Consider the following 144,179-nt stretch of genomic DNA (forward strand, 5'->3'; position numbering starts at 1 on the left):
AAAGAAAGTTTGGTGAAGACAGATTACCGCGTTTGGGATCCATCTACATGAAGCACTATGTGTCGAGGCCGTGTATAACGGGCTTTCTATGGGGGAACAGGAGCCGAAAGGAAGAAGCCACTTCGGCGATAACTTGGGCAAATGGTGTACCACAAAACAAAGAAATAAACAAAGTAAGAAAAGTAAAAATAAATGAAAAGAGGAAGGATATCGTTGCAATCAGAAATGCATTTGGGCCAGACCTTTGTCCCGTCGCTTGCCTTTTGGTCTGAGTATCGGGAGTAGTTCCCGCATTATGCCGATGCCGCCATTTCGCTTAGTTGATGCTGATGTGCTCCGTCCTTCTCGTTTTTTGTTTTTTATCCGTCACGTCTCTCTGCGTCAACACTCCACCCTGCGACGCTGTCGGCACTAGTACGAATCTATCAATCGCTTGGGTACCGCGTAGCCACCGTGCAGCTGTTTTAGTGCAGGTAGAGTTGCGGCTGATTTCTTCATCGTTACGGCGTGTTACACTCGTCGCTTGAAAGCAATCTGGCGAAGACATTGGATATTTATGGGAGATATGTTGGATAGAGTTATGGAGTGTTAATGATGAGCAATGTGGGCGAGAAGGCAGGGTGAAGGGGAATAGATGGCATGCTGCCGTGCCGGATCAAATCCGTACTCGCTCTTGTTCTTAAGGTCGCATACCTGTTTTGACGTGCATTAGGCTCTACCTCGCTTGATAAGAGGCGCTCCGAGGGAGCTATAATCGAGAGCTTTTTGCAAGGCTGTAGGTTTGCTTGCAGCAAGCAACAGTCCTCATTTGCTTCGGTCAGTGCTACACCGGTTGTGGAAGACAGTTCTATAAGTATGTTCGAAAAAATAAATATCTAATTGTAATAATAATTAGGCCCCTAGGTGCACGCCTATGCCCGCATAAAGTCTTAGTCTTTGTCTCTTGTTTTCGTTTAAGGTGAGCTGCTTTAATGTAATGTGTTAAGAAGAGCTTATGCAAATCGATGTGACTCTGCATGGGGCAGGAAGCCAAGTAAGCCTCTGAAAAAGAGTCATCTCGAATGCACGTGCTAGTTATAATGCAGCAGAATGCAGTTGAATCCAGCAGGCTAGTCACAGTGGAAGCCAGACCGTCTGAGCAAGTGCTCTCGGATACACGGTGTGCCTGGGGAACTCCACAGTAGTTGGTGCGCTTCGGTGTGTGTCTTGCGCCAGGGTTGCACATACGGACCTTCTGCCTTCCACGGCTTTTGAAGCGCTGCCGCAGTTCCCGAAGACCACTAGTAAAATATGCTATTACATCTAGGGAATGATTTTTTAAAAACTTTGTCATTTGTGAAGGGGCGATTCTCCAGTTTTTGGAGCGAGGTCGCGAGCACTTTTCTTGACACATTGTAACGGGGACAGTCACAGAGGAGGTACCAGTAAATTATGCATTTTATTCCTGCTTTCCTTCTCCACTCTTAAAGCTCCCGAGTTGCACACGAGACATTGAAGCAATGCCTAGAAGGCCTGAGCATCCTTTAGAAAGATTCGGTGAAGACCATTGCAAGGTGAAAAGATTTAAATTGTCCGGCAATATTTTCTAAATTGTCGAACTGAATGCGAACTACCGGGAATGTCTCCGTTCATTTACCTACGAAAGATGTTCTCATTGAAGTATAGTTCAGGTGTGTAAAGAAAAAGATGCAGATCACACGCACGTGGCAATTGGTTTGAGAGGGAGAGAGAGACAAAAGGGGAGGAAAGACAGGGAGGTTAGCCAGTGTATGTACCGGCTGGCTACCTTGTGCTGGCGAAGGGGGCATAGGGAATGAAATGACAAAGGATCGAAAGGTATGTAGAAAAATTCACACAATAATGTGCTGCTAAGCGCCGGAACATTCAAGGACGGTCGCACAATTTACAACCCCTTAAAAGCTTTTTCATTTGTGAAGGGGCGATTGTCCAGTTTTTCGAGCCAGGTCGCCAGCACATTTCTTGACACATTGTAACGGGGACCGTCACAGAGGAAGTGCTAGATCGTCTCCACGCAGCCGCAGGCGTCGCATGTAGGGCTGTCGGCCATTCGAATGCGGAAGCAATAAGCATTCCTGAATGCCACGCCGAGCCGTAGGCGGCACAGAGATATTGTCATGAGTGAGCGACGCGAAATGACGCATTACGGCAAAAAAGTGGGCCGCAGATTTCAGTGACGAATGCGTCACTCAGTCAACACGGTGGACCTTGCAGAGCAATTTGAACTTTTATTCTGCACTAAAACGATGTTGAATCAGAAGACGCACACTATATGTTGTGGAAATTCGCCACAGCGCCACAATACGATGAGATAATCAAGCACTGCAAATTCTGGCGACGGCACGTTAGCCAACTTCTGGATTCGTCGACACCTGGAAAGTGCGCGTGCTCACCTTTCTTAAGTAAATTGTTGCTACGTGCTGCTGCTAAATCTCCAAGCCTGTCAATGCGCTGGCTTGCACGATGGAAATTCGTAAGGGTGTTTCATTCCTTCTTTTAATCCTTGATTCCCTCTCCCTGTGCAAGGTAGAAGCCGGATGCCCGTCGGGTTAACCTCCCTGTCTTTCTTTGTTTCTCTCTCTCTCTCTCTCTCTCTCTGTATCTCTCCCGTTCTCCGTTCTATTGCGCCTTTTAAGGCGTGCGTCCGTGGCCTCTAATGGTCAGAGAATCGTACTACTGCGCTGGAGCAACCGGGTGCGGAACTAACCATCGTACATTTAATGATTTTCTTTGGCTCTTTGCCCCGTTTTCGTAGTTGGTGGTCGGAATTCCACCGGAAGGGACTCCTGTTCTCGCGTACCGACTTGGGCAGCACGGTCGTCCCCAACAATAAATATATAAGGTGAACTTACCTTCGATGCGAACGTATAGTGTTCACGACCTTACGAATTCTGTGTACGCCATTTCCACACACAAAATAAATCTTTGGTCAAGTTTTATTACAAACGAAGGGCTCTTCCGGAGGTCTTGAAGATACTCAATGGACGGCGATGCGAAGGTTCAGCTTCCTTCCGTTCAAAACATGCTTTCGGGATATGATGCAGTGGTGGAGCGCTGGAGAAGGATCGCCTTCCTATAGCGCACTCTAACGCTGGGCTTTTAGGGTGCGAGCTGCCACAAGGAAATAGTACGGCGAAGTGGACCGAGGGGCACGAGCCGAGCGTTTCAAAGAGCTGGCTGGCCTTGGAACGGTGGAAACATGCGCGCCTAGGGGCTTATTTCTCGAACGCATTACAGCGCACAATGACGGACGAATTCCTTTCAAGCTCCCAGGATATCACGTATCAGGTAGATGCCCAGCTCATATGTATTTCTGAGAGCACATTAGTAGCTTTATAGACGTAATTGAAGCGCACTGTTGTCCTCCGATATAGCTGACAAGCGTGGAACTACTGGTAACATTTAAAACTTATTAAATCACTATGTCAGTCGCGATGTCATGCGGGCTTTAGGTATAACCTCTCTGAGATGTCTATTATTTTGTCTTCACTTTAAACACTCTTGCATGCGTTATTTAGTTTCTGATTTGTGGAAATCTGCCAATAAAGAAAAAGAAAGTCGCAGTTTCGCCCGAAAGTTGAAGCGTCGATTGCGATAGCAAATTAGTACACAGCTATACGAAGTAAGGATAGCAGTTTTATCGGTCGTGTGCAAACTCGGAATCATTCGCTCACTAATTCAATTACCAAGCATGGTGTCACGCACGCACGAGCGAACGTGAGCACATCACACTCGACGAGCGCGTACAGTCTCTGTCGAAACGCTGGCGTGAGCAAGCGCTGCAGCAACAGCGAACGAAGTCACCTTCGTGCGGTCTTCAAGGCAAGAGCGGCGAGAACCTAGCGAGCACAAAGGTATGAGCCGTCTGCAGATCCCTTTCAATATACGGCGCGCGCGAGTGTGCAACTTACGCACTTGTTGGCGGAGTTGAAGCTGCCCCCCCCCCCCCCCCGCTCCCTCTCGCGCTGCCTACCCGCTTTGTTCCACATAAGGCGCGCGAGATCGAGCCGCGATCGTCTGTTCCCCTTGCGCCCGGCGGGCTCTGTACACGTCGTGGATGGCTTTCAAGACACAGCAAACCGGCCGGACGGACGACCCGCCCGGAGGAAAACGTGCCCCCCCCTCCTTCCCTACACTCCCCCCGGAGCGCTACACGTGACGGAGACGGTGCGCTTCCTCTCTTTTGTACGCGAGATTGAGCTGCGATTGTCGGCTCACCCTCGCAACTTTCACTCACACATCGAGAGAAGGGCGCGCGGCGACGATTTTATTGCCCTTGGACTTTGTGCGGAACCTCACGGCGACGGCGACGACAGGAATGCGTTTGGAGTCTCCGTATAATTGTTACCGCCATGAACGCGATCGAGCACCCGGCTGCTATGCTCGACGGAGGAGGTACGCTTCCCACATCGCTCAGACATTTTATTTTTCTTAAAACGAGGCGATACAGCAATCTATCTACCTGCCGCAAAGTAGCGAGAATTAGGAGACGAGTGCTGCGCATTAAAAAAGTTCACGCAAAATCCTTCGGGAGTTGTCGAGTATGCGAAAGCATTGTGCCACTTGCTCATCTACACACAGCCCGGTGTCATTATCAAGGTAATGACACTTGATCTGACCCGTCGAAACCCTTATGAACGCTCATTAGTCGTTATCAACGTTATGAAACATGATCCGACCCTCGTCCACTCTCATCGGTCCTTATCAACCTGGATGTCCATCGAAGCTGTTGCGAAACCACCACCACTACATCTATTGAAGATGGTACGCAAGGCTTTAATGGTGGTTCGGATGATTTTTTTTAGCTTGTTCTTTATTGAACCGTATGCTGTTCTGTGTGCTGTATGGGTGACTTCAGTGAATGTATGTACTGTTCGCTTCATTTTTCTGAGCGCTTGCAGACTCCGCCGTACGTGGATTTGCGCAATTGCATTTTTCGCTTCCTTACGGCAATATGAGTCGTCGCTTACGTGGGTATGAGCCATTCATTGACTTACGTGACGGATGACTTTCTCGTTGGAGAGGCATAGAAATGCTTACGCATTTAAAAGTGTTCATGCAAGACCTAGTCCGTAAGGGAAAATTCCAACCAATCGAGATGGTGGGTGTATCACTCCGGAGAGCGACCAGCCCATGGTGAAGAGCACTTAGGAAGGAAAGAATTCGTGAATTCGGCTCTAGGCACGCAGAGCCACGCGATAAAGCTTGCCATTGAGTCCGGATGCTTTTGATCGCGCGCACTACTTACGAGTTTATTTTGGCGTTACAAGGTTGTGAGTTACCGCTTGAGCTATTCACTACGTAACGCTTAGCCAAACATTACAACGCGCGGTATTGGTGCGTGGGAAGCGCGCCATCGTCTCTCCACATCGTCGCGATATGTCTTTCAAGAACGCCGTATTTGACGCTTGCTATCCTCCGCCCCTGCTTCATTAAGCAACATGTTTGTGACGATCATGAATATTTAGAGCGCCCGAACGATGTTGTAAGAAAGTTTGTTTTTATAAGCTTGCAATGTTTTGGGCTTTCAACATATGTGTATTCAAGTTTGAACGCTCGTAGCTTATTGCAGTCATAACAAAGGCAATTGCAATTTACAACTACGCGATCGGAACCCTTATTTTGAAGGTATAAGGAAAATCTCACGTCTCTAACCATAACTTCCGTTAGAAGATGCCAATTTTGCGAAGTTGGCAGAATGTTGTTTTGTAATCGATGTTAATCGAAATAATAAGTATTGAGTAGCCAACAATACTTTTCTTTTGCTAAGTAGATACTAATATTTCAAAACATTAGAAACATCACCAAGATATTACCTAACGCCTGCACTATCAAATTTGACTGCAACGACAGCGTATGCAAGCTCTCCTCTCCACGTTCTCTCACTTTATGACTACTTCCAATTTGACGAAATCTTTCAGGGCGAAAAGAACTTCGACTTGGTCAACATCGGTCATTCGCCGACGACGTAAAAAACTATTGAACAAACAGAAGAGGTCGACCAGCCGTATTGTTTGACCTTATCTGAAACCACCTTATAGATAACTGTGCCTCTACGCTAGAGTGACACCGCTACCTCCCGCGAACATTTAATTTAATGACGTCAAGTGCAGCTCGGTCAGTATTACGTCGAACTTACTATAGACGTCATCTCACTTGCTCAAAAAGCGCCTACAAGGCCTCCAGATTAATCTGTTGCCGTGGCAACCTTTTTTGATCCGGAGAATCAAAGGAACAACTCCCAGCGAGATATAGGTTTGTTTGTCGCCAGCTCGACAATGGTGTCGTAAACTTGCCTTGTTTCGAAAGAGGCAATGCCTTCGCAAGCACTCGCTTCTTTTTATTCAACCGAAGGTTTGGGAGAGAGGGAAAAACAGATGTATAACACGTCAGTGCCTTACTCGTATGCAAAGTTGGTTTCTTTGTATTTTGCCGCTGATCCTAAATTCCTAGCCTCGAGTCGTATTTCTTTAGGATATTGAAAAAAATATATAACATATTACCTTCTTTTTGCCTTTACCCGCACAGTGAATTGCACGATGCTCCACCGGCTTTATCGCCAGTATCGGTCGGTCGACGCGACGGTCCGGAAAAATAATGAGCAGGAGGAGAGAAAAAAATATACAAGTTGCAAAATGTGGGCTTTATATACGAATGTCTATATCTGAAGGTATTTACATTTGAAAGTATATAGCAATGGTGTACTAGATTTCGGGAAGTGTTTTGTATTTCATTATCATTGTTGTATGTTGTTTCTTTATGCCTTCGATTTTGGGATAGGAGGCCCTATCTCTTGCCCAATTTCCCATATTTTCCACTTATGATAACTCAAGGGGCATTTAGTTATCCCTGCGTGGATGGTTACGGCAGCACTATGACCACCGCGCTATGCTTACACCTTATGCCACAACGCGAGGTCGTGGGTCCGACGCCCGCCAAAGGTCGAAGATTCGAAGTCCAAAAAAAAGGTGGTTGGTTCGAGTGACTCAATTAGCGCTACCCTAATTCACTGTGCCTTAATTAACTTCGCCTTAATTTACTCCAAAGGTCGCTGGTTCGTCTCCAAGCAAAGTTCGAGGGCTTGACTCCCACCAAAAGTTGTGGGTTCGACTCCTCCCAAAGGTCATCGGTTCGAGTGCCTTATTTAACTATGTCTTGATTAGCTCCTCCTTAATTAATATCGGTTTAATTACCACAAAATTCCGCGAGTTCGACTCCCACCAATGTTCGGGGCTTCGTAGCCTTAATTAACACGAAAGGTCCGGCGTTCGACTCCCACCGAAGGTCAAGGGTTCATAGCCTTTTTGGACCATCGTTTGTTCACGCCGACGCCGGATTTTTCCGCCTCGTGAGAAAGGAAATATGTTTGAAGGTTTTAAGGCATTATTGAAAAATATTTGAATACAGGAAAGCATATGGCAAATATTAGTACAGAAGGAAGTCCCGCAGTTTAAACTGCCGAGGGGACCTCCTGGGCTAAGTACAAAAATAATTAAATACAGACAGGCAGTGGTGTTGCAGATCAGTGAAACAGGATTAGCAAAGATAAATAACGAGAATACATAACTTCATTAGAACATTATTATACAGATTGGCGCGAAATTGCCATTTTTGTCTCTGAACGATGCGCACTCTTGATGAGCAAGTGATCCTGGTGTCCTCTTTTCGTACTGCGTATTTATCTCGCTGTTATTTACGTAGGCACTATCTCGGAAAAGATTCTAGAAAAAAAAATAACGAAAAATTTTCAGGACGCTTAAGCTTCCCCATTAAGAGTGGAACACGATAAATTTCAAGGATCCCTGACTGCTTGTCACGCTTCCCGGCGACTGCAGTTTTCTTGCAGTGCGCGGAGGCAAACGCAATGATGATGCTGCAAGGAAGCGAACAGGCCTCGGCACTCGCAAAGGGGGTTTGTGTTTTAGTTTCTGCGTATAACAGAATTCCGTTTTGTCGCATATTCTCATTAAACTCAAACGCTCTCGTGTCTGTAGGTTGTGTTTAGGTTGTACTTAACGCTTTTTCTGACGTACTTTGAGGAGTTCAATTAGCATAGTAACGAATCTGCGCGCCACGCGGAGGGCGTATGTGGTTGCGGGGAGGAGTGATTTTTCGCCAAGCGATGTCCGACGCCGACAACCAATTTTTGCGACGTGGGGCCCTTAACGCTGTCGCGTTATTAACGCGAAAGGGATGTATAGCAGAACTAAACTTCTGCGGGAAGTTGTCGCGTCTTGTTCGGCTCGACTATGGTGTGGCTAACGCGTAGCATTATTTGAGCAATCGTGTCTATTGCTCCTCTCGTTTGCGTTTCACCGTTGTTGCTTTCTTTTTTCCGGCAGAGCGTAAGACAGAAAATGGCGCCGTTTTGTGCCTGCAATAAAATGAGATTGGATGATTTTTTTCTTGCACGCTTACATACGCACAAGCGATGTCTTCGCCGAAACTACGGGTCCAAAAATTGCCATAATGCAGTGATTTTGACGGAAGGACGAACCAGGTAATTGAGCCTTCACATGAATGCTTTATAAATCACACAAAACAGTGCCGGCCGAGGAGCAACATCGACCCAGGTCCGCATTCACAAAGGTTTTCTTCCATAACTGTTATTTACCCTTCGGCAGCAGCCTTCGCTAATAATCTTTCCAGCATCAAGATTGGCTGAAATTTTCACTTACGAATAATTCTAGTTTAAGACGTTTTTGAGAGCACGGACTAGGGAGTAGAGCTAACAAAGTACCTTTTTTTAGGGCTCTTTGCCCAATGCTATACCGGCTTCGCTAATCATATTGTCGAGGAATTATTTTCAAAATATTTCTGTTCAATAAGTCCAGCATCCGGATAGGCTGACATTTTCTGTTACGAACAATTCTAACATAAGGCTTTCTTTTTGTGAACCCGCACCGAGGAGCGGAATTCCCAAAGCTTTTGCTTCGCAAGTACTCTTTTTCATTGTTTTGCCGCCTTCGCATAGTGATAATGTGTTCCCTATCACGTTCGGCTAATATCGGCTCTTACGAAGTGTTCTAGGGTAACAAAATTTTCTTTTCAACATAGATACAAATGAGTAAAACGGATATTGCTTCGGTATACTTCTGTGGGCACATCCACGGATCATTACTTAATGTGAACACTGTGGAATGCTTCGTAATTAAATTATCACTGACTGCAGAACACAACGTAAGAAGAGACTTTTATTAATGCCTGTGAGAGAAATTATAAGTGCCCGATTTCACTAAGCTATTGCACCGTAAGTTTTCCTTAATATTAGCCGGCTGCCTTCGGTAATATTCGACATGGCGCTTGACACTTGTATCTGTTCTTATGAACAATTTCTAGCGTAAGAACATTTTGTTAATATGGTCCAGGGATGCGACAAACGTGCGTGTGTGTTCAAAATTACAGTAGCCATCTTACTTGACATGCATGGACAAGTACGTCATTCGCGTACTTTGAAATGGCTCTGCAATCCTCCTCCCCAAATTAATGAATTCACTAAACCACCATGTATTAACGCGTCGGTGCAGTCCTTGATTACAACGCGTGCATGACTTCTTTTTATTTTTCGGTGGCGCCCAGATTCATAAATCCGACGTGCACCACCACGTGTTACATGTCAACAAGTGTCGTAAGGACAGGTCATTGCACTTGGCTATTGCTCAAACTCCGAGACAAATCATTTAGCCGCTGTTTACCTTGTTCCCGCGTGTCATAAAAAAGAAACGCATAAATTACAGTGCTGCAAACAACTCTGGTCAGCCAACTTGAATTTCGTCAGCGCGAAATGACTGAATCAAGGCGTTCTTTTTTATAGTTAGCAGATTTAAAGAAGAACACCAGTGACATGTAGCAGAAATTCTATCTTCTTGAGCTTGATTACTCTAAGAGACTGACAGTTTAGTTTTGCACGCAAAATTGAAATGTATATTCGACAACTTAATAAGTTTTCATTATTTACACTTTAAATGAATTACCTTATAGCACGTACTGCAGTTTTGTGACTTGTAGTAGGTGAAATTGCAAGTCACATTCCCTTGTAAAAAATTTTCAAGATGTCGCTAGAATCGCGATAGTGCGTGTCCTTTTGTTTTTAGTCCCGATAGATAAGCAACTCAATTATTATCCACCGACAGAATAGAGCATGACTTTTCAGCGTTTTCTGTGGGTACGCGCCTTGCACTGTAAACTTGAGCGTACGCAAATTGCAGTTGTAACAATCTTAGGAATCTTATTGAGAGAGAGATAGAGAGAGCGGCAAAAGAAAAACAGGGAGGTTAACCAGAAATTATCTCCGGTTGGCTACCCTGTACCGGGTCAAGGGCAAAGGGACGCGATAGGTACGAGAAAGAAAAAATAATTTTAAAAAATCATACATACACGCACGCACACACATACACACGATACAGAACTGTTTCTGTGGGCACTGCCACGCTGTCTGCAAAGGCGTTCCTAGTGCTACGCAGTGTCACCGTCCAATCCTACGCCACACGGTGTACTGTCACAATTTGTCACAAAGTACCGTGTCTTTTAAGTACCGCAGCAACGCATTCATAGCGGATCACGCTGATGCTCACGTAGGACAGTTTCCAAGCAAGGCTGTTTTGCGTTGTTGGACGCTTATCCAGTTTGTCTAGGGTGGCTGAAAGGACTGCACTTTGCGGGTTCGAATGAGGGCACCCACAAAGAAGGTGCGGGACTGTTTCATTGCACCCGCAGAAGTCACATATTGGGCCGCTGGCCATTCCGATGAGAAAGGCGTACGCATTTGAAAATGATACTCCAAGCCATAGACAGACTTGAAGGGTGTAGTTACGTCGCGGAAGGTCGGGCGGAATACGGAGCTGTAAATTATCGTCCAGGTTAGGAAGGCGTGCACTTGTGAATTCGGATGAATTCCACTGAGCTAATGTTAGGTCACGCGCAAGTGCAGAAAGTTTTTTCGCTGCGTCGGCTCGCGAAAGAGGAATGACAATGCAGCTGACGCCTTCATGGGCAGATGGGCAGATAAGACAGCTGCGTCCGCTGGATTGTTGCCACGTAAGCCACAGTTCCTATTCTTATTCATAAATGTTATTGAACATTGTATCAACCGCCGTATCGCAGCACGCTATCGCCCACTGCGTACGTTGTAACATTGCGCGAAGCTCTCTGACTGGTGCCTCACTGGAATGCTTGCTACACCCTAAAACATATAGCAGCGCCTGCGGTTTTTCGCCTGTGAGTACATCTTCATGCGTATCGAACGTATAGTTTCTGAGAACTCTACATTCGCAGTCGTGTGACGGTGGCTTGCGCAAAATTTGAAGGAGCTATTCTGGAATACCTCAAAGATATGCATTTACGGCGAATGAATATTTCCTCGTGCCGCATGAGCAAGGTGGTTGCGTGCTCTACAGCAGCCTGTGCCGGCGCTGCTGCGTTATTGTACTTATCGCTTCTGTCGATGCTTCCATCGATTGGCGTGCATGGTGGGCAAAAATTAAAAAAAAATGGGTGATCCCCGTGGCGTATCTTCGGTTTCGCCAGATGAAGGAACTGTGTTCGTCCCCTTGCTCTGCAATGTGGCGCGTGTGCACGGGAACTCACGTGTCCTACTTCTGTATCGAGCGTCAGGACTGGTGCTCTTTGGGCTGTTACAAGCAGGTGCAGTATGGAAAGTTTCGAATTATCTGACAGTTTCTTGCGAGTTCCAGCCATAGTGTTTAAAGGATCGTTGCGGAGCTCCGGCGCGTTTGCTTGGTAATGTCTACACCATCTTCCAAATGTACTGAGATACAGAACAAGGTTTTCGTAATGATGACCACGGTATTGCACTCATCCTGCTCACATGGATATGTCACGGATATGCAGCGCCTCTGCGCTTTCGAGCTTGGTGGTCCATACGGGTGATCGATGCCACAATATACGTAAGAAGATACATAAACGTACTGCATTTAAGGTTCGGAATAGAGAAGTGTAGTTTGTGTAGTTGAGCAGGATCTTAAGTACACATTCAGGGAAACTCACTGAGGGGCTTGAACAAGCCCTCTTAATAGTAAATTGTATTTTTCTTTATTTTCTTCTGAATTCTTACATGCTTTTAAATTCTTCTGTTTGCTGTAAATCGATTAAATTCTACGCGATTACGAATATTTGTGTGCTTCACTGCAGGCACAGTCCACCTCGATTGGAATTCGCCTTTCTGGCCTTTCGTCCATATTGTATAGCATCACTTTTTTGAAGGCGAGCCGTATATTATGTGGTCCATCCGTCACCATAATGATAACTGGCACACTGTAAGAACGTTTAGACCCTTAAGGGTGCTTGCTTATGATACGGGTAACAACCCTACCGTTAGGGCCTTACAAAATTTTATAGAGGTCGACAACAGAGCTCTAACTAAACGCACGATGACAAAAGACTTAGTTGAAAACTGTAATCATTCTGACCGCCTTGGGCGCAGATAAATATCCGACAAGAGAATTTCACAGGGATAGATATGAAACTTCATTTAATGTACTTTTATGTCGCCTGTAACAGTTGTCAATTTTACTTGCAAGAAAAAGTCGTAAAACAAGATTCCATCATTCGTTCCCAGCAACAATTTCACCTTACCACTTAAACGTGAGGGTGTTAGCGATGGGACAACCAAGCACCTTTTATACACCCATAAAGGTGTAAAAGTACATAGAGTGATAGAAAGAAATTATTTTACAGGTAAGAGAAACATTTTTATTCAGTCTCTTCTCTGGCCTACTAGTGTACAGCATACAGGGTGTCCCAGCTGCGGTACCCTATGCTTGGGAAGAAAAGTTATTCAAATCCAACGCACGTTCTGAACTACATGTAAAGCGAGGCTCTGGTGACGTGGTTAAGAAAGTGCTCCAAAAATAGGTGCAATGCATCCAGTTGTGTGTTTTTTTTTTCGCTGTATGCAACGCGTATGTTCACGCGATGTTCATGTTTGATCCGCTACACGGTTCAGGGGCTATGCCGAAAATGCGAACATCATATCACGCGGATGGCCAGTGTAGACATCAATGGAGCGAAGACACTACGATGACGGCGACGTGGGATGCCTGTCGAGGGAATAGTAGGAATGAAAGGTGTGTGCGAGAGGTACGACACCGGTCTAAACAGAACGCTGGGCGAAGGCGACTCCAAGTATCGGCTTGGTGTTACCTTCGTCGCTCTCCAACTAGGCAGAACCTCATTAGCTTGAATGAGGTAAAGCATATACTAGGGTTGAGGATTGGGCGAGTTGGTATTGCATTCTAGAACTGGTAGAGTGCAACATACAAAGTTGACAGTTGGAAGTCAGTGCTGTGTTCCTTCATCTGGCCAGCTCGGCTTGTTTCTTCCTTTGTATGTTGCGCTGTACCAATTTTAGAATAAGCATATAGTTCTTCGTACCAGAGTGCTTTGTGAACGGAGTTCCTGTGCGTTCGACGCCAACCCTAAAGCACTGCCACGTTGGTGTGGCAGAAAATTACTGCGTGGGAGAACACGGAAACTTCGAGGTTTAATCTGAAAAGCTAACGCACACATGTCGCATTCGATTCCGCTATTGCGCTGAACAGGAGGTGAGCTTACTGGCACTACTTTGTCGGTCAGCATACTCGGGTTATGTAAGGTCGTTTGCTGGCGCTAGCCTTCGGCAAGCCTTTTTTGACGATGGTAGGTCTTCTTATCGAAAAGTTAGGCAGGCTTTCTGAGGCACCTTATCCCAGATTATAACATTCACACCACAGAATACATGCCGCAATTAGCTAAAACATAAAAATGGAGAAATCCTATGAATTTATAGATTAGTGATTTTTGATTTCTCGTGCGCATCGTGAGAAAATATAGCTCAGGGACTGTATTTGTGGTATCTGCTCAGAGGTTTGTTTTTTAATTTTGTTGCAGTCTCAAAATGAAACACCCTGTACAGCGTCATTTCAACACTGATGTGTACGACGTGCGCAATGGAGGAGAGTGTGCTGATGAAAGTGGCAGCAAATAAGACAACGGACCCTTCCTGAAAATAGAAAGACCCAGAGCTGTCCAACATCTTATAAAGGTCTCCGGGTCAGGTCCATTGCTTAAACTTAAAAATTCTCGAAATAGACTGCTTTACAAATAAATCGTGCAGCATGAGTCAAGTCTACAAAATCTGAAGGGCCGAGTGAACTGATGAGTTTCTGCAGAAAGACGATTGTAAAAAAAAAAAAAATCGCCGCTGCCTTCACGCGATGAAGTAGATCGTAGGAAAAGCCGAAAACCATGATTTAGGAGTTGACAGGTTTTAAACCCCGGGTCAGGACTGACACCTTTTGAAAGTGATTCTGACAGAGTCGCTACTTATAGCGAGCTCACGGAGCAAGACGACACTATTTTTTGCGGACACGTGGATCTCACAAGGTTGCAGATTTCTTGTTTCCTTCCTTCCTTCTTTATTTTTTTTAACTTTTTATATCTTCTTGTAGGATGAGTTTCATGAATAAAAATAGGAGTTTATGTGAGTCTGCACACCGATTTCATCCCCAGAAGCATTATAAAAGTTGTCGTTCGTTTGTGATACATTATTTTTCTCGGTAAGCCTGTTTAACTTGCACACAACTGTTTCTGTAGTAATTTACTTAGGAATAAAATTGAACTGACTGGCTGATTCATTCATTCGTTCCCACTATTTCTGCCAGTGTTGGTCCCTTAGTGAGAAAGTGGCTGAATTTAGTGAGTTTTGCCTCTTTTGTACCTCAGCGACTTTCTTTAGCGACGAAATATCTACGGTAAAATTATTCAAGAGACCACGTCTATGTTCAATGCTTCCCCGTCATTGTATATGCTAAGCGTTACACGTAAGCCTCCGGGTCCCTATCCGCGATAAGCGCTCAAGACAAAATTTTATTCGTAAGAAGAAAAGCCAACCAATCGCAATGCTGGATATATTGTAGCCCACTTGCGAAGGAATAGCTTTATAAATTTCGGATCCCCATTTTAAGCTTAAAACAGCGCGAAAACGGGCGGGAAACAATGTGGAAAATGTGGAGCAAATGTGAACGGAAATTTCCACGCTGTTTCAAGCATAAAGATTGAAGATTAGCCAGGCAGAGCACACCAAATTGCTGTGGGCCCTCCGTCGGAAGCTAATGAGGACATAGCGAAGAGCTTATTAGTGAGCCGCGTATAGGCGCATTAAAGGAAGGACGCATTTCATGGCACAGCACAGTCTTATGGTTTGATGCCATTATGGAAAATCACGGTTGTTTTCCTATTTCCGTTAATAAGAAGGAAAGCTAAGAGCAAATAAAGTATAAAACAGAAAATCTCAGCGAGTCATCGTCATCAAGATCGTAATCATTATTTAGCGAGTTTTCGCGAAAGTGTTGATTATTCCGGGCCCTGATCTGGCGCCTTTCTGCGGTAGAAGTTACCAGTACTGGTTAATGCTCCCATTCGGAAATGTACTCAGCAAGACTCTCGTATTCTTGCCTTTGCGTGCATCTCTAAGCATGTTCAGTGCATCTCAGTTTGCGTGCATCTCTATGCATGTTCTTATTGTACACTGCTCATGTGATGAGGAAAACTCAAAATATGCCCCGACATGCCGGTTATCTTCAGGCCCGCTGGCGGAGAATCCTCATACATGCGCGCAGTCTTTTGAGATGCGTTCCATCTATTGCTGCGAATATTATGCGCATCTATTCATCTAGCTGTGGAGAATGCTTCGCGTACATTCGACACCCTTCCTATGGCTTCGACTCTGAAGGAATCTGTTTGCGAACGTGAGCAGCTTAATGTCATCCAGCTGACTCCATGAAACTGCGCAGCACAAACCGAAGGCGCACTAATATAGTGGTGCTGATCCGCGGAAAGAAGTAATTCCACATGGGATATATTCATACCGAACCAGACTTCTCCGAACAGCACGCCGACATACTGTAAGAAGTATAAGTTTGAATAACGCACCGAATTCGCTGTCTAGACTAGCTATGTATTCTGGTTTGTGGGGTGCCGAAAATGATTACCTAAAATAGGTTGAGTTAGCGTCTTTCATTTCATTTGCGAACGCAGTGATTCTTTTCTCCGTGTGATGCTTTGAAAATAGCTAGGAACTCAGACAGGGTCGAGGCAACAAGACGTCGGCATCATCTTCTCCCGAACAGCAAGTGCACTGAAGTGATCAACTTTGGCTGCAAGCTCTATTTGAATGTCACTGGAGCCGATCCACGCCCGACGATCTATTACTGTGTGAATTATGTGAAAAGACTCGGTGACATCCGCAAGTTTACCGGGCTGAACTCTCCTAGCAATTGTAGCGACTGAGAATGTGGTTGCATTCGCAGCTTGATCAAGAGAGGATGTCTAAAGAACCTTGACGGCGTTTTTAGCTGTCAGAAAAAACAGGAAGTCACCACGCCAAGAAAATTTTTTGCGGAGGGGGGGATGAAGGTTTTGCTTTCTGATTAACCTGAAGAATGAGCTTTGTTGGAACGTATTGTTGTTTCTTGGCGGACAGCCTCTCGTTAGCGGCATGTTTAATTATTGAAGGTGCAATTAGCTAGTTCGTTCTTTGGTTCCTACACTATTGTCAAAAAATGACCCAAGGCGAACTGCTCACAAGAACTGGTTCCTTCTATTGCAACATATTAAACGTACCAGGACGTTCTGGCAGAAAAGCAGAATCTCGGCGCCCACGAAAATTACTGACCGAGTGAATGAACTTATTTTCCTTTTTTCGTGCAGAATGGAAGCAAAAACTGACAGTCTTTTGCTCCTATATACAACAATTCTGCATGCTTGCACTATGCAGCACAGCAATCATACACAGACGTGCCAGTGCCTGAATTCAGGAAATTTATTTAAATATAAAACATGGTTACAAAAATCTGACGCATCACACTAATGCAGTGTCTTGAATTGAGCTAGTTTGTCACATATATGCAAACTCATGCGCGGCTGCGTGTGGAAATATTGTGTTGCATCGCCTCCGCCTTAGTTGCAATATGAAAGAAGTCAATTGTCTGCTGTGCATGGTGTCACCAGCGCCCTTCATAAGTTTTCGATATCACTAGCAGGTGCCATTTACTTCTGTTTACTGAATGTGCAGCTTTCCCAAATTTTTCTGCTCCTTCTGAAACCTATTGAAAAAGAACGACATGCAGCAGCCAGAATGGGTTTTTAATCTACGATTTCGGTGAATACTGTGATGCCTCCGAATACGCACTCCGCACTTCGATTCTAACAAATACTTCACGTGCGGCAATTAAAACCACTAAATTCACTTTCACTGTGCTTGAAAAATAGGGAGCCACCACAGAAATCTTCCTAGCTAGAAATGAATACTGTCAAAAAAGAGTATCTGAAAAGAACACACCATACATAACGACGCGGCCGATGGGAAAAGCACGCAGACATCTGTTTTGTGAATTCTCTTACAAGCGCACTAAACGGAGGCTGATGTGTTTAGGATTACATGTGAGCGCCTAAGCATATCTAATCACTTCTTTCGAATCAGCATCACCATCACCTGAAGTGTAACGATTTCGAAGGTTTCACCTGCCAAAAGCACGCTGGGATTATGAGGCACGACATAGTCAGGGGCTCCAGATTTGTTTTGAACACTACGGGATCTTTGACACGCCCCCACTGCATGAGATGTGGGCGTTTTTTACATTGCGCCCCCATCGAAATGCGATTTCCGCGGCCGGAGTTTCATCCCGCGACCTCGTACTTAGCTGCGCAACATCATAACTGCTCAGCCACTATGGCGGGTGTCACCACCTGTCATAAGTATTCATACAAACAATCTATCATCCTATGTCACACGGTAATGAGATAACATATAATTACCGGAGCCATATATCCCATACTTCTTTAGTGCCCTTCACAGGACTTTCTTATAACTATTAGCATATTCATATTTTTGACGGGAAACTATCCCAAAACCATGCAAAAGCATTCAACATATGCTGAGGCGCTTTTTGGACAGCGATTGCCCGTGCTCCGTTGAGAGACGTCAATCATCATCAAACACATTTGGCGCACGTTAATATACCTTAGAGGACCGGTGTAATCTCAACGCTCTTACGACGCATTAAGGCGTGTTCAATGTATTAATGTTTTAATTATTTTCGTGAGTGCGCGCGACTTGAAAACTTTTTTAGATGCCCAATGCCATGCACACAGCACCCGAAATACATAGTGGCAAGCGTAATATGCAAGGCTGACCTATAGAGGGTGTCTTCGACGCAGTTTAACGCAGCGCTCTCTTAGCGATTCATTAACCGCAAGCGACCGAGATGATGGATGGTGCGCCACGTATAATTAGATGAAGCGGGAACCAGCTTGACAGCGACCCGAATACAGCTCCCTCTGGCTGCAAGCCAAACTGGGGCGTCGTTCCTACACTATAAGTTACGCGTCTCTTGAGAAAGCTCGGGCGTGCTCGACCTCAATAAATTGAGCGTCTCTACACTGGCTCAAAGATGGATGTTGCTCCTTCGCCACTGACACCACCACAAAGTTTATTACCTTTGCACCGTTGCCTAGGACGTCATACTTGATATTCGAGATGGAGGAACTATTATTGAGACAGCAGTCGTACAGTAAAACTTGCAGTCGGTAAATTCAAGCCAACCTCCGTAGCTAGGGAGACAGCGCGTTGTATACCCAAAACTTATTGAAGAACGGCTCGTTGTGCCAAAAGATGACTCAAGGGGGTGCTCCGTGAAAAAAAAAATTCATTGAAGCGCGACTACATTGTCCTGAAGCTCAGAAACCGACAACGTGCATTGCTTCACTTCCTGAAATCCATCGACCTCAGTGACCTGCCGTACAGTCACTGTGAGCAACTCCGTGCGAACGCACCCTCAGTGCTCTCCAGCCGGTCTGTCGGTCTCTTACTCCTCTTCTCCCTGCGTGCGTTAGCAAACAAAACGTGCGCTTTGTTCACCTGGATGAGTTTCCTCCTCCTCCCTTCTCTCTGATTAGGTTTTCCTGATTCTGCCATGAACCAAATAGTTTCGTCGTGTGCAACACTTGGGCAAAGCGTCCTTACTTTAGTTAGTGCTGATAGGCGTTATTAAAAGAAACATCGACTGAGTGACGCTACCGATATGCTGCTCACTCAACGCTTCCACGCTGTCTAAATGTTAGCGTGCCTGCTAGCATGGCACGCGTAATGCGGAGACTATATGTATATATATATTGTGACGGAGGAACATCGGCACGCTGAACAGCCCCATTGCCATCGCATGGCTCGTACCGAGTTCGCTCTCTGGCGGCGCCCTAGCTGCTGCTCTGCGACCCGAATAAACCCCTTCACTAATTGGGCTGGTTGGTAAAACATAGTTACACTGGAAGCATAGCGCTCAAAGGACGATGCTGTCTACTCTTTGTGGATCGTCATTTGCACGCTATGCTTTGAGTGTAAGTATATATAGGGTGTTTGAGTGAACACTTTCAAAATTTGTTAGTTTGCCTGTGGCAGATAGCTCTATTCTAGTTTATGAGCCGCGCTACTCGAAGCGGCGCACATGACTTGCACAATAAATTGAAATGAAAAATTCACTGATGAACTTTTTAGCTAATTATCTTATGACCCATATTGAAATTCACTAATTGTAGCAGGAGACTTCGCATGGGGGTTCCACTTGGAACAAATTTTGAAGATGACACCAGTTTCGCGATATAAATTCCCGAACTTTGCGGAGAAAAGCTTGCGCGTTCCAGTTACTTGTGTGCTTTAGTGCATGAAACAAAGTTTCGTTAAGAAATTAGCAGGAACTCCTATGCATTTCTCCGTAAAGTTCGGGCATCTATATCTCGAAAATGGTGTCATCTTGAAAATTCGTTCTCAGTGGAACCGCCTTGCGAGCTCCACGGCTATAATTTGTAAATTACAATATGGGCCACAGTGCAATTAGGTAAAACCTGAAATAGGGAATCTTTACTGATTATTTGATTTTTCATCTCAATTTCATGCGCAAGCATTGTCCGTCCCTTCGTGTAGACCAGCTCATGAACTAGAATTGTGATATCTGCCACAAGAAACTTTTATTAAAGTTTTTGAAGGAGTTCGCTGGAACACCATATATATATATATATATATATATATATATATATATATATATATATATATATATATATATGTGTATATATATGATCATGGTGACTCTACGTAACAGGCAGACAAAGATCCATATTTGCCTAATTACCATAGCTAGGCTCCGCTTTCTCTGCAGTCTGGTTGCGGTGCCTAATCAACGAAATCGCGGAGGAACCCAGTAGGTTCAGTCGACATTTGAGAAAATGCTCGCCGACGCTCACTCACTGGTCGACTGCGAGCTGGCGACTTGCATTTAACTGAATGGGGGCCGTTATAGAGATCAGCATTGAGACCTGCGACAGCATTACTGTAAACGAGCAGAGGCGTTGGCGCAATGCGCTCTAATTCATCCGAGCATGCAGCTGGGATGCAGTTACAGTCGCGATACGAGCACCCGTGTTTGCATTCAGAGAGTAGAGCGAGCGGAGGCTTGAATATTGAATGTTCCATTGTCGTTGGTTAGGTTGCGGGCCTCTATGGTCCTTGAACAACAGCGAGGCATTGAAAGTACAGACAATATCTGCATTTTTTTTAAGGTTTGTCGGCTGTTCTTTGTAATCTCTCGCGTAGAGACTTGTTCGAGCGCTGCGGAATTACGTAAGTGACCAAATCTAAAGGCCACCATTGACCCGTGGTAATGACTGCGAGAGAACGTCACACTTACAGCCCAACAGTGATTAGTCTGACCACCGCTATTTCGTAGAAAGCCAGGCAGGAGGGGGGAAGGGAAGCTGGCAGGAAAAGTGTCTAGAAAAAAAAATAGGGCGTATGGACCTCCAATTTCTTTTGTTATCTTGGTAATTGGAATACTCTGCCCCGTTGTATCTTTCCGGAATGTTGCTGTACTTTTTTTTTTCAGTTCTAATCTCAGGGTACACCGCTGTACATTAGGCAAGCCGCAGCATGCTTAACGCGCATTTCAGTGCTTATAATGACACAAGGTGCGATTTAATATGTGACTGCTAATGCAAACTGAAAAAAGAGAGACGATAATATAGGATTTTCTTGGCCAATTCAAGCCGCATCACTTTAAACTGTTGACACGCGTGTAAAGGTAGATTCTTGTCTGGAGTGCCCGTACGCCTTTACGCCAATCTGCAATACGCCAATAAGCCTGTAGCTACAATAAAAAGTACGGACATGTGCTCGAAATGCTATAATGACGCCTTCATGCAGTGACTTGTCCTCGTTCTTAATGTTTAGTCTATTTGTTTTAGTGTGACAGCAGTTAAGTGGCCGCAACTGTGTTTGCCTTGCGCGTCCGTCTGTCCCATCCGTTCGTACATTTGGTTACGCTGACGACGACTGCTTTCCTCAATGGCGATACATAACGAAAATGTTTTTGTCGACAAGTCACCTCGTCCACCATAGCTTCGCTATTTCTGCAGCGGGAAGAGAAAAAAATTATTCTCTAGAACAGACATTTTTAGCTGTTTCAGGGAAACTAAGTTCTTGATCCGTTATTTTTCCTTCATTTCTTGCTTTCAATTTTTTACTAATTTTAGTAGCAATTCTTCGGAATTGACTTGTTCATCGCAAGAAACAACACGGACCACAGAGAAACACACACGGACAATTTTGGTTGCGCATGCGTGTTCTCGTTCGCGTTTACATCGTGTTCAATAAATATTCACTTGAGAGTCAGCGCTGTCCGTGGGCGCTTCTCGGTTGTCCGTCTTTTCTATTGCGCGGGGCAAGTCGATTCAAAGTTGAATCAACTTGTCTCGATTAGTTTCCATTCATCTTTGAATCGACTTGTTAGTTGTGATTGCATTTTCCGACTACCATCCGAATTTTGGCCAATCCTCCACAGGGGGTGTGCGTCCCCATAGAAGGGAAACGAAGTGAAACGTAAGCGCGTCCACTGAGATTTGAGCCCACGCCTGCGAACCAATGTGCATTTGGGAGTTGGGAGTTGAGCGCGCGAAGCATTGAGCTATCGCCCAACTTCTTTTTGTTTATTACGTGCGAGTGAAATATCCTATAGAAAAAAAAAACAAGGGACAACTGAAATTGAAGGTGGCTCCAAAGAACACGCAATGAAAAATTCACGCAACCAAATGCAAGCGCACTGTAAATAAATCGAGCGCAGCACCGATTCTTGAGTGGCGCACACACTTCGGACGTAAGCAGCCGATTGCAGGAAGAACAACGGAGTGGTTCGCGGTGTTTCAGCGTGAAGGAAGGAAGGAAAGAGAAAAGCAGAAGGCAGGGAGGCTAACCAGATTGACTTCCGGTTGGCTACCCTACACCGGGGGAATGGGGCAGGGGAAAACAAAAGTGACGGGGAGAGAGGGGAGGGAAGGAAATTAGCGGTGTCTTCGCTGTCGTGTGTGTGCTAATAGTAATTGCACTAATAGTCACAGACGTTCACACAAGTCCGTCGTCCTCTAATTTTGTTTCAGCGTGCCTGTGGCACATTTGACTGCTCCAGCGGCTGTAGAGGCTAAGTAATATGAACGTTCATGTTGTTTATTGTGAAAGTGAAAATTACCAACTGTGCGAAGTAGAGAATTGATTTAGGCCATAAATTGCCTTTCAAAAAAGTCCTCAAATCGATATATCAAGAAGACCATGTAGTGAGTTTGCAACTACGTCCCTCAGGAATTGAAAACGATATCGCGATGCTATTAGTCCTCTTAAAGGGAACACAAATTAAGTAGGTCACGGAACTCTGTAATACAGCACTAACTTTTAGTGGAGCCTGTCCACTGACCGCTGACCACTGTCCAATGAATCTGTAAACTTCTACCTCAAAGTGATCCGCTTTAGACGCTTTAGCAGATACAGTTTTCAGATATACGCTATGCTTCGCTAGTGTAGAGCCATGAATTTGCAACCATAGGGTTCCATTTCTGTTTGCTTACGTACGACAATTTTTAGAGCGCAGCTTTTAGGCGGCCGTGCCTGCGGCGAGCGTTGGCGTAGGCCTTGGCGTAACCGAGCGAACGAGCTCGGGGAAGAATGAAAGAGCGAACGCGGAACGCAGCGGTGGACGAAAGACGCGAGGAGGAAAGCGGAGGAGGATGGTAGGGCGAAAGCGTGGGAAGAAAAGCGCATAGAGGCGACGATGGCTACGAGGTGGCGCCAGAGTAGTAGCGCGTCGTCCAGGACGTCTGTATGCGGCGGCTGCTGTGAATCGCGCCCACGCGTCACCCACGCGCTGCCTCTCGCAACCTCCGAGGCAGTAGCGCCGCACTTCGCTTTGTTTGCAACGTGCCGCGCGAGACAGATTGTCCGTGACAGGCATCATCATCATCATCATCATCAGCTTCGTTATGCCCACTGCAGGGCAAAGGCCTCTCCCATACTTCTCCAACTACCCCGGTCATGTGCTAATTGTGGCCATGTTGTCCCTGCAAACTTCTTAATCTCATCCGCCCACCTAACTTTCTGCCGCCCTCTGCTACGCTTTCCTTCCCTTGGAATCCATTCCGTAACTCTTAATGACCCTCGGTTATCTTCCCTCCTCATTACGAGTCCTGCCCATGTCCATGCCCATGTCCATGCCCATGTCCATGCCCATGCCGTGACAGGCAATATATCGCGAAATGAAAACACCTATGGACCTGCGTTCAAATTTCGCCGTATGTACTATCGTTATCGTCGGTGAATTTTCGCAAGGGATCCACTGATATTAAATCAAGATTTCGTTGATGTATTCGGTAGAAGTAGGATTTTTTTGCTTATACGCAACAAATTTCATTCCGATCGGTTCAGGGATTATGTAGTGATAATATTTCTGGGCTTCAAACTCATTCGAAACGCGGAAGTCCCAGTTAGCCCTGTAAGCACGCAATGAAATGACGATTTAAGCTGTCCTCTCGAAATTTCGGCTTCTCCAAACCAATTTTAGCGCTTTTAGCGATGTTCTCGCTTGAAGGTTAAACGTCATCAACCGCTAGGTGAACGCGAGTTGAACACTGAGCCGCCTGTACCCTGTAGGATGATTATTGTCATAATGGTTTTTTACAAGTATAGATGGAACATTAGGTAGTGCAAGGAAAAGAAGAGTACGAAGGTTGTCAGCGATAAGCTTAGCTCATGGTATTCGCCAAAGCTTAAGTTATTATTTGCTTACTGTGGAATTAGTATACAAAATGTACGTACTCCGAGCTTATATACCATCTCAGGCGTTAAATCGGGCGATATTATCTCCATGCGGAGTCGGTACATGGGAAGAAATGATGACATTCCACCAATTGCCACTCATAAGGTATTAACGTGCCTGTTGTCCTGTCAATCACAGTCGGGTCGCTCGTGTACCGTCGGGGGCGAGAAAACTACGAGTGAAACCACCATGCTTGTGGGCTGAAACCGTACGTATGTTAATAAAGAAAGTGGTTCTTCGTAGTGTTATGGTAGATTAGTACAGTTAGCGTATTTATTTTTTCATATCTACCTGTTTAAACCACGGCTACACGTTCCACGATTGAGAAAGAAAAATAGTAGAGAAAAGTACTTACAGGGAGAGAGTCAGTGTCCATCCTCAAACCCAATTTTAGACTTGTGAATCTTGAAAACCAAGACAACCTTCTCCTAACACCAGCAGCCCTAACAAGATTCATTCATATTTCAGGATCTTTATGGCTACGCTAGCAAGGGAAAGGAATGTGTGCCCCATTGCTTCTGTACAACGTTGTTCTTTGCCACCCCTGGGACGTTTACAGCCTGCCATAAGCTTAACGAATACGCCCTGCTGATGTGCCAAATCCAATCTTGCGTACGCTCGTTTTTTTTCTCTCCTTCAATTATTGCAGCAAAGTCTAACTTGGCAGCAGGGAACGGGAGAACTTACATGCGACAGCAGCTCGTTATTTTTTCCACATTCCAAATGAGCCACTGTGACGCAGGAATTCTCTCTGACGCATATTGTTAAACTGCGAACCGTGGCGTGAAGCTTACTTTATTACACTGGCTCGGGCATTGCGTGCCCTCTGCGACCGAGGCGTATTCTCGCGATGTCACTAAAAGCGTGGCTTGTGCCGCCATGATTATCATTCCAATCGCGCGATCCATCGCTGTCATCACGTACGTAGCTTCATTCACTGCGCAACTTGGCCGCGACTGTGGGATTTGCACGGAACCGGACCAAAGCCGCAGAATGCAAAAGGATGACGCGCATGCGCGCCTAGTAACTTATAATGTAATCTGACTTCTTTCCTAGAGTTCGTCTTTCAGCCAATTCCGCGCGTCGTATGTATAAACGTGACGCTCACTGTCGGAGGTCCCTTAAATCGAAACAAACGCATGTCTGGCCGAGGCCATTTGCGCTTTAAATTGCGAGCTTGCGTTCTGCGTTAGCAAACGCGTTTAATAATATGTTGTTTCTCCAGTCTTCTTTTTGTTGTTTTTTGATAACGCCACTTAGAATTTGCAAGCGCCGGCAAAGAGGGCATGCGGCTTTTAGAGCCAGTTCCAAGTTATATCCCAATTTTCATTACTTTTCGCAACAAAACATACGCAATATATGAAGTCAATCTGACTCGAAAGAAAGTCGAATTCGATTAAACGAACTCTTTGCGTAGTCACTGCCCACGTCCCGCTAAGTTGGGCGCCATTTGCGGGATAATGAGGCGCCGCCAGAAATCTCTTCCGGTCATCACGTACTTCGTGGCCGTCGTATTAGCAACGCCATTTCTCCGTTTAGTTACCGTTGTTGACGCTTCACAGACGCGTTCGAAAATTGGATGCCTGTGGTTTTATCTCTAAAGCGGACTGGACACTGCGGCTACTGCCGCCATTTCAAATCTGGAAACTTGGACAAAGCCCGAGCATGGGATCTGGTTGGTACGGACGTGTCCAGATTAGCGAGTCTTACTTCGGCGATGCGTTGTGACGAAGCGCAGGTCTCACGCAATGCGAGCCCCGAAAAATGCGTTATTCGGGTCGCACAGCGGTTCTCGGGGACCTTGTTAAAAGTCAGAGCTAGTGTAAACATTCTATGTCCGACTGAGCGCGATGTCCGAGAAGGCGTCATCAAAGATACGGACCAAAACCGACCTCTGCCATTTCGTAGCGATGCCTTTTCTGACGCACTTTCCTTCTCGCACTTTCCGCCATCGTCAGTGCATGGTTCGACGCTCCGCCCACATTATCAACGGGATCAGCTTACCGTGAACAGTGCATGAGTCGCATAGAACCGAGAGGAAGGTCATCGCTGCATTAAGACGTGCCTGCTAAGCATTTACCCAGGTTCATCGGACAAAGGGATATATTCAGCAGATATTTCCTATGCAGGCATTTTCATTTTCGATTTACACACATTGCGCCGTACAACCGTTAAAACCAACGACGCCTAAGTGTGAGAGAAGACAGGAACTGTTTTCATTAAAGTGTCTGCTGACATTATTACAGTTATGGTCAAAACGGTCGATTGCCCATTATAATGCCCGAATCGAAGCACTGGCTCTCATGTCCCTAGCGAGAACCCGGGCTACATGAGAGACGTTGTAGTGGATGAATGCTCCGGATTAATTTTCATTACTGGCACTTCCTTAACGTGCACGTAAATCCGTGTACACTATAGCGTTCTCGCATTACTCGTCATCCGAACGTGGTTGCCGTGGCCGGTATTCGAACCGGCGACCTCGTGCTTAGCAGCAGATCTCCTTAGTCGCTGAACTATACGACGGCGACTCATAGTATCTGCCCGCCGCACACACTGGACTCGGTAATGCGCTATTGTTCTAGTGCGCTTTAATTGGGCCAAAATATTTGACAAATGTCGTGCCATGAGCGCCCAATTCATCTGTGTTACGAATACGCTGCTGGACTTACGAATACCCGATAATATACAATTAGACAAACGCCACAGCTCCGAGAATTCTGATGATGAAAATTACTAAATGAGCCGCGAATTTATCGGTCCTATCTTTGCCGGTGCATTCAGAGAAGCACAGCAGCACCTCTTGTGTTTCGGGAGAATTTTCATGTTCTTTCTTGCTAAATTTAGCTGACAGTAAAAACAAAGAAATAACAAGGCGGAAAACGCTTCTTGGTACAGCTTAAGCTACAGTGGCATTTGTTGAAGCCCTGTTTGACACTGACCTTAAGCTTCGGGTTTCAACATAACTCTTACTGACAAAACTACAGTAGTGAACAAAAAGATGACATTTCGAATTTTGGCTCCTTCGAGCTAAACTAAGCAGAAAGTTGGTACTGCATTATGCCGCACCTCTAGCCTGTGGAATAGTCTCTTGAATACGCACTGCCACGTTACGTTATTCACACAACACAGCCCACCCACCACGCAAGAAATAAAAAAAAAGAAAACTTGCGTATTCCAAGAACGTGTCCTGAGGAAATTGTATACGTCAACGAGTTTGTGAAAGTATGTGTGCGCTGGTGACAAAAATTTTAACAACTGTATATGTCAGCCAAGTAAAACGGTGGGCGTGCTACTATAGGTATCTTATATCCCCAGAGATCAAAGAAAGACATTGAAATAAACGCACACACATATAATGATGGAGAAACTTGGAAATGTAGGCATCAGTCAGCACCGTGAAATGAGTGAAGTAGATGGCACTTCATGCCACAGTCAATAAACAAAATCGAGTCTATCTCAATCGCTTTGGCTACAACAGCGCACACCCTGTTTGACGTTATCAAAAAAATTAAATAAACAGCAACTAAGAGCTTAGAAGCATGGCTGATGAATTTTTCACCGGAAACCCTAATATCAGACCCTTGTGTTCACTATTATATATTCATGGTATGCAGTACAAAAAACGGAGACTATCAGAGATGGGACGAAATGTCCCTTCTGCGTTGAATATGTTACGTATATTTCGCATGTGTGCGTAAAAAGATGCGTAATCTATATACAGAGTTCACAGGAGGAATAGTTATGCTTTATAGCACCTATAGCACGTGGCATACATTGTACATCTTATTATACACTCTTAAAAAAGGTCAAAAAGGCAAAAAAGAAATACAAGTGATATCCTTAACGATGGAACTCCCATTCGCCTCACCGCAATGGCATAAGCAATGTAGTCGAAGCGACTCGATCAGGCGCCCCCGCTAGCGCTTGACAAACGGCCTTGGAGGGCTGCCTACGTTATTGCGCTTGCAACAAAAAGTTGTAAACCTTTACGCTTACGCATAGCAGCAAAGAGAGTTGTTCAACAAATACGGCCGCTCCAGAAACGTCCTTTCCGTAGTGGAAAATTTCTACTCACATCCTGACTTACACGCCCTGCATACGCTAGTTTTTTTGTTTTTTTTTTGTTTTGGCAACAGCACGCCCCTACATTGTTTGCGTTCTGCACCATGCACGTAGCTTTGTTTGTAAATTACATTTAAGAATCGATTACTCGTCTTCTACACGTGTATGGCATTGCAGTATGTGTGAAGAAACCCTTGCATACTGTATTTTACCTTATGCTTATACCTTACCTTATACCTTTCATTGGACAGTTTTTTTTTATTTTCGTGTCTCTCTATGCGTGTGTTGTGCGGGCGTTTGTGTGTGCTCATATGTGTGTCTTTATTTGCATGGGCGTGGGAGGAGGGGGGGGGTGTGCCTGTGTACGATGAAAAGAGGAAAGAGCTCGCCGCTATGTCGCTGTGCCAGTTTCTGGTGTTTGGTTAGTCCTGTTCGTCCGTTTCCATTTATTTCTTTTCTTTTGTTTGCTCCTGTCCGTTCTTGTCACGCTAACGATTTCAGCCTGGTGTCGCTCGATTCTGCACTGTAAAATTTTCTGTATTCAATTAGTCTAGAACTAAGACACCTAACTGTTCTTCCACGTATTGCCCACGCTTCAAGTTTTACAAAGATCCGTGCAGAGCAGAGTTGTTTGTTGTTTGATGCGAATATATAGAGGAATCTTGTCACCGCCCCTAGACTGATGACTCAAAATGCGCAGAGCACAGCTGTGTCACGCAGTTTACCCATTGAAACAATCCAATAATTTTTCCTTCTTATTTTCGATAGCAGCAGCACAAGTGTTAAATACAGAAAATTACTTGTTCATCAACAGTTGGCTGGCGGCCTTCCCTAAACTATGTAGACATTGTGACTGGCCGGTATAGGTTCGTATACACGCTGATGAATCGTGAAAGCTTGTTTATGAATACAGGTGAGCGTGCTCCCGATAGTTTCTTTCTTCTTTCTGCGCATCTATGCCATGTTAAACAACGAATATTTATGGTACCCATTGTTTTGTTCTTCCTTTTCTTCAGCGCAATGAAAAGCTTACCGGTCAGTATCGAATCATACAGTGGTAACGCGGAAAACGCAGTAGAAATGTCGAAAATTTCTTTCAGAATTTTTTTTCCATATGCCGTGAGAATCTATAGTCGTACGCTGAAACGCGCTGGCAGCAGTGATACCTGAGTGCGATAACGATTATATACGCCAGCATTTATGGAAAACGCGCGAAAAGTGCGGGCCTAGCTATAAGAAAGAAGTATTTGGTTTATCAAGCCCGATGTTTGGTGGTTTTATGTTTTTTTTTGAAAGGCTGAATTATTTCTATAATATTAGCTACGTGATTACCTGATTTCGTGTCCAATTGCTTTGGTCACATATACAAGCCAAAGCTTTTCGTTTTCTTTCTTTATTTTTCTTTAGCCACGCTGTATAGTAGTGCGCCGTCAGCTCTGCACCTAGGCTCTCGATTGCCCGAGGTATACAGTAGCGCACCCTACACTCTTATCCTCAGTTGCGAGTGCTTCAAGGCAAGGTGTCGCCCTGGTGCAGTGCACCCTTGAACCGTGCACCAAGCGGGTGCAGCCTGGCGCACCACACACAGCACCTGCTGCACTTTTTTTTCTCATTTGTGTTATGTACGTTTTATTTATCCAATAAACATATTGTAGTGCTGTCCCCCCCCCCCCCCCCATCTATGGCACGGTTATATCAATGGCATTTAGTTTCTCGCAGAGGGACCACAGATCTCGGAGTACTCGCTCCTAAATTGGCACGCGTATACAAAAGCGCTCATCTGTGCCGCCATGCAGTGAGAGATGACACGGCTCTGCCGCTCCACTCGATACCCACGAACTTGGCGCCGCTCGTTGGCTTGGACATTTTCTTACTTAACACTAGGCATAGAATAAGGCGCAACTGCATATGTAATGCGAGAACTAGGATTTTAAATGGTAACTATGCGGCACTTGATAACAGCCGACCTTATGTGTACAGCGTTCTCATTTTCCCAGTTACCACGCACCAAGATTTCATTGACATTTCCGAGTCTCTTTTTTTTTTGCCTTTTGCGACTTTCAGTGGCAATTTAAACGTGTAATTTTCATTTACACTGCCAACAGCACTCCCGTTCCTACGGCTTTAAATCGCAGTCTTTCCCTTTTGCACTAATAAGTCATGACACGCCATCTGGGCGGCTGTCCCTCCTTTTGATATATTCAGTGGTATCGTAAAGGCATTTCCTTTATAAACCGTTAAACTTCAGGAACAAAATGTCAACCTTTCTTTTGTTGAGTTGATTTCTGTGGATTGCCTGTCGGCTCGCAGAAGGAACGAAAGTTTGTGTCGACGCGACGGGACTGCTCTTGCCGTAGCACCAATATGTTATATTTACGAGGGAAAGAACTCTGCTGCGACATGTGGAATTGGCTTTGTTGAGACGACCGGTAGGCAAGGGGCCACTACAGAAATTTTGTCACTTTATACAACAGAAGTTTCTGCTATAGCGACGGCTTCGAGTTTGATATTACGACAATACATGGTTTTCAGTTTCAGTTTATTACTCTTTAAATACAATGAATTGGTAAAAGACAATGTAAAGACGAGACCTAGGAGGTGTTTCCTTTAATACTTTTAACTGTGTACGGTCAGCACAAGCTCAAGCAAGAATAGGAAAGTCCAGATCGGGGCACCTGCTACGCTTTCTTGCAATGAACTGCAGTAGGTAATCCCTCTGTGGTTCTAGGCACAGCGTAGCCTCAAACGTATTCAAATTGTAGCCTGCACTTGATCGCTGTTGCAAACACGGGCGAGCATGCAAACGTCATTTTCGACTGGCTTGCACTTCAGTTTAAGCTCATATAATAGACAACGTGATTTTATGGTATACCAGCAAGCGCCACCAGCAAATGTTATTGGTACTGATCTAATCAACGGTGCGAGTCCTGCGTAGCCAGATACACGATAGCAAAGACTCTTAGCTTGCCCGTAAGTTTATTACTGGGAATGCCGGTTTACGGAGCCGTGGACAGCAGTGGCAACACCGGTAGGGACATCTCATTACACTCTGTGTAACTACAATGCGTTTGAAGTGTTTTCGGGTTGCGCGAATGTTCTCAGCGAAGGAAAATAATTAAACGATTGCACGGTAACAATAATATCCCTACCAAAGCCTTACACTATCACTTAAGTACAATATGGCAAGCTATTGGGAGGAATAGGTTTGTGGCTCTCTGGTTAAACTCATCGTCACGAGGTATAGCTACCCGCATTTCTTGCTGCCATTTAGGTGACCGGTAACCCGGCGTTCCGCAAAAGTGTCGTACTTTTACGTACAAGCTAGAACTCGCTAGTAATTGCCTCAGTGCTACACTAATACCATTGCCTCCTGGAAAAGTAGGCACAGGAGTGCTGCCTTTGTAACCTGATCATTTCTCTCTTTTTCGTTTCTTTAGATTCTGTATGTCTTATCAAGCCACGTAAAATTAATTAGCCTTTCAGTCATGGTGTCCACATTTGTGGATGCTAATAATTTTTAGCCAATTATTTAGAGTAGCGGCTAGGAAATAAGAATGAAAACTGAGCGGCGGAGCTTTTGAATTCACTGCTTACCAATGTGACTCTAGTTCACTACAGACGTCCGATGGCTGCTTCGTAGGACCACTTTACGATATGAAGACACTATGCTATGCCTTGCGGGTTGTTTGACGTGCCGCTTACCACAAGTAATGGTGGAGGGGTACTAATTCTTTTTTTCCTCGTTATGCCTACAGCAAACAGTTGACTTTTTACGTGTGGTTTGTGCTGCCGGTGATTCGCACATTGCTATTTTTTTTAAAATGTGATATTACTGACTGTACTCTATGTCCAAATTTATATTACTCTGTAATTGAGAGGTCTCGCTATGAAGTGCAAAAAAAAAATGACCTTCCCTCCATCTTTGCTTCTTTCGCGGTAGCCTGAATCATCTTGGAATAATTTTTTTTTGACTTTGACACATTTATTGGTAGGCCACTGTACCCGCCGCTTAGAGGCTATTTCGTTGTTCTGCTGACCTCAAGGTCGTGGGTTCAACCCAGGCCTCGTCTGCCACACAAAATTTATTAGCATTTGAAAGAAACCAAGGTGATCGAAATTAAACCTGAGTGCACTACTACATGGCATACCTCGCAACTGGATCGGGTTTTCCAAAAGTAAAACGCCCCAATGTAAGTGTTCTTTACTGCATTATTATTTGTGAGGCTGAAGAAAATAATGCCGCAGGCTTTGCCACTATCCATTCTGATTCGAAATGAGAGCAAATAATTTTCTTTCGGCCACTAATAATTGTGGATGCTAATGATTTCTAGCCAATTATTTAGACTAGCGGCTGGGAAATAAGAATAGAAACTGAGCGGTGGGACTTTGTAAACTAACTTTGGACTTTAAAATGCAAACGCATTTTTGCCATTAAGGCTTCGTAAGGCAAGAACATTTCCTCTATAGCTCACACCCTGACGTTCGTAATGAGTTTAAGGGTGTGAGTTATAGACAGAGCACTCTTTGGAGTGCAAATTGCTTTACAGAGTACTGGTTGAAGGATTCTTATCATTATGCTTCACACCTTGTGTGTCCAGAGCGCCGCAGTTGTGGGGCCAATGGAACCGGTCAGCGGTTAGCATCGCTATGAGATGCTTGCGTGCCGCCCTGCTCCAATGTATGCTCTGCCTCAGCATGGAACTAACCAGGTGCGTTTCGCTCTCGTTTGTTTTTTCTACGCCTCTTTGTTAAGAACTAAATGCATAATTCACGTTGTGAAAGAATAAAGACTTTATGACATGGGGCTTCGCTGCATACTGCTTTTAGCGTTTGCCGAAAGTCAGTGAATAAATTATGTTTTTGCCACCGTTATTGTTTGCTTTTTGTCATTGTCGTTAAAGCCAGCCATTTACTCAGGACCTGCTAACTTTCATGATCCCGTGTTTTGCGCACTACAGTCAAACTAGCTGTTGCGTCATAAAAACCCCACTTATAATTGAATTATTAGCGACAAGTAATACTTATAGAGTCTTCGCTGAACCAAGGCATACGAGAATCTGCGTTGGTTGTTAAACCTATGCTTCCCAGCATCTCCGAGCAGCCAGTGCCCAGCAATCGGCGGGCAGCTATCGTCTATTCCTTTCGGAACGGGGTAGTCTCCGGCAATTCAAATAAAAAGAATTCAGTTTTTTTTTTCGGCATACTAATGCGTTTTAACACCTACACGGCACTTTGACTCGGTGAGCTTTCGCTGTTTTGTGACGTCGCGAGACAGACAGACAGGCGAAGAAAGCGCAGCCCGAAAACGTTTGACCAACAGCAGAGGGCTAATGGCGAAAAAGGCGTCTAAACAAATAAATGTTTTTGTTTTGTTCTGTATAATCATGTATAATCAGTGTGCACATATCATATCGGATAGGGCGTTTTCGCGGCTTTTGTGATGTCGCGTGACAGACAGGCAAAGCGGGGGTGACCCGAAACTGTTTGACCACTGGTGGATGGCTGATTGTAGAATTGGGCGAATTTGGAGTAGCTTCACCTTACAGCCCAATGTGCACTTATTAGTTGGGCGAGAAACTAGACCATAGTTAACCATATCCGCCTCCCCATTATGATTGTTCAGTGCCGTTAGAAATAATATACTTTTACGTTTCATCCAACCATAACAACTCAAACTAGAAACAATGACGATAGGGCTAAGGTGACATAGGGTTATCTGTTTACCTCGCTTCAGTAGGCGTAGGAAAGTTTGCCAAAAAATATAATGCAAGACGCAATGAAGAAAGGTGTAGTAGAGATAGACACTTACACCAGGAATCCTTGATTTTCTTCATCTACTTAGATGCTCTGCAGAAAGGTCACTTGTAGCCATCCCAGGCGTAGTGTGAAGGTTAAATACAATTCTATCGTCTTATTGAGCGCAGAATAATTCGTCTACTCATGTCTCGGCCTTCTTAGTTTTACCACCACAATTTTTCCACCTCTAGCCTTATCAAACGAACACTACCGTTGCAGTCTTTTTGCCGGGGAAGCGATAATTGAGAGAAGGGTCAGTCTCGATGATACCATTGCAGAAAGGGAAATACCTTGGTCAGGGCCCTTTGTCCAAACGTTGGCCTCACGTTTAGCCTTCCTATGTTCACCCATTGTTGATTACTAGACGTATCTGAAGCCGGGAGGTGGCGAGTTCAAACACCTTGTTGTGCATGTTGTGAACCGACTACCGGTGAAACCGTGATCACGTGCAGCTGTACTTCGCGTCTCTGTGTGAAACGCAATCTTGGCCGCACGGCAAATTGCCCTGGACGTTATTGATAATAGTGGAGGCTGTTCTACATGGTGTAACTTTCATTCCTACTGCACAGTTGAATCTCGGGAGAACAAATCACGTGGCATGTGGGTAGGAGAGATTTGGGGTGGGAACAGGTGACTTGATGTATCGATTCTGCTGTGAACCTTTTGTCTGGTTTTGTTTACGCGGTAAATTCTTTACCCATAGAGCAATGCGTCTCAAAGCGCCTTCGAAGTAGAAAAAAGTATTAAAAGGAGCAAAAACTTCCTTATCACGAATGGTAGTATACAAATTTTTTATGTATCGAAAGCGGGGCAATGTTTTAATGTGATGCTTACAATGGAGCGACATTTTCGAATCATGATTAGGTAGCCAGTTGACATGTTGTTCTTATATTTAAAAGAGGGCCCAAAGGAAAAGAGGAGCACTTAGTCTGCTAGCTGCAGTATCTTTCTTTTTTTCACTGACGAAATTATCCACCTGCCATAACCGCTACTTGTTTCGTTGCAGGCAAGAACCTTTAGACTTCGAATCAATTCTTCCCGAGAATCCAACCGAGTACGACAGCCTTGATCCTCCAAAGGAAAACGGTGAGGATTATTGCTGTTATATTTACCCCCTTTATTAATATTCACACGGTGGTCGAACTTCCAAAAGAAAAGCACAATTCCTTCTGACAACTGCATATCTAGTAAAAAGATAAGAAGCTCAAATCTAAGGCCTTCATTATTGGCGGCGCCTAAGCGTATGTGGGAGGATCGTGGTGTTATCGTTATGTAACGCAAATTCAATTGACTCTGGAATTGGCCCACGTGGCGCTAATGTTGTGCATAGGAGGGCCCTGTGGTGATAGAAACGCTCTTGCAGCTTCAGATATGCACAGAAGGAAATTGCAAACAGGCAAACCTTATTCTAAAGCATCACAAAACAATTTATACAAATCGACCGGCACCACAAAACAGTTGTTCACTTCGTAATTCGGTAACAAAAGTTTCAGTGTGTCGGTCTAGTGTCACACTTGTTCCGAAGGATCGGCGCATGCATCCTTGAACTGTGTTCTTAACAGCTGCTTCAGTGGTCGGCAGCTTCGCGTCATTGCGTTCATGCAACACTACCTAGATAGTACAAGGGCTGTTCACTCCGATCAATGACGTCATGCTGTGGCCCTACACTCTTAGGAAAAATTACACCCTTTTGCCACACAACAATAATCGTCATATGCCTTGTCCGCATTTCCTTTCTTTAACGCGGCGAGCCCGGTACTTTCCAGTAACGAACTGCATTCGCGTTATGAGCATGACATAGCATTCCCGACAGGAAAGTAGCGGGCGTGGGGTTTTCAAGAAAGGAAGCGCAAGCAAGGCAGATGACGATTATCGTTGTCTGGCAGAGATACACCACAAAGGGTGTAACTTTGCCTAAGAGTGTACTGTCATAGAATCTAACGGGGATGCTTCCGAGTAAGCAACAGTGATTTTGATGTCACCGCTTTCGCCACTCCAGCCTTGGCAACGGAAATTTCGGGCCACTAGCATGACGTCATGGAGCCGAGTGAACAATCCTTGTGCTATCTGAGTGGTCTTGGTTCATGGGGCCTTTGGTGCCTCTGCCGCGATTTCTTATCGCGCTTATAGTGGGCGTGGCAGAGGTAGCTCAAGCAGCCGGACGAAAATGAAAGTCGGGCGCCTGCTTCGCCACATTAGCCACTCTAATCTTGCCCCTGTGGGACTGAAATGTTTTCACCATGTGTCGGTTGCGTTCGTTGTCTCCGGACATATGGATGCCCCTCCCGCCTGGGTTACCACGACGTGAACAGCCCATGCTCTACCGTCTGTGGCTAGGTGTTGGCTTTACGAACTCATATGCTTTCCTCATTGGTATGGCCAACAGCCCCACGTGCGACACATGCAACATCGACGAGACGCTCGCACATATTATCTGTGTTTGCCCGCGATATATTGTTCAGAGACAAGTGATTTGCAGATTACTGGACCACTTGGACAATCGTCCGGTGTCAGACCTAAAAGCTTTAGGCCAATGCTCCGAAAGAACATCGCATTGAAGGCCTTACTCGCGTCATCAAGGTTCCTGCGGTCTACGGGGCTTCGCGACAGACTCTAAGAATGCCTCCCCCTACCCCTTTGTAGTGTACACGCTTTGTTCGTGCTTGTCTCTCTTTCTTTCTATCTCCCCCTTCCACTCTGCTTCTCTTTTTCTCCCCTTAACCCTTCCCCCTGCGCAGGGTAGCCAACCGGAATAACCTCTGGTTAACCTCCCTGCCTTTCTCTGCATTATTTTCTGTCTCTCTCACTAATTGTGAATTGCTCTGAATTGCTGTGAATCGATGTTGCCGTTTGCATGACATTCCATTCATAGCATTTCATACGCTCGCATGGCGCTGCATTTAGTTGCTCGTCGTATATAGGTACGGTTTACCGACACCGCGAACAGAAGTAATTGCAGAGTATTAGGGTACAATAATTCTTTCTTCATAAAAGTATTTGCAGTGTTTCTCACTATCTTGCCAATAGGGAAATAGCCCGCACAATAGCTCGAAACTACGACTGCTGTTGCTTTAATAAAAACGAGTTTCATTGAGAGGTATTCTCAACCATGAGATCGCTTCGCGAATGCTTATGTTCCATTTTATTCTCCTTTTCTTTGGTGAACAATCGAATGTTAGTCTTTAAATAAGAATAATAGCTATATCCAAGAAATTTACAGAAAAATTCTAGCAAGCTTGGAATTTATTCCCCTCCCTTGTAAATCTCCTTTGCTTTGTTCGCTTTCTATCCACTTTGATCGATTTTCATCTTTGGCGCTTGCTTGAACTTTATTGTGGGAATGCGAAATTACATTTCTCTCTGTAAGACGAAAATTTGGTTGCCACAGTACATTTTGCAGTCACAACAGCGTTGTGTCCCATAATGCGAGCACAATTTTTCCTTTGGCGCAAAGGTGATTGGTGCTCATTGTCTTCACGGTGATGGTGGCGAACCACGTGCTTCTTCAACAGATTACAACCAACAAAAAAGTGGGATGTACTACGCAGTTAAAAAGAACAATTTTTCCACGACCAAGACTGACGAAACGGTGGACAACTCGCTTTATTCTCTCCTCAAATGCTCTCGTGGTTGTCCTCAATTTCAGTGTTTGGGGAGTGCTAAATCGAATTTTTGTCACGGTCACAAGTCCACCCGTGGGAGATTTAGCAAGGGATGACAAAAATTATTCAGTTTATCGCATGTTTTCTACGAAAAAAAAATACTTCACAATCCCACATTTGCATGACAGCACTGCTTGTCTATTCTTTGCTTTGCTTTGCCAAGACTGCTCGACAAGTACACGATTTCCCGAACGGTTTTGATCAATCATGTCAACGGCAATTTTTACGAGCCTTTTGCGTTTTCCACATTGCCACTCTCGAAACGACTCTGCCTCTTCCATGCGCAGGAAAGCCTACTGTAGTCAGCTTCCACGTGACGGTGCTCAGCTTGGATTCCATCGACGAAGGATCAATGGTGAGTCAGTTGTTGCTAAGGGGTCACAGGACGATGGAGTCGGTGTGGCGGACAGTGAAAGAACAAGGGAGACATCAAACTGGAGCCAACATATTGTCAAAAGGACGTTCGTTAGGTCGGCAGCTACTGTGCCTGGAAGTGCTTATGCCGCTCACCCTGGACCCAAGTGCGACTGCTAAACGCTAAAATCCTAAGTGTAAACGCTGGCTTCAGGCTGGTGCCTTTCTTGTATGCACGCTTGGTGCTTGCGCCTGGTGGTAGGGCGAGCTATGTTAACACTGCTGCGGAAAGCAGTTGCAGCCCTTGCGAGCACTAATCGACTTGCGGAAACGTTGCCTCAAGGTGAAGGCTTTGCTAAAAGACAAGAGGCATCCTTTTTTTCGACCTTTTAGAGGACTACGTACCCAATATTTTCAACGAGAACATTGACATGCTGACATGCTGCTCTGCATAAGGAATCAAAGAAATCGAGAATAGGGGTGCTAAGATGAACCTAAGGTACTAGGTAATGTTAGCGGACTGCCGCAAATCATGTACATTTGGTACTAAATATGATATATCTCGTTACAGTGTGTGGGGCACTCAAGTATATATATTTGCTCCATTGTCTGTAAGCTGCCACAGTTACCACAATACTATAGGTTTCAGTGGTGCGCCCAATGCGAGATAGATAATTGTTCCTGAATGCTACGTTCAGTCTAAGCCGATGGTGTGATGTCTCTGACGGGCCCCCGCAGGGGCGTCTGCGCAAGCAGGCGTTTGGTGTGTTGCGACACCACGTACCCGAGCACACGAGGGTTGGACCCTCCCGCGTGTAGCCGTGCGCGGCTTAGCCGTGTCCGGGGAAAAGGGGATCCTGGGGGTTGAGCCAATGCCGGGTGTTTGGACCTTTACGGCCCCTCGGCGGCGGCAACACACCCCTTTGGCCTCGGCTTCACGTAGACGGCACCCCCGGACTGACCCACCCGGGGGAAATCGGTAGTTGCCTTTTCCTGTCTCTCTCTCCCTCTAATCTTCGCCTTTCTCTTACTTTTCATCTTTCCTGTCTTCTCCTAGCTTCCGCTTACTTCCAATTTTTCCAGGCAGCAAGGGTTAACCTTGTGTGAATAACCAACCTAGGTTATCTCATATTTGGTTATAGTGACAACGTAAAGCTGGCGTTTGCAGGACCTGTTTTTACAGTCCCTGTAACGTCCCCTTGTAGGGCTCCATGGTGGGTGGCTGGCGTTGTTGCCGAAAATTCAATTCCTTTATGGCTAGCTCCTTCCCTCCGCTTCCTGATCGCCCTCACAAAAGAGGGCGCACCGATGAAGTTTTCCAGTTCCTTGGACGACAAAGACAAAACTTCCCACTTTACCATGTGATCCACTCAGAAAAATCAGAAAAACAAGTACGAAACATTTCCCCTTTTCTAGTTTCAAAGTCCTTAACTGATGTCCTTGGTCCAGGCTACAAGGTATCAAGGCTGGCAAGTGGTGATCTCCTGTTAGAGCTCCATGATCAGAAACAGTACGATAAGTTGCCCAGTCTAGTATCATTTGGAGATGTTCCATTAACAGTGACTCCACACCGCACTCTCAACACCACCCGCGGCGTTGTCTCGGATGACGATTTGCTCCAGCTGACAGAGGCTGAGCTCCTGGAGGGCTTCAGTGATCAGAATGTTGTCAATGTGAGAAGAATTAAGATAAGAAGGGATGGAAAAGAAATTCAAACAAAGCACCTGATACTCACATTCGGTTCAAGTAGTCTGCCCGAGTCTGTAGAGGCCGGGTACATCAAGCTCCGTGTCCGACCATATGTGCCAAATCCTCTAAGATGCTTCAAATGCCAGCGTTTTGGCCACAGCTCGCAGAGCTGCCGAGGCCGCCAAACATGCGCCAAATGCAGTGCCCTTGAACACGCCACTGAAGCTTGTGCGAACACTCTCCACTGTGTAAACTGTGATGGGGAGCACGCCGCGTACTCGCGGTCGTGCCCATCGTGGAAAAAAGAAAAGGAAATTGTAACAATAAAAGTAAAGGAAAATATAAGTTTCAAGGAGGCACGTAGGCGGGTATCGTACCTGCCCAGGAAAACCTTTGCCGATGTGGCGCGTCAGGGGGCAGCGTCACAACGGCCTCCGGCGGCTGTCCGACCCACAGTCAGTGAGTCGGCAGTCACGCCATCTGCCCCCACGGTGGTTGCAGCTAGCGCTGCTCCGCCAACCGAGCAGACGGAGCCATCGACCCCGAAGGTGGGCACAGCCGAGGCTGCCCCAACCGTCGAGGCCCCCTCCAGCGCTGGCAACGGCCAGCGCAGCCAAATCCCTCAGGGTGCCCCATCGACCTCCGGGCTGGTGGGCGCAGGGGTCTTGCCCTCCAAGGCGGGACTCCCTCTGAAAACCTCTCGCTCACAAGAGCGCTTGTCCGGCGTCTCACAGGAGGCAATGGACACTACACCTGTCCCCAAGGCGCACCAAACGCCTAAGGAGCGTCGAGACTCGCTCGAACGCTTCAGAAAGAACAAAACCCCTATTACAGGGCCTCGAAAGGGCTCTGTAATATAAGGCATCCACTCCATTTCCGTAAACACAGCACCAATTTACCTTAAACATGGATACACAAATCATTCAATGGAACATCAGAGGTCTCCTTAGAAACCTTGATGATTTGCAAGAACTCATACACAAACACAATCCAAAAGTGCTGTGTTTACAGGAAACACACCTAAAATCAAAACACACAAACTTTCTCCGACAGTATATAACTTTTCGCAAAGATCGCGATGATGCTATCGCATCATCGGGAGGTGTAGCTGTAGTTATCCACAAAAGCATTGCGTGTCAACATTTACAGCTCCAAACGCCTCTTGAAGCAGTGGCAGTTCGAGCTGTCCTCCTAAACAAACTCATCACCATTAGCTCGCTTTACGTACCCCCACACTACAAATTAAACAAACATGAATTCCAGTCATTTATAGACGAATTGCCAGAACCTTATGTTGTTCTTGGCGATCTCAACGCGCACAGCTCCCTGTGGGGTGACTGTCGTATAGATGCGCGAGGTCGTCTTGTTGAACAGTTCCTTTTTTCTTCTGGTGCGTGCCTTTTGAATAAGAAGAAACCCACTTATTACTGTCTTGCAAATAATACCTTTTCTTCAATTGATCTCAGCATAGTTTCCCCGTCTATACTGCCTGAACTGGAGTGGGAAGTTGCGAACAATCCTTACGGAAGCGACCACTTCCCCATACTATTAAGAACACTTAAAGAAAACGAATATCTACCACAGGCTCCTAGGTGGCAGGTCGACACAGCCGACTGGGAGAAATTCCGAACCATAACTAGCATATCATGGGATGACATGTCCTCGTTACAAATTGATGCTGCTGTGGATTACCTTACAGCTTTTATTATAGATGCCGCATCTAAATGCATACGTGAAGTAAGTGGCTCGGCATGCAAACGGCATGTCCCGTGGTGGAACGATGGATGTAGAGTCGCACGTAGGAATCAAAACAAAGCGTGGGGGTTGCTACGCGCTTCGCCCACTGCAGAGAATCTCGTTAACTTTAAGAAAGTTAAGTCTCAAGGCAGGAGAACCCGCCGACAGGCCAGAAGAGAGAGCTGGCAAAAGTTTTTATCGAACATCAACTCGTTTACAGATGAGGCGAAAGTCTGGAACCGCGTAAATAGAATTAGAGGGAGACAAACATATTCACTCCCTCTGGTAAACACACAGGGTGATACGCTGCAACATCAGGCAGACTCACTTGGGGAGCACTTTGAGAGTGTGTCAAGTTCAAAACATTATTCGAAATCCTTCCTGAAATATAAGCAAATAGAAGAATGTAAGCCACTCAAAAGAAAATGTCCACAGAGTGAATCCTACAACTGCCATTTCAGTATTGCTGAGTTGAAAGCTGCCTTGAGCTCATGCAAGAGCTCTGCACCCGGATCTGACAGAATCATGTATGAAATGCTCAAAAACTTACACGATGACACGCAAGTTACACTACTCACACTTTTCAACACCATCTGGGATGCAGGGTACCTTCCAACCGCATGGAAGGAAGCTATTGTGGTCCCTGTTTTGAAACAAGGTAAAGACCCTTCCTCAGTGGCAAGTTACCGCCCGATAGCCCTCACAAGTTGCCTTTGTAAGGTATTTGAAAAAATGATTAATCGGCGACTGATCCATTTCCTTGAAATGAGCAAAATGCTTGATCCTTATCAATGCGGCTTTCGAGAAGGGCGGTCCACAACCGATCATCTCGTACGTGTTGAAGCAAATATTCGGGAGGCATTCATACATAAACAGTTCTTCCTATCGATATTTCTCGATATGGAAAAGGCCTATGACACAACGTGGCGTTACGGAATCTTAAGAGACCTGTCAGAAATGGGCATCCACGGTAATATGCTTAACATAATGGAAAGCTATCTGTCAAATCGTACGTTCCGGGTAAAAGTAGGCAATGCACTCTCACGTCCTTTTACGCAAGAAACGGGTGTACCCCAAGGAGGCGTGCTCAGCTGCACGCTCTTCATCGTGAAGATGAACACGCTTCGCGCTTCATTACCTCAGGCCATCTTTTACTCTGTCTACGTGGACGACATTCAGATAGCTTTCAAATCCTGTAACCTCGCAGTGTGCGAGAGACAGGTACAGCATGGCCTGAACAAAGTCTCAATGTGGGCAGACAGGAATGGCTTTAAGATCAATCCTAACAAAAGCACTTGCGTTCTTTTTACAAGAAAGAGAGGAATGATCCCAGACCCTTGCATAGAACTGGGTGGACAACAAATACCTGTAAACAAAGAACACAAATTTCTAGGTGTCATACTTGACTGCAGACTCACTTTCGTCCCCCACATTAAACATCTTAAAGAAAAATGCCTAAAAACGATGAACATAATGAAACTCCTATCCCAGAGTACATGGGGTAGTGACAGGATGTCTTTATTGAAACTCTATAAAAGCCTCATTCGTTCACGCCTAGACTATGGTGCCGTGATTTATCACTCTGCCGCCCCGAGCGCGCTAAAGATGCTGGACCCTGTTCACCATCTGGGTATCCGTTTAGCCACAGGAGCTTTCAGAACGAGTCCCGTACAAAGCTTATATGCAGAATCGAATGAGTGGTCACTTCATATCCAGAGAACATACATCAGCCAAACATATTTTTTGAAAGTCCACTCTAATCCTGAACATCCCTGTTTTAACACCATTAACGACATGACATATGCTACACTGTTTCGTAATCGTCCTTCCGTAAGACAGCCTTTCTCGCTGCGTGTGAGGGAGCTCAGTCATGAAATGCATGTTCCACTTCTCGAACTTCGCCTAATGCATCCAGCCAAGCTGCTACCTCCTTGGAAGTGGCAGTTGATACAATGCGATACATCTTTCATGGAAGTTACAAAAAACGCCCCAGAGATTGCAATCCAAATGCATTTCCGGGAACTCCAGCACAAATACTCCTGTACGGAGTTCTACACAGACGCATCGAAGTCACACGACGGGGTGTCCTATGCAGCCGTCGGTACATCCTTCTCGGAATCCGACGTACTGCATCCGGAAACTAGTATCTTTACGGCTGAGGCCTACGCAATATTGTCGACCGTGAAGCATATAAGGAAAACAAAACTCAGAAAATCAGTTATTTTTACGGACTCCCTAAGTGTTGTGAAGGCTTTGATATCGTTCTGTAAGCGCAAAAATCCTGTTTTAATTGAACTCTATTCCGTGTTATGTAAAGCATATGTATCTAACCAGCATGTGATTATATGCTGGGTGCCTGGACATAGGGGCATCGAGGGAAACGTTCTAGCCGATCAGATGGCCACATCAACTTCATTTCATGCAGTTAATCCTACTGCTTCGGTCCCTGTCACAGACCTGAAGCCTTTCTTAAGAAGGAAACTACGAAACTACTGGCAACACATGTGGGACGAAGAAATAAACAACAAACTGCATGTAATAAAGCCACAATTAGGTTTCTGGCCTCCTGTAACAAAATCCCGCCGGACAGATGTCCTATTCTGCCGTCTAAGAATAGGACACACTTTTGGCACACATAACTTTTTACTCACAGGAAACGAGCCTCCAACCTGTGGTAGATGCGGGGAGAGGCTGACCGTCCTCCACGTCCTCCTGGAGTGTCGGGAAGCTGAATATGAAAGAAAGAAACATTTTCCTTTAGCATACCGGCATCATATCCCCCTTCATCCCGCAATGCTACTCGGCCCAGAACCTTTATTTGACACCAACGCCGTCCTAAGTTTTCTGAAAGATGTTGTCTTGCATGTTTTTAGCCCCACATGTTCGTAGCGGGTCCTCTCTTCAGAGGATGCCGCTGCGATATCTCTTTAGTATAGCACATGCCTCTAGGCCCTTGTCTTTCAAGGGCTCTGTCGAGGCAGCAGTGCTGCAAGTAATTTTACGATCTTATATATTTTATAATTTGCATCATTCTTCTACGATGGATTTTAATCTATAGTATTCGTCATAAGTCATCGCCATAATTTTATAGCACGAACATTTTACGGACTTTACAGCGAATATTTTTAGGCCACTTTACAGCCAAGTCACATCTTCCATAATACATCTTCAACATTACCACGTGTCATGGCGCTCTTTGGCCAAACCTGGCCCTTGCGCCACAAAACACAACACATCATCATCATCATCTGACGGGCGAGGAAGTGGTCACGAAAGCTTAGGCGAAAAAAATGGTTTCTCGTATCTTGTAGCGCTTGCAAACGATAATTAAAAAGTTTAGGTGCTTTCAGCCAGTCACTTAGTTCACCTTAACAAAAGAAAACTTGACATGAGGAAATGTGCACGAAATAAATACTTATTTACGCTTTGCTTTATGAGTGTTGAATAGAGAATGCGCAAGGCGTCATGTTACTGTCTTGCCTTCACTTTGAGGAAGTCGTCAGCGCTTTGGAATAAGCTAACGTTGAGACATTTGTTAGCAGGTATGCACGATTCATGACTGAAGGAGATAAGACAGAACTTTTAAAAGGCGTGCTGAGGCGGCGATGCAGGTCTCTTTGCTAGATCTATCAGCGCAATATATCTGCGTCGTTACGAAAAGAAAGCAACTAGGTGGTAAAGTTGGACAATCGAACAAGCATCCACTTTATTGCCAAACTACATTCCCGAGTTTGACCGATGTAGCTCTCCTGAGGAATCCCTGCACTATCCAAAACTTAATCAGAACAGGCACAAGGAATGAATTAATAAATGAGCTTGTCATCCTCCATCAGGCACCTCAAACCTGCAGCGCTGCATTAATCCATGCTTGTCGCCTAGCTTTATTGTGATAGCAATGACAGGGACACTCCAGACAAATGCCCGCCGTCTTCATTGTCGTCGGCGTCACCACGGGTTTCGTATAATTCTTTTTTCCCCTGAAACATTTGCGATGAGACCCTACGTGACCAGTGCACCGGATCCTGTAGGCGTTAGAGAACGCGTGCGGGGGCGAGCCGATAGGGATGAAGCGTTGATGTGCTCCGTCTTTGCGGTCGCTCAATGTTGTGCGCGAGAGGAACGGGTGCCGAAGGAGGGGGGTGGGGGTCAACGCACGGTAACGTCATAAATCGCACACTATGGGGGAGAAAGAGGGGAGAAGGGGGCAGCCCCTTGCAGTGCATGGCACGGTTTAGCGTGCCCCCGCGAGAACATTAGTACGCGTTGAAGCAAGCGGCAGCCCGAAGCGTTCGCTCCCTGCTGCCGGCGCTCTTCATGGTGCCAGCGCTGGGACAAGGAGTGTTCATGGTCATCGCGTAAGCTGTGTTCATGTCTACCTGTGTGTGCGTAGCACCATGGCTGTTAATTTATTTCTTAAGTAAATATTTACAGCAATTTATACGGGCTATAAGGCTACGTGTGGTTGTATAATATTGCTATCAATGTTTCACCCTTCGGGGTAAATTGCGACTTCTTTATTTTCTTCTAGGTACCGAAGACGATTCTTTAATCAAAAAAAGGAACAGAGTAACAATGCAAATCCTTTCTTTTATCCTCATCAGGAAAAAAAAAAGAAAATGACACAAATACACCGATTAACAAGTCGCTGAACGAAAATTCTGCGTTATCTATTCATAATGCTTTACTGTGTGTATCGCTGTGGCAGGGCGACAAAAGGAAGTCGAATCTTTTTTCGAGTGCGAGTCGCGTACGTCACGCTGACGTACCGAATATGGAACTTGGACAGCGTGTTGGCGTCAATGGTTCGATTTTGTGTTGGTACACGCAAAAAAATTCTTCCTCCTTTCCCGTTTACCCCGCAGACGTACGTGGCGGACATCTTCATGTCACAGACGTGGCGCGACCACCGGTTGCGGCTACCACGGAACATGACGGCCAAGTACCGCCTGCTTCCCGTCAGCTGGTTGCAGCGAATGTGGAGGCCCGACACGTTCTTCAAGAACGCCAAGGGCGTCACTTTTCAAGAGATGACCATCCCCAACCACTACATATGGCTCTACGCGGACAGGCGCATCCTGTACATGGTCAAGTGAGTGTGCAAAGACGTTTGTCGTTATCGCGACGATGGGAAACACTCCACCACGATAACACAGAAACGATGGTGCTGGATGGAGCCCTATTATGCTATCGAGTAGATGGTCATCAATGTATTTGTGCGAGTCATCGAATATAAAGCTTTTCTCAGGCTTGCGTAGCCGCGTGAACCTTTTACACAGGGAGGAAAAAATTTTGAACGTCGTTCTCAGGCGGATGAAGAAGAAAACACACAAAAGTAAACCACACAAAGCCATTCCTTCTGCGAATGTATTTATTCTGTACTTTCAGCGACTGTTTGGTTCAGTCACTTGCAGAAATAAACCATCGAAAGGACGGCCCCACAGGGGCGTCTGCGTGAACAGGCGTTTGGTGTGTTGCGACACCACGTACCCGAGCACAGGAGGTTTGGACTCTCCCGCGTCTAACTGTGCGCGGCTTAGCCGTGTCTGGGGAAAATAGGATCCTGGGGGTTGTGCAGATGCCGAGTGTTCGGGTTCATGAGGCCCCCCGACGGAGGCAACAAACCTCTTTGGCCTCCGCTTCACGTAGACGGCGCCTCTGGGCTGACACACCCAGGGGAAATCGTCTGGTCGCCTTTTCCTTCCTCCCTCTCCGAACTTTTTGTTTCCTGTATGCTTTCTCAGCTGTCCTGTCTTCTTTTTTCTCGTCTGTTACTTCTACATTTGCGTAGCCGGCTTGGGTTAACCTTGTGTATGCGCCCTCTCTTGAGTATGTTGTATTAGGTTATAGCAGCAATGCACGGTTGACGTCTGCAGCCTTACACGTTAAGTGCTAGAGCGTCCCATAGTTGGGTTCCATGGTTGGTGGCCGCCATTGCCGCCGAAATAGACCGAACTCTTATGGGAACACCTGCACTTCCACGTTTACTTGATCGTAACCTTGAAAAGATGGGACGCACCGATGAAATTCTAAGCCTTTTCAAGGCGAAAGAAATTTCCGCCCTATTTCAAGTTGCACGCAGCGAAAAGACTGAAAAGCCAGCTAGAACTGTATCCCCATTTCTTGTTGCAAAAGGCTTGACTGAGGCCCTTGTCCCAGGTTATAAGGTCACCAAAATGGTGAGCGAGGACCTCCTGCTTGAGATCCGTGATAAAGAACAGCGCAATAAACTACACAAACTTGTGGCATTTGGATACATTCTTGTTATCGTTTCACCTCATCGGTCTATGGGTATAGCACGCGGAATAGTGTCTGATGCAGGTCTGGCCGACTTCTCCGAGAAAGAACTATTGGAGGGCCGGAAAGAGCAAAATGTAACCAACGCACAGCGCATCATTATCAGACGAGAAAATAAAGAAATTCCTACGAAGCACCTGATCCTGACCTTTGCCACTTGCGATCTGCCACAAACCATAAAAACTGGTAGTTACAAGGATAGCTGTCAGACCAATCATCCCTAATCTCAGAAGATGCCCCCAATGTCAAAGATATGGCCACGGTCCGCAGAGCTGCCGTGGTAGACTCACGTGTGTGAAATCTGAAATCCAAGGTCACGCCTCAGACAAGTGTGAAGTGACACCTCGCTGTGTAAACTGTGATGGCGAACATCCACGATACTCCCAATCTTGTCCCAAATGAAAAAAAAAAGAAAACGAAATTATCACTCTATAAGTACATGAGAACATTTCTTTCAAGGAAGTACGTAAAAGGCGCTCATCATTCCATACCACGGCGTATGCCGATGCGACGTGTCAGGGGGCAGCGCTGCGCCGGCTTGCGCCCCCTGCCAGGCCCGCGCACAGCGAGCCGTTGGCTGTGGCGCCTCTCGCTCCCGTGGTGGCAGCTGTGAAATCTGTTCCACCTACCAAGACACAGAGAGCGGCTACTTCAGGTACGTCGGGCCTCAAGACCACGCCTCACAAGGCGATGTCTGACAAACGAACTAGCAGCCTACAAGCTCCGGCATCCAGTGCCTCCCAGAAGGCAATGGACACCACACCGGCACCTTTGGTGCCGAAAAACCGGCGTGGCTCACTCAATCGCTCTCAAACAAGCAAAAAAGCCATAACGGAGTCTGAAAATCCGAACAAAAGCACTTCGCATTCCAACAAAATAGCGGGACAAATTATTCATAGGAATGCGCGTGGCATTCTAAACAACTTAGATGACATCGAGGAAATCATACAAGAATTTAACCCCAGGTTGCTCTGCATTCAGGAAAAACACTTGAAAACATGAAATGCAAATTTCCTAACACACTACACATTATTCCGCGAAGATCGCGATGATGGATACGCTGCGTGTGGCGGCGTGGCCATTATAGCTCAGAGGTCAGTTCTTTGCCAATACCATCCCCTTCAAACTAATTTAGAGGCAGTAACAGTTCGGGTAATTCTATTCGATAGGCTGGTTACGGTCTGTTCACTCTACGTACTACCTGAACATCGTTTGCAACTTAGGGAAATTGATACACTTGTCAATCAGCTCCCTGAGGCATTTATTTTAACCGGTGTTGCAAACGCCCATAATACGCAGTGGGGCGACTCGCACTGCACTGCAAGAGGGCTCACTGCAGGAGACTTCCGGTTATGTTCCGGTGTGGCTTTGCTGAATAAGAAGGAACCCACCTTCCGTAGCGCCACACATAAGTCATATTCTTCAATAGACTTAAACATAACATCTCCATTTGTAATGCTGTACCATGATTGGAAGGTCTTTAAAAAATCTTTACGTAAGTAACCACTTCCCTATACTCTTAAATTTAACAAAACGATTTGATTTCCCTCCACAGTTTCCCCAATGAAAAGCCGACTGGTCGGACTGGGCACTGTTTCAAAACATTAGGTACCTACAGTGGGATGATTTGGTTTCCTTAAGCATAGATGATGCTGTGGTATATTTAACAGATTTGATTCATAAATCCATAAAGCAATCTAACGGACTTGCTAATAAGCGTCGTGAACCTTGGTGGAACGACGAATGTAAAGAGGCACGGAAAAAACAAAATAAAGCTTGGGGCCTGCTCCGGGAATCTCCAACTGCGGAGACCCTCATTAATTTCAAGCGGGCAAAATCACACGGCAGGAAAACAAGTCGACGTGCTAAGCGAGCAATTCAGGAAAGGTACATGTGTAGTTTCAATTCTTATAAGGATGAGGATAAGGTGTGAAACAGGGAGAACAAATTAGAAGGCAGGAAAACACAACCGCTTCCTTTAGTAATCGCTCAAGGCGACACAATGAAAGATCAGGCAGATTTCCTGGGCAAGCATTTTCAAAGTAGTTCTAGTGCATCACACTATACGCCAACTTTCCTAAAGTTCAAGGAACGCACATAGGGAGAGTGCCCTGAACGAAAGTGCGCAACAGATGAATGTTACAACCGTTCGTTTAGTCTCAGCTGAACTCAAGGCTTCTCTTGCAGCAACTCACGACCAGGTGGTGACCGCATAATGATCAAAAATACGCTCCCAAAAACATTGAACACACTTCTGTCTCTTTACAATACTTTGTGGCTATCTCGGCATATTCCGTCCTCGTGGAAAGAAGTGATTGTCATCCCAAATCATAAGAAAGGCAAAGACCCCGCATTGGCCAGCAGTTATAGGTCAATAGCATTAACAAGCTCTATGCGCTAGTTATATGAAAGAATGGTAAATCGGCGCCTAATCTATTTTTGGAAGGCAACCATCTGCTTGACCCCCTTGAGTGTGGTTTCAAGGAAAGGAGGTCAACAATAGACCACCTTGTTTGCGTCGATGCAAGCATTAGAGATGCTTACATGCACAAACAATTCTTTCTCTCTGTAGTTCAGGACTTGGACAAAGCCTATAACACAACATGGTGATTCGGAATCCTCCAAGACCTATATGCGATCGGTGTACGTGGCAACATCTTAAACTTGATAGAAAACTACTTGTCTAACCGCACGTTCCACGTTAGAGTGGGCAATGCCCTGTCCAGGCGCTTCACTCAAATGGTTGGCGTGTCACAAGGGGGCGTGCTAAGTTGCACCCTCTTCATTGTGAAAATGAACTCCCTTCACTGAGCCATTCCATTTTCAATGTTTTATTCAATATATGTGGAAGACGTGCAGCTGGGATTTAAGTCTTGTAACCTTGGAGTCTGCGAGCGCCAAGTCCAACTCGGACTGAACAATGTCTACGAATGGGCAAATGAAAAACTTTAAGCTAAACCCACTCAAAAGCTCCTGTGTACTTTTTTCTGGAAAGAGGTACCTTGTAGAAGATCCTGATATGCTGCACGGACAACACATACCGCTCAACACTGAACATAAATTTTGAGGCATTATACTCGATTCAAAACTAACCTCCATTCCTCATATCAAGAACCTGAAAGCTAAATACATGAAAACAATGAAGATCCTGAAAATACTGTCACACACAATATGGGGACGTGATAGGACTTGCTTCATGAACCTCAGCAGGAGCCTTGTACGATCGCGGTTAGACTACGGTGCCATAGTGTATCACTGCTGCACCCAGTACTCTCAAGATGCTGGGCCCTGTGCATCATCTTGGTATACGCCTCGCCACCGGTGTCTGTAGGACGAGTCTGATTGAAAGCCTCTATGTTGAACAAAATGATTGGTCCCTTGATCTACAGAGGTCATATTCTACTTTTTATTATTTTCTGAAACTACGTGCTAACAAAATCCATTCTTGGTATACCACCATTAACGATACGACCTCTGCAACGCTCTCTCGTAACAAACCTACAGCGAGAGAACCATTATCGCTCCGTGTGAGAAAGCTGAGCGAGGATATGGATGTCCTTACTCATGAAAATCGTCTAATAGCTTGTGCTAAGCCATTTCCGCCGTGGTTATGGGACATCATTAACTGCGACATGTCATTTGTGGAGGTAACGACACACGCTCCAGAGGATCACATTCATGTGCATTTTCTATAATTGCATTTTAAATACTCGTGTCCAGAATATTACACAGATGCGTCTAAATCGCATGCTGGCGTGTCGGAGGCAGCCGTCGGCCCATCCTTTTCAAAGTCTAATGTTCTTCACCCTCACACAAGCATCTTTACAGCAGAGGCATATGTACTGTGATCGCCTGCTAAACACATCAAGCTGTGAAAACTACGTAAGGCGGTCATATACGCAGACTCGTTAAGCGTTCTGGAAACATTGATTTCATGCTGCAACCACAAAAATCCAGTAATTGTAGATCTTTTCTGTCTCCTCTGTACTATTTATTGCTCTGGCCAACATGTAACGGTATGCTGGGTGCTTGGACACCGAGGTATTGAGAGTAACGTCCTGCCAGACCAAATTGCTACCTCCTTATACACGAAAGCTTCCAACATGTCCGTAGCTGTTCCGGTCTAAGACCTAAAGCCATACTTACGGAGAAAACTGAGAACCTAGTGGCAGTATAAGTGGGACGCTGAAATCCTTAATAAACTCCACGTAGTTAAGCCATTTTTAGGATGCTGGCCATCAATGATCAAGTCGAGACGAACTGATGTCCAATTCTGTCGTCTGAGAATAGAGGACAATTATGGTACGCGTACTTTTTTGTTGACTGGCGGCGAACATCTACTGCGTAGTAAATGTGAGCAGACACTCGGTGTTCCGCGTGTATTCCTAGAATGTCGCAAAACACAAGTCGAGAGGAAAATACACTTCCCTTTAGCATATATGCAGCGTATACCACTTCACTTGGCACAGTTTCAAGGCAGAAAACCGCTATTCCACATGGAATATATGTTAGCCTTTCTAAAGGACGTTGATACGCTTCACGTTTTCTGTCCAGCAAATTCGTAACACAGCCTCTTGTGAGAGGCAACGGGTGCGATGTCAGCCTTTCTTATAGCCCATGCCTCCGGGGCCTAGTACTCAAGGGACCCGCTGAGGCTGTTGTGCTGCTCGTCATCAACAATCACTTCTCCATTTTTATACATGTAACGCTATCACAACCTGGTTGCACATACTGTAATCATAGTATATGCCACTTCAGTAATTTTCGTATTTTTATTTCTTACATATTTTAAGCAATTTACATCTCTGTTTTAGACCTCTATATAGCCACGTCACATGAGCCATTAGTCCATTGAGTACTCTACTGCCTTGGCACTCTTTGGCCACACTTGGCCTCTGCGCCATTAAACACTACCTATCATCTTCAAAGGATGGAGTTTTTTTTTCCTTCTGTGGTCACTTCACAGGTCGACTGAAGCAAGCGCTCTGTCCTTTGCGGTTTTTCGTTGCGCCGTCATCATCTCAGCCAGACCCACCAACCCGACTGGTTTTGTTTAGCCGACATTACAAGTATTTTTTTTTTACTTTAGCTTCTGCATCGGCTCCGTAGAGTCGCGCCAATGATTTCTGCCGCAGAGACAGATTGTACAAAAGACGAAAAGATGGAGGCCCCAGTCTGGCAACGCTCTTGCGGCGCTGAGAGGTGGGGGGCATTGTCAGAAAGTCTCGTCCTCGGTGAGCACTACATTAGCCGCGAGACATTAGCTGGCTTAGCCGACCGCAATAGCTGCTTCCATGGGGGCCACGTATGGTAGACGGCATTCTGCGGCTAGCTTCTGGCGCACCATAGTGAGGACATTGTTGCGAGACTGGCATTCCAGAAAGCGAGTGCGTTGGTTTTATACGTTCTCGCAATGGTGAGGAATTCACCTGGCTGACAAGCGTGCGGGTATGCTCCGACAAGTAGACTACTGTCGCGACAGAAGAAGCGAAAGGCAGGTTGATGTTATGCGAGCACGAATTTACGTATTTATACACACGATATTGCTCAGCGCCATTGCAACGGGGATTTAGTTGCCGAGGAATGCCCATAGAGGCCTGTCGCGGGAGAAGTAATTGCCCTGTTTTCGCATCGAGAATTCGCAGTGCCGCCGGTTCGCAACGAAAACGCTTGCACGCCCGAGCACAATGGCTGAAAGTATACAAGAGGTCTCCATTTTTTTTTGTAATTTTCTTTTCTTCTTTTGTTTTGCACACTATCCAAACCAGCATTCAGTGAGTGTTATGTGAACGGTGCTTTGAGCCTTCGCCTCACGGAGGGCACGAGAAGCCGGGCATTTTATCACAGCAAAGACGAAATGAAAGATAAATGCATACGTACAAATGGACTCAGCCGCAACTCTTCCATATTCTCTTCGCGATCCGCAGGTACTAACATCTTTGCCATGTTGACATGTGAGCGGACAGTGATGAAACGGGCCGGTTCAACCGCGCATGGACATTGTTTTTTTTTCACCCGTGAACGTGTGTTATATGAATATTCAGGTGACCGCGGTAACGTTCAAAGTTTCACTCGCAACAACACATTACAGATCTACTTTTCAGGAAGGCAAGAAAATAAATAAATTTTGGGGTTTTACGTGCCAGAACCACGTTCTGTTTATGAGGCACGCGGTAGTGGGAGACTCCGGGTAATTTCTAACCAGCTGGGGTTCTTTAATGTGCACCCAGTGCATGATAGGCGAGCGTATTTCGCATTCCTCCGTCATCGAATCTCGAATCTTGACATCAGGGTTGCGGTGGTCATTGAAGGCATCGCGAAGGTTGTGCTCGTAGCGTCGCCGTGCCAGCGAGAGTGAAATTTGCGCCTAGTGGAGCCGGTGGGAGAGCCACTGTATCGGTGATGAGTGAGGTGGCCCCGAACGGAAAGCGGACAGCTTGCGAAAGCGTCCAAGGAAGGAAAGTGGTGGGCCGTAGAATAGCCAGAAGTTCTTACGTTTGGCCCAGTGAATTGCTCGGGAAGCGACGTTGCGCAACTGCCTTTAAGCTGTGGAGGAGGCTAACGAACCGAGTAGAGGTCGGTTGCCGGGGCCGGCGGGTGCTGAATCGGGACGGATGGACGCAGGCGATGGGAGACAAGACGCGGAATGACGCGGCGGTTCACATGGCGCGAGCGGTTGTGACTGTGCGCCAGCTGGAGGAGACTTGAGTGCTCGAAGTAACGTATACTCGCGGACAACTTTTTGTGGCAGTGAAGGGAAAGCTATGGAGGCAAAGTGCGCACAAGTGGGAGCGCTTCTGAAAAGAGTCCTATGTTTTCCTCCACGTTAGTTTAAGATGGGGAAGAAAACACGTAAACACCTTATTAGAAACGGTTAGATGAGACAGAACACACCTTCGAGTGAAAAAGTTAGATTATTTTGCGGCTTTTCCCTTCCGCGTTTGCGCAATCGCGATGTCGTGACACGTGAAAGCTGCATCGATTCAGCGTCTGTTCGAGCAACTAAAAGCACTGTCAACGTTCCCGGACTACTTGGCGCCGTAACACATGTGCAGCAGCCGCGCTTTCCCTTCATTGCCACAGAAAGTTGTCCGCGATTCTAGTGAGCAAGGACGGCTTCCCACAAGCCCTCGTAGAAGTCGGGGCCGGGGGTTGACAGGCGGAGCCTGGAACGCTGCCGGAGCCTGGAACCTTGTTGAGAAGGAACTGACTGTCCAGCTGGATGAAACAGATGTCCGGCATGTCGATGTGGTTTTGCCGGGCAGCCTACAATCACAGGACGTCTGCCGGACCACGCGAAGCCAGGTCACTACTCGCCTTGGGAGAGTCGATGCGCTGATGCTGGCATGGCTGGGCTCGGTCATTCTGTGCCACCGATTTGTGGGAGGCAGCGCGAAGACGAAGTCGCCGTAGCCACGGTTTATTCAGGCAACCAGCTATGGTGCAGTTGAAACTCGAGAACGACCGACACCGCGGCCACTCAGGTGGAGAGTGCGAGCGTGCTCTGGGGGGGGGGTTCTCGTGCTACGTGCACGTGAGCCTGAGCTTCGCCTGCTTTGGAGGCGACACTCGCGCTGCTGCACATCGAATGAACGCCGAAAGCAAGAGCATTCCCAGTGGCGCGCAGAAGAGCTCCTTGTATATGATATGCTTGTTTCTATCTACAAAAGTGTAGTAAAATTTCGTCTTCATATACGTTTCGTTGCGTTGCCTGCGATTATTTTGTGCCTGCTAATACAACGAACACACTGCGTCGGCAAACCACATAACGGTTGCTAAGGACTTGAATCGTTTACGCAAGGCCTTTCACCACTGATCCACACCGTACCGCAATTTCCACTGCCAGTCAAGCTCCACAACCCCGATACACGCACGTTTGAAACGTTTCCGAAAACTGATTGCGAATGCGGTCACCTGTCACTGTGACTGAGTAAATATTAATCTAGGCCAGAAGCGCGGAGCTCAACATTACCCAAACATGTAGGAAGGTCTGCTGCTTTGCGCCCGTTTTCTTCAAGCTGCATGTTTGTGCAAACTCTCCTAAACCGGACAATCGGAGTCAAGTCACGAAGGCGTGTTGGGTACAGGCAGTACATTTAAAAATAAAAAGGAAGCACGCAGCTATCAGTCTCATCTTTGTCCACCCGTTCAACAAAATCAGCCTAGTAGTCTTTCCATGCACCAATACATATCCGTAGTCTAAGACCACGTTTCCTCCCTATGTAATTCCGCTTTATTCCCACTACTCTTTTCACTCACGTTGGCATGCACTTGGTTGGCAGTCACTCAATGTTGGCATGCATCGTTGTGGTAAAATACACTTCAGTTGAGACTTTAAAAAACTCCATTAAAAAACTTTAATTAGCTCCTACTTGATTAACTATTGATTTATCTCGCTTCGTAGGGGAACAAAACCTCAGTAATGTGCTTACCTAATGATACATTTGCGTCAGAGGAGTGAACACTTCTTTTAAGATCTTCGCAATATATGCGCTGCAGGTGCTCTTCCCTGAAACATTTGGTTTTTCTGTATGTGTTACATTGGATGGTTCTGGCTTAGTTGAAGATGTACCAACTCTCCAGCGCTTAGCCTTGTTGCGTCAGGCTTCTTCTACTCTGGACTCTCAGTTATATGTGAAAGAGTTCTAGCCCTAACTTCCCTTTTGGTTATTTTCCCGTTATTACATCTTAAAGCGTAGTAATACATATGTAACACACCACCACAAGCTCCGCCATTTTTACTTGACATGTCAGTCCAGAACTGCTTACCGAGTTAAACTGCTTGCGTAACTCATCGTAACTGTATCCTTCGCTTCCCATACATTTTTTTCTCCACATTTGTGTTTTTCTCGCTATACCCTAAGCCCCGTGATATGAGAATAAGTTGCATTAGTATCTTCTTGTGACTTGCTCGGGCTCGTTTATAGGTTTTTTCTTTTCATCATCATGAAATTTGCTGCATGGGCATTATGCGTCGCTTTTGTAGTACGAAACATCCTTCCCTCAACCCCCCCATCCTCGGCTCTCTTTTTCCTGTTGCTCATAAAGGCGTTTAGCGAATCGTAATACAGATTGATATCCCTCAGCTAAAGAAAATGTGCCTGCGCCCCTATTCCCTGAAACACTCTTACGATAGAATCCTTACGCTAGAAGAGCAAATTCGAACCAATCCTGATGTTAACGGCTCAACCAATGGAAAATGTCACTTGGGAACAAAAAAGTTTTGTGCTTACCGAGCCCTGAGTTTTCGCTGCGTTTATTCCTAATGTTCATCACCCTCTCGTGAAGCTAAGATGTCGTCCTCCATTTGTTCCTCCATGAAGGCACGATCGCTTCATGAAATATCGCACTAAAATCTCAGCATTTCACAAGTGAACTCAATTTCACTTCGGCCGATCCTATTTATTTTTTTTCTTTTGAATCCCGAAACACCCTGTGTGCCTCTTTCATTATGAGCAAAGACCTCTTTGCCTTGTGCAGGTTGACCCTGTTGCTGTCATGCGCAATGAAGTTCGAGACCTACCCTCACGACACCCAGATATGTACGATGAAGATTGAGAGCAGTAAGTATACGTTTGTCAGCATAGCGCGATAAGGTTTGCTGAACCGACTAAGTGACAACAAGTGCCGAGCTGTTCAGCTATCCAATGGTCAGGGGCTGTGCCACACGACATGTGAGCATTGTTAAAGATTTCCACATTGGCACATTTCGGAGCACGCTAGCGCCGCATACCCGATGTCTTTCATAGGTTTCCTTAGGCTAGCTGGTCGTGGCATACTAGGCGCGTGTGCTCGCGCTTTGCGTATTTGCGGTACTGTTGCTTTGACAAAGGAAGGCCTTGAGCTTATGGTGGCCGACCAATAAGCGGCCATCTCAGACCTTTCCCATCCGAGATATTTCCAAGGCTCCAGCAAAAAAGAAAGCAAACCAAATAGATGAAAGAAAACAAGTGCCACGAAGGAAAACAAACGTGTGCCACGGGCACATGTGCCCGTGGCATGGTCTTACCGTGGTGCTGTTGTCTGTGCTCTTTTGTCTAGTAAGTTGATGTTCAACAAACCAGCTGAAATTTGCACTCTTGTGCAGAAAAAAATTCTAGGACAGGACTTTTGTGTATTCATCAAAGGTGTTTATTTCTCCTCTGAAGCGCTGGAAATATCTCTGGTGTCAGAGCTCCGTTTAGCTGGGCTTTCTAAATTAGTCCTAGATGGACAAGGAGGACGGTTGCTGAGATTTGGCCTCCATGTAAGCCCACGCAAAATGAATGTGGATTTAGCAATGGAGCATTGGTGGATTACAGTTAAATGCCGACAGATCATACCCAGTTTACTGGAATGTCGTTGTTGTTCGATAATTGTACAAGTAATAGAAGTAGATCAATTTTTTTTTTTGGTTCGGCAGGAAGATCTTCGTACAAGTGGATGTCAATTGCGTGTGCTGCATTCACTCGCGAACGCAACCTTGAAACGCGGAATGCTAAATTGCGCCTACTCGTGAAGCGAGTCTAAACCCTGGTGATCACACACAACGATTGGCTCGAAAATACACTCTGATTTCATTTACAGTAGAGTTACTGCATGGGAAGCATACACACTAACCATAGCACGAAGTAAAATGGAGCGGCGCCTCTCGATTCAAAAAGACAGCGTGCCTCGAAAATGGTGATTCCTACACTAGAAGACGTTGGTTGAGTAACAGTATTTCTTCCTGTGAAGCGCCCGATGAACATATATAACATCTCTTAAACTGTAGGCGAACGTTCAGGCTGCCGTGAAATGCTATCAAGAAAATTGCGGATCCCTGATGGAAGACTGCTGTTGTACCAAAACAAAAGAACTTTTTGGCTGCGGTGTCAACAGAAACATCACGACGGGCAGCGCATGCGTTTGCAGAGTTTCGCTAAGAAACGACAGTCAGAAAATTAGAGGTCGAAAACAATTTTGTAGGCGTTGAACTTCTGATGACATTTATGGACACTTATTCAGACATGTGGATTTATGTTTGCTATACACCTGAGGCTTCGCTGAGTCCGTAACTATATACATCGATGTGTTCTTGTATGTTCGACGTTTATAGTGAGTTCTTATATTTGTGTGTATGGCGTGCTGCGGCGGTCTCTGTATTTGTCTTTTTCTTCACCTTCTTTTTTTTGCGTTCTTTCACAGGGACTGCTTTGGGCTTGCGTTGCGGCTTGCGAACTGGGATTGGGAAATTGTGGCTCTACTTTTACGACGGGTGAACTATTGGCGCGGCTATTCGCGTTCTTGAGTGCTTTCTGTATCGCTATGGCTTTCGTCTTCTCGGGGCGTTTCTATTTCTTTTGCACATCAAACGAGAGGAGTAATCGGCGCCATTACGAGGTGCCAGCATCTCATTGCATCCATTTAATATAATAAGCAAATACGCCTTCACTCCAGTGCATACGTATCGATGCTGATAGCACTTGGTCACAGCATTTTCTAACGGGGAGGGAGAGCGGCAGGGAAGCATTGCTAGTAAATATAAGGAGGCTCACCAGAAGTATAATTCTCGTTAGCTGCACTGCACTATTGGAGCGCCTAAGGAGTGTTTAGAGTTGCCCAGTAATCGCAATGGGATGTCAATGAAGTGCTGGGATCACTTCAATTGCGAGGTGATGATGCCACCTACATTTCTGAGTCGAGGTCAACTATCGAGTAAAGAAACGTTTTAAAATACGGGGGTAACATTATGATATCTTTTATCAGCGGCCTGTGTTAAGTTCCCGTGTTAAGCCATTAGTCCCTGCACTGTAGATAATTGTTGTGGGGGCGCAGAACCCGTGATTGTCCATGCCGTGGCCGTCGTATATATACTGATCCGACTTTATTGATGCACTTGACGTGCTGGAGATTCAGCCGTACATTATTGATCTACGAACACATTTACAGGTTTAACGAACACAGCACCCGTGATTGTGTTACTGCATCGTACCTGTACCTGATCTTTTGAAACTCGAAATAAAACTCATCTGCCATCATACTAGTACGGCTATACGCGTATTTACTTCCCATATCTTTACCTACTTTTCTCCTATGTTTATTTGCAGTTTTTTAATAGATTATTTTTACCACAATTATGCGCTCTAATAAGCTCTGGTTATGTACATCTATTTGCTATATTTTTGTACCATCTTCGATGTAATAAGGTCCCACGGTGCTCTTCGTATCGGAAGGTATGTTCTTAAGAACACTGTGTCGAAGGTGCTTTATTTCCCTGCTCGGTTATGTCTCCCACTCCAGTTCACAGCTTTTTTCAAAAGGCTAGTAGTAGCGTACAAGTAAATAAAGCAAATAGGTTTGACATAGGAGCGCTTACTTCAGCGGGCTTCATCCTGTCGAAAAGACTCAATCTCTGCAAGTTGTTTTATCTGTCAAGAGCATTTGATCCATCGGTCATACTAAGAGCCACAATACCCCATGAGTGTATAAAACGTGCTCGCGAAAAATTAATCCCGCATTTAGAGCCGATCAAAGGACAACGAACAAAAATACATAAGTGCCGGTAGGACAAAACGATGTTTAAATCCTGTTTTTTTTTTATTGACCAATCACTATAGTATACTGACGTACGGCCTTCCGTTACACATCCGTTGACATACACTTCCGTTGAGCTTCGCATCGAAACCCTCGCGTACACGTCGTCGGCGACAGCCGGTATCGTGAGCGGTAAATGCATATTGAGCGGTAACGATTTATGACGCCGCCGCTGTCCTATGAGTAGCGCACTTTGTGTGCGGAATAGAAAACAGAAGAAGCTGCTAAGGGCAGTGGAGTCGTTCACGTCACGGCCAGATTCAAACTATGCGGCTCATGCTTTTTGCTCGCTGACCAAAACTTCGCAGTCTCGTACACGACCGATGACCTGGTGTTCGCATGGGAGGACGAAGTGCCCCTCGTTGTGGACGAATCCATCGAGCTGCCCCAGCATAACTTGGTCTCGACAACAATGGGCGACTGCACGCAGCTGTACTCGACCGGTAAGCTCTTATTCTCTTTTTAAACGTCGCTAATCCGCTGAGGTTTTGGCGGGTTGTCCAGAGGCGAATGCCCCACCGTAGATTACGCGTTAATTCGAAGCGGCCGATCATGCTGCATTTTTTTTTTTATTTTGCGCGAATGCATCGATTTATGCTTGGATGGTAAAACGAAACCGATTATTTATTCAGTTGTTTTGGTTATCAATGCTTACAGTTAGAGGTTCTGTTTTTGCTTTATGCCTTCCAAACATCTCGGGCTTTAAAAGTAAAGAGATGCAGCAATTTTGCACACATGTTGAGAAGAAAACGGTTTCTACTGGTTCTTACAAAAAAAAAAACATATTTTGGTACAAGTTGATTAAACCTGTATATATCAAAGCGTTTATTGCAGCGCTGCATGGTATCTTAGCGTATGTTCTCTACGATATCTCAGCAAGAGCAATGAAAGTTGAAGCAGTGAATATAACCTTCTGAAGGGTCACTATTAGAATGGGGCAACTGACGCCAAAAAATAAAGATAAAAATAAATTGTATCATTCGCGAATGACTGATGTTAACCCTTTAACTGGAAGGATTGGAAGCACCTGACATAGAACGAGTTATTGCTTTATTTCTTCTTGATATTGTAAAATTACATATCAAATGAAATATTAAAGGGTTTCTCTGAAAGCTAAGTCAGATACAGCGGATCGAAAATATTGTTGACAAGCTAGTTAGAGGCAAATGTATGGTCCAAAACTTACGTTTGGTACTTGCTTTGGCAAGGTAAATGTGTTTTCTTGAGGTGCACTTCAATAGAGAAAAACTAACAGCTTTCTTAAACAAAATAATAGCGACGTGGTCTTAGAGTTTTGTCACCGAAATCTCTGCTGCTGCTCCCCGTCAACATTTTTGTTATTATGACTGTTGAGAAGGTACATAAAATAAGGTAAATTTATTATTTTGTATTTTATAGTGTTTTCAGACATTTTTTGTAAGATCAACAATATTGTTGAACTGCCAGTTAAAGGGCAACTCCCGCGATACTTCGATGTCCACTGATCTTAATAAAATTTGAACATACGTTCTCTTTTGCACCATGGTTATCTGTGCCAAACAATAAGGCTGCAAGTCATTTAGTTTTCGTGAAAATGAATTTTAAACATTGGTTCCCTTTTCGACTCATAGTTTTTACTGGCCACCCAGTGTTTGTGACGTCAGAAACTACACCGCCACTGTCGCTTAAATGGTCGCTGAAATCGCCGCTGTCTAGTTTGGAAAATGTGTGAAAGCTCCCTGTGTTGTCAGCAGACATCATCAGCTTCGCTTCTTTGGCGTTAGCGCCATGTGTACTGTGTGTTTATCACGCGTTCTGCATGTTTATATTATGGTAGTGTAGGATCTGACGTCATCGACTCATCGTGACGTCACACGAAGCGGCTACCCGTTTTGGTTTCGGTATCTCCTTTATTGGTCATTTAAAATTATTGATCAGTTTCTAAGCAAGCTGAACCACCCTACCGGTGACAGGACTGTCAATGCCATTCGAAAATGACCATAGCCTAATATGGTTAAAAAAAACGCTGGAGCTGCCCTTTAAAGCGTGAAGAAATTATCACTAGTGTTGATTAGTTGATGTGAAATACTAGAATATAATAAAGAAAACATACTTTGCATTGTCCATTTACTGATCCTTTCATTACTCGTCCGGCGGTACGTGTTACGGGATTGCCACGTTCACATCAATTTACAATGCTTGCATTGCATCGACCTCCTCTTACTGCCCCCCCTCCCCCTTTCGCAGGCAACTTCACCTGCATCCAGTTAGTGTTCACGCTCAAGCGACGGCTGGGTTACTACATGTTCCACACGTACATTCCGACCTGCCTCATCGTCATCATGTCCTGGATCTCCTTCTGGATTAAGCCCGAGGCTGTGCCGGCCAGGGTCACCCTGTGCGTCACCAGCCTGCTCACGCTGTCCACGCAGCACGCCCAGTCGCAGAAGTCCCTTCCGCCGGTGTCCTACATAAAGGCCATCGACATCTTCATGTCATCCTGTACAGTGTTCGTGTTCGCCTCGCTCATGGAGTACGCGCTCGTCAACATCCTGATGGGGGAGACGGAGGGCGACGAAGGGGCTCGTCGCAGGAGCATCCGGAACGTCGTCATCTCCCCTCGAATGTCGGTGCGTGTTATGAGCAATGGTTGAAAGAGGGCAAAATGTCTGAAGACGCAACCGTTTTCGCGAGGGTATCTTCGTTGGGCAAGCAAATGATTTTGCTAAACTGCGTTTCACTTGTCGCCGTGACGACGGCAAATTTATTTGCCATCGCGTGGCTCCAGCAACAGATTCCTCGATCGGCCACTGTCGATGACTGTTTCCATCTTTTTATCTCTTTAAATCTCAGTCTCGTATAGTTAGCTTGGATGTATGAAGAAACTATATATATATATATATATATATATATATATATATATATATATATATATATATATATATATGTTGTGAGATACTACTGTGCAACATCTTATACAAGGGACAAGGCAGTAGAACTTGGAGGGAAAGTGTACGCTTGCTTTTATTTTGTTGTATCTTTAAATGCTCTGGTTCTTTCATGGCTTTATTTCTTGTGCAGGTGTCCCACAAACACTTTTAATTACAATCGATCTCGATTAGACTCGATCATGTTTGAGTTTCACCATGTGACACCCATACTACGATGATTTTGTTATTGCCTTGCTTAATTCCCCTACGCGATGTTATTATAATGACACGCTTACATTGTTGTCTCTTTCTCGCATTATTTTACGCATTAGACTTCTTGCCGCGTATCACGTTCACTTTTACTTTGTCGTTACTGATTTTCACAATTTTATTCTTGGTACATCACTGTGTAAGTTTCCTGAAACTACGGAGCGGGATGTTTTCTTGGCGTGTTTTGCAATTTTTTCTTCGATTTTCAGTGGCTTTCGGCGCACGTTTGCAATAACGCGAGTAGTATTACCGGAAACTCACATCACCATGCAACGAAATTCTAATAGTATTTCAGCAACTTTTGAAGGGCCCCTGAAACGGTTTGGACAAATTTTGTAGACGCGTAGGATACAGGTGAGGTTAATCATTCGCACCACAATTTGTGTGAAACGTGTCACATTAAGAGAGCTATAGACGATTACAAATTACGCTCCTCCATAGTCATGCATTTTCTCCTCAACTCGTTCGCCGAGTGATCGGGGCTAAGCTCCGCCTTCACTGGTTCTGCGTCACGATGGCACGTCGTGTGGTCTACTTCCGGTTCTCTAAGAGCGAGCGCGCGAAGCCTCTCCAACCTCTCCGGCCGCTGCTTGGCAGTCGACCCCAAGCGAGAGCTATCGAAGCAGCGTGCGTCGCGAGCATTCTGTCGCAGCGCCGAACGTGTCTGGTATTCCGGTAACCACAGGCGAGCTCGGCATTTCGACAGAACGGTGGAGACGTAAACTCAAGCTGATAAAGGAACTTTAGCGGAGACGTCGGTCTACACGGTCCAGCCACCCGTTGGCGCAGTGCTTAACCAGTCAAACAAAGAGCTATTTGCTCTAAGTTGAAAACATCTTAAACATTTACAAAAACAACGTGTTAACGATTACACTCCTGCGAAAAATTAACACCAGCAGCAGAGAAGAATACATTTCGTTGCTGGTACTGTGTGTGGTTGAACTCTGTGCCACCAGGTGGCCGCACTGTGCAGATCATTCACATTTGCGCTTCTGTTCATCCCGTGAACGACACGGTCAAACGGCCAGGCCCGGTTCCCTTGCGCTTGCGTTTGCCCTAATACCAGACTCGCGAAACGCTATGGCGTTAGTAATCTTCTGGTGTAAAGTGACGGCCGTCAACGCGCAAATTCTGGCAGCGATCGGATAGCGACAGTCAGATGCGCTGCAGCCACTCCGCTCGTCTGCTGCCTTGCAGAGAGACACGATATCGCAGCTTGACATATTGTCAGTCGCTACGTTTGCAGTCCACAACGCAACAATGTAGAATCATAGGGCTCGCGAAAAGTCTGAGACCGACTCTGACCGCGAAGCTCTCGTCAAAATGGAGCACCTTGTAACACATGCAGGCGACGCCTGCTGTGTGCCGGAAGTGCTTGAGTGCAGTGAGAAATTGTTCTTGTGCATTCTCTCTCTGTTATTTTCTCTTTATATAAACAAATTAACTAATATTCCAACTGTTACGAACATCATTTGTTCACCATAAAGGTGGAAAAGTAATCGATGACGCATCCTGGACAGCCAATCGGATAGTTCGCCTTACTGACATCAATTGGGTGATTTACGTCATATGGGTAGGGGCGACTGAAAATTCCGCCGAGCAGTGTGCTGCGATCGGCAGCAATGTACATTTTTAAAACCTCATAGTAAATTAAACGCTTTACGCGGAGCACTTAGATGCCTCAATGAATGATCACTCTAATGATTAATCTAAATTAATGATTACTCTAACGACTCAGTACGTTTGTACAATATTGTCACAACCGTTTCAGGGACCCTTTAAGGAATTCGAGGTGATGTGAATAAATCTCAAGGCCGTCCTGGTTCTTTTCTCGTACTTTTTCTCCTTGCTGGATCATTGAAACGTGAAATCCTGTCTAGCAATAAATAATACCGTCAGTCAGCCAGCCATTGGTAATTTGATACAACGAACGCGTGGGAAGTGCTACATTTGGTGCTACATTTGGTGCTACAAAGTGCTACATTTGGTGTGGCCACGGAACTAATTCAAAGAGTGTGTTAACGAAGCCAGACTTACGAAGTAAAGAATACCACTACGCACCACGATGGTCTACAAAGTATACAACTGAATGCATTCTCATTTGCAGGAGAACAACGCTCTGCCCAACGGAACCAAAGTTCCGAAGCCGCCCGAAACAATTGCCGGAGAGTGCCGGCAGAGGGCAATGCTTGTCGACAAGATCAGTCGCATCGTGTTCCCGACATCGTTCGTCCTGCTGAACTGCGTCTATTGGTCCCTGTACATCGACTCCTGAGGAGCGCACTCAAGCGACACAGTTGTCGTGGTCGCGCCGCTTCACAATGGCCTCCATCACTTGACACCAACCCACCATACGCGAGCAGATCCCGGTGCCGCTGGCCCGCGCTGAAATAACCGATGAAACCGAAGAACCACTCGTAGGAAATTGCCACGAGATATCTGTATGCCTGTTCGTAGCTGTTTTCAGCCGCAGCGACAGAGCGTATTTCGCCATATTGTTCTTGATATTTTCCAGCAAGCTGTACATAGCAAAATGAACGCGGTAATCGCCTTATGCTGATGTGAAAGTGTTAAATACGCGTGCCTGCATGACTGAGAAACTTTGTTCACGGTGCTCGTGGACGGCTCGGTGATGGGATTTTTCGGTGAACGAGAAGACATGTCTTTCTTTGGATTCGTCATTGAGGGAAGATGCTCTTCGACAGCCAGCTTTGCTTGCATCTCTTCTGAGACCGCTGTGAAAACGTGCCGGTATGTTCTGTTACTCACGCCTTGCTATTTGGGGCTTACAGCAATGTCAGCGGTACAATTTTTAGCACTGTATAAGTGGAACTTACTTTGTAGAGCAAACTGTTTTGTTGTGAGACGTCGAATAAGTGCACAACTTGAGCCTCAACTATCGAAGCAGCATAGCCTTCGCTCCCAACAGTAATAGCATTAAGAAACATCTCCCCTTTTTAAACAACATGTGCACGTATTCTTCTCGGCTCATCATTAGATGACTCCCCAGGGCCAAACCTCATCGAAGGAGAAGATTATTTTTGATTTATTTCAGCTTTTTGTGTCGTTCGTGTTCGTCTCGAGCTGTGTGTCTTACGCAATGTAGTGTTTTTGTGAAAGTGCAACAATGTGAACACGTCCTTCGTCCTCTAACGCATAGTTAACTGCGCGCTCTGGCTGACCTGTTAACGGTGTGTGAATATTATTCGTATTGCTAAGAATCAAATGCAGTGTTATTTAACTCAAAACAAGCGCAGCAGACTCATGTGAACTAAAACGCTGGTTGGGTACGTATGAGGACCCACGCGCGATTGATGTCCGCCGTGCAAGCTGAAATGGCGCCAGCTACTGTTGTTATTGACAGGGGTACGAACTTTCCCTTTACTTGAGCTTTTGTGGGTCCACTGGGTCCACGTTTCGGCACACATTTCCCGCCAAATTTTCGTTTACGTGAGAAGCGCACCAATCTCTGACGCTCTTCTTTCTACCTCAACGTTTGCGTGTTGCTGTAAGAATAATTACTCAGGTTGTGCACACTCGTTCTGCTTGCTTTGAAAGTTCCTGCATTACGGCGACAACGGAGCATCGCTGCTTTGCTTGACCATCGGATATTTTTATTGTTGTACGCATCACTGCAGCAAATATCGACGCGATTCGCAGTTAAGGCTCGTCAGAAGTAAATTCCCCCTTGAGAAAATTTCAATTTTACTGTAAAATCACTTTTTTTCGTCATGACCAGAAGGCTATTTCTTTCTCCAAGTGCGCCACAGTAAGGGATAGAGCGCTTTCAAAGTGCATTTCATTTAGCTTTTGAGCTGCCAATATGGCGCTTTTCGATTTATTTGGAAACGCTAACGACCAACAGCGTGCATCCTTATTCCATATGCTCAGCTGACCTCCAGAACATTTGCGTCGCACATCACACATCTCCTGCTGGCCCGATACAGAAGTCAGCTTGCCTACACTTTGGGTTTTGTTGCTCTCTATATAGAGATGACGCCGAGAAACTGACAACTGGGGAGAGAATCCATACGCTGGATGTGCTGAAGTGGTTAGGAAAGCAGCTGTATGTTGACATACATATTTAAAGACAATTTGCGATAGCTTTTGGGTGGCCTTTAGGGGGCCTTCCTTCGTCAGAAACAGCACTGAAGCACGGGCAGAAACACGCTCTCTCGTTTCTCTAGTTTTTTTTATGAAGTCGGTGATACAGAAATCAGGAACACGTACACTATGACATTTCTCGAGTAGTTAGTGTATAGAAATTCTGCGCTGTTCTTTCGAGCAGGAAACTGTACTTCGTCACACGCCCTCGTGACTTTTGCGTGTCCACCCCTCTGAGCACGTGTTGACCTATTTTGTTTTAATATCCTGAATGACGACTAAATTAACGATGTTGCTGAGTCTTTCTCATGTGGGAATAACTACGAGTGTAAAATACGACGATATATAGAAGTTCTATTATGGCTAAACTTGAATCCGATCTACTGTGATAAGCAGTAATGAGCCATCAAACCATGTCGGCCTTTCAGGGAATCGAGGAGTACTCCGTTACTCTCGTAGGTGCTCATTCGCCTTGACGGTGATGTCACACCCGACGCCACAGTGAGCAAGTCTGCCTGGCATGGAGAGCTAGTGCGCAGGTTTTTGCACGCGGTGGCACTGACTACAACACCGAACGAGGCGTTCAACTTGCGCGCTCTAGTCAGCTTGTCTTTGGTAGAGCAATGGTGACTCTAGCTAAGAGACAAAAGTTGATTGGATCTGATAAAGCTGAGGCATGGTCTATCACGTCAGCTTAGCGACGGTGAACATAGCTGAGACGTGCCATGCTGCTAGGAAGGAAGGAGCGGGTTCGTCTCGAAAATGGCTCGCAATGCTTGCGCATCGTTGAGGCTGGCTCGGAAGGTGTGTCGTGTGAGTATTCGGAATTACCAGGGTGTGAGTAAGATGGGAACTCGTAGTCCAAGGGATAGGATTGCTGTAGGGCTACTCAGGATGTCGAGGAGAGATATATGCGATAAAGGAATCGTGTAAAGTACGTGCTGAGATGTGGCGCTGAAAGATTAATTGCATGACGTGGTGAATGGCTCGATATTTTTCTGAGTATGTCGTGGTTTCTTCAGCAAGCACATACCATGCGTGAATAGTATACCCTACACGGTAAGAAACAAAGTTTGGTGCTTGCTTCTCTCAAGAAAAGGCAGTGGTGAAATATCCTCAGACTGATTTTTATCTCTACGAGTCAGCGAAGTGGGCGAGTAAGTGTGTGAATATTGTTAAGTTTCACAAACCTCACTGTTGTGTTCTTTTGACACCAATGGTTGAAAGTTCAAGCAACAGTATTCCCGATGCCGCTCGTAAGGGCACATTTCGTTACTGGTTTGCTTAGGAGGATACATATGCAGTATTCGTTTGTTTACGACTCGAGCCCTAGATACATTAAAATAATTTCCATAATGTAGGTTCTTAGTGCTGCCAGACAATAAGATATGCTCCTGAATAGAAGAAACCAGTGATTGAGAACTGAAAACGTTTGTCATTAAAGGGTGAGCAATGAGGAAATTCTCATATCAAAATGGGAAATAATGCAATATACAAAGCGCTTAGACCATAGCTGTTCTATAGGGCTGTCACATTATAGGTTGAATGTTCATTTGCAGACTATACTACAAATTTACTTATTGCGCAAACGTAAAATTTCCATTCAGAGGTTATGTATGGCGAACGGTGTTGCAGGAAACATTGGAAGTACGAATACTTCGGGGTGCCTTGTGTGTTATCAGTCATTCAATATTTTTCGCTTGTGCACAGTACATCCAATACTTATCACGGAATTTCTTAGTAGTTTATGCCCCTGTTTACTTGTAAGTGTAGTCAGTTTACAGGGTGATTTAGTAACTTATTTTTCACCATAGTGCCGTATGAAATCTTTGAAATTTTGTTATTATTTCTAAGAAAGCAGTGGGGATGACACTTTTCTTTCTTCCTAGCCTCAGCTACTCTGTAGCCTTGTTTAGAACTGGACTTATGTGGTTTCGATGCTCATTACCACACAGTCACACGATATAGTGAATTCGCCTACAAATACATATCTAGTTACATTCTCAAAATGAACACAAATACGCCTAAATGCAATAGCATCAATTCCTTCGTAAAACAATTCTATATCTCGTAGTGGGCACCGCTGTTCTTTCATCCGTGTTTAACTTTTAATATTAAATTCCTGCATCAAAATTTCACCAAGTAGATTTTCTTGACGTACTCAATAATAGCAAGAACCATAATTGCCTTTCTTGTTTTTCCCTGCACATTGTATCCTTTCTTACCTCCCTTGAATCTCATCAACCTAATCATGCCTTAAGTCTCAGAAATAGTTCTTTCAGGTTCTTCACTTTATAATATTCTATTTAGTGACACACTACGTAGAAATGGCTGTGCGCATCAATATATATTTAATTGTACCAGCAATACCTTAGACAGTGAAGACAGCGTACGTTTGCATGCTGCTGAGGTATTTATTCAAGGTATGAACCAAGCGCACACTAAAAATATTTCTATTTTTATGACAAGCACAATCTTGGCGTAGGTGAGAAGTAAACAATCCCTCAATGGACATACACTTTCCTCTTCTATATGTCTGCTGCGTTTTTTTTTTCAGTACAAAACATTTTCTTGTAAAAAGCGCTAATAAATGCCTCTTCTTCAACTAATTTTGCCTCCCGTTCACTTGAAGTTCTGTTTTTTTTCAAAAATAATTTATGGGCAATTCATTGAATCGTCAGCATTAATATAACTTCACATCACAAAGACAACATTCTACACACGAAATGCACATAGTGTAAGAAAATCGAGCATAAAGCAGTGAAGCTTGGCTTGACAGGCTCCCTCTTCACCAGAAGACGTATACAGAAAGCCGAGTGCCCAAACTTCTGAAAACTTAGAAGTAACAGCTTGATGTTCCGCATTATAGAACACACACACAAAAAAAAGACAAGAAAAGAAGAATCGGATCGTGGCACTGTATCGCCGTACTGTATCGCCGCTGCGCTGCTGTATCAAACAGCAGCGCAGCGCTGCTAGTTTGATGTCCCATGGCCGGTCGTCACGTGGATATGGCCGCCATAACCTGCACATCCCCGCCAGGAGTTTGGCCCGGTGGCACCACGGACAAGGTAGGTGACCCACTGGACTAGGTAGCAGCCCGAACACGTGAGTTTGTCTAGTCTGACGCCCCTGGGAAAGGCGCCTGGGCAGACGAGGTAGTCGCCCACGCTCGCCCGCAGCACCAGTCTGGGACTGAAACCCACAGGCTGCGGACAAGCGGACCACGTAGCCGCTCGCTCAAACCAACCCAGCTCCGACCTGAAGCAGCAGGGACGGGCGCCCGATCGGACCGGTAGGCGCCCGTGGCCAGCCGCAGGACTGAGTTGGCGCGAGGCTTGTTCTGTCCGAAACCATTGCGCCTCATTTTCCGCCGATCCAACCTCGTCGCGCGCTCTTCTCGCACGCCGTGTCGCCGGGCACCACCACAAGAACTTCTTCCTCGTTGCACTTCATCGTGTCGCGTTCCCTCGTGGTCGCTTATCCGGCGCAATCGTCCCTGCTGGTCACAGCTAGCAATTACGTTAAAGAAGACAAGTGAAGCAGAAAATGATTACGCAGATCCGAAGACTTGCGGGAATGCTTGTAAACAAAGCTTTCTCTACTGTTTGCGTTATTTGGCGGTAATTGGTGGTGGGGGCCGGTGATGTTGACGGTGAATGTTTAAGTCATTGAGCGCTTGGTACAATACGAGAGTGGTGAGGTGAAGTGCCCCTTGCGTGCACCGCTTGCGTTTCTTTTTCCACGTGGCACACAGAACACACAGCGAGACGCGTTTGCTTGAGGCCGTGTTGTGGGCCGTTGTTCCTATAGCCTGCGAGTGGGCTAGCACCGTCGTTGCCTCACAAGGGGCATCGCATCCTGGCAGAAGTGTTAAACTTTGATTTACACATGGTGCTTTACGTGCCCTAGTGGGGGATCCCGGATTAATTCTGACCCGAGTTCCGTAACGCGCACCTGTATCTAAATACACGATCGTTTTTATATACACTTTGCCTCCGTCTAAATGCGGCCGCCGCTGTCGGGCTCGAACTCGCGACCTGGAGCAACATCATAATCACTACGATACCGCGTCGAGTATAGAAGTGTCGTTTTACTTGGCGGCCGCTTTGGTTGTGCCGTCTTGACGCTCCGGTACTTTCTGCGGCTATGCCTCTGCACGCACCTGCGTCAGTTGTACGTTGGACAAGTTTGCCCGATGTTCATTTTTCAGATGCCGCACCTTGAACTGGATTTTATAGACTCAGTCCTCATGTGTTCCTCATCTGTTGCCACGTGCAGTATAGTAACCTTTCCTTTATTGAAGAGGCCTAAAGCGACGCAGGCCTCTCCCCGACGCTATGTAGGCAAGCTGCCACGAGAGAAAAAAAAAGAAGGAACGGGAAAGTTGTTCACTCGATTCGCTTCTACGTCGGTGACTGAATGGGCAGGACATCCGGTTCTATGCGTTGTCTGCCTCCTCTCTCTACTCCATCTCGAGACTGTTGAGCGTGGGCCCAATTGCAAGCGCTGCTACTTCCACGATGCTTGCGCGGGGAGAGGAGATTCTGGCGACTCCCAGAGAGCTCCGCAGGGTATTGCGGTTACGCTCACCCCACGCAAAGCATGCCTCTTACACTGGGCTCCTCTCCCGCACTGTTACCGTGTGCGCTCAGCCGCATCCCGACACGGTGTGCAAGGCAGTCAGAGCAGCGTCAGCAGCACTGGAAACTCAAAGAAATAGACAAAGAACATGTCACTTCGAGAATCTTGAAGTTCATGTACAGGCACACTGTGCTCCTAATGTTATTATTAAGCTCCGTTAGACGATTAGTGAAGGTGAAATGGATGGAAGAAATTAAGTAGTTGAGATTACGTTCGAGAAGATTTGCTCCTGCATGCACTAAAGCACTGGACGTCTTCTTTCGCCCGTATGCGCATTCGTTTACAAAAAAAATACTTTAACAAATCTTCTGTCATAGCATCCTAAGCAAACGTTACACCATTTTTGCATGTATAATAGTCCTTACTGAGAGTAATTTTCGAAGTTATATCCCGCAGATCTATCTCACGATAGCGCAATAACCATCGGATACTGGCCACTGGAAAGTGAAAGCACGGGATGGTGTCTCTCCCATCTATCTGACTGACATTCTCACAAACGTGCTTTGGGATGAAGAAGAGTAAAATCAAGATCTTTCTCCACTTACCCTGTCTGTAGCTAGCTTTTTTCCCCTTTCGTTCTTTTTTTTCTGAGTAGATCCTAAAACAACGATTCGTGAAACCCGAAGTATCTTTGACAAAGATTAATTGGGTTGAAACATGAGAAGTGATTAGACGGGAGTGCAGCCACCAATACTTTTGATGAGATTCCTTGCAATTTCCAGCTCTGCAAGTTTCTTGAAGCTTCCTTTCGCGTATAAACTTTCTCAGAATCGCGAGTGAATTCGTGTAATATAATCAGCCTGCCTGGCTCAGTTTCAAGCGTTCTGGCAGAGCGTAGATGCTTAACCCTGCCTCTTTAGTGCTTTTCATAGAAATGAGGCAATTAGAAACGCTGCTTTATAGCTAGGCAGAGCTAGCAGTAGATTCTCAGAAATATTGCGTTATTGCGAAAAACGACGTAAGTGTTCTGGTTCCATGAGCTAGCCAAATCACATGGAACCCACGATTCGAATGAAAGGATGTTGTTGCGTAACTTTTTGCACGAGGCACCTCGGGGCATGTGAGTCTCTGGGACCAGGCGCTATTTATAGCGTCTCTCTTTCATGCCACGCAATGCGCCGGCATAGACGGCAATAAAGTCGCTGCCCACTTCGCCGTAGTGCATTTTATTTAACTCGGAATTCCTGTGCTATGGAGGGCCATACTTTGCTGCGCAATACGGAGGGTGAATGCCCAGGACACAAGGCCTGTGCCAGCGTCTTTAGGGGATCTGCTCAATATTGTCAGATAACAATGACAAGTTTGGCTTTGATAATAGTAAGTCAAACTTTCCTTGTGAAAACGTACCAACGCGTATGGCAAGCTTTGCGAAAGAGCAACATTCTCGCTTTGCATTAAATGGCTTGTTGGAACACTGGTGATACTGGGAAGAGCATACCATGTTTGGTATGCTCTTCCCAAGTTTTTATTTGGCACACCGCTGGTTCTCCATCAACGTTTTTTTTTTTGTGATAACAATTGAGATCCCTACGAACTTATGACAATTTACTGGAGAGCACACGTGCTCATTTCTCTTGTTTAGTGAACATGGAAACTTGTCATATCATAGTAGGGCTAGAAACAGAGCGTCTTACTCTAAAAGACATAAATATCGAAAGAGCCAGGAGGTCAGATGGTGCACTACTAAATTCGAAAATCATCATTGCTTTGCGTATGATTTCTTATATCGAGGGAAACCACCTCGCTAGCTGAGTAGATATGACGTTTTGGTTCTTGATATCAAGGTCGCTGGTGCGATTCTCGATCGCGGTGGCTGCAGTTAGCGGGGGATGGGGGAAAATTGGAATAACACTCGTGTACGTAGGACTAGGTGCGCTTTAAAGAACCCCAAGGGCTCAAAATTAATCGAACGCCTCCACTCCGGCTTTTCTCATATGCCCAGAGTTTCTTTGGGACCTTAAACCCCGCGAATCAATAAGTCAACCAGTTGACCTAACCGTCAATCAATCAATCAGTTCACCAATTATTTTGCGCTCACGACAAACGAAGATTCTAGTAGTTCACATGGGTAAAGGGTAAATGATGTGTGCGGAGGAAATCAAGACAGCGACAATAAATTGAAATATTCTTAAAGATTGCATTGCCATTCACTGTTCTTGCTTGAGGAAGTGAATGACGCACGAGAACCCCTATAGCGAAGGGAACAGGCGAACAGCAAACATAGCTCCTTCACGATTCCCTCAGCGTGAGTATTGATAATGTTGCGAAGAAGTCCCAGACGTTTTCGCTGTGCCAGTTTTTTCTAACATGGCCTCCACGTGTCAGGAGTGAATAACACCGGTTGTCCGCTGTCCCGGGCAGCCGCTCGATCTTGTATGGGAACACACTCCGGTGTGCTATGGACCCCGCGGGCCCCCAACCCACGGGGAGATTAAAGCTATAACCAGGGCGGTCGGCCCTTTAGTTCTAGCTTTGATCTAACGCTGCCCTTTCGGGGCCCTAGAGATCCTGCGCCACCCACACTATCACAATCTCAGGTGGTCTCCTGAGGCCTCCGCATGCCGTTTTTTTTTCTCCAGCTAGGTTAGCAAACGAGCTCCTAGCAATATTAGCGTTGCATGTAGAGGGCATATCCATACCGCGGCTGATTCCCAAGGTACAAACCTGCCTGCAAGGTATTCTGCGACGGCGCCCCAGTAGTCAGCTTGACCGGGTAGCTTAGATAAGCATGCAAATTGAGAGCAAAGGCTAAGAAGGCTTCGTTTGAAGAAAAGCGGCTTCTTGTACAGCGAAACCGCCATTGCTGATGGACAGCGTATTCTTGCGAGTGTGACTGCTTGGTATTGTTACTGTGGTATTTTAGTAGAACGACTCAGAGGGGTCCCCACTAGAGGGCCGAAACAAGCAGACGTGCTTTATATTGGCTCCCGCTTTTTGACACATTTTAGGGCGTCCAATTCATCGCACGTCTCGGCTAACTACCTCTCACGACTCGGCAAGTTTCATTGGATCGATTGAGACCAGTACAGACCCTCCAAGGACATTCTTGGCCAACGTACGGACCATCCAATATCCCAACCAACACGGTGGGCCCAGCCCTAAAGGCGCATCGCCGGCGCCATAGGTTCTCGGCCTACACACTAAGCGTAGGCGCTGTGACAACCACTCGGACGTCTGCGGTTCGTCGGGCTCACTGATCGACTCGAGGCTTCACATCAGTGACACCATGCGTTAATCTCCAAGCAAAGAAATTCCAGACCCCCGTCCCGTTCACGGCGAAGCTGTTCATGCGGACCATGTGCCGTCGTTGTCGGACTTCGCTAAAACTATCATCAGCAGCAGCAGCAATGACTCTAGCGTCGTCGTGGTCTTCCACGGCTGCCTCGCTGGCGCGCCTCAGCGCTAGCGCACGAACGGGCTCGTGCCACTGCTCCCACGTTCGTCGCCGTCGTCGTCGACTTCTTCCACAGCTTGTTCAGTTCCCGCTCTTCTTGAATCCGGGGCAGAATTTCACTTCTGTGGTCGAAATGGGGAGGTCGCGTTTACGGGGGTACGAGTATACTGTATGAGTATATTATAGTCACGGGTGACTTCAATGCAAGTGGGGAAAAAGCAGGCTGGTGGACAAGCAATTGGTAACTACGGCGTCAATTCTAGGAAAACTTGAGGAGAGATGCTGGTAGAATACGCGCAAAGGAATAAGCTGCGAATAATGAACGCCTTCTTCAAGAAGCGTAGCAACAGAAAGTTGACCTTGTGGGGATGCGTGACTCTCACGCCTCCCCTGAGATCTAGTTTTCCCGCATGGCTCGTCTCCTGCAGGGCGGCTTCGCCCGCCGCGTGGCCTGGCGCCCGCGGCGGTCGGGTGGTACAAGCGCGGTGCGAGAGATGGCGCGAGCGTCGCGCCGCTGCGGGGTTACTCGGGCGTCGGGAGACAAGGCGCTCGGGCTGTTGGGTTCGAGACAGGAAGCGGGACGGCCGTGCCGCACGTGCAGCGACCCTCTTGCCCGGCGGGTCGGCGCGCGGCGGGGACGTATCCCGCGTGCGCGCCGACCCATGCTTCTGCGAGACCGCCTCGCGTGGCCGCCTTCGAACGCGCCACGATTCGCGTGACCATACACGCGAAGGACCAGGCGTTGGGATCCAGCATGGGGCGAACATATTCGCTCGCTTCCGGTCGCGGTTAGTCGGACTTCTAGATTTGTCGCGCGCCCATCGGCATGTTTTGTGGGTAGCAACTCGGCTAGCAGGCATTGATCTATGAAAGGTGCAATAAATGCCCTTGTGATTGTTTGCACTACTGTGTTGTCGTTCCTTTGTCCCAAGAGCACGAGCGTGAGAGAAAGACCCCCACATCTGGCTGCCCAACGTAGACCTCTTGGGGCATCGGACGATAGTTTTAACAGTTCTGTTTCGTTCGAGACCTTTGTTTGAACCGAAGCGTAGGCCTAGCGTGAATTTTGATCGCTAGCGTCGGCGGCGTGCTTTCTTGAGCGAGGTGATGGTGGCTGTAGTGTGTTTGAACATGTCAACATGCTAAGCCTTTCCGCAAGTGTTTTTTTTTAATGAAATTCGTCAGTACGAGAGCCACGTGGTCTGCATCCTGGGAGAGCGAGGCTGAGCGCCCGCAGAGCAGTGGCAAGCCTGAAGCGAGTGAGTGCGGAAGCCTCGTGGGTGGTCCGAATTTCTCATGTAAATAGCTTCTCCTATCTCTTTGACTCTGATGAAGTCGCGGCTCTGGGAGCCGGGTGACCGTGGGCCACGGGTGCCACTACGGGCTGACTGGTATTGCGGCCTGGCACCGGGCGCTCCGACACCGTCTGGGATGGTGGGCGCCGTCAACTCGGATGCTTTGTGCACCGAGCGGAGTAGGACCACCTCACAGAGCTAACGTCTCCTCGCGGCTGCCTGTTTTGCGCCCATTTTGGGTGTTGTTTTTGGATGCCGGTTGTTGTCAGGGTAGCGACGCTTCAGGCCTAAGGCTTTACGAAGCTGCCTGTCGCACGTGGAGGGACACAACCTGGTGGACCGTGGCGTTGAGGTGTTGCAATTCGCTTCCCTCATTCTATTTAGCCTCGCACGAATTGAAATTACTCGTTCGACTCAAGAAAGCGAGCTTCGTTCACGTGAACTTAGCATCTGAGTAGCTACCCGATCTTTTGCTAGCCGAGTTGAACATCGTACCACGTGGGCGATGCGCATGCATAATTCCTCTCCCTTGCACTACTTTAGTGTTTGCCGAGTGTGTTGAGTTTACGCAGCGTGATTGGAGTCACCCCTGGTTTGCCGTCACCTGCACATCGTCTGCGCTGCTGCCCCGGACTACGACCGAGCCACCCCGGGCGATGGTGATGCTGTGGCCAGTTCGGCGCAGCGCCTTCGGCGGCCTCCTGCATCCAGCTCACAACCCTCGGCGGCGGACAAAAGTGCCGGCGGTCACCGACAGCTACGGCGGCTCTTCCCAGCAGGGCGCGTCGGCGCGACCGACGCTTGTTCGTACCGACTACTGCGTCGTCGTCTCCGGAGTCCTGGCCTGGCATCGTGCCGTCGAGTCTGCAAAGCTGCCGCTGTGACCGGCGGACGCCAGCGGTGCACCCAAGGACAATGTCGGCTCGCATGTTATGGACAGCGTGCGGACATTTCTTCGGCGCGACCACTGTTTAATGTTCTACCTTGTTTGCGAAGCACAGTTTGATGTTAGACCGTGTCACATGTCTCGCCGGAATATGTAGTGATTTAAGGTTGGGGGGATGTGGGGATGCGTGACTCTCACGCCTCCCCTGAGATCTAGTTTTCCCGCATGGCTCGTCTCCTGCAGCGCGGCTTCGCCCGCCGCGTGGCCTGGCGCCCGCGGCGGTCGGGTGGTACAAGCGCGGTGCGAGAGATGGCGCGAGCGTCGCGCCGCTGCGGGGTTACTCGGGCGTCGGGAGACAAGGCGCTCGGGCTGTTGGGTTCGAGACAGGAAGCGGGACGGCCGTGCCGCACGTGCAGCGACCCTCTTGCCCAGCGGGTCGGCGCGCGGCGGGGACGTATCCCGCGTGCGCGCCGACCCATGCTTCTGCGAGACCGCCTCGCGTGGCCGCCTTCGAACGCGCCACGATTCGCGTGACCATACACGCGAAGGACCAGGCGTTGGGATCCAGCATGGGGCGAACATATTCGCTCGCTTCCGGTCGCGGTGAGTCGGACTTCTAGATTTGTCGCGCGCCCATCGGCATGTTTTGTGGGTAGCAACTCGGCTAGCAGGCATTGATCTATGAAAGGTGCAATAAATGCCCTTGTGATTGTTTGCACTACTGTGTTGTCGTTCCTTTGTCCCAAGAGCACGGGTGTGAGAGAAAGACCCCCACAACCTAGAAAAGCCCCACAGGTGATAAAAAGAATTCAAATAGATTTCATACTTTCTGCCAATCCCACCATAGTGCAGAATGAAGAAGTATTAGGTAGGGTAAAGTGCAGTGATCATAGGTCAGTGAGGTCTAGGATTCACCTCAATTTGGAAAGAGAGTGAAATCGGTCAGGAGGAAACAGGCCCATCTAGACGCAGTAAGAGTAAAAGTAGTCCAATTCAGTCTCGTACTCGCAAACAAATATGCAGCCTTAAAGCAGAGAGATGAAGATGTCATAGAGGTAATGAATTAAACCATAAGGCTGGCTTCAGAAGCAGCAATTGAAGTTGGAGGTACGGCACCAAGGCAAACAGTAGTGTAAGCTCTCCCAAACTAACAAAGGACCTAATAAAGAAACGACAAAGAACGAAAGTGTAAGCTCAAGTGAACAGAAAGAATGCGGGGAACTGTGAAAACTGATTAACAAGGGCAAGATAAGGAAAATTCGAAATTATAACGCGGGAAAGACTGAGGAAACCGGGAAAATTGGTCACAGCCTGAAATGAGTGAGAAAGAAACTTGGCATAGGACAAAGTAAGATATATGCGCCGAAAGATAAGCAGGGTAATCTCATCAGCAATCTTGAAGATGTAGTAAAAGAAGTGGAAGAATTCTATACTGACCTGTACAATACCCAGAGGAGTCAGGATACCTCCATCAGAAACAGCAATGAACAGCCTACAGAAACTCCTCCTATAACTAGCGTTGAGGACAGAAGGGCTTTGCTAGATATGAAACGAGGAAGAGCGACAGGAGAAGATGGAATAATAGTCGCTTTAATGAAAGATGGACGAGACATACTGCTTGGAAAACTGGCGGCTCCTTATACGAAGTGTCTATGACTACAAGAGTCCCTGAAAACTGGATGAATGGAAATATTATACTAATCCACAGAAAGGGAGACGTTAAAGAAATAAACAATTATATGCCCATCAGCGTACTCCCAGTATTATATAAAATATTTACCAGAATTATCTCAAATAGAATAAAGGCAACACTGGACTTTAGTCAACTAAGGGAACACGCTGACTTCAGGGAGGGATGCTCTACAATAGATCACATTTATGTCATTAATCAGGTTATCTAGAAATCTGCAGTGTACAATAAGACTCTCTATACAGATTTCGTGGACTACGAAACGGCATTTGATTCAGTAGACATACCAGTAGTCATAGAGGTATTACGCAATAAAGGAGTGCAGAACGCTTACGTATATACCTTAGAAAATATCATCAGAGGTTCTACAGCTACCTTAATTCTACAAAAGAAAAGCTGCAAGACACCTATAAAGAAAGGGCTCAGACAGGGAGATACAATCTCTCCAATGCTATTCCCGGTGACCAGAATCAGTAACGCACACCCTCGCCAGAGCAGAATTGGCCACCCTGGTGCAGTTCCTGGCCACAACCTCCTATATGAATAGAACAATCAAACCCGGCCTTCAGTCCCCAGCAGCTGCGAAGCAACTGACCACGGCAGCGGCAAAACCTGTGACGCAGCAGAGGGTGCTAAGAATCTCTGGATCCGGACAGGCCACCATTGGAATCTGAACCTGGCAACGTTTAACGCTAGAACGTTATCTAGTAAGGCGAGTCTAGCAGTGCTATTGGAGAAATTAACGGGCATTAAATGTGGTATAATAGGGCTCAGTGAGGTTAGAAGGACCAATGAAGCGTATACAGTGACAAAAAGCGGGCACTTCCTGTGCTACCGGGGCTTAGCGGAGAGACGAGAACTAGGAGTCAGATTCCTGATTAATAAGGGTATGGCTGGTAACATAAAGGAATTCTATAGCATTAACGAGAGGGTGGCAGGTCTTGTTGTGAAACTTAATAGGAGGTACAAATTGAATGTCATACAGGTCTACGCGCCTACATCTAGTCACGATGACCAGGAAGTCGAAAGCTTATATGAAGACGTGGAATCGGTGATGGGTAAAGTCAAAACAAAGTACACTATAGTGATGGGCGACATCAATGCCAGGGTAGGCAATAAGCAGGCTGCAGGCAAGTCAGTGGGGAAATATGGCATAGGTTATAGGAATAGCAGGGCAGAGTTATTAGTTGAGTTTGCAGAACGGAATAATTTGCGGATAATGAATACCTTCTTCCGCAAGCAGGATAACCGAAAGTGGACGTGCAGGAGCCCGAATGGCGCGACTAGAAATGAAATAGACCTCATACTCTGCGCTAACCCTGGCATCATACAAGATGTGTTCGTGCTCGGCAAGGTGCCCTGCAGTGACCACAGGATGGTAAGATCTCGAGTTAGCCTAGACTTGAGGAGGAACGGAAGAAATTGGTACATAAGAAGCCGATCAATGAGTTAGCGGTAAGGGGGAAAATAGAGGAACTCCGGATCAAGCTACAAAACAGGTATTCGGCTTAAGCTCAGGAAGAAGACCTTAGTATTGAAGCAATGAACGACAACCTTATGGACACCACTAAGGAGTGTGCAACGAAAGTCGGTGGGAACTTCGCTAGGCAGTATACCAGTAAGCTATCACAGGAGATGAGAGAAATAATTAAGAAGCGCCCAATGTGTGAAACTCTCTAACCCTACAGCTAGAATAGAACTGGCAGAGGAGGAGGAGGAAAAACTTTATTTGCTCTAATTGGTTAGAAATTAGCGGTGGCAGATGCGGTCGGCCGTCTTCACGGTCTTCTTCCCCATCTGCACAGGGTCGACGCCCCTATTCCAGGGCACCACTGAGGGTGGCTACTCGGCGAGCGTGCCTTACTAGTCCATGCTGGACTTTCGGGTCGCTGCTGGAGAGCACCCTCTCCCACTGCTCCGCACTCGGGTCTTTTATTTGAAGGAATTGTTGATTCTGAACGCATTCCCATGTAATGTGATATAAGGTGGGCTTGGCGCCGCACCAGGGGCAAATGTCTCTATACTGGGTGGGAAACATCTTGCTTAGTGTGTTTAGGTTTGGATATGTTCCTGTCTGCAGCCTCCTCCAAGAGGTTGCTTCATGCTGATTTAGGCTGTTGTGGGGTGGAGGGTATTTGATTCGGACCCCCTTATAGTAATTCAAAATGTCTGAGTAGCTTGGGTTGACTGGTATGGGTTCCTCAGGGTCGGTGCTTGTGGCCGCTCGGTTTGTGTGCTCTCGAGCTGCCTTGTCCGCCCTTAGGTTCCCTTCTATTCCAGCGTGTCCCGGTACCCAGAAAATTGTATGCCTGACTTTGTTGTTAGCCCTGCAGGAGCGGAGGATGTGAAGCGCTCTGCGTCCTATTCTGCCGTTCATGTAATTCCGACACGTAGTTTGCGAGTCGGTGAGTATTGTTAAAGACCTTTCGGATCGGTAGCCCTCCACTGCCGCTAGAGCTACGGCTATTTCCTCAGCTTCCGTTACCGAGCAGTCCTTCATTGACGCGCTGCTGATCTCTTTGTAGTCCTGGCTTATTACTATCGCAGCTGTCTTTACTATGTTTGTGCCTCTTTGCTTGGCGTATACTGCAGCATCTGTGTATACTGTTGTGTTTTTTGTGGCCAGGTACTTTTCGACGTATTTCGCCCTTGCGTCCCTTCGCGCCGTGTGGAGGTTTGGGTCCATGTTTTTGGGTAGGGGGCTAACAGTGTATGTTTTCCGATATTCATCAGGAATCCCCTCCGTTCTTTGGGTTTCTTTGATTGATTCCGCGAAGCCTAGCCTTATTAGCAGTTCCCTTCCCGTTTTGGTCTGCTGGAGTCTCATGAGCTGTGCGATACTTTGGGCTTCTTTTAATTCTTCGAAGGTGTTGCTTAAACCAAGTTTCTTCTTCACTGCTTTTAGGCTTCCTCCGTTCCTGAGAGCACGCTCAATTCTATCAATATTATATTTCCTTATGTCAGCTATCTTACGCTTGTTGATTAGCTTGGAAAGAACTGGCAGAACTTTCCAAGCTAATCAACAAGCGTAAGATAGCTGACATAAGGAAATATAATATTGATAGAATTGAGCGTGCTCTCAGGAACGGAGGAAGCCTAAAAGCAGTGAAGAAGAAACTAGGAAAAGGAGAGAATCAGATGTATGCGTTAAGAGACAAAGCCGGCAATGTCATTACTAATATGGATGAGATAGCTCAAATGCCTGAGGGGTTATATAGAGATTTATACAGTACCAGTGGCTCCCACGACGATAATGGAGGAGAGAATAGTCAAGAGGAATTTGACATCCCACATGTAACACCGGAAGAAGTAAAGAAAGCCTTGGGAGATATGCAAAGTGGGAAGGCAGCCGGGGAGGATCAGTTAACAGCAGATTTGTTGAAGTATGGTGGGCAAATTGTTCTGTAAAAACTGGCCACCCTGTACACGCAATGCCTCATGACCTCGAACGTACCGGAATCTTGGAAGAACGCCAACATAATCTTAATTCATAAGAAAGGGGACGCCAAGGACTTGACAAAATACAGACCGAACAGCTTACTGTCCGTTGCCTACAAAGTATTTGCTAAGGTAAGCGAAAAATAGAATCAGGAACACCTTAGACTTCTGTAAACGAAAGGGCCAGGCAGGATTTCGTAGAGGCTTCTCAACAATAGACCATATTCACACTATCAATCAGATGATATAGAAATGTGCGGAATATAACCAACCCTTATATATAGCTTTCATTGATTATGAGAAAGCGTTTCAGTCGAAATCTCAGCAGTCATGCAGGCATTACGGAATCAGGGTGTAGACGAACCGTATGTAAAAATACTGGAACATAGCTATAGTCGCTTGTTGTGTCTTCGTCATGCTAGTTCTGCGCATGCGCAGTATACTTCTGTTCCTTCTTTCCGCTCCCACTTCCCTTCCCACTTCAGTGCATAAAAGCTATCACACTCCTCTAAATAAACGTCTTCTATGTTCGAGCGGTCTGTGCCTCGTAACTGCTCCGGCCGCGCGCCGTGGAAATGCTACAGTGGCGACGAGGATGGGATACCCCCCATTCGGTGAAAGAAGACCCGGAATCGGCAACCGCGAAGGCAGCTTCGCCGACGACAAGCATGGCTCATCATATGCTCTCTGCTTTCAACGAAGATACAGATAAGTGGAAGCCGTATCTCATTAAGGCAGATGCCTACTTTGAAGCTAACGGAATCACCGATTCAGCCAAAAAGAGAGCACTTCTCGTGTCAGCATTGAGCACGCAAACCGTGCAAGTATTAGCCGGCAAGGTCGCACCGCGAGCCCCAAACGCGTTTAGCTTTGAGCAAGTTGTCGAGGTGCTAAACGAGTACTATGATCCGTACCGACATGAAATAACGGAAAGTTTCAACTTTTTTAACCGCTGCCAGATGGAAGGAGAATCTGTCACGCAGTTTCTGGTGGCAATACGCTGCATAGCCGATAACTTCAATTTTGGCAACGCCCTGGAGCGGATGCTCAGGGATCGTATTGTATGCGGTGTGCAGTCAAAAGCCCTACAGAGTCAATTACTGACAAAGGCCGACCTCGCGCTAGCGGAGGCTGAAGCGCTCACAATTTCAGCTGAAACTGCCGAGAATTATGCTATGAAAATGTTATCCGAGCCAAAGGCTTTATTGAAATTGCAGGCGGCTCGAAAAACGCCCTCCGGGGAAAACAGAAACGCTGAAACACATCTAGAATGCGGAAGGTGCGGCAGCTCAAAACACGATGTCAGTTGCGGATGAGCAAATGCACGTTGCTATCGCTGTGGGCGGCGGGGACACCTTGCTAAGAAATGTCAGTCACCCTAACCGCGGAAGGTTAGCTACCAGAGTGATGCACGCAAATACACTGGCGATAACGGGAACAACGCCAATGAACGAGAGCAGTGACGAAGTCCACCTTTCGAAATTGGTTTCGGAACGTAAAAATTTTATCGAGCCGCCAATCCGCCGCTCAATTACATGGGGTGGCGTTCAAGTAGCCATTGAAGTCGACACCGGGTCGCCAGTATGTGTCATTTCTGGGGAACTGTACATGAAGCATCGAAACCATTGGCCTGCCCTGAAGCAGTCACGTGTGAAGTTGTCTTGCTACGCAGGGCGGTTACCGGTGCTGGGCGACCTGACATTACGTGTGGGCTTCAAAGACGTGCTCGTGGACTGTCCCCTCACAGTGCTCGACTGCGAAAAGCCAAGCCTTTGCGGAAGGGACCTGCTGACGCTGCTAGACAATGCTGGTGCACCGGTGCTACATGTGACACCGGCCTGCGGAGCCACAGAAACGAGCGAAATGGACACCTGCAAGGTTAAGGCCATTTTCACAGACTACCAGGACATCTTCACCACGGAACTCGGTCTAATGAAGGGTCCTCCAGCAAGCCTGCACCTCAAAGATGGAGCAATTCCAAAGTTTTGTAAGACAAAAGATCTCTTCCTTATGCTTTACGCGACAAGGTAGCTTTGGAGCTGGACCGACTCGTTTCCCTTGGCATCTTATCGCCAGTCAGTCATTCGGATTGGGCAACGTCCATAGTACCGGTGTTAAAGAAAGGTGGCACGGTGCGGATTTGTGGCGATCTTAAAGTTGCATTGAACCCGGTTTGCGCAATCGAACCGTATCCTATTCCTGTAATCGAGGATATGTTCGCAGCTTTAAGTGGCGGTGAATATTTCAGCACCCTCGACTTGCGCGACGCTTACAGTCAGGTGCCTCTAGACGAAGCCGCACGCAAACTTTGCGTAATCAATAGGCACAAAGGCTTATTTTGCTATAAGCGGCTTTCGTTCGGAATATCGTCTGCACCGTCGATCTTCCAGAGAAAAATCGACACGATTATCAGTGGCTTACCCGGAGTTCAAGCCTATCTTGATGATGTAATCGTGTCCGAGAAGAAACGCGATAATGGAGAGCGACTAAAAGCCGTCTTAGAGCGTTTTCGGGATCATGGGGTTAAGTTACGCCATGACAAATGTAAATTTCGACAACCGGCAGTTATATACTTTGGACATCGCATTGACGGCGAGGGCCTTCATGCAATAGAAAACAACGTGGAAGCTATCATGCGCACACCTTATCCACGGAACGTGACCGAACTACGGGCATTTATCGGAATGTTGACTTTCTATGCGAAATCTTTGCCAAACATGTCAACGTACCTGGCACCGCTGTATCAACTATTGGAAAAGAACGCACGGTGGCAATGGAACGCACCGCAAAAAGCCGCCTTCGATGCAGCAAAAGGAAGTCTGAAAAATGCGCCAATTCTTTTACATTTCGACCCTGCAAAGGAACTCAAGCTAGAGTGCGATGCGTCTTCACTGGGTGTCGGAGCAGTTCTGTTTCACTCTATCAACAACGTAAACAGACCGATAGGTTTTCGCTCAAGAACGCTGACCCAAGCAGAGCGGAACTACCAGTTAGAACGCGAAGCATTGGCTTTGGTTTTCGTTGTAACGAAATTCCGGGACTATCTTCCATGTCGTGAATTTACGTTGGTTACGGATCGTCAACCACTCGTCAGCCTGCTGAGACCCGACCGCCAGACACCGACTATGGCGGCTGCGCGAATTCAACGCTGGGCGCTGTACCTCGGAGACTACAAATACAAGCTTCAGTATGTTCCTGGGGAAACAACTACTGAACTCGGATACCCTCAGCCGATTACCACAGCAGACCACTGGAGGTGAAGGTGAGCCACCGGAGTACGTGCTCGCACTCGAAAGCTTAGATGAAGGTGTGGTCTCAACGCGTGAACTGAAGGACCTAACGGCCGTCTACTCGACATTGCGTAAGGTTCAAGATTACGTGTTACGCGGTTGGCCAAAAAGCAAGAGAAACATGAAGCATGATTTAGCCCCTTATTATGAGCGTAGGCTAGACTTGTCCTTGGTCCACGCCCCCGTATTCTGCGGAAATCGCGTCGTCCTACCAAGTGACGCCACAGAGCGTTTCCTACAACTTCTTCACAAAACCCACCAAGGATCATCGGCTATGAAAGCCGTGGCACGCTCCCTATTTTGGTGGGCAGGACTTGACCGCGACATAGAGCAACGCGCGTCCAATTGCGGGAATTGCATAGCAAATTTACCTATGCCACCGGCCGCACCTCCCCTAAACTGGCCGAAGACCGAAGAATGGTGGTCTCGGATTCATATCGACTTCGCAGGACACGTAATCGGGAAGATGGTCCTAGTTATAGTGGAAGCGCACTCCAAATGGATCGAAGCGATTACTATGAAGCATGCAAATGTGGAAAGCACAATAAGGGCTCTGAGGAGCATATATGCCCGTTTTGGTGTGCCACGGACAATAGTATCGGACAACGGCACACAGTTCACGAGTAAGGAATTTGCCACATTTACAGCAAGAAACATCACGCATCTGTGCACGGCACCTTTTCATCCACAGTCAAACGGAGCTGCTGAAAGGGCGGTGCGAACGATAAGGGAGGGTATTAAGAAAATGAAGGGAGGCGATCTCGACGAGAAATTGGTACGGCTACTGTTCAATTATAGACGAACACCTCTGAAGACTGGGAAATAAGATCGCGTCTAGACAGCTGCTTCCCTATGACTGTTGCAGGTCCAACTGAGGGGAGCCACGACTGGACACTACCGCCAGACAGCAGCGTATACGTCCGCAGTTACGGACAGGGAGAGAAGTGGATCCCTGGTCGTGTCAATCCGGCGACCGGAGCACGAATGGTAATCGTAGAGACTCCCACTGCCATTGTCAAGCGCCACGTCGATCACGTGCGCCGCCTCTCGGATTCATCACCAAGGTTTCCGGATACGACTGCTCGTGGTCCAGGGTCCAACCAGACGCCAGGTCCCAGCACGGCCACCAATGCAACCACTTCCTTGGAAGCGGCCCTCCCAGTTAATTCTCCAGATGCGAGATGAAAAACGAGATGCAATGTACAGCACAAGAAACATAGCACAATGGAACGTAAAAACATACAGAACTTTCTATGGTAATCAAACATTAGAAAATAAACTACCACGACTTCTTAACAAACTCGCACAAAACGATATTGATCTCCAAAACACAACACGCCACAAACTGTTCGAGTATTTTTTACACTACACCTAACCTTTTTTTTTTTTTTTTTTTCCTGTGATTTGTCTACCCAATTCTTCTTTCTTTCACCATCATTGTAAGTTTTCTTTCCAGCCAGGACAATGCTGTTGATTTTATGCTGACTACTGTAACCGGATAACAACTCTGCTATATGTATTTTTTTTTTTTTTTCCCTTTGTTATCTGTATTTCCTGTATTTTCTTTTCTTTTTCGTGTGTGTGAAAAAAAGGGAAAAAGGGGGAAAAAAAAAGGGAAGGAAAAACAACCACTGTATTGCTGTCAAAGTGGGGGCCCGTGGCCTTGTCAAGCTGTCCAACGGCAGCTTTTACTACGGGTCCCCGCCATCATCTGTACCATGGTGGTGGCAAATAAATTTGAAATTGCGGATGACAGCATTCGACCTCGCACCCCTCCTCTCCCAGCTACCTTGAGTCCGGCCGAAGCTCCGCAGCAAGTCCTGCGCCGGTCAACGAGGCAGCGGAAGCCAGTGCAACGGTTCCATTTTTGAGGAGAGGGCAGTGTTGTGTCTTCGTAATGTTAGTTCTGCGCATGCGCAGTATACTTCTGTTCCTTCTTTCCGCTCCCACTTCCATTCCCACTTCAGTTGATAAAAGCTATCACACGCCCCTAAATAAACGTCCTCTATGTTCGAGTGGTCTGTGCCTCGTAACTGTTTGGGCCGCGTGCCCTGGAAATGCTAAATGCTACATGGCTACACAGCCACCGTAGTCCTCCATAAAGAAAGCAACCAAATCCCAATAAAGAAGAACGCCAGGCAGGCAGATACGATCTCTCCAATGCTATTCACAGCGTGTTCACAGGAGGTATTCAGAGACCTGGATTGGGAAGAATTGGGGATAAGAGTTAATAGACAATACCTTAGTAACTTTCGATTCGCTGTTGATATTGCCTTGCTTAGTAACTCAGGGCACAAATTGCAATGCATGCTCACTGACCTGGACAGGCAAAGCAGAAGGGCGGGTCTAAAAGTTAATCTGCCGAAATCTAAAGTATTCTTTAACAGTCTCGGAAGAGAACAGCAGTTTACGATAGGTAGCTATGCACTGGAAGTGCTAAGAGAATACATCTACTTAGGGCACGTAGTGACGGCGGATCCGGATCATGAGACTGAAATTATCAGTAGAATGGGCTGGGGTGCGTTTGGCAAGCATTCTCAGGTCATGAAAAGCAGGTTGCCATCATCCCTCAAGATAAAAATGTATAATAGCTGTGTCTTACCAGCACTCACCTACGGGGCAGAAACCTGGAGGCTTACGAAAAGGGTTCTACTTAAATGGAGGGCAACGCAACGAGCTATGGAAAGAAGAATGGTGGGTGTAATTTTAAGGATAAGAAGAGAGTAAATTTGGTGAAAGAACAAACGCGAGTTAATGACATCTTAGTTGAAATCAAGAAAAAGAAATGGGACTGGCCAGGACATGTAATGAGGAAAGAAGATAGCCGATGGTCATTAAGGGTTACGGACTGGATTCCAAGAGAAGGGAAGAGCAGCAGGGGACGGCAGAAAGTTAGATGAACGGATGAGATTAAGAAGTTCGCAGGGAGAACATGGCCACAATTTACACATGACCGAGGTAGTTGGAGACGTATGGGAGAGGCCTTCGCCCTGCAGAGGGCGTAGCCAGGCTCATGATGATGATGGGGCACATACGGCAGACATTATCAGATCGTCACTGGAAGCTTACCATTATCGTTGAAAAGAAAAGTGTACAATCAGTGCATTCTACAGGCGCTAACATAAGGGGCAGAAACTTGGACACTGACAATGAAGCTCGAGAACAAGTTAAGGACCGCGCGAATAGCTATGGAACGAAGAATGTTAGGCATAAAGTTAAGAGACAGAAAGAGTGATGTGGATCAGAGATCAAACCGGCATAGCCGATATTCTAATTTACATTAAGAGAAAGAAATGGAGCTGGGCCGGTCAAGTAATGCGTAGGTTAGATAACTGGTGGACCATTGGGGTTACAGAATGGGTATAGGGAGAAGCAAAGCGCAGTCGAGGACGGCAGAAAACTAGGTGAAGCTATGAAATGAGGAAATTCGCAGGCGCTAATTTGAATCGGTTAGTGCAGGACAGGTTATTGGTGATCGCAAGGGGAGGCCTTCGCTCTGCAGTGGACATAAAATAGGCTGATGATAATGAGCCATTGCTTAAGTGAGTATGAACCATTCATTGTCTTACATAACGGACAAATTTAATTTTAAAGCAATTTCTTTTAGAAGAATCGCAAGCGGCAATGCCGCCGGATGATGCTAACCCCGCCACCGAGCAAACTCGAGACATCAAACGCAAGTGAAACGACGGACTGCGAGCGTACAGTCACTGATGTTCTCCTCGCCATCGCAGCCGAAAGTGCGTGTAACCTCATTAAGAAACCCGAAGACGTCAAACGAATCCAACCAACCAGCAAATCGATTGCAGTGCCCGAATCCCTAGTGTTGGGCCTTTTGCCGAATATACGGAGCTTTCAATTAGTGGTTCCGCACATTCCATTCGAGTTACAACTATGGCAAGACCACGAGTAGTGCACACTCCTGAAGAAGTTGCCTACCGCAAGCGTGAGTGAGAGCTGGCTCGTGAACGGGCTCGTCTTCGTAGGGCCTGCCTCCCGCGCATGAAAATAGCACTTCTAAAGCATGCGCACCACGTGAAGCACGCAAAAGCAAAAATGAGGTGAAAGAATGGTGAAACAAACTATTTACAATATAGACTGCTTGCGAAGTTTGTCTTGCATGGTGTAACACTAGGTGTAACACAGCTTCGCTGTTCAGCCATCTTCACGGACTGGACGGGACGGTGATGATTATATTTTTTGTCGTGCTCTGCTCTCCGCTTTAGGTACGACAGCACTAGTGAGCGCTGACTGCTCACTAGCTGCACCATGCTCTCCCAACATGAAAACGGCGCTGGCACATGATGACGTGGAAGCGTCCTCTTCTTATCCATCTCATCCGGAAGACTGCTCCTGGGTGACCGTGCAATATCAACGGTGCCCATAGGAATCGGCTCTTCTCGATAAAGCTCATTTCTCCTCGGCCAGCCTTCGCACACCACCGATCCCACGCCACAAGACGCCACGAGAAGTTTCCCTTTCACGGCCGCCAACGATTCCCATAGACCCCTATCCAGCCTGCACCTAGGGCTGTAGGCTAGTCCGCCGGACTGCCCCCAACCGAGACGGACCAACTCACCCTACGCCTCCCTTCGGACCAAAATAACGGGGGGGGGGGTTAGTAAATCCAGTTAACTTATTGCACTCTCCATCCAGAAAATCGTTCACCTTCGCATGGGACTGAAGGATTTCTCTGTCTGCGTATATCACCATCCCCGATAACTCCTGCGATGGAATCATAAACACGCCGCATCAGGACACCACCACTTCGGAGCTGCTCGACCACCTCGTCGCGCCCGGTCACACGATCCTCCGGGCGCAAATGATGGAGCGGGCGAATACATCCTTGGTTACTTTTGCCGGACTACGGATCCCGCACTACGTCCAATACTATGGAGTGGATACCGCTGCAACATTTACCGGGTAGAGAGCACAAGTACACGGTATTCCTACAGCAGGGTCATGGAGCCGACATGTGTCCGACACCGAAAACTCGCCACTGTGAGACCTGTGGCGCTGCCAGCCCAACACCAGGAAACTCGCCTCTGTGAGACCTGTGGCGCTGGCAGCCCAACATCGGAACACGTTTTCAAGCCACAGTGTCAGTCCTGAGGTGGAGACCATCAAATTAAGTACGCCAACTGCACGTCCCACAACAAGCCCATGCGGAACAACGACCGGGTGCGCCGTACAATTCACCAGGACCAACCAGTCAAGAATACATCATCAGAGTCGGCCCCACCCCCACTCAAAAGAGGCGATCGCGGTTGCGATGTGGCGCAGCCTGCCAGTGCGGAGGTGCCACGCTCTGCTAACATAAAGACAGTGCCAGCTCCGAAGGCACAGACCGAACACGGCAAGCTTCAAATCACTAAGCAAGGACTTGCCGACCCTCGGTTGTAGCACGCGGCCCCCTTAGCTCCTACCTTCACCCATTCACCCTTCATCGTTCACTGTTCACCCTTCACACACAAAAAAACTAGTCGCGTCACAGCCACTTGATCACACTCACTGGTCAGGTACCCTCCGCGCGGCATGCGCAGTGAGATACAAGATGCCTTGCCACGGCATGTGAATAGCTCCAAAAAGAAATGCAAACCATGATTACAGAAGCCATCACCACCATTTGCATCACGCCGATCGAACAAACAGCCGTAGAAATCATGGGCTGCATCAACAAATGCAGCAGATTGTGACACAGTTGAAAGAATAAAATTTCCATGTGCCTTCCACAACAACACCAGGCAAACCAAAGCATCCCTACACAAGTACCCTTTCAGCCTAAAACGATTATGGCTATGAATATAACTGAGATCGAATCGCGATATGGGTGTTCAGCACAAGTGGGGCTCCCTGCAGCAGTTTGTTGCAACGTGGCCAAACGCACCCGATGTAATCCTCTCCCAAGAAAAACATTCCCTTCCCATTCTCACCGCTTTTCAAGTCTGTAACTATTATATCAGCACAGTAGGGCGTTTGTAGGTCCCGCAAGCCGACATCATTTGACAAACTTCTACCCACCACCCTCACCTCATGTATCGACATGGTGATGGAACATGTCATCGTTACACGCCTATACCTCTAAGCAAACCGCACACGCAATACGGCTTTCGCCCACATCTTTCCACCCAGGATCTTCTGATCCAGTAAAGAAGGACTTCGCGGACGCAACCCAGCGGGTGAAGACTTAGGCGATGCCAACACTATACCTTATCCGGGGACGCTACGGTCGTCGCTCTTAGTGCCGGCCATGGAGTTCGTACAATAACTACTAGAGGGAACTCTGACGCAGCAGTCGTTGCACCACCATGGGCATGATGGGAAGTCCATGGATTTGTCTGAACTTCGTGCTTGTGGATTCAGACGTCCTTGTGGCTTTTACATTACACAATATAAACATTACCGTCGTACATTTCCGCGCAAGCTACAACCTTCGATGTGCAGAAGACGTCGCGAACACGCCCAGTTGCTATTAATTGCAATGATTGAGCTTGTCCAGGAGGCTAAATCAAAATGCGCCAAGCGTCTCAAGGCACTGGCATGCCTGCGATAAATTCATAAGTGCATTTCATTCGTTTGTCGACACATGTGTCCATGGTTTAATGGTGACAATACGAGGCTTCTGTGCTAGAGTTCATGTGTTCGAATCCTGCCGTCGGCCGATTTCAATGAAGCTTACTACATTGTTTGTTACGCAGTACACTGTTGAAAATGACCAGTCTACAGAGTCGCAATGCCTCTTAAAGCCGAAAGGACGAAGTTTACGCAAATCCCATGTACTTCCCATGCTGGTACAACCGCTCTCAATGCAGCTCCCGAAGACAGAAGCCCTCTAGTGACTATTGTAGGAAACTCTATGGTGCCTGCTGCTAAAGGACGGGAAAATAAAGTAGGGTGGTGCGTGCTCGTGGCGTAAGAAAGGAACGCATTGGTCCGCTCGAGAAGCCTACAGCGCTGGCCGCTGCAGTCGTCGCGCAACCTGCGCCGGAAGTGGCGGAACGAAGGAACAGCTCGTCTGCCGCCCTATGATGTTTCATTGTTTTTTCGAGAGAAATCGTGTAAATTGGCGTCAGCGCATGGGTGGTGAGTTATAAAGCTAAGAACCAGCGCTTTCGGGGAAAATTATTTTAGCTGGCTCAAAGGATTATTTTCATGGGCCATATATACCATTTTTCCAATTTTAAGGGGAAAATTATTCTTTGCCTATTCCTTCTTTTATCGCGTTAAACGGCATCTGCGCACGCCCTGGGACTGATATATGCGGAGTACCGGTGCATTAGAGGCACTTTATTTGTCGTCGGAAAAATGACATTTTCATCGGCTATATATAGGCTTACCGTTTTTTCGATTTTAGGGGGAAAATTATTCTTTGCCAATTCGTTCTTTTATCGCGTTAAACGGCATCTGCGCACGCCCTGGGACTGATATATGCGGAGTACCGGTGCATTAGCGGCACTTTATTTTTCGTCGGAAAAATGATATTTTCAAGGGCTATAGGCTTACCGTTTTTTTCTATTTTAGGGGGAAACTTATTCTTTGCCTATTCGTTCTTTTATCGCGTTAAACGGACTCAGCGCACGCCCTGGGACTGATATATGCGGAGTACCGGTGCATTAGCGGCACTTTATTTTTCGTCGGAAAAATGATATTTTCATGGGCTGTAGGTTTACCGTTTTTGCGATTTTAGGGGGAAAATTATTCTTCGCCTATTCGTTCTTTTATCGCGTTAAACGGCATCTGCGCACGCCCTGGGACTGATATATGCGCAGTACCGGTGCATTAGAGGCACTTTATTTTTCGTCGGAAAAATGATATTTTCATGGGCTATAGGGCGAGACGATTTGTAGTGTGAAACTTGCACCGTTTATTCCATGGTAACGAAGTAGGAAAGAGGGAGGGGGCTCGGTGTGAAAACGAAATGTTAGCACTGTCTTCTGCAACCCTTGAGGGAGCACGGCTCACCGCCAAGAAAAGAACGAAGACAATAAAAAAAGATACATTGCGGGGCGATAGGCTTACCGTTTTTTCGATTTTAGGGGGAAAATTATTCTTTGCCTATTCGTTCTTTTATCGCGTTAAACGGCATCTGCGCACGCCCTGGGACTGATATATGCGTAGAACCGGTGCATTAGAGGCACTTTATTTTTCGTCGGAAAAATGATACTTTCATGGGCTATAGGCTTACCGTTTTTTCGATTTTAGGCGGAAAATTATTATTTGCCTATTCGTTCTTTTATCGCGTTAAACGGCATCTGCGCACGCCCTGGGACTGATATATGCGGAGAACCGGTGCATCAGAGGCACTTTATTTTTCGTCGGAAAAATGATATTTTCATGGGCAGTAGGCTTACCGTTTTTTCGATTTTAGGGGGAAAATTATTCTTTGCCTATTCGTTCTTTTACCGCGTTAAACGGCATCTGCGCACGCCCTGGGACTGATATATGCGGTGTACCGGTGCATTAGAGGCACTTTATTTTTCGACAGAAAAAATGATATTTTCATTGGCTATAGGCTTACCGTTTTTTCGATTTTAGGGGGAAAATTATTCTTTGCCTATTCGTTCTTTTATCGCGTTAAACGGCATCTGCGCACGCCCTGGGACTGATATACGCGGAGAACCGGTGCATTAGAGGCACTTTATTTTTCGTCGGAAAAATGATATTTTCATGGGCTGTAGGCTTACCGTTTTTTCTATTTTAGGGGGAAAATTATTATTTGCCTATTCGTTCTTTTATCGCGTTAAAAGGCATCTGCGCACGCCCTGGGACTGAGATATGCGCAGTACCGGTGCATTAGAGGCACTTTATTTTTCGTCGGAAAAATGATATTTTCATGGGCTATAGGCTTACCGTTTTTTCTATTTTAGGGGGAAAATTATTCTTTGCCTATTCGTTCTTTTATCGCGTTAAACGGCATCTGCACACGCCCTGGGACTGATATATGCGGAGAACCGGTGCATTAGAGGCACTTTATTTTTCGTCGGAAAAATGATGTTTTCATGGGCTATATATAGGCTTACCGTTTTTTCGATTTTAGGGGGAAAATTATTATTTGTCTATTCGTTCTTTTATCGCGTTAAACGGCATCTGCGCATGCCCTGGGACTGATATACGCGGAGAACCGGTGCATTAGAGGCACTTTATTTTTCGTCGGAAAAATTATATTTTCATGGGCTGTAGGCTTACCGTTTTTTCGATTTTAGGGGGAAAATTATTCTTTGCCTATTCGTTCTTTTATCGCGTTAAACGGCATCTGCGCACGCCCTGGGACTGATATATGCGCAGTACCAGTAGATTAGAGGCACTTTATTTTTAGTCGGAAAAATGATATTTTCATGGGCTATAGGCTTACCATTTTTTCGATTTTAGGGGGAAAATTATTCTTTGCATATTCGTTCTTTTATCGCGTTAAACGGCATCTGCACACGCCCTGGGACTGATATATGCGCAGTACCGGTGCATTTGCGGCACTTTATTTTTCGTCGGAAAAATGATATTTTCATGGGCTATTGGCTTACCATTTTTTCGATTTTATGGGGAAAATTATTCTTTGCCTATTCGTTCTTTTATCGCGTTAAACGTCATCTGCACACGCCCTGGGACTGATATATGCGCAGTACCGGTGCATTAGCGGCACTTTATTTTTCGTCGGAAAAATGATATTTTCATGGGCAATAGGCTTAACATTTTTTCGATTTTAGGGGGAAAATTATTCTTTGCCTATTCGTTCTTTTATCGCGTTAAACGGCATCTGCACACGCCATGGGACTGATATATGCGGAGAACCGGTGCATTAGAGGCACTTTAGTTTTTCGTCGGAAAAATGATATTTTCATGGGCAATAGGCTTACCGTTTTTTCTATCTTAGGGGGAAAATTATTCTTTGCCTATTCGTTCTTTTATCGCGTTAAACGGCATCTGCACACGCCCTGGGACTGATATATGCGGAGAACCGGTGCATTAGAGGCACTTTATTTTTCGTCGGATAAATGATATTTTCATGGGCTATATAGGCTTACCGTCTTTTCGATTTTAGGGGGAAAATTAATATTTGCATATTCGTTCTTTTATCGCGTTAAACGGCATCTGCGCATGCCCTGGGACTAATATACGCGGAGAACCGGTGCATTAGAGGCACTTTATTTTTCGTCGGAAAAATGATATTTTCATGGGCTATAGGCTTAGCGTTTTTTCTATTTTAGGGGGAAAAATTATTCTTTGCCTATTCGTTCTTTTATCGCGTTAAACGGCATCTGCGCACGCCCTGGGACTGATATATGCGCAGTACCGGTGCATTAGCGCTACTTTATTTTTCGTCGGAAAAATGATATTTTCATGGGCGATATATGCTTACCATTTTTTCGATTTTAGGGGGAAAATTATTCTTTGCCTATTCGTTCTTTTATCGCGTTAAACGGCATCTGCACACGCCCTGGGACTGATATATGCGGAGAACCGGTGCATTAGAGACACTTTATTTTTCGTCGGAAAAATGATATTTTCATGGGCAAGAGGCTTACCGTTTTTTCTATTTTAGGGGGAAAATTATTCTTTGCCTATTCGTTCTTTTATCGCGTTAAACGGCATCTGCACACGCCCTGGGACTGATATATGCGGAGAACCGGTGCATTAGAGGCACTTTATTTTTCGTCGGAAAAATGATATTTTCATGGGCTATAGGCTTACCGTTTTTTCGATTTTAGGGGGAAAATTATTATTTGCCTATTCGTTCTTTTATCGCGTTAAACGGCATCTGCGCATGCCCTGGGACTAATATACGCGGAGAACCGGTGCATTAGAGGCACTTTATTTTTCGTCGGAAAAATGATATTTTCATGGGCTATAGGCTTAGTGTTTTTTCTATTTTAGGGGGAAAATTATTCTTTGCCTATTCGTTCTTTTATCGCGTTAAACGGCATCTGCGCACGCCCTGGGACTGATATATACGGAGAACCGGTGCATTAGAGGCACTTTATTTTTCGTCGGAAAAATGATATTTTCATGGGCTATAGGCTTACCATTTTTTCGATTTTAGGGGGAAAATTATTCTTTGCCTATTCGTTCTTTTATCGCGTTAAACGGCATCTGCACACGCCCTGGGACTGATATATGCGGAGAACCGGTGCATTAGAGGCACTTTATTTTTCGTCGGAAAAATGATATTTTCATGGGCTATATATATAGGCTTACCATTTTTTCGATTTTAGGGGAAAAATTATTCTTTGCCTATTCGTTCTTTTATCGCGTTAAACGGCATCTGCACACGCCCTGGGACTGATATATGCGGAGAACCGGTGCATTAGAGGCACTTTATTTTTCGTCGGAAAAATGATATTTTCATGGGCTGTAGGCTTACCGTTTTTTCGATTTTAGGGGGAAAATTATTATTTGCCTATTCGTTCTTTTATCGCGTTAAACGGCATCTGCGCATGCCCTGGGACTGATATACGCGGAGAACCGGTGCATTAGAGGCACTTTATTTTTCGTCGGAAAAATGATATTTTCATGGGCTATATATAGGCTTACCATTTTTTCGATTTTAGGGGGAAAATTATTCTTTGCCTATTCGTTCTTTTATCGCGTTAAACGGCATCTGCACACGCCCTGGGACTGATATATGCGGAGAACTGGTGCATTAGAGGCACTTTATTTTTCGTCGGGAAAAGGATATTCTCATCGGCTATAGGCTTACCGTTTTTTCTATTTTAGGGGGAAACTTATTCTTTGCCTATTCGTTCTTTTATCGCGTTAAACGGACTCAGCGCACGCCCTGGGACTGATATATGCGAGAGTACCGGTGCATTAGAGGCGCTTTATTTTTCGTCGGAAAAATGATATTTTCATGGGCTGTAGGTTTACCGTTTTTGCGATTTTAGGGGGAAAATTATTCTTCGCCTATTCGTTCTTTTATCGCGTTAAACGGCATCTGCGCACGCCCTGGGACTGATATATGCGCAGTACCGGTGCATTAGAGGCACTTTATTTTTCGTCGGAAAAATGATATTTTCATGGGCTATAGGGCGAGACGATTTGTAGTGTGAAACTTGCACCGTTTATTCCATGGTAACGAAGTAGGAAAGAGGGAGGTGGCTCGGTGTGAAAACGAAATGTTAGCGCTGTCTTCTGCAACCCTTGAGGGAGCACGGCTCACCGCCAAGAAAAGAACGAAGACAATAAAAAAAGATACATTGCGGGGCGATAGGCTTACCGTTTTTTCGATTTTAGGGGGAAAATTATTCTTTGCCTATTCGTTCTTTTATCGCGTTAAACGGCATCTGCGCACGCCCTGGGACTGATATATGCGTAGAACCGGTGCATTAGAGGCACTTTATTTTTCGTCGGAAAAATGATACTTTCATGGGCTATAGGCTTACCGTTTTTTCGATTTTAGGCGGAAAATTATTATTTGCCTATTCGTTCTTTTATCGCGTTAAACGGCATTTGCGCACGCCCTGGGACTGATAGATGCGGAGAACCGGTGCATCAGAGGCACTTTATTTTTCGTCGGAAAAATGATATTTTCATGGGCAGTAGGCTTACCGTTTTTTCGATTTTAGGGGGAAAATTATTCTTTGCCTATTCGTTCTTTTATCGCGTTAAACGGCATCTGCGCACGCCCTGGGACTGATATATGCGGTGTACCGGTGCATTAGAGGCACTTTATTTTTCGACAGAAAAAATGATATTTTCATTGGCTATAGGCTTACCGTTTTTTCGATTTTAGGGGGAAAATTATTCTTTGCCTATTCGTTCTTTTATCGCGTTAAACGGCATCTGCGCACGCCCTGGGACTGATATACGCGGAGAACCGGTGCATTAGAGGCACTTTATTTTTCGTCGGAAAAATGATATTTTCATGGGCTGTAGGCTTACCGTTTTTTCTATTTTAGGGGGAAAATTATTCTTTGCCTATTCGTTCTTTTATCGCGTTAAAAGGCATCTGCGCACGCCCTGGGACTGAGATATGCGCAGTAGCGGTGCATTAGAGGCACTTTATTTTTCGTCGGAAAAATGATATTTTCATGGGCTATAGGCTTACCGTTTTTTCTATTTTAGGGGGAAAATTATTCTTTGCCTATTCGTTCTTTTATCGCGTTAAACGGCATCTGCACACGCCCTGGGACTGATATATGCGGAGAACCGGTGCATTAGAGGCACTTTATTTTTCGTCGGAAAAATGATGTTTTCATGGGCTATATATAGGCTTACCGTTTTTTCGATTTTAGGGGGAAAATTATTATTTGTCTATTCGTTCTTTTATCGCGTTAAACGGCATCTGCGCATGCCCTGGGACTAATATACGCGGATAACCGGTGCATTAGAGGCACTTTATTTTTCGTCGGAAAAATTATATTTTCATGGGTTATAGGCTTACCGTTTTTTCGATTTTAGGGGGAAAATTATTCTTTGCCTATTCGTTCTTTTATCGCGTTAAACGGCATCTGCGCACGCCCTGGGACTGATATATGCGCAGTACCAGTAGATTAGAGGCACTTTATTTTTAGTCGGAAAAATGATATTTTCATGGGCTATAGGCTTACCATTTTTTCGATTTTAGGGGGAAAATTATTCTTTGCATATTCGTTCTTTTATCGCGTTAAACGGCATCTGCACACGCCCTGGGACTGATATATGCGCAGTACCGGTGCATTTGCGGCACTTTATTTTTCGTCGGAAAAATGATATTTTCATGGGCTATTGGCTTACCATTTTTTCGATTTTATGGGGAAAATTATTCTTTGCCTATTCGTTCTTTTATCGCGTTAAACTGCACACGCCCTGGGACTGATATATGCGCAGTACCGGTGCATTAGCGGCACTTTATTTTTCGTCGGAAAAATGATATTTTCATGGGCAATAGGCTTAACATTTTTTCGATTTTAGGGGGAAAATTATTCTTTGCCTATTCGTTCTTTTATCGCGTTAAACGGCATCTGCACACGCCATGGGACTGATATATGCGGAGAACCGGTGCATTAGAGGCACTTTAGTTTTTCGTCGGAAAAATGATATTTTCATGGGCAATAGGCTTACCGTTTTTTCTATCTTAGGGGGAAAATTATTCTTTGCCTATTCGTTCTTTTATCGCGTTAAACGGCATCTGCACACGCCCTGGGACTGATATATGCGGAGAACCGGTGCATTAGAGGCACTTTATTTTTCGTCGGATAAATGATATTTTCATGGGCTATATAGGCTTACCGTCTTTTCGATTTTAGGGGGAAAATTAATATTTGCATATTCGTTCTTTTATCGCGTTAAACGGCATCTGCGCATGCCCTGGGACTAATATACGCGGAGAACCGGTGCATTAGAGGCACTTTATTTTTCGTCGGAAAAATGATATTTTCATGGGCTATAGGCTTAGCGTTTTTTCTATTTTAGGGGGAAAAATTATTCTTTGCCTATTCGTTCTTTTATCGCGTTAAACGGCATCTGCGCACGCCCTGGGACTGATATATGCGCAGTACCGGTGCATTAGCGCTACTTTATTTTTCGTCGGAAAAATGATATTTTCATGGGCGATATATGCTTACCATTTTTTCGATTTTAGGGGGAAAATTATTCTTTGCCTATTCGTTCTTTTATCGCGTTAAACGGCATCTGCACACGCCCTGGGACTGATATATGCGGAGAACCGGTGCATTAGAGGCACTTTATTTTTCGTCGGAAAAATGATATTTTCATGGGCAAGAGGCTTACCGTTTTTTCTATTTTAGGGGGAAAATTATTCTTTGCCTATTCGTTCTTTTATCGCGTTAAACGGCATCTGCACACGCCCTGGGACTGATATATGCGGAGAACCGGTGCATTAGAGGCACTTTATTTTTCGTCGGAAAAATGATATTTTCATGGGCTATAGGCTTACCGTTTTTTCGATTTTAGGGGGAAAATTATTATTTGCCTATTCGTTCTTTTATCGCGTTAAACGGCATCTGCGCATGCCCTGGGACTAATATACGCGGAGAACCGGTGCATTAGAGGCACTTTATTTTTCGTCGGAAAAATGATATTTTCATGGGCTATAGGCTTAGTGTTTTTTCTATTTTAGGGGGAAAATTATTCTTTGCCTATTCGTTCTTTTATCGCGTTAAACGGCATCTGCGCACGCCCTGGGACTGATATATACGGAGAACCGGTGCATTAGAGGCACTTTATTTTTCGTCGGAAAAATGATATTTTCATGGGCTATAGGCTTACCATTTTTTCGATTTTAGGGGGAAAATTATTCTTTGCCTATTCGTTCTTTTATCGCGTTAAACGGCATCTGCACACGCCCTGGGACTGATATATGCGGAGAACCGGTGCATTAGAGGCACTTTATTTTTCGTCGGAAAAATGATATTTTCATGGGCTATAGGCTTACCATTTTTTCGATTTTAGGGGAAAAATTATTCTTTGCCTATTCGTTCTTTTATCGCGTTAAACGGCATCTGCACACGCCCTGGGACTGATGTATGCGGAGAACCGGTGCATTAGAGGCACTTTATTTTTCGTCGGAAAAATGATATTTTCATTGGCTATATATAGGCTTACCATTTTTTCGATTTTAGGGGGAAAATTATTCTTTGCCTATTCGTTCTTTTATCGCGTTAAACGGCATCTGCACACGCCCTGGGACTGATATATGCGGAGAACTGGTGCATTAGAGGCACTTTATTTTTCGTCGGGAAAAGGATATGTTCATGGGCTATAGGCTTACCGTTTTTTCTATTTTAGGGGTAAAATTACTCTTTGCCTATTCGTTCTTTTATCGCGTTAAAAGGCGTCTGCGCACGCCCTGGGACTGATATATGCGCAGTACCGGTGCATTAGCGGCACATTATTTTTCGTCGGAAAAATGATATTTTCATGGGCTATAAGGCTTAGTGTTTCTTCGATTTTAGGGGGAAAATTATTCTTTGCCTATTCGTTCTTTTATCGCGTTAAACGGCATCTGCGCACGCCCTGGGACTGATATATGCGGAGAACCGGTGCATTAGAGGCACTTTATTTTTCGTCGGAAAAATGATATTTTCATGGGCTATAGGCTTACCATTTTTTCGATTTTAGGGGAAAAATTATTCTTTGCCTATTCGGTCTTTTATCGCGTTAAACGGCATCTGCACACGCCCTGGGACTGATATATGCGGAGAACCGGTGCATTAGAGGCACTTTATTTTTCGTCGGAAAAATGATATTTTCATGGGCTATAGGCTTACCGTTTTTTCGATTTTAGGGGGAAAATTATTATTTGCCTATTCGTTCTTTTATCGCGTTAAACGGCATCTGCGCATGCCCTGGGACTGATATACGCGGAGAACCGGTGCATTAGAGGCACTTTATTTTTCGTCGGAAAAATGATATTTTCATTGGCTATAGGCTTACCATTTTTTCGATTTTAGGGGGAAAATTATTCTTTGCCTATTCATTCTTTTATCGCGTTAAACGGCATCTGCACACGCCCTGGGACTGATATACGCGGAGAACCGGTGCATTAGAGGCACTTTATTTTTCGTCGGAAAAATGATATTTTCATGGGCTATATATAGGCTTACCATTTTTTCGATTTTAGGGGGAAAATTATTCTTTGCCTATTCGTTCTTTTATCGCGTTAAACGGCATCTGCACACGCCCTGGGACTGATATATGCGGAGAACTGGTGCATTAGAGGCACTTTATTTTTCGTCGGGAAAAGGATATTCTCATGGGCTATAGGCTTACCGTTTTTTCTATTTTAGGGGGAAAATTACGCTTTGCCTATTCGTTCTTTTATCGCGTTAAAAGGCGTCTGCGCACGCCCTGGGACTGATATACGCGGAGAACCGGTGCATTAGAGGCACTTTATTTTTCGTCGGAAAAATGATATTTTCATTGGCTATATATAGGCTTACCATTTTTTCGATTTTAGGGGGAAAATTATTCTTTGCCTATTCGTTCTTTTATCGCGTTAAACGGCATCTGCACACGCCCTGGGACTGATATATGCGGAGAACTGGTGCATTAGAGGCACTTTATTTTTCGTCGGGAAAAGGATATTTTCATGGGCTATAGGCTTACCGTTTTTTCTATTTTAGGGGGAAAATTACTCTTTGCCTATTCGTTCTTTTATCGCGTTAAAAGGCGTCTGCGCACGCCCTGGGACTGATATATGCGCAGTACCGGTGCATTAGCAGCACATTATTTTTCGTCGGAAAAATGATATTTTCATGGGCTATAGGCTTAGTGTTTTTTCTATTTTAGGGGGAAAATTATTCTTTGCCTATTCGTTCTTTTATCGCGTTAAACGGCATCTGCACACGCCCTGGGACTGATATATGCGGAGAACCGGTGCATTAGAGGCACTTTATTTTTCGTCGGATAAATGATATTTTCATGGGCTATATAGGCTTACCGTTTTTTTCGATTTTAGGGGGAAAATTAATATTTGCATATTCGTTCTTTTATCGCGTTAAACGGCATCTGCGCACGCCCAGGGACTAATATACGCGGAGAACCGGTGCATTAGAGGCACTTTATTTTTCGTCGGAAAAATGATATTTTCATGGGCTATAGGCTTAGCGTTTTTTCTATTTTAGGGGGAAAAATTATTCTTTGCCTATTCGTTCTTTTATCGCGTTAAACGGCATCTGCGCACGCCCTGGGACTGATATATGGGCAGTACCAGTGCATTAGCGCTACTTTATTTTTCGTCGGAAAAATGATATTTTCATGGGCGATATATGCTTACCATTTTTTTCGATTTTATGGGGAAAATTAATATTTGCATATTCGTTCTTTTATCGCGTTAAACGGCATCTGCACACGCCCTGGGACTGATATATGCGGAGAACCGGTGCATTAGAGGCACTTTATTTTTCGTCGGAAAAATGATATTTTCATGGGCAAGAGGCTTGCCGTTTTTTCTATTTTAGGGGGAAAATTATTCTTTGCCTATTCGTTCTTTTATCGCGTTAAACGGCATCTGCACACGCCCTGGGACTGATATATGCAGAGAACCGGTGCATTAGAGGCACTTTATTTTTCGTCGGAAAAATGATATTTTCATGGGCTATAGGCTTACCGTTTTTTCGATTTTAGGGGGAAAATTATTATTTGCCTATTCGTTCTTTTATCGCGTTAAACGGCATCTGCGCATGCCCTGGGACTAATATACGCGGAGAACCGGTGCATTAGAGGCACTTTATTTTTCGTCGGAAAAATGATATTTTCATGGGCTATAGGCTTAGTGTTTTTTCTATTTTAGGGGGAAAATTATTCTTTGCCTATTCGTTCTTTTATCGCGTTAAACGGCATCTGCGCACGCCCTGGGACTGATATATACGGAGAACCGGTGCATTAGAGGCACTTTATTTTTCGTCGGAAAAATGATATTTTCATGGGCTATAGGCTTACCATTTTTGCGATTTTAGGGGGAAAATTATTCTTTGCCTATTCGTTCTTTTATCGCGTTAAACGGCATCTGCACACGCCCTGGGACTGATATATGCGGAGAACCGGTGCATTAGAGGCACTTTATTTTTCGTCGGAAAAATGATATTTTCATGGGCTATAGGCTTACCATTTTTTCGATTTTAGGGGGAAAATTATTCTTTGCCTATTCGTTCTTTTATCGCGTTAAACGGCATCTGCGCATGCCCTGGGACTGATATACGCGGAGAACCGGTGCATTAGAGGCACTTTATTTTTCGTCGGAAAAATGATATTTTCATGGGCTATATATAGGCTTACCATTTTTTCGATTTTAGGGGGAAAATTATTCTTTGCCTATTCGTTCTTTTATCGCGTTAAACGGCATCTGCACACGCCCTGGGACTGATATATGCGGAGAACTGGTGCATTAGAGGCACTTTATTTTTCTTCGGGAAAAGGATATTTTCATGGGCTATAGGCTTACCGTTTTTTCTATTTTAGGGGGAAAATTACGCTTTGCCTATTCGTTCTTTTATCGCGTTAAAAGGCGTCTGCGCACGCCCTGGGACTGATATACGCGGAGAACCGGTGCATTAGAGGCACTTTATTTTTCGTCGGAAAAATGATATTTTCATTGGCTATATATAGGCTTACCATTTTTTCGATTTTAGGGGGAAAATTATTCTTTGCCTATTCGTTCTTTTATCGCGTTAAACGTCATCTGCACACGCCCTGGGACTGATATATGCGGAGAACTGGTGCATTAGAGGCACTTTATTTTTCGTCGGGAAAAGGATATTTTCATGGGCTATAGGCTTACCGTTTTTTCTATTTTAGGGGGAAAATTACTCTTTGCCTATTCGTTCTTTTATCGCGTTAAAAGGCGTCTGCGCACGCCCTGGGACTGATATATGCGCAGTACCGGTGCATTAGCGGCACATTATTTTTCGTCGGAAAAATGATATTTTCATGGGCTATAGGCTTAGTGTTTTTTCTATTTTAGGGGGAAAATTATTCTTTGCCTATTCGTTCTTTTATCGCGTTAAACGGCATCTGCACACGCCCTGGGACTGATATATGCGGAGAACCGGTGCATTAGAGGCACTTTATTTTTCGTCGGATAAATGATATTTTCATGGGCTATATAGGCTTACCGTTTTTTTCGATTTTAGGGGGAAAATTAATATTTGCATATTCGTTCTTTTATCGCGTTAAACGGCATCTGCACACGCCCTGGGACTGATATATGCGGAGAACCGGTGCATTAGAGGCACTTTATTTTTCGTCGGAAAAATGATATTTTCATGGGCTACAGGCTTACCGTTTTTTCTATTTTAGGGGGAAAATTATTCTTTGCCTATTCGTTCTTTTATCGCGTTAAACGGCATCTGCACACGCCCTGGGACTGATATATGCGGAGAACCGGTGCATTAGAGGCACTTTATTTTTCGTCGGAAAAATGATATTTTCATGGGCTATATATAGGCTTACCATTTTTTCTATTTTAGGGGGAAAATTATTCTTTGCCTATTCGTTCTTTTATCGCGTTAAAAGGCATCTGCGCACGCCCTGGGTCTGATATATACGCAGTACCGGTGCATTAGCGGCACTTTATTTTTCGTCGGAAAACTGATATTTTCATGCACTATAGGCTTACCGTTTTTTCTATTTTAGAGCGAAAATTATTCTTTGCCTATTCGTTCTTTTATCGCGTTAAAAGGCATCTGCGCAAGCCCTGGGACTGATATATGCGCAGTACCGGTGCATTAGCGGCACTTTATTTTTCGTCGGAAAAATGATATTTTCATGGGCTATAGGCTTACCATTTTTTCGATTTTAGGGGGAAAATTATTCTTTGCCTATTCGTTATTTTATCGCGTTAAACGGCATCTGCACACGCCCTGGGACTGATATATGCGGAGAACCGGTGCATTAGAGGCACTTTATTTTTCGTCGGAAAAATATTTTCATGGGCTATAGGCTTACCATTTTTTCGATTTTAGGGGGAAAATTATTCTTTGCCTATTCGTTCTTTTATCGCGTTAAACGGCATCTGCACACGCCCTGGGACTGATATATGCGGAGAACCGGTGCATTAGAGGTACTTTATTTTTCTTCGGAAAAATGATATTTTCTAGGCTATAGGCTTACCGTTTTTTCGATTTTAGGGGGAAAATTATTATTTGCCTATTCGTTCTTTTATCGCGTTAAACGGCATCTGCGCATGCCCTGGGCCTGATATACGCGGAGAACCGGTGCATTAGAGGCACGTTATTTTTCGTCGGAAAATGATATTTTCATTGGCTATAGGCTTACTATTTTTTCGATTTTAGGGGGAAAATTATTCTTTGCCTATTCGTTCTTTTATCGCGTTAAACGGCATCTGCACACGCCCTGGGACTTGTATATGCGGAGAACCGGTGCATTAGAGGCACTTTATTTTTCGTCGGAAAAATGATATTTTCATGGGCTGTAGGCTTACCGTTTTTTCGATTTTAGGGGGAAAATTATTATTTGCCTATTCGTTCTTTTATCGCGTTAAACGGCATCTGCGCATGCCCTGGGACTGATATACGCGGAGAACCGGTGCATTAGAGGCACTTTATTTTTCGTCGGAAAAATGATATTTTCATGGGCTATATATAGGCTTACCATTTTTTCGATGTTAGCGGGAAAATTATTCTTTGCCTATTCGTTCTTTTATCGCGTTAAACGGCATCTGCACACGCCCTGGGACTGATATATGCGGAGAACCGGTGCATTAGAGGCACTTTATTTTTCGTCGGGAAAAGGATATTTTCATGGGCTATAGGCTTACCGTTTTTTCTATTTTAGGGGGAAAATTACTCTTTGCCTATTCGTTCTTTTATCGCGTTAAAAGGCGTCTGCGCACGCCCTTGGACTGATATATGCGCAGTACCGGTGCATTAGCGGCACATTATTTTTCGTCGGAAAAATGATATTTTCATGGGCTATATGGGCTTACCGTTTTTTCGATTTTAGGGGGAAAATTATTCTTTGCCTATTCGTTCTTTTATCGCGTTAAACGGCATCTGCGCATGCCCTGGGACTAATATACGCGGAGAACCGGTGCATTAGAGGCACTTTATTTTTCGTCGGAAAAATGATATTTTCATGGGCCATAGGCTTACCATTTTTTCTATTTTAGGGGGAAAATTATTCTTTGCCTATTCGTTCTTTTATCGCGTTAAAAGGCATCTGCGCACGCCCTGGGTCTGATATATACGCAGTACCGGTGCATTAGCGGCACTTTATTTTTCGTCGGAAAACTGATATTTTCATGCACTATAGGCTTACCGTTTTTTCTATTTTAGAGCGAAAATTATTCTTTGCCTATTCGTTCTTTTATCGCGTTAAAAGGCATCTGCGCAAGCCCTGGGACTGATATATGCGCAGTACCGGTGCATTAGCGGCACTTTATTTTTCGTCGGAAAAATGATATTTTCATGGGCTATAGGCTTACCATTTTTTCGATTTTAGGGGGAAAATTATTCTTTGCCTATTCGTTATTTTATCGCGTTAAACGGCATCTGCACACGCCCTGGTACTGATATATGCGGAGAACCGGTGCATTAGAGGCACTTTATTTTTCGTCGGAAAAATATTTTCATGGGCTATAGGCTTACCATTTTTTCGATTTTAGGGGGAAAATTATTCTTTGCCTATTCGTTCTTTTATCGCGTTAAACGGCATCTGCACACGCCCTGGGACTGATATATGCGGAGAACCGGTGCATTAGAGGTACTTTATTTTTCTTCGGAAAAATGATATTTTCTAGGCTATAGGCTTACCGTTTTTTCTATTTTAGGGGGAAAATTATTCTTTGCCTATTCGTTCTTTTATCGCGTTAAACGGCATCTGCACACGCCCTGGGACTGATATGTGCGGAGAACCGGTGCATTAGAGGCACTTTATTTTTCGTCGGAAAAATGATATTTTCATGGGCTATAGGCTTAGCGTTTTTTCTGTTTTAGGGGGGAAATTATTCTTTGCCTATTCGTTCTTTTATCACGTTAAACGGCATCTGCACACGCCCTGGGACTGATATATGCGGAGAACCCGTGCATTAGAGGCACTTTATTTTTCGTCGGAAAAATGATATTTTCATGGGCTATAGGCTTACCGTTTTTTCGATTTTAGGGGGGAAATTTTTCTTTGCCTATTCGTTCTTTTATCGCGTTAAACGGCATCTGCACACGCCATGGGACTGATATATGCGGAGAACCGGTGCATTAGAGGCACTTTATTTTTCGTCGTAAAAATGATATTTTCATGGGCTGTAGGCTTACCGTTATTCCGATTTTAGGGGGGAAATTTTCTTTGCCTATTCGTTCTTTTATCGCGTTAAACGGCATCTGCACACGCCCTGGGACTGATATATGCGGAGAACCGGTGCATTAGAGGCACTTTATTTTTCGTCGGAAAAATGATGTTTTCATGGGCAATAGGCTTACCATTTTTCCATTTTAGGGGGAAAATTATTCTTTGCCTATTCGTTCTTTTATCGCGTTAAACGGCATCTGCACACGCCCTGGGACTGATATATGCGGAGAACCGGTGCATTAGAGGCACTTTATTTTTCGTCGGAAAAATGATATTTTCATGGGCTGTAGGCTTACCGTTTTTTCGATTTTAGGGGGAAAATTATTATTTGCCTATTCGTTCTTTTATCGCGTTAAACGGCATCTGCGCATGCCCTGGGACTGATATACGCGGAGAACCGGTGCATTAGAGGCACTTTATTTTTCGTCGGAAAAATGATATTTTCATGGGCTATATATAGGCTTACCATTTTTTCGATTTTAGGGGGAAAATTATTCTTTGCCTATTCGTTCTTTTATCGCGTTAAACGGCATCTGCACACGCCCTGGGACTGATATATGCGGAGAACTGGTGCATTAGAGGCACTTTATTTTTCGTCGGGAAAAGGATATTTTCATGGGCTATAGGCTTACCGTTTTTTCTATTTTAGGGGGAAAATTACGCTTTGCCTATTCGTTCTTTTATCGCGTTAAACGGCATCTGCACACGCCCTGGGACTGATATATGCGGAGAACCGGTGCATTAGAGGCACTTTATTTTTCGTCGGATAAATGATATTTTCATGGGCTATATAGGCTTACCGTTTTTTTCGATTTTAGGGGGAAAATTAATATTTGCATATTCGTTCTTTTATCGCGTTAAACGGCATCTGCACACGCCCTGGGACTGATATATGCGGAGAACCGGTGCATTAGAGGCACTTTATTTTTCGTCGGAAAAATGATATTTTCATGGGCTACAGGCTTACCGTTTTTTCTATTTTAGGGGGAAAATTATTCTTTGCCTATTCGTTCTTTTATCGCGTTAAACGGCATCTGCACACGCCCTGGGACTGATATATGCGGAGAACCGGTGCATTAGAGGCACTTTATTTTTCGTCGGAAAAATGATATTTTCATGGGCTATATATAGGCTTACCATTTTTTCTATTTTAGGGGGAAAATTATTCTTTGCCTATTCGTTCTTTTATCGCGTTAAAAGGCATCTGCGCACGCCCTGGGTCTGATATATACGCAGTACCGGTGCATTAGCGGCACTTTATTTTTCGTCGGAAAACTGATATTTTCATGCACTATAGGCTTACCGTTTTTTCTATTTTAGAGCGAAAATTATTCTTTGCCTATTCGTTCTTTTATCGCGTTAAAAGGCATCTGCGCAAGCCCTGGGACTGATATATGCGCAGTACCGGTGCATTAGCGGCACTTTATTTTTCGTCGGAAAAATGATATTTTCATGGGCTATAGGCTTACCATTTTTTCGATTTTAGGGGGAAAATTATTCTTTGCCTATTCGTTATTTTATCGCGTTAAACGGCATCTGCACACGCCCTGGGACTGATATATGCGGAGAACCGGTGCATTAGAGGCACTTTATTTTTCGTCGGAAAAATATTTTCATGGGCTATAGGCTTACCATTTTTTCGATTTTAGGGGGAAAATTATTCTTTGCCTATTCGTTCTTTTATCGCGTTAAACGGCATCTGCACACGCCCTGGGACTGATATATGCGGAGAACCGGTGCATTAGAGGTACTTTATTTTTCTTCGGAAAAATGATATTTTCTAGGCTATAGGCTTACCGTTTTTTCGATTTTAGGGGGAAAATTATTATTTGCCTATTCGTTCTTTTATCGCGTTAAACGGCATCTGCGCATGCCCTGGGACTGATATACGCGGAGAACCGGTGCATTAGAGGCACTTTATTTTTCGTCGGAAAAATGATATTTTCATGGGCTATATATAGGCTTACCATTTTTTCGATGTTAGGGGGAAAATTATTCTTTGCCTATTCGTTCTTTTATCGCGTTAAACGGCATCTGCACACGCCCTGGGACTGATATATGCGGAGAACCGGTGCATTAGAGGCACTTTATTTTTCGTCGGGAAAAGGATATTTTCATGGGCTATAGGCTTACCGTTTTTTCTATTTTAGGGGGAAAATTACTCTTTGCCTATTCGTTCTTTTATCGCGTTAAAAGGCGTCTGCGCACGCCCTTGGACTGATATATGCGCAGTACCGGTGCATTAGCGGCACATTATTTTTCGTCGGAAAAATGATATTTTCATGGGCTATATGGGCTTACCGTTTTTTCGATTTTAGGGGGAAAATTATTCTTTGCCTATTCGTTCTTTTATCGCGTTAAACGGCATCTGCGCATGCCCTGGGACTAATATACGCGGAGAACCGGTGCATTAGAGGCACTTTATTTTTCGTCGGAAAAATGATATTTTCATGGGCCATAGGCTTACCATTTTTTCTATTTTAGGGGGAAAATTATTCTTTGCCTATTCGTTCTTTTATCGCGTTAAAAGGCATCTGCGCACGCCCTGGGTCTGATATATACGCAGTACCGGTGCATTAGCGGCACTTTATTTTTCGTCGGAAAACTGATATTTTCATGCACTATAGGCTTACCGTTTTTTCTATTTTAGAGCGAAAATTATTCTTTGCCTATTCGTTCTTTTATCGCGTTAAAAGGCATCTGCGCAAGCCCTGGGACTGATATATGCGCAGTACCGGTGCATTAGCGGCACTTTATTTTTCGTCGGAAAAATGATATTTTCATGGGCTATAGGCTTACCATTTTTTCGATTTTAGGGGGAAAATTATTCTTTGCCTATTCGTTATTTTATCGCGTTAAACGGCATCTGCACACGCCCTGGGACTGATATATGCGGAGAACCGGTGCATTAGAGGCACTTTATTTTTCGTCGGAAAAATATTTTCATGGGCTATAGGCTTACCATTTTTTCGATTTTAGGGGGAAAATTATTCTTTGCCTATTCGTTCTTTTATCGCGTTAAACGGCATCTGCACACGCCCTGGGACTGATATATGCGGAGAACCGGTGCATTAGAGGTACTTTATTTTTCTTCGGAAAAATGATATTTTCTAGGCTATAGGCTTACCGTTTTTTCTATTTTAGGGGGAAAATTATTCTTTGCCTATTCGTTCTTTTATCGCGTTAAACGGCATCTGCACACGCCCTGGGACTGATATGTGCGGAGAACCGGTGCATTAGAGGCACTTTATTTTTCGTCGGAAAAATGATATTTTCATGGGCTATAGGCTTAGCGTTTTTTCTGTTTTAGGGGGGAAATTATTCTTTGCCTATTCGTTCTTTTATCACGTTAAACGGCATCTGCACACGCCCTGGGACTGATATATGCGGAGAACCCGTGCATTAGAGGCACTTTATTTTTCGTCGGAAAAATGATATTTTCATGGGCTATAGGCTTACCGTTTTTTCGATTTTAGGGGGGAAATTTTTCTTTGCCTATTCGTTCTTTTATCGCGTTAAACGGCATCTGCACACGCCATGGGACTGATATATGCGGAGAACCGGTGCATTAGAGGCACTTTATTTTTCGTCGTAAAAATGATATTTTCATGGGCTGTAGGCTTACCGTTATTCCGATTTTAGGGGGGAAATTTTCTTTGCCTATTCGTTCTTTTATCGCGTTAAACGGCATCTGCACACGCCCTGGGACTGATATATGCGGAGAACCGGTGCATTAGAGGCACTTTATTTTTCGTCGGAAAAATGATGTTTTCATGGGCAATAGGCTTACCATTTTTCCATTTTAGGGGGAAAATTATTCTTTGCCTATTCGTTCTTTTATCGCGTTAAACGGCATCTGCACACGCCATGGCACTGATATATGCGGAGAACCGGTGCATTAGAGGCACTTTATTTTTCGTCGGAAAAATGATATTTTCATGGGCTGTAGGCTTACCGTTTTTTCGATTTTAGGGGGAAAATTATTATTTGCCTATTCGTTCTTTTATCGCGTTAAACGGCATCTGCGCATGCCCTGGGTCTGATATACGCGGAGAACCGGTGCATTAGAGGCACTTTATTTTTCGTCGGAAAAATGATATTTTCATTGGCTATAGGCTTACCATTTTTTCGATTTTAGGGGGAAAATTATTCTTTGCCTATTCGTTCTTTTATCGCGTTAAACGGCATCTGCACACGCCCTGGGACTGATATATGCGGAGAACCGGTGCATTAGAGGCACTTTATTTTTCGTCGGAAAAATGATATTTTCATGGGCTGTAGGCTTACCGTTTTTTCGATTTTAGGGGGAAAATTATTATTTGCCTATTCGTTCTTTTATCGCGTTAAACGGCATCTGCGCATGCCCTGGGACTGATATACGCGGAGAACCGGTGCATTAGAGGCACTTTATTTTTCGTCGGAAAAATGATATTTTCATGGGCTATATATAGGCTTACCATTTTTTCGATTTTAGGGGGAAAATTATTCTTTGCCTATTCGTTCTTTTATCGCGTTAAACGGCATCTGCACACGCCCTGGGACTGATATATGCGGAGAACTGGTGCATTAGAGGCACTTTATTTTTCGTCGGGAAAAGGATATTTTCATGGGCTATAGGCTTACCGTTTTTTCTATTTTAGGGGGAAAATTACGCTTTGCCTATTCGTTCTTTTATCGCGTTAAAAGGCGTCTGCGCACGCCCTGGGACTGATATACGCGGAGAACCGGTGCATTAGAGGCACTTTATTTTTCGTCGGAAAAATGATATTTTCATTGGCTATATATAGGCTTACCATTTTTTCGATTTTAGGGGGAAAATTATTCTTTGCCTATTCGTTCTTTTATCGCGTTAAACGGCATCTGCACACGCCCTGGGACTGATATATGCGGAGAACTGGTGCATTAGAGGCACTTTATTTTTCGTCGGGAAAAGGATATTTTCATGGGCTATAGGCTTACCGTTTTTTCTATTTTAGGGGGAAAATTACTCTTTGCCTATTCGTTCTTTTATCGCGTTAAAAGGCGTCTGCGCACGCCCTGGGACTGATATATGCGCAGTACCGGTGCATTAGCGGCACATTATTTTTCGTCGGAAAAATGATATTTTCATGGGCTATAGGCTTAGTGTTTTTTCTATTTTAGGGGGAAAATTATTCTTTGCCTATTCGTTCTTTTATCGCGTTAAACGGCATCTGCGCACGCCCTGGGACTGATATATACGGAGAACCGGTGCATTAGAGGCACTTTATTTTTCGTCGGAAAAATGATATTTTCATGGGCTATAGGCTTACCATTTTTTCGATTTTAGGGGGAAAATTATTCTTTGCCTATTCGTTCTTTTATCGCGTTAAACGGCATCTGCACACGCCCTGGGACTGATATATGCGGAGAACCGGTGCATTAGAGGCACTTTATTTTTCGTCGGAAAAATGATATTTTCATGGGCTGTAGGCTTACCGTTTTTTCGATTTTAGGGGGAAAATTATTATTTGCCTATTCGTTCTTTTATCGCGTTAAACGGCATCTGCGCACGCCCTGGGACTGATATATACGGAGAACCGGTGCATTAGAGGCACTTTATTTTTCGTCGGAAAAATGATATTTTCATGGGCTATAGGCTTACCATTTTTTCGATTTTAGGGGGAAAATTATTCTTTGCCTATTCGTTCTTTTATCGCGTTAAACGGCATCTGCACACGCCCTGGGACTGATATATGCGGAGAACCGGTGCATTAGAGGCACTTTATTTTTCGGCGGAAAAATGATATTTTCATGGGCTCTAGGCTTACCGTTTTTTCGATTTTAGGGGGAAAATTATTCTTTGCCTATTCGTTCTTTTATCGCGTTAAACGGCATCTGCGCACGCCCTGGGACTGATATATACGGAGAACCGGTGCATTAGAGGCACTTTATTTTTCGTCGGAAAAATGATATTTTCATGGGCTATAGGCTTACCATTTTTTCGATTTTAGGGGGAAAATTATTCTTTGCCTATTCGTTCTTTTATCGCGTTAAACGGCATCTGCACACGCCCTGGGACTGATATATGCGGAGAACCGGTGCATTAGAGGCACTTTATTTTTCGTCGGAAAAATGATATTTTCATGGGCTATATAGGCTTACCGTTTTTTCGATTTTAGGGGGAAAATTATTATTTGCCTATTCGTTCTTTTATCGCGTTAAACGGCATCTGCGCATGCCCTGGGACTGATATACGCGGAGAACCGGTGCATTAGAGGCACTTTATTTTTCGTCGGAAAAATGATATTTTCATTGGCTATAGGCTTACCATTTTTTCGATTTTAGGGGGAAAATTATTCTTTGCCTATTCGTTCTTTTATCGCGTTAAACGGCATCTGCACACGCCCTGGGACTGATATATGCGGAGAACCGGTGCATTAGAGGCACTTTATTTTTCGTCGGAAAAATGATATTTTCATGGGCTGTAGGCTTACCGTTTTTTCGATTTTAGGGGGAAAATTATTATTTGCCTATTCGTTCTTTTATCGCGTTAAACGGCATCTGCGCATGCCCTGGGACTGATATACGCGGAGAACCGGTGCATTAGAGGCACTTTATTTTTCGTCGGAAAAATGATATTTTCATGGGCTATATATAGGCATACCATTTTTTCGATTTTAGGGGGAAAATTATTCTTTGCCTATTCGTTCTTTTATCGCGTTAAACGGCATCTGCACACGCCCTGGGACTGATATATGCGGAGAACTGGTGCATTAGAGGCACTTTATTTTTCGTCGGGAAAAGGATATTTTCATGGGCTATAGGCTTACCGTTTTTTCTATTTTAGGGGGAAAATTACGCTTTGCCTATTCGTTCTTTTATCGCGTTAAAAGGCGTCTGCGCACGCCCTGGGACTGATATATGCGCAGTACCGGTGCATTAGCGGCACATTATTTTTCGTCGGAAAAATGATATTTTATGGGCTATATAGGCTTACCGTTTTTTCGATTTTAGGGGGAAAATTATTCTTTGCCTATTCGTTCTTTTATCGCGTTAAACGGCATCTGCGCATGCCCTGGGACTAATATACGCGGAGAACCGGTGCATTAGATGCACTTTATTTTTCGTCGGAAAAATGATATTTTCATGGGCTATAGGCTTACCGTTTTTTCTATTTTAGAGCGAAAATTATTCTTTGCCTATTCGTTCTTTTATCGCGTTAAAAGGCATCTGCGCAAGCCCTGGGACTGATATATGCGCAGTACCGGTGCATTAGCGGCACTTTATTTTTCGTCGGAAAAATGATATTTTCATGGGCTGTAGGCTTACCGTTTTTTCGATTTTAGGGGGAAAATTATTATTTGCCTATTCGTTCTTTTATCGCGTTAAACGGCATCTGCGCATGCCCTGGGACTGATATACGCGGAGAACCGGTGCATTAGAGGCACTTTATTTTTCGTCGGAAAAATGATATTTTCATGGGCTATATATAGGCTTACCATTTTTTCGATGTTAGGGGGAAAATTATTCTTTGCCTATTCGTTCTTTTATCGCGTTAAACGGCATCTGCACACGCCCTGGGACTGATATATGCGGAGAACCGGTGCATTAGAGGCACTTTATTTTTCGTCGGGAAAAGGATATTTTCATGGGCTATAGGCTTACCGTTTTTTCTATTTTAGGGGGAAAATTACTCTTTGCCTATTCGTTCTTTTATCGCGTTAAAAGGCGTCTGCGCACGCCCTTGGACTGATATATGCGCAGTACCGGTGCATTAGCGGCACATTATTTTTCGTCGGAAAAATGATATTTTCATGGGCTATATGGGCTTACCGTTTTTTCGATTTTAGGGGGAAAATTATTCTTTGCCTATTCGTTCTTTTATCGCGTTAAACGGCATCTGCGCATGCCCTGGGACTAATATACGCGGAGAACCGGTGCATTAGAGGCACTTTATTTTTCGTCGGAAAAATGATGTTTTCATGGGCCATAGGCTTACCGTTTTTTCGATTTTAGGGGGAAAATTATTATTTGCCTATTCGTTCTTTTATCGCGTTAAACGGCATCTGCACACGCCCTGGGACTGATATATGCGGAGAACCGGTGCATTAGAGGCACTATATTTTTCGTCGGAAAAATATTTTCATGGGCTACAGGCTTACCGTTTTTTCTATTTTAGGGGGAAAATTATTCTTTGCCTATTCGTTCTTTTATCGCGTTAAACGGCATCTGCACACGCCCTGGGACTGATATATGCGGAGAACCGGTGCATTAGAGGCACTTTATTTTTCGTCGGAAAAATGATATTTTCATGGGCTATAGGCTTAGCGTTTTTTCTGTTTTAGGGGGGAAATTATTCTTTGCCTATTCGTTCTTTTATCACGTTAAACGGCATCTGCACACGCCCTGGGACTGATATATGCGGAGAACCCGTGCATTAGAGGCACTTTATTTTTCGTCGGAAAAATGATATTTTCATGGGCTATAGGCTTACCGTTTTTCCGATTTTAGGGGGGAAATTTTCTTTGCCTATTCGTTCTTTTATCGCGTTAAACGGCATCTGCACACGCCCTGGGACTGATATATGCGGAGAACCGGTGCATTAGAGGCACTTTATTTTTCGTCGGAAAAATGATGTTTTCATGGGCAATAGGCTTACCATTTTTCCATTTTAGGGGGAAAATTATTCTTTGCCTATTCGTTCTTTTATCGCGTTAAACGGCATCTGCACACGCCATGGCACTGATATATGCGGAGAACCGGTGCATTAGAGGCACTTTATTTTTCGTCGGAAAAATGATATTTTCATGGGCTGTAGGCTTACCGTTTTTTCGATTTTAGGGGCGAAATTTTTCTTTGCCTATTCGTTCTTTTATCGCGTTAAACGGCATCTGCGCACGCCCTGGGACTGATATATGCGGAGAACCGTTGCGTTAGAGGCACTTTATTTTTCGTCGGAAAAATGATATTTTCATGGGCTATATGCTTACCGTTTTTTCTATTTTAGGGGGAAAATTATTCTTTGCCTGTTCGTTCTTTTATCGCGTTAAACGGCATCTGCACACGCCCTGGGACTGATATATGCGGAGAACCGCTGCATTAGAGGCACTTTATTTTTCGTCGGAAAAATGATATTTTCATGGGCTATAGGCTTACCATTTTTTCGATTTTAGGGGGAAAATTATTCTTTGCCTATTCGTTCTTTTATCGCGTTAAACGGCATCTGCACACGCCCTGGGACTGATATATGCGGAGAACCGGTGCATTAGAGGCACTTTATTTTTCGTCGGAAAAATGATATTTTCATGGGCTGTAGGCTTACCGTTTTTTCAATTTTAGGGGGAAAATTATTCTTTGCCTATTCGTTCTTTTATCGCGTTAAAAGGCATCTGCGCAAGCCCTGGGACTGATATATGCGCAGTACCGGTGCATTAGCGGCACTTTATTTTTCGTCGGAAAAATGATATTTTCATGGACTATAGGCTTACCGTTTTTTCGATTTTAGGGGGAAAATTATTCTTTGCCTATTCGTTCTTTTATCGCGTTAAACGGCATCTGCACACGCCCTGGGACTGATATATGCGGAGAACCGGTACATTAGAGGCACTTTATTTTTCGTCGGAAAAATGATATTTTCATGGGCTATAGGCTTACCATTTTTTCGATTTTAGGGGGAAAATTATTCTTTGCCTATTCGTTCTTTTATCGCGTTAAACGGCATCTGCACACGCCCTGGGACTGATATATGCGGAGAACCGGTGCATTAGAGACACTTTATTTTTCGTCGGAAAAATGATATTTTCATGGGCTCCAGGCTTACCGTTTTTTCTATTTTAGGGGGAAAATTATTCTTTGCCTATTCGTTCTTTTATCGCGTTAAACGGCATCTGCACACGCCCTGGGACTGATATATGCGGAGAACCGGTGCATTAGAGGCACTTTATTTTTCGTCGGAAAAATGATATTTTCATGGGCCATAGGCTTACCGTTTTTTCGATTTTAGGGGGAAAATTATTATTTGCCTATTCGTTCTTTTATCGCGTTAAACGGCATCTGCACACGCCCTGGGACTGATATATGCGGAGAACCGGTGCATTAGAGGCACTATATTTTTCGTCGGAAAAATATTTTCATGGGCTACAGGCTTACCGTTTTTTCTATTTTAGGGGGAAAATTATTCTTTGCCTATTCGTTCTTTTATCGCGTTAAACGGCATCTGCACACGCCCTGGGACTGATATATGCGGAGAACCGGTGCATTAGAGGCACTTTATTTTTCGTCGGAAAAATGATATTTTCATGGGCTATAGGCTTAGCGTTTTTTCTGTTTTAGGGGGGAAATTATTCTTTGCCTATTCGTTCTTTTATCACGTTAAACGGCATCTGCACACGCCCTGGGACTGATATATGCGGAGAACCCGTGCATTAGAGGCACTTTATTTTTCGTCGGAAAAATGATATTTTCATGGGCTATAGGCTTACCGTTTTTTCGATTTTAGGGGGGAAATTTTTCTTTGCCTATTCGTTCTTTTATCGCGTTAAACGGCATCTGCACACGCCATGGGACTGATATATGCGGAGAACCGGTGCATTAGAGGCACTTTATTTTTCGTCGGAAAAATGATATTTTCATGGGCTGTAGGCTTACCGTTTTTCCGATTTTAGGGGGGAAATTTTCTTTGCCTATTCGTTCTTTTATCGCGTTAAACGGCATCTGCACACGCCCTGGGACTGATATATGCGGAGAACCGGTGCATTAGAGGCACTTTATTTTTCGTCGGAAAAATGATGTTTTCATGGGCAATAGGCTTACCATTTTTCCATTTTAGGGGGAAAATTATTCTTTGCCTATTCGTTCTTTTATCGCGTTAAACGGCATCTGCACACGCCATGGCACTGATATATGCGGAGAACCGGTGCATTAGAGGCACTTTATTTTTCGTCGGAAAAATGATATTTTCATGGGCTGTAGGCTTACCGTTTTTTCGATTTTAGGGGCGAAATTTTTCTTTGCCTATTCGTTCTTTTATCGCGTTAAACGGCATCTGCGCACGCCCTGGGACTGATATATGCGGAGAACCGTTGCGTTAGAGGCACTTTATTTTTCGTCGGAAAAATGATATTTTCATGGGCTATATGCTTACCGTTTTTTCTATTTTAGGGGGAAAATTATTCTTTGCCTGTTCGTTCTTTTATCGCGTTAAACGGCATCTGCACACGCCCTGGGACTGATATATGCGGAGAACCGCTGCATTAGAGGCACTTTATTTTTCGTCGGAAAAATGATATTTTCATGGGCTATAGGCTTACATTTTTTCGATTTTAGGGGGAAAATTATTCTTTGCCTATTCGTTCTTTTATCGCGTTAAACGGCATCTGCACACGCCCTGGGACTGATATATGCGGAGAACCGGTGCATTAGAGGCACTTTATTTTTCGTCGGAAAAATGATATTTTCATGGGCTGTAGGCTTACCGTTTTTTCAATTTTAGGGGGAAAATTATTCTTTGCCTATTCGTTCTTTTATCGCGTTAAAAGGCATCTGCGCAAGCCCTGGGACTGATATATGCGCAGTACCGGTGCATTAGCGGCACTTTATTTTTCGTCGGAAAAATGATATTTTCATGGGCTATAGGCTTACCATTTTTTCGATTTTAGGGGGAAAATTATTCTTTGCCTATTCGTTCTTTTATCGCGTTAAACGGCATCTGCACACGCCCTGGGACTGATATATGCGCAGTACCGGTGCATTTGCGGCACTTTATTTTTCGTCGGAAAAATGATATTTTCATGGGCAATAGGCTTACCATTTTTTCGATTTTAGGGGGAAAATTATTCTTTGCCTATTCGTTCTTTTATCGCGTTAAACGGCATCTGCACACGCCCTGGGACTGATATATGCGGAGAACCGCTGCATTAGAGGCACTTTATTTTTCGTCGGAAAAATGATATTTTCATGGGCTATAGGCTTACCATTTTTTCGATTTTAGGGGGAAAATTATTCTTTGCCTATTCGTTCTTTTATCGCGTTAAACGGCATCTGCACACGCCCTGGGACTGAGATATGCGGAGAACCGGTGCATTAAAGGCACTTTATTTTTCGTCGGAGAAATGATATTTTCATGGGCTATAGGCTTACCGTTTTTTCTATTTTAGGGGGAAAATTATTCTTTGCCTATTCGTTCTTTTATCGCGTTAAACGGCATCTGCACACGCCCTGGGACTGATATATGCGGAGAACCGGTGCATTAGAGGCACTTTATTTTTCGTCGGAGAAATGATATTTTCATGGGCTATAGCTTACCGTTTTTTCTATTTTAGGGGGAAAATTATTCTTTGCCTATTCGTTCTTTTATCGCGTTAAAAGGCATCTGCGCAAGCCCTGGGACTGATATATGCGCAGTACCGGTGCATTAGCGGCACTTTATTTTTCGTCGGAAAAATGATATTTTCATGGACCATATGCTTACCGTTTTTTCGATTTTAGGGGGAAAATTATTCTTTGCCTATTCGTTCTTTTATCGCGTTAAACGGCATCTGCACATGCCATGGCACTGATATATGCGGAGAACCGGTGCATTAGAGGCACTTTATTTTTCGTCGGAGAAATGATATTTTCATGGGCTATAGGCTTACCGTTTTTTCTATTTTAGGGGGACAATTATTCTTTGCCTGTTCGTTCTTTTATCGCGTTAAACGGCATCTGCACACGCCCTGGGACTGATATATGCGGAGAACCGCTGCATTAGAGGCACTTTATTTTTCGTCGGAAAAATGATATTTTCATGGGCTATAGGCTTACCATTTTTTCGATTTTAGGGGGAAAATTATTCTTTGCCTATTCGTTCTTTTATCGCGTTAAACGGCATCTGCACACGCCCTGGGACTGATATATGCGGAGAACCGGTGCATTAGAGGCACTTTATTTTTCGTCGGAAAAATGATATTTTCATGGGCATAGGCTTACCGTTTTTTCAATTTTAGGGGGAAAATTATTCTTTGCCTATTCGTTCTTTTATCGCGTTAAAAGGCATCTGCGCAAGCCCTGGGACTGATATGTGCGCAGTACCGGTGCATTAGCGGCACTTTATTTTTCGTCGGAAAAATGATATTTTCATGGACCATATGCTTACCGTTTTTTCGATTTTAGGGGGAAAATTATTCTTTGCCTATTCGTTCTTTTATCGCGTTAAACGGCATCTGCGCACGCCCTGGGACTGATATATGCGGAGAACTGGTAGATTAGAGGCACTTTATTTTTCGTCGGAAAAATGATATTTTCAAGGACTATAGGCTTACCATTTTTTCGATTTTAGGGGGAAAATTATTCTTTGCCTATTCGTTCTTTTATCGCGTTAAGCGGCATCTGCGCACGCCCTGGGACTGATATATGCGGAGAACCGGTAGATTAGAGGCACATTATTTTTCGTCGGAAAAATGATATTTTCATGGGCTATAGGCTTACCATTTTTTCGATTTTAGGGGGAAAATTATTCTTTGCCTATTCGTTCTTTTATCGCGTTAAACGGCATCTGCACACGCCCTGGGACTGATATATGCGCAGTACCGGTGCATTACAGGCACTTTATTTTTCGTCGGAAAAATGATGTTTTCATGGGCTATAGGCTTACCGTTTTTTCTATTTTAGGGGGAAAATTATTCTTTGCCTGTTCGTTCTTTTATCGCGTTAAACGGCATCTGCACACGCCCTGGGACTGATATATGCGGAGAACCGCTGCATTAGAGGCACTTTATTTTTCGTCGGAAAAATGATATTTTCATGGGCTATAGGCTTACCGTTTTTTTCTATTTTAGGGGGAAAATTATTCTTTGCCTATTCGTTTTTTTATCGCGTTAAACGGCATCTGCACACGCCCTGGGACTGATATATGCGGAGAACCGGTGCATTAGAGGCACTTTATTTTTCGTCGGAAAAATGATATTTTCATGGGCTTAGGCTTACCGTTTTTTCGATTTTAGGGGGAAAATTATTCTTTGCCTATTCGTTCTTTTATCGCGTTAAACGGCATCTGCGCACGCCCTGGGACTGATATATGCGCAGTACCGGTGCATTAGCGGCACTTTATTTTTCGTCGGAAAAATGATATTTTCATGGGCTATAGGCTTACCGTTTTTTCGATTTTAGGGGGAAAATTATTCTTTGCCTATTCGTTCTTTTATCGCGTTAAACGGCATCTGCGCATGCCCTGGGACTAATATACGCGGAGAACCGGTGCATTAGAGGCACTTTATTTTTCGTCGGACAAATGATATTTTCATGGGCTATATAGGCTTAGCGTTTTTTCTATTTTAGGGGGAAAATTATTCTTTGCCTATTCGTTCTTTTATCGCGTTAAAAGGCATCTGCGCACGCCCTGGGACTGATATATGCGCAGTACCGGTGCATTAGCGGCACTTTATTTTTCGTCGGAAAAATGATATTTTCATGGACTATAGGCTTACCATTTTTTCGATTTTAGGGGGAAAATTATTCTTTGCCTATTCGTTCTTTTATCGCGTTAAACGGCATCTGCTCACGCCCTGGGACTGATATATGCGCAGTACCGGTGCATTTGCGGCACTTTATTTTTCGTCGGAAAAATGATATTTTCATGGGCAATAGGCTTACCATTTTTTCGATTTTAGGGGGAAAATTATTCTTTGCCTATTCGTTCTTTTATCGCGTTAAACGGCATCTGCACACGCCATGGGACTGATATATGCGGAGAACCGGTGCATTAGAGGCACTTTATTTTTCGTCGGAAAAATGATAATTTCATGGGCTGTAGGCTTACCGTTTTTTCGATTTTAGGGGCGAAATTTTTCTTTGCCTATTCGTTCTTTTATCGCGTTAAACGGCATCTGCGCACGCCCTGGGACTGATATATGCGGAGAACCGTTGCGTTAGAGGCACTTTATTTTTCGTCGGAAAAATGATATTTTCATGGGCTATAGGCTTACCGTTTTTTCGATTTTAGGGGGAAAATTATTCTTTGCCTATTCGTTCTTTTATCGCGTTAAACGGCATCTGCGCACGCCCTGGGACTGATATATGCGGAGAACCGGTGCATTAGAGGCACTTTATTTTTCGTCGGAAAAATGATATTTTCATGGGCTATAGGCTTACCGTTTTTTCTATTTTAGGGGGAAAATTATTCTTTGCCTGTTCGTTCTTTTATCGCGTTAAACGGCATCTGCACACGCCCTGGGACTGATATATGCGGAGAACCGGTGCATTAGAGGCACTTTATTTTTCGTCGGAAAAATGATATTTTCATGGGCTATATAGGCTTACCATTTTTTCGATTTTAGGGGGAAAATTATTCTTTGCCTATTCGTTCTTTTATCGCGTTAAACGGCATCTGCACACGCCCTGGGACTGATATATGCGGAGAACCGGTACATTAGAGGCACTTTATTTTTCGTCGGAAAAATGATATTTTCATGGGCGGTATATAGGCTTACCGTTTTTTCAATTTTAGGGGGAAAATTATTCTTTGCCTATTCGTTCTTTTATCGCGTTAAAAGGCATCTGCGCAAGCCCTGGGACTGATATATGCGCAGTACCGGTGCATTAGCGGCACTTTATTTTTCGTCGGAAAAATGATATTTTCATGGGCTATAGGCTTACCGTTTTTTCGATTTTAGGGGGAAAATTATTCTTTGCCTATTCATTCTTTTATCGCGTTAAACGGCATCTGCGCATGCCCTGGGACTAATATACGCGGAGAACCGGTGCATTAGAGGCACTTTATTTTTCGACGGAAAAATGATATTTTCATGGGCTATAGGCTTACCGTTTTTTCGATTTTAGGGGGAAAATTATTATTTGCCTATTCGTTCTTTTATCGCGTTAAACGGCATCTGCACACGCCCTGGGACTGATATATGCGGAGAACCGGTGCATTAGAGGCACTTTATTTTTCGTCGGAAAAATGATATTTTCATGGGCTATTGGCTTACCGTTTTTTTCTATTTTAGGGGGAAAATTATTCTTTGCCTGTTCGTTCTTTTATCGCGTTAAACGGCATCTGCACACGCCCTGGGACTGATATATGCGGAGAACCGGTGCATTAGAGGCACATTATTTTTCGTCGGAAAAATGATATTTTCATGGCTTAGGCTTACCGTTTTTTCGATTTTAGGGGGAAAATTATTATTTGCCTATTCGTTCTTTTATCGCGTTAAACGGCATCTGCACACGCCCTGGGACTGATATATGCGGAGAACCGGTGCATTAGAGGCACTTTATTTTTCGTCGGAAAAATGATATTTTCATGGGCTATAGGCTTACCGTTTTTTCAATTTTAGGGGGAAAATTATTCTTTGCCTATTCGTTCTTTTATCGCGTTAAACGGCATCTGCACACGCCCTGGGACTGATATACGCGGAGAACCGGTGCATTAGAGGCACTTTATTTTTCGTCGGAAAAATGATATTTTCATGGGCTATAGGCTTACCGTTTTTTCGATTTTACGGGGAAAATTATTATTTGCCTATTCGTTCTTTTATCGCGTTAAACGGCATCTGCGCATGCCCTGGGACTAATATACGCGGAGAACCGGTGCATTACAGGCACTTTATTTTTCGTCGGAAAAATGATATTTTCATGGGCTATAGGCTTAGCGTTTTTTCTATTTTAGGGGGAAAATTATTCTTTGCCTATTTGTTCTTTTATCGCGTTAAAAGGCATCTGCGCACGCCCTGGGACTGATTTACGCGGAGAACAGGTGCATTAGAGGCACTTTATTTTTCGTCGGAAAAATGATATTTTCATGGGCTATAGGCTTACCATTTTTTCGATTTTAGGGGGAAAATTATTCTTTGCCTATTCGTTCTTTTATCGCGTTAAACGGCATCTGCACACGCCCTGGGACTGATATATGCGGAGAACCGGTGCATTAGAGGCACTTTATTTTTCGTCGGAAAAATGATATTTTCATGGGCTATATTCTTAGCGTTTTTTCTATTTTAGGGGGAAAATTATTCTTTGCCTATTCGTTCTTTTATCGCGTTAAACGGCATCTGCGCACGCCCTGGGACTGATATATGCGCAGTACCAGTGCATTAGCGGCACTTTATTTTTCGTCGGAAAAATGATATTTTCATGGGCTATAGGCTTACCGTTTTTTCGATTTTAGGGGGAAAATTATTCTTTGCCTATTCGTTCTTTTATCGCGTTAAACGGCATCTGCGCATGCCCTGGGACTAATATACGCGGAGAACCGGTGCATTAGAGGCACTATATTTTTCGTCGGAAAAATGATATTTTCATGGGCTATCGGCTTACCGTTTTTTTTATTTTAGGGGGAAAATTATTATTTGCCTATTCGTTCTTTTATCGCGTTAAACGGCATCTGCACACGCCCTGGGACTGATATATGCGGAGAACCGGTGCATTAGAGGCACTTTATTTTTCGTCGAAAAAATGATATTTTCATGGGCTACAGGCTTACCGTTTTTTCTATTTTAGGGGGAAAATTATTCTTTGCCTATTCGTTCTTTTATCGCGTTAAACGGCATCTGCACACGCCCTGGGACTGATATATGCGGAGAAGCGGTGCATTAGAGGCACTTTATTTTTCGTCGGAAAAATGATATTTTCATGGGCAAGAGGCTTAGCGTTTTTTCTATTTTAGGGGGAAAATTATTCTTTGCCTATTTGTTCTTTTATTGCGTTAAAGGGCATATGCGCACGCCCTGGGACTGATATATGCGCAGTACCGGTGCATTAGCGGCACTTTATTTTTCGTCAGAAGAATGATATTTTCATGGGCTATAGGCTTACCGTTTTTTTGATTTTAGGGGGAAAATTATTCTTTGCCTATTCGTTCTTTTATCGCGTTAAACGGCATCTGCGCACGCCCTGGGACTGATATATGCGGAGAACCGGTGCATTAGAGGCACTTTATTTTTCGTCGGAAAAATGATATTTTCATGGGCTACAGGCTTACCGTTTTTTTCTATTTTAGGGGGAAAATTATTCTTTGCCTATTCGTTCTTTTATCGCGTTAAACGGCATCTGCACACGCCCTGGGACTGATATATGCGGAGAACCGGTGCATTAGAGGCACTTTATTTTTCGTCGGAAAAATGATATTTTCATGGGCTATAGGCTTAGCGTTTTTTCTATTTTAGGGGGAAAATTATTCTTTGCCTATTTGTTCTTTTATCGCGTTAAAAGGCATCTGCGCACGCCCTGGGACTGATATATGCGCAGTACCGGTGCATTAGCGGCACTTTATTTTTCGTCGGAAAAATGATATTTTCATGGGCTATAGGCTTACCGTTTTTTCGATTTTAGGTGGAAATTATTATTTGCCTATTCGTTCTTTTATCGCGTTAAACGGCATCTGCACACGCCCTGGGACTGATATATGCGGAGAACCGGTGCATTAGAGGCACTATATTTTTCGTCGGAAAAATGATATTTTCATGGGCTACAGGCTTACCGTTTTTTCTATTTTAGGGGGAAAATTATTCTTTGCCTATTCGTTCTTTTATCGCGTTAAAAGGCATCTGCGCACGCCCTGGGACTGATATATGCGCAGTACCGGTGCATTAGCGGCACTTTATTTTTCGTCGGAAAAATGATATTTTCATGGGCTATAGGCTTACCGTTTTTTTTATTTTAGGGGGAAAATTATTATTTGCCTATTCGTTCTTTTATCGCGTTAAACGGCATCTGCGCACGCCCTGGGACTGATATATGCGGAGAACCGGTGCATTAGAGGCACTTTATTTTTCGTCGGAAAAATGATATTTTCATGGGCTATAGGCTTACCGTTTTTTCGATTTTAGGGGGAAAATTATTATTTGCCTATTCGTTCTTTTATCGCGTTAAACCGCATCTGCGCATGCCCTGGGACTGATATACGCGGAGAACAGGTGCATTAGAGGCACTTTATTTTTCGTCGGAAAAATGATATTTTCATGGGCTATAGGCTTACCATTTTTTCGATTTTAGGGGGAAAATTATTCTTTGCCTATTCGTTCTTTTATCGCGTTAAACGGCATCTGCACACGCCCTGGGACTGATATATGCGGAGAACCGGTGCATTAGAGGCACTCTATTTTTCGTCGGAAAAATGATATTTTCATGGGCTATAGGCTTAGCGTTTTTTCTATTTTAGGGGGAAAATTATTCTTTGCCTATTCGTTCTTTTATCGCGTTAAACGGCATCTGCGCACGCCCTGGGACTGATATATGCGCAGTACCAGTGCATTAGCGGCACTTTATTTTTCGTCGGAAAAATGATATTTTCATGGGCTATAGGCTTACCGTTTTTTCAATTTTAGGGGGAAAATTATTCTTTGCCTATTCGTTCTTTTATCGCGTTAAACGGCATCTGCGCATGCCCTGGGACTAATATACGCGGAGAACCGGTGCATTAGAGGCACTATATTTTTCGTCGGAAAAATGATATTTTCATGGGCTATAGGCTTACCGTTTTTTTGATTTTAGGGGGAAAATTATTATTTGCCTATTCGTTCTTTTATCGCGTTAAACGGCATCTGCGCACGCCCTGGGACTGATATATGCGGAGTACCGGTGCATTAGAGGCACTTTATTTTTCGTCGAAAAAATGATATTTTCATGGGCTACAGGCTTACCGTTTTTTCTATTTTAGGGGGAAAATTATTCTTTGCCTATTCGTTCTTTTATCGCGTTAAACGGCATCTGCACACGCCCTGGGACTGATATATGCGGAGAAGCGGTGCATTAGAGGCACTTTATTTTTCGTCGGAAAAATGATATTTTCATGGGCTATAGGCTTAGCGTTTTTTCTATTTTAGGGGGAAAATTATTCTTTGCCAATTTGTTCTTTTATCGCGTTAAAAGGCATATGCGCACGCCCTGGGAATGATATATGCGCAGTACCGGTGCATTAGCGGCACTTTATTTTTCGTCGGAAGAATGATGTTTTCATGGGCTATATATAGGCTTACCGTTTTTTCGATTTTAGGGGGAAAATTATTATTTGCCTATTCGTTCTTTTATCGCGTTAAACGGCATCTGCGCACGCCTTGGGACTGATATATGCGGAGAACCGGTGCATTAGAGGCACTTTATTTTTCGTCGGAAAAATGATATTTTCATGGGCTTATAGGCTTACCGTTTTTTCGATTTTAGGGGGAAAATTATTATTTGCCTATTCGTTCTTTTATCGCGTTAAACCGCATCTGCGCATGCCCTGGGACTGATATACGCGGAGAACAGGTGCATTAGAGGCACTTTATTTTTCGTCGGAAAAATGATATTTTCATGGGCTATAGGCTTACCATTTTTCGATTTTAGGGGGAAAATTATTCTTTGCCTATTCGTTCTTTTATCGCGTTAAACGGCATCTGCACACGCCCTGGGACTGATATATGCGGAGAACCGGTGCATTAGAGGCACTTTATTTTTCGTCGGAAAAATGATATTTTCATGGGCTATAGGCTTACCGTTTTTTCTATTTTAGGGGGAAAATTATTCTTTCCCTATTCGTTTTTTTATCGCGTTAAACGGCATCTGCACACGCCCTGGGACTGATATATGCGGAGGAGCGGTGCATTAGAGGCACTTTATATTTCGTCGGAAAAATGATATTTTCATGGGCTTCGGCTTACCGTTTTTTCGATTTTAGGGGGAAAATTATTATTTGCCTATTCGTTCTTTTATCGCGTTAAACGGCATCTGCGCATGCCCTGGGACTAATATACGCGGAGAACCGGTGCATTACAGGCACTTTATTTTTCGTCGGAAAAATGATATTTTCATGGGCTATAGGCTTGCGTTTTTTCTATTTTAGGGGGAAAATTATTCTTTGCCTATTCGTTCTTTTATCGCGTTAAACGGCATCTGCGCACGCCCTGGGACTGATATATGCGCAATACCGGTGCATTAGCGGCACTTTATTTTTCGTCGGAAAAATGATATTTTCATGGGCTATAGGCTTACCGTTTTTTCGATTTTAGGGGGAAAATTATTCTTTGCCTATTCGTTCTTTTTTCGCGCTAAACGGCATCTGCGCATGCCCTGGGACTAATATACGCGGAGAACCGGTGCATTAGAGGCACTTTATTTTTCGTCTGAAAAATGATATTTTCATGGGCTATAGGCTTACCGTTTTTTCGATTTTAGGTGGAAAATTATTATTTGCCTATTCGTTCTTTTATCGCGTTAAACGGCATCTGCACACGCCCTGGGACTGATATATGCGGAGAACCGGTGCATTAGAGGCACTTTATTTTTCGTCGGAAAAATGATATTTTCATGGGCTACAGGCTTACCGTTTTTTCTATTTTAGGGGGAAAATTATTCTTTGCCTATTCGTTCTTTTATCGCGTTAAACGGCATCTGCACACGCCCTGGGACTGATATATGCGGAGAACCGGTGCATTAGAGGCACTTTATTTTTCGTCGGAAAAATGATATTTTCATGGGCTATAAGGCTTAGCGTTTTTTCGATTTTAGGGGGAAAATTATTATTTGCCTATTCGTTCTTTTATCGCGTTAAACGGCATCTGCACACGCCCTGGGACTGATATATGCGGAGAACCGGTGCATTAGAGGCACTTCATTTTTCGTCGGAAAAATGATATTTTCATGGGCTACAGGCTTACCGTTTTTTCTATTTTAGGGGGAAAATTATTCTTTGCCTATTCGTTCTTTTATCGCGTTAAACGGCATCTGCACACGCCCTGGGACTTATATATGCGGAGAACCGGTGCATTAGAGGCACTTTATTTTTCGTCGGAAAAATGATATTTTCATGGGCTATAGGCTTAGCGTTTTTTCGATTTTAGGGGGAAAATTATTATTTGCCTATTCGTTCTTTTATCGCGTTAAACGGCATCTGCACACGCCCTGGGACTGATATATGCGGAGAACCGGTGCACTAGAGGCACTTTATTTTTCGTCGGAAAAATGATATTTTCATGGGCTATAGGCTTACCGTTTTTTCTATTTTAGGGGGAAAATTATTCTTTGCCTATTAGTTTTTTTATCGCGTTAAACGGCATCTGCACACGCCCTGGGACTGATATATGCGGAGAACCGGTGCATTAGAGGCACTTTATTTTTCGTCGGAAAAATGATATTTTCATGGGCTTAGGCTTACCGTTTTTTCCATTTTAGGGGGAAAATTATTCTTTGCCTATTCGTTCTTTTATCGCGTTAAACGGCATCTGCGCACGCCCTGGGACTGATATATGCGCAGTACCGGTGCATTAGCGGCACTTTATTTTTCGTCGGAAAAATGATATTTTCATGGGCTATATAGGCTTACCGTTTTTTCGATTTTAGGTGGAAAATTATTATTTGCCTATTCGTTCTTTTATCGCGTTAAACGGCATCTGCGCACGCCCTGGGACTAATATACGCGGAGAACCGGTGCATTAGCGGCACTTTATTTTTCGTCGGAAAAATGATATTTTCATGGGCTATAGGCTTACCGTTTTTTCGATTTTAGGGGGAAAATTATTCTTTGCCTATTCGTTCTTTTTTCGCGCTAAACGGCATCTGCGCATGCCCTGGGACTAATATACGCGGAGAACCGGTGCATTAGAGGCACTTTATTTTTCGTCTGAAAAATGATATTTTCATGGGCTATAGGCTTACCGTTTTTTCGATTTTAGGTGGAAAATTATTATTTGCCTATTCGTTCTTTTATCGCGTTAAACGGCATCTGCACACGCCCTGGGACTGATATATGCGGAGAACCGGTGCATTAGAGGCACTTTATTTTTCGTCGGAAAAATGATATTTTCATGGGCTACAGGCTTACCGTTTTTTCTATTTTAGGGGGAAAATTATTCTTTGCCTATTCGTTCTTTTATCGCGTTAAACGGCATCTGCACACGCCCTGGGACTGATATATGCGGAGAACCGGTGCATTAGAGGCACTTTATTTTTCGTCGGAAAAATGATATTTTCATGGGCTATAAGGCTTAGCGTTTTTTCGATTTTAGGGGGAAAATTATTATTTGCCTATTCGTTCTTTTATCGCGTTAAACGGCATCTGCACACGCCCTGGGACTGATATATGCGGAGAACCGGTGCATTAGAGGCACTTCATTTTTCGTCGGAAAAATGATATTTTCATGGGCTACAGGCTTACCGTTTTTTCTATTTTAGGGGGAAAATTATTCTTTGCCTATTCGTTCTTTTATCGCGTTAAACGGCATCTGCACACGCCCTGGGACTTATATATGCGGAGAACCGGTGCATTAGAGGCACTTTATTTTTCGTCGGAAAAATGATATTTTCATGGGCTATTAGGCTTAGCGTTTTTTCGATTTTAGGGGGAAAATTATTATTTGCCTATTCGTTCTTTTATCGCGTTAAACGGCATCTGCACACGCCCTGGGACTGATGTATGCGGAGAACCGGTGCATTAGAGGCACTTTATTTTTCGTCGGAAAAATGATATTTTCATGGGCTATAGGCTTACCGTTTTTTCTATTTTAGGGGGAAAATTATTCTTTGCCTATTCGTTTTTTTATCGCGTTAAACGGCATCTGCACACGCCCTGGGACTGATATATGCGGAGAACCGGTGCATTAGAGGCACTTTATTTTTCGTCGGAAAAATGATATTTTCATGGGCTTAGGCTTACCGTTTTTTCGATTTTAGGGGGAAAATTATTCTTTGCCTATTCGTTCTTTTTTCGCGCTAAACGGCATCTGCGCACGCCCTGGGACTGATATATGCGCAGTACCGGTGCATTAGCGGCACTTTATTTTTCGTCGGAAAAATGATATTTTCATGGGCTATAGGCTTACCGTTTTTTTTATTTTAGGGGGAAAATTATTATTTGCCTATTCGTTCTTTTATCGCGTTAAACGGCATCTGCGCACGCCCTGGGACTGATATATGCGGAGAACCGGTGCATTAGAGGCACTTTATTTTTCGTCGGAAAAATATTTTGATGGGCTATAGGCTTACCGTTTTTTCGATTTTAGGGGGAAAATTATTATTTGCCTATTCGTTCTTTTATCGCGTTAAACCGCATCTGCGCATGCCCTGGGACTGATATACGCGGAGAACAGGTGCATTAGAGGCACTTTATTTTTCGTCGGAAAAATGATATTTTCATGGGCTATAGGATTACCATTTTTTCGATTTTAGGGGGAAAATTATTCTTTGCCTATTCGTTCTTTTATCGCGTTAAATGGCATCTGCACACGCCCTGGGACTGATATATGCGGAGAACCGGTGCATTAGAGGCACTTTATTTTTCGTCGGAAAAATGATATTTTCATGGGCTATAGGCTTAGCATTTTTTCTGTTTTAGGGGGAAAATTATTCTTTGCCTATTCGTTCTTTTATCGCGTTAAACGGCATCTGCGCACGCCCTGGGACTGATATATGCGCAGTACCAGTGCATTAGCGGCACTTTATTTTTCGTCGGAAAAATGATATTTTCATGGGCTATAGGCTTACCGTTTTTTCGATTTTAGGGGGAAAACTATTCTTTGCCTATTCGTTCTTTTATCGCGTTAAACGGCATCTGCGCATGCCCTGGGACTAATATACGCGGAGAACCGGTGCATTAGAGGCACTTTATTTTTCGTCGGAAAAATGATATTTTCATGGGCTATAGGCTTACCGTTTTTTCGATTTTAGGGGGAAAATTATTATTTGCCTATTCGTTCTTTTATCGCGTTAAACGGCATCTGCACACGCCCTGGGACTGATATATGCGGAGAACCGGTGCATTAGAGGCACTTTATTTTTCGTCGGAAAAATGATATTTTCATGGGCTACAGGCTTACCGTTTTTTCTATTTTAGGGGAAAATTATTCTTTGCCTATTCGTTCTTTTATCGCGTTAAACGGCATCTGCACACGCCCTGGGACTGATATATGCGGAGAACCGGTGCATTAGAGGCACTTTATTTTTCGTCGGAAAAATGATATTTTCTTGGGCTATAGGCTTAGCGTTTTTTCTATTTTAGGGGGAAAATTATTCTTTGCCTATTCGTTCTTTTATCGCGTTAAACGGCATCTGCGCACGCCCTGGGACTGATATATGCGGAGAACCGGTGCATTAGAGGCACTTTATTTTTCGTCGGAAAAATGATATTTTCATGGGCTTATAGGCTTACCGTTTTTTCGATTTTAGGGGGAAAATTATTATTTGCCTATTCGTTCTTTTATCGCGTTAAACCGCATCTGCGCATGCCCTGGGACTGATATACGCGGAGAACAGGTGCATTAGAGGCACATTATTTTTCGTCGGAAAAATGATATTTTCATGGGCTATAGGCTTACCATTTTTTCGATTTTAGGGGGCAAATTATTCTTTGCCTATTCGTTCTTTTATCGCGTTAAACGGCATCTGCACACGCCCTGGGACTGATATATGCGGAGAACCGGTGCATTAGAGGCACTTTATTTTTCGTCGGAAAAATGATATTTTCATGGGCTTAGGCTTACCGTTTTTTCGATTTTAGGGGGAAAATTATTATTTGCCTATTCGTTCTTTTATCGCGTTAAACGGCATCTGCGCATGCCCTGGGACTAATATACGCGGAGAACCGGTGCATTACAGGCACTTTATTTTTCGTCGGAAAAATGATATTTTCATGGGCTATAGGCTTAGCGTTTTTTCTATTTTAGGGGGAAAATTATTCTTTGCCTATTCGTTCTTTTATCGCGTTAAACGGCATCTGCGCACGCCCTGGGACTGATATATGCGCAGTACCGGTGCATTAGCGGCACTTTATTTTTCGTCGGAAAAATGATATTTTCATGGGCTATATAGGCTTACCGTTTTTTCGATTTTAGGGGGAAAATTATTCTTTGCCTATTCGTTCTTTTATCGCGTTAAACGGCATCTGCACACGCCCTGGGACTGATATATGCGGAGAACCGGTGCATTAGAGGCACTTTATTTTTCGTCGGAAAAATGATATTTTCATGGGCTATAGGCTTAGCGTTTTTTCTATTTTAGGGGGAAAATTATTCTTTGCCTATTTGTTCTTTTATCGCGTTAAATGCATCTGCGCACGCCCTGGGACTGATATATGCGCAGTACCGGTGCATTAGCGGCACTTTATTTTTGTCGGAAAAATGATATTTTCATGGGCTATAAGGCTTACCGTTTTTTTTATTTTAGGGGGAAAATTATTATTTGCCTATTCGTTCTTTTATCGCGTTAAACGGCATCTGCGCACGCCCTGGGACTGATATATGCGGAGAACCGGTGCATTAGAGGCACTTTATTTTTCGTCGGAAAAATGATATTTTCATGGGCTTATAGGCTTACCGTTTTTTCGATTTTAGGGGGAAAATTATTATTTGCCTATTCGTTCTTTTATCGCGTTAAACCGCATCTGCGCATGCCCTGGGACTGATATACGCGGAGAACAGGTGCATTAGAGGCACTTTATTTTTCGTCGGAAAAATGATATTTTCATGGGCTATAGGCTTACCGTTTTTTCTATTTTAGGGGGAAAATTATTCTTTGCCTATTCGTTTTTTTATCGCGTTAAACGGCATCTGCACACGCCCTGGGACTGATATATGCGGAGAACCGGTGCATTAGAGGCACTTTAATTTTTCGTCGGAAAAATGATATTTTCATGGGCTTAGGCTTACCGTTTTTTCGATTTTAGGGGGAAAATTATTATTTGCCTATTCGTTCTTTTATCGCGTTAAACGGCATCTGCGCATGCCCTGGGACTAATATACGCGGAGAACCGGTGCATTACAGGCACTTTATTTTTCGTCGGAAAAATGATGTTTTCATGGGCTATATATAGGCTTAGCGTTTTTTCTATTTTAGGGGGAAAATTATTCTTTGCCTATTCGTTCTTTTATCGCGTTAAACGGCATCTGCGCACGCCCTGGGACTGATATATGCGCAGTACCGGTGCATTAGCGGCACTTTATTTTTCGTCGGAAAAATGATATTTTCATGGGCTATATAGGCTTACCGTTTTTTCGATTTTAGGTGGAAAATTATTATTTGCCTATTCGTTCTTTTATCGCGTTAAACGGCATCTGCACACGCCCTGGGACTGATATATGCGGAGAACCGGTGCATTAGAGGCACTTTATTTTTCGTCGGAAAAATGATATTTTCATGGGCTACAGGCTTACCGTTTTTTCTATTTTAGGGGGAAAATTATTCTTTGCCTATTCGTTCTTTTATCGCGTTAAAAGGCATCTGCGCACGCCCTGGGACTGATATATGCGCAGTACCGGTGCATTAGCGGCACTTTATTTTTCGTCGGAAAAATGATATTTTCATGGGCTATAGGCTTACCGTTTTTTTATTTTAGGGGGAAAATTATTATTTGCCTATTCGTTCTTTTATCGCGTTAAACGGCATCTGCGCACGCCCTGGGACTGATATATGCGGAGAACCGGTGCATTAGAGGCACTTTATTTTTCGTCGGAAAAATGATATTTTCATGGGCTATATAGGCTTACCGTTTTTTCGATTTTAGGGGGAAAATTATTATTTGCCTATTCGTTCTTTTATCGCGTTAAACGGCATCTGCACACGCCCTGGGACTGATATATGCGGAGAACCGGTGCATTAGAGGCACTTTATTTTTCGTCGGAAAAATGATATTTTCATGGGCTACAGGCTTACCGTTTTTTCTATTTTAGGGGGAAAATTATTCTTTGCCTATTCGTTCTTTTATCGCGTTAAAAGGCATCTGCGCACGCCCTGGGACTGATATATGCGCAGTACCGGTGCATTAGCGGCACTTTATTTTTCGTCGGAAAAATGATATTTTCATGGGCTATAGGCTTACCGTTTTTTTTATTTTAGGGGGAAAATTATTATTTGCCTATTCGTTCTTTTATCGCGTTAAACGGCATCTGCGCACGCCCTGGGACTGATATATGCGGAGAACCGGTGCATTAGAGGCACTTTATTTTTCGTCGGAAAAATGATATTTTCATGGGCTATAGGCTTACCGTTTTTTCGATTTTAGGGGGAAAATTATTATTTGCCTATTCGTTCTTTTATCGCGTTAAACCGCATCTGCGCATGCCCTGGGACTGATATACGCGGAGAACAGGTGCATTAGAGGCACTTTATTTTTCGTCGGAAAAATGATATTTTCATGGGCTATAGGATTACCATTTTTTCGATTTTAGGGGGAAAATTATTCTTTGCCTATTCGTTCTTTTATCGCGTTAAATGGCATCTGCACACGCCCTGGGACTGATATATGCGGAGAACCGGTGCATTAGAGGCACTTTATTTTTCGTCGGAAAAATGATATTTTCATGGGCTATTATAGGCTTAGCGTTTTTTCTATTTTAGGGGGAAAATTATTCTTTGCCTATTCGTTCTTTTATCGCGTTAGACGGCATCTGCGCATGCCCTGGGACTAATATACGCGGAGAACCGGTGCATTAGAGGCACTTTATTTTTCGTCGGAAAAATGATATTTTCATGGGCTATAGGCTTACCGTTTTTTCTATTTTAGGGGGAAAATTATTCTTTGCCTATTCGTTTTTTTATCGCGTTAAACGGCATCTGCACACGCCCTGGGACTGATATATGCGGAGAACCGGTGCATTAGAGGCACTTTATTTTTCGTCGGAAAAATGATATTTTCATGGGCTACAGGCTTACCGTTTTTTCTATTTTAGGGGGAAAATTATTCTTTGCCTATTCGTTCTTTTATCGCGTTAAACGGCATCTGCACACGCCCTGGGACTGATATATGCGGAGAACCGGTGCATTAGAGGCACATTATTTTTCGTCGGAAAAATGATATTTTCATGGGCTATAGGCTTAGCGTTTTTTCTATTTTAGGGGGAAAATTATTCTTTGCCTATTTGTTCTTTTATCGCGTTAAAAGGCATCTGCGCATGCCCTGGGACTGATATACGCGGAGAACAGGTGCATTAGAGGCACTTTATTTTTCGTCGGAAAAATGATATTTTCATGGGCTATAGGCTTACCGTTTTTTCTATTTTAGGGGGAAAATTATTCTTTGCCTATTCGTTTTTTTATCGCGTTAAACGGCATCTGCACACGCCCTGGGACTGATATATGCGGAGAACCGGTGCATTAGAGGCACTTTATTTTTCGTCGGAAAAATGATATTTTCATGGGCTTAGGCTTACCGTTTTTTCGATTTTAGGGGGAAAATTATTATTTGCCTATTCGTTCTTTTATCGCGTTAAACGGCATCTGCGCATGCCCTGGGACTAATATACGCGGAGAACCGGTGCATTACAGGCACTTTATTTTTCGTCGGAAAAATGATGTTTTCATGGGCTATATATAGGCTTAGCGTTTTTTCTATTTTAGGGGGAAAATTATTCTTTGCCTATTCGTTCTTTTATCGCGTTAAACGGCATCTGCGCACGCCCTGGGACTGATATATGCGCAGTACCGGTGCATTAGCGGCACTTTATTTTTCGTCGGAAAAATGATATTTTCATGGGCTATATAGGCTTACCGTTTTTTCGATTTTAGGTGGAAAATTATTATTTGCCTATTCGTTCTTTTATCGCGTTAAACGGCATCTGCACACGCCCTGGGACTGATATATGCGGAGAACCGGTGCATTAGAGGCACTTTATTTTTCGTCGGAAAAATGATATTTTCATGGGCTACAGGCTTACCGTTTTTTCTATTTTAGGGGGAAAATTATTCTTTGCCTATTCGTTCTTTAATCGCGTTAAAAGGCATCTGCGCACGCCCTGGGACTGATATATGCGCAGTACCGGTGCATTAGCGGCACTTTATTTTTCGTCGGAAAAATGATATTTTCATGGGCTATAGGCTTACCGTTTTTTTTATTTTAGGGGGAAAATTATTATTTGCCTATTCGTTCTTTTATCGCGTTAAACGGCATCTGCGCACGCCCTGGGACTGATATATGCGGAGAACCGGTGCATTAGAGGCACTTTATTTTTCGTCGGAAAAATGATATTTTCATGGGCTATAGGCTTACCGTTTTTTCGATTTTAGGGGGAAAATTATTATTTGCCTATTCGTTCTTTTATCGCGTTAAACGGCATCTGCACACGCCCTGGGACTGATATATGCGGAGAACCGGTGCATTAGAGGCACTTTATTTTTCGTCGGAAAAATGATATTTTCATGGGCTACAGGCTTACCGTTTTTTCTATTTTAGGGGGAAAATATTCTTTGCCTATTCGTTCTTTTATCGCGTTAAAAGGCATCTGCGCACGCCCTGGGACTGATATATGCGCAGTACCGGTGCATTAGCGGCACTTTATTTTTCGTCGGAAAAATGATATTTTCATGGGACTTTTTATTTTAGGGGGAAAATTATTATTTGCCTATTCGTTCTTTTATCGCGTTAAACGGCATCTGCGCACGCCCTGGGACTGATATATGCGGAGAACCGGTGCATTAGAGGCACTTTATTTTTCGTCGGAAAAATGATATTTTCATGGGCTATAGGCTTACCGTTTTTTCGATTTTAGGGGGAAAATTATTATTTGCCTATTCGTTCTTTTATCGCGTTAAACCGCATCTGCGCATGCCCTGGGACTGATATACGCGGAGAACAGGTGCATTAGAGGCACTTTATTTTTCGTCGGAAAAATGATATTTTCATGGGCTATAGGATTACCATTTTTTCGATTTTAGGGGGAAAATTATTCTTTGCCTATTCGTTCTTTTATCGCGTTAAATGGCATCTGCACACGCCCTGGGACTGATATATGCGGAGAACCGGTGCATTAGAGGCACTTTATTTTTCGTCGGAAAAATGATATTTTCATGGGCTATTATAGGCTTAGCGTTTTTTCTATTTTAGGGGGAAAATTATTCTTTGCCTATTCGTTCTTTTATCGCGTTAGACGGCATCTGCGCACGCCCTGGGACTGATATATGCGCAGTACCAGTGCATTAGCGGCACTTTATTTTTCGTCGGAAAAATGATATTTTCATGGGCTATAGGCTTACCGTTTTTTCGATTTTAGGGGGAAAATTATTCTTTGCCTATTCGTTCTTTTATCGCGTTAAACGGCATCTGCGCATGCCCTGGGACTAATATACGCGGAGAACCGGTGCATTAGAGGCACTTTATTTTTCGTCGGAAAAATGATATTTTCATGGGCTATAGGCTTACCGTTTTTTCGATTTTAGGGGGAAAATTATTATTTGCCTATTCGTTCTTTTATCGCGTTAAACGGGATCTGCACACGCCCTGGGACTGATATATGCGGAGAACCGGTGCATTAGAGGCACTTTATTTTTCGTCGGAAAAATGATATTTTCATGGGCTACAGGCTTACCGTTTTTTCGATTTTAGGGGGAAAATTATTATTTGCCTATTCGTTCTTTTATCGCGTTAAACCGCATCTGCGCATGCCCTGGGACTGATATACGCGGAGAACAGGTGCATTAGAGGCACTTTATTTTTCGTCGGAAAAATGATATTTTCATGGGCTATAGGATTACCATTTTTTCGATTTTAGGGGGAAAATTATTCTTTGCCTATTCGTTCTTTTATCGCGTTAAATGGCATCTGCACACGCCCTGGGACTGATATATGCGGAGAACCGGTGCATTAGAGGCACTTTATTTTTCGTCGGAAAAATGATATTTTCATGGGCTATTATAGGCTTAGCGTTTTTTCTATTTTAGGGGGAAAATTATTCTTTGCCTATTCGTTCTTTTATCGCGTTAGACGGCATCTGCGCATGCCCTGGGACTAATATACGCGGAGAACCGGTGCATTAGAGGCACTTTATTTTTCGTCGGAAAAATGATATTTTCATGGGCTATAGGCTTACCGTTTTTTCTATTTTAGGGGGAAAATTATTCTTTGCCTATTCGTTTTTTTATCGCGTTAAACGGCATCTGCACACGCCCTGGGACTGATATATGCGGAGAACCGGTGCATTAGAGGCACTTTATTTTTCGTCGGAAAAATGATATTTTCATGGGCTACAGGCTTACCGTTTTTTCTATTTTAGGGGGAAAATTATTCTTTGCCTATTCGTTCTTTTATCGCGTTAAACGGCATCTGCACACGCCCTGGGACTGATATATGCGGAGAACCGGTGCATTAGAGGCACATTATTTTTCGTCGGAAAAATGATATTTTCATGGGCTATAGGCTTAGCGTTTTTTCTATTTTAGGGGGAAAATTATTCTTTGCCTATTTGTTCTTTTATCGCGTTAAAAGGCATCTGCGCATGCCCTGGGACTGATATACGCGGAGAACAGGTGCATTAGAGGCACTTTATTTTTCGTCGGAAAAATGATATTTTCATGGGCTATAGGCTTACCGTTTTTTCTATTTTAGGGGGAAAATTATTCTTTGCCTATTCGTTTTTTTATCGCGTTAAACGGCATCTGCACACGCCCTGGGACTGATATATGCGGAGAACCGGTGCATTAGAGGCACTTTATTTTTCGTCGGAAAAATGATATTTTCATGGGCTTAGGCTTACCGTTTTTTCGATTTTAGGGGGAAAATTATTATTTGCCTATTCGTTCTTTTATCGCGTTAAACGGCATCTGCGCATGCCCTGGGACTAATATACGCGGAGAACCGGTGCATTACAGGCACTTTATTTTTCGTCGGAAAAATGATGTTTTCATGGGCTATATATAGGCTTAGCGTTTTTTCTATTTTAGGGGGAAAATTATTCTTTGCCTATTCGTTCTTTTATCGCGTTAAACGGCATCTGCGCACGCCCTGGGACTGATATATGCGCAGTACCGGTGCATTAGCGGCACTTTATTTTTCGTCGGAAAAATGATATTTTCATGGGCTATATAGGCTTACCGTTTTTTCGATTTTAGGTGGAAAATTATTATTTGCCTATTCGTTCTTTTATCGCGTTAAACGGCATCTGCACACGCCCTGGGACTGATATATGCGGAGAACCGGTGCATTAGAGGCACTTTATTTTTCGTCGGAAAAATGATATTTTCATGGGCTACAGGCTTACCGTTTTTTCTATTTTAGGGGGAAAATTATTCTTTGCCTATTCGTTCTTTAATCGCGTTAAAAGGCATCTGCGCACGCCCTGGGACTGATATATGCGCAGTACCGGTGCATTAGCGGCACTTTATTTTTCGTCGGAAAAATGATATTTTCATGGGCTATAGGCTTACCGTTTTTTTTATTTTAGGGGGAAAATTATTATTTGCCTATTCGTTCTTTTATCGCGTTAAACGGCATCTGCGCACGCCCTGGGACTGATATATGCGGAGAACCGGTGCATTAGAGGCACTTTATTTTTCGTCGGAAAAATGATATTTTCATGGGCTATAGGCTTACCGTTTTTTCGATTTTAGGGGGAAAATTATTATTTGCCTATTCGTTCTTTTATCGCGTTAAACGGCATCTGCACACGCCCTGGGACTGATATATGCGGAGAACCGGTGCATTAGAGGCACTTTATTTTTCGTCGGAAAAATGATATTTTCATGGGCTACAGGCTTACCGTTTTTTCTATTTTAGGGGGAAAATATTCTTTGCCTATTCGTTCTTTTATCGCGTTAAAAGGCATCTGCGCACGCCCTGGGACTGATATATGCGCAGTACCGGTGCATTAGCGGCACTTTATTTTTCGTCGGAAAAATGATATTTTCATGGGACTTTTTATTTTAGGGGGAAAATTATTATTTGCCTATTCGTTCTTTTATCGCGTTAAACGGCATCTGCGCACGCCCTGGGACTGATATATGCGGAGAACCGGTGCATTAGAGGCACTTTATTTTTCGTCGGAAAAATGATATTTTCATGGGCTATAGGCTTACCGTTTTTTCGATTTTAGGGGGAAAATTATTATTTGCCTATTCGTTCTTTTATCGCGTTAAACCGCATCTGCGCATGCCCTGGGACTGATATACGCGGAGAACAGGTGCATTAGAGGCACTTTATTTTTCGTCGGAAAAATGATATTTTCATGGGCTATAGGATTACCATTTTTTCGATTTTAGGGGGAAAATTATTCTTTGCCTATTCGTTCTTTTATCGCGTTAAATGGCATCTGCACACGCCCTGGGACTGATATATGCGGAGAACCGGTGCATTAGAGGCACTTTATTTTTCGTCGGAAAAATGATATTTTCATGGGCTATTATAGGCTTAGCGTTTTTTCTATTTTAGGGGGAAAATTATTCTTTGCCTATTCGTTCTTTTATCGCGTTAGACGGCATCTGCGCACGCCCTGGGACTGATATATGCGCAGTACCAGTGCATTAGCGGCACTTTATTTTTCGTCGGAAAAATGATATTTTCATGGGCTATAGGCTTACCGTTTTTTCGATTTTAGGGGGAAAATTATTCTTTGCCTATTCGTTCTTTTATCGCGTTAAACGGCATCTGCGCATGCCCTGGGACTAATATACGCGGAGAACCGGTGCATTAGAGGCACTTTATTTTTCGTCGGAAAAATGATATTTTCATGGGCTATAGGCTTACCGTTTTTTCGATTTTAGGGGGAAAATTATTATTTGCCTATTCGTTCTTTTATCGCGTTAAACGGGATCTGCACACGCCCTGGGACTGATATATGCGGAGAACCGGTGCATTAGAGGCACTTTATTTTTCGTCGGAAAAATGATATTTTCATGGGCTACAGGCTTACCGTTTTTTCTATTTTAGGGGGAAAATTATTCTTTGCCTATTCGTTCTTTTATCGCGTTAAACGGCATCTGCACACGCCCTGGGACTGATATATGCGGAGAACCGGTGCATTAGAGGCACATTATTTTTCGTCGGAAAAATGATATTTTCATGGGCTATAGGCTTAGCGTTTTTTCTATTTTAGGGGGAAAATTATTCTTTGCCTATTTGTTCTTTTATCGCGTTAAAAGGCATCTGCGCACGCCCTGGGACTGATATATGCGGAGTACCGGTGCATTAGCGGCACTTTATTTTTGTCGGAAAAATGATATTTTCATGGGTATAGGCTTACCGTTTTTTTGATTTTAGGGGGAAAATTATTATTTGCCTATTCGTTCTTTTATCGCGTTAAACGGCATCTGCGCACGCCCTGGGACTGATATATGCGGAGAACCGGTGCATTAGAGGCACTTTATTTTTCGTCGGAAAAATGATATTTTCATGGGCTTATAGGCTTACCGGTTTTTCGATTTTAGGGGGAAAATTATTATTTGCCTATTCGTTCTTTTATCGCGTTAAACCGCATCTGCGCATGCCCTGGGACTGATATACGCGGAGAACAGGTGCATTAGAGGCACTTTATTTTTCGTCGGAAAAATGATATTTTCATGGGCTATAGGC

At 44.7% G+C, this 144,179-nt stretch overlaps 1 protein-coding gene across 1 annotated transcript; it reads left to right on the plus strand.

Moving 5' to 3' along the window:
- Positions 1 to 32,871: 32,871 nt before the first annotated feature.
- On the plus strand, positions 32,872 to 70,235 carry LOC142557209 (glycine receptor subunit alpha-2-like). The gene is made up of 8 exons (XM_075668900.1): positions 32,872 to 32,971; positions 35,065 to 35,144; positions 38,008 to 38,075; positions 46,363 to 46,589; positions 57,275 to 57,357; positions 60,658 to 60,792; positions 62,576 to 62,958; positions 65,636 to 70,235. The coding sequence occupies exons 1-8, from the start codon at positions 32,910 to 32,912 to the stop codon at positions 65,801 to 65,803; spliced, it is 1,206 nt and encodes a 401-aa protein (XP_075525015.1). The 5' UTR covers positions 32,872 to 32,909; the 3' UTR covers positions 65,804 to 70,235.
- The last annotated feature ends 73,944 nt before the right edge of the window (positions 70,236 to 144,179 follow it).

This window comes from Dermacentor variabilis, chromosome 9, assembly GCF_050947875.1.
Source record: "Dermacentor variabilis isolate Ectoservices chromosome 9, ASM5094787v1, whole genome shotgun sequence".
In the NCBI taxonomy this organism is placed as follows: domain Eukaryota; kingdom Metazoa; phylum Arthropoda; class Arachnida; order Ixodida; family Ixodidae; genus Dermacentor; species Dermacentor variabilis.

Bases quoted from the DNA above. Each gene is read 5' to 3' on its own strand.
- LOC142557209 (XM_075668900.1), top strand. From the start codon at position 32,910: ATGAGATGCTTGCGTGCCGCCCTGCTCCAATGTATGCTCTGCCTCAGC. The intron at 46,590-57,274 runs GTGAGTGTGCAA...TGCCTTGTGCAG, and splicing joins CGCATCCTGTACATGGTCAA to GTTGACCCTGTTGCTGTCAT. The intron at 62,959-65,635 runs GTGCGTGTTATG...TCTCATTTGCAG, and splicing joins TCATCTCCCCTCGAATGTCG to GAGAACAACGCTCTGCCCAA.